The sequence below is a fragment of the Eubalaena glacialis genome, chromosome 5 (genome assembly GCF_028564815.1).
Source record: "Eubalaena glacialis isolate mEubGla1 chromosome 5, mEubGla1.1.hap2.+ XY, whole genome shotgun sequence".
NCBI lineage: Eukaryota > Metazoa > Chordata > Mammalia > Artiodactyla > Balaenidae > Eubalaena > Eubalaena glacialis.
Genome location: NC_083720.1, coordinates 153,275,272 through 153,419,450, shown reverse-complemented (window position 1 = coordinate 153,419,450; position 144,179 = coordinate 153,275,272). Strand labels below are relative to the sequence as shown.

General features: G+C 38.7%; 1 protein-coding gene and 1 pseudogene across 4 annotated transcripts; both read left to right on the top strand.

Annotated features, from left to right (window-relative positions):
• The first annotated feature begins 64,031 nt into the window (after positions 1–64,031).
• LOC133092451 (large ribosomal subunit protein uL14-like) lies at positions 64,032–64,522 on the top strand (annotated as a pseudogene).
• A 6,407-nt stretch (positions 64,523–70,929) lies between these two features.
• Positions 70,930–142,396, top strand: RXFP1 (relaxin family peptide receptor 1). Of its 4 annotated transcripts, none has more exons than XM_061191772.1 (17): positions 70,930–71,059; positions 93,209–93,307; positions 97,118–97,223; positions 103,096–103,167; positions 106,251–106,322; positions 111,370–111,441; positions 111,531–111,602; positions 112,189–112,263; positions 121,163–121,234; positions 123,129–123,200; positions 127,052–127,123; positions 130,186–130,257; positions 131,262–131,333; positions 133,159–133,388; positions 135,486–135,896; positions 136,594–136,812; positions 142,095–142,396. In XM_061191772.1, exons 2-17 carry the CDS (start codon positions 93,265–93,267, stop codon positions 142,394–142,396), a joined length of 2,034 nt encoding a protein of 677 aa, XP_061047755.1. In that variant the 5' UTR covers positions 70,930–71,059; positions 93,209–93,264. The 4 variants fall into 4 exon arrangements, with proteins under 4 accessions (XP_061047755.1, XP_061047753.1, XP_061047756.1 ...); XM_061191770.1 differs by having other exon boundaries at positions 70,942–71,059; positions 97,037–97,223; XM_061191773.1 differs by lacking the exons at positions 127,052–127,123; positions 130,186–130,257 and having other exon boundaries at positions 70,942–71,059.
• Positions 142,397–144,179: the final 1,783 nt, after the last annotated feature.

The window sequence follows — 144,179 nt, the reverse complement described above, 5'->3', positions numbered from 1 at the left end:
GCCCGCCAAGTGTGGAGTCTCTGTTTCCCCCAGTTCTGTCAAAGTCCTGCAATCAAATCCCGCTGGCTTTCAAAGTCTGATTCTCTGGGGATTCCTCCTCCCATTGCCGGACCCCCAGGTTGGGAAGCCTGACGTGGGGCTCAGAACCTTCACTCCAGTGGGTGGACTTCTGTGGTATAAGTGTTCTCCAGTTTGTGAGTCAGCCACCCAGCAGTTATGGGATTTGATTTTATTGTGATTGCGCCCCTCCTATGGGGCTTCTCCTTTGTCTTTGGATGTGAGGTTATCTTTTTGGTGTGTTCCAGTGTTTTCCTGTCCATGACTGTTCAGCAGTTAGTTGTGATTCCATTGCTCTCGCAAGATGGAGTGAGCACATGTCCTTCTACTCTGCCATCTTGAGCCAATCCCCTCAACAATTTTAACATGATGCTACACACTCATCTCTAGTAAAACATATTATTTCTCAGAATTGTAGAAAATTACATTATTGAATATACATATATTTCCATACTTTTAATAGTTAAGCCATGCTTAATAATTGCTCTAAATAAACTACAAGACAAGAAAAAATTCCACCTTAGGCAAAGTATCCCACACTCTGCTCCCAGATATTCATAACAACACGAGTTAAATTTTAAAATATTATATTCACCTTCTGAGATACAGATGTAACAAATACATCAATCTAACCATAAGGTAAAGAATTTGTACCTATTAATCAGCGCAGGTAAAAGATAATCTCTGCAATCAGTTTGTAAACCAATACATTTTTTTAAAGATTCATCTTGAATGAATAGCGGGGAGAGGTGGACAGCTTTATCTTCAAAGTGGCTGCTAGGTCCTCGTTCACATACAGACTCATAAGAGCCAAGAAAGGAAAAAGGGAAGTGAGCATCTGTGCACAGTTTAATGTTGGTACATGTACAGGGTCAGCTGCAGAATCTGCAAGGCCCGGTGCAAAATGAAAATTCAGAACTCTTTTTTTAAAAAACAGGGAAACCTCACACCAGTCAGAAAGGCCATCATCAAAAAGTCTACAAATAACAAATGCTGGAGAGGGTGTGAAAAAAAGGGAACCCTGCTAGACTGTGGGTGGAAATGTAAATTGATACAGCCACTATGGAAAACAGTATGGAGGTTCATTAAAAAACAAAAATAGAACTACCACATGACCCAGCAATCCCACTACTGGGCATGTATTCAGAAAAGATGAAAACTCTAATCCGAAAAGATACATGTGCCCCAATGTTCATTGCAGCACTGTTTACAATAGCCAAGGCATGGAAGCAACCTAAATGTCCATCAACAGAGGAATAGATAAAGAAGATATGGTACATACATGCAATGGAAGATTACTCAGCCATAAAAAAAGAATGAAGTAAAGCCATTTGCAGCAACATGGATGGACCTAGAGATTATCACACTAAGTGAAGTAACTCAGATAGAGAAAGACAAATATCATATGATACCACTTATATGTGGAATCTAAACTAATGATACAAATGAACTTATTTATAAAACAGAAAGAGACTCACAGGCATAGAAAACAATCTTATGGTAACCAAAGGAGAAGGGGAGGGAGAGATAAATTAGGAGTTTGGGATTAACATACAAGCACTACTATATATAAGATAGATAAACAACAAGGACCTACGGCATAGCACAGGAAACTCTACTCAATATTCTGTAATAACCTATATGGGAAAAGAATCTGAAAAGAATAGATACATGTGTATGTATAACTGAATCACTTTGCTGTACACCTGAAACTAACACAACATTGTAAATCAACTATACTTCAGTAAAAAATTTTTAAAAATAAATAAAAAGCAGAAAAGAGGCACCATTAAAGGTAAAAACATATAAAGGCTTTTCCTCTCTCTCTCTCTCTCTCTCTCTCTCTCTGTGTGTGTGTGTGTGTGTGTGTGTATGTGTGTATGTTTTATTTGCTACTTGATGTTGTTCTGAATCAAGAAAAATTAATTTTTTAATTATTAGTATGGATTTTGCCATCCATCTTTATACTGTATAGTGCTTTTTTTAAACACAAATATAAGAACCTTTACCTTGTAGGCAAAGTCACCAAAATTACATGATTTGTATTTCATAACTCATACATGAATACTTACCAAAACAGTGGAAACGCTGCACAAAACTAACTGAACTGTTTTTATTTCACTTCTTGATCCAGCACATTCTACAGATACTCTCTACCTTTGTATGCCTGACAAATAAAAAAGGACTGGAAAGAAAAGGAAGAGGGAGTCGCCCTATTTTTCACTTTCCTACTCTATCGTGAATTTCAGGGTACGTGGTCAGCTAATGCATGGAAGTAACAAGAAGAAGGAAGGACTTGCTGGGGCCCCGGATCATGGGTGCTTCTTGGAAGCCATTGCCTGCTTTTGAAGTTCGCCTGGTTCAAAAGGAAAGGGAGCCTCTCAGGGCTGTGTCCTCAGCCATAGATGTGACAGGTCAGCTTTGTCCCCCCTCTGAGTCTCACTGAACTCCCTTTTCCTAAATAGTGACCAAACCTTTCTGTTCTCAGTCTCTACTTGATTGGGGGAGGGAGAGAAATGACCTCCTTGTGTTTTAGAAACTTCTTTTTAAAAAAGACTCTCTGGGCCTATTCGGGAAATGCTGGGGTTCCAAGGTCCCTGAAGGAACGTCAGTAGACCAGCTACTCTCCACCAGAAGAGGGACATAGCTCAACGTTCAAGTGAGGGGTTTGGTTTCTGCAAGACGGGGGTTTGGTAGGATGGCAGGTTCTGTGAGTGCTGGACACACCTCGGCATAGCATCTCAGGAGGGAGGAGAAGTTCTAATGCAGAAAGTAGACAGCTTCCGGGTTCCAAGCCTTACACACCTGTGTTTAAGAGAGACAGCAAATGTCCCCTGTGTTTGACCTCACAAATGAGCTGGGCTCTGAAAGCCCTATCACTGCCTCAAGCAGCAGTGATAATGCCTCAAGCATTATCAGCAATAATGTAGCAAAAGAGCAATGGTAACTATGGTGACCACCCTGGTCATCCAGGGTCAGGAGGATCCCTGTACCATCCAGTGAAGGGAAGAATGGAGCCAGGTGGGTGTGGACATAGAACCATATTTAATTTATTTAGAAAAATAAAGGAATGTAACATCTCCTACATTGCTCTCATAACCACTTCTTACTTGAGCTAAAAAACAAAAAACAAAAAACTCAGTCTATTTTTTTTGTTGAGATACAATTTACATGTAACATTATGTAAGTTCAAGATATACAACGTGTTGCTTTGATACATTTCTATATTGCTATGTGATGACCACTGAAGCTTTAGCCATGTGACTTCTATCCTGTCACATAATTACCATTTCTTTTTCTGTGGTGAGAACATTTAAGATCTAGTCTTACAGCAATTTTGAAGAATATAATACAATATTATTGACCCTAATCACCATGCTGTACATTATTCGATCTCCAAAACTTACTTATCTTCCAGTTGCAAGCTGGTACCCTTAAACATCATCTCCCCACTTCACTCACCCCCCTAGACCCAAGACCCTGGTAACCACCACTCTACTCTCTGTTTCTACAAGTTTGGCTTTTTTTAGATTCTATGTATAAGTGATATCATACAGTATTTGTCTTTATTTATTCTTACCTTTTCAAATTAGACAATTTCAAATTAAATCCCAAGTCACACAAATTCTTCTAAGTGCAAAATTCTGAAAACTCTTTTGAATAGCATAGGTAGGTATTTAAATTAAAGTTCAGAACTCAACAAGGACAAACCTCCTTATACACTAGACATACAGTAACTATTGCTTATATCATTTGCTGCTAAACAAAGAAAATGCGTTCAGCTAGTAATCACAGCCTATTTATACAAAAGAAATCACTTTTAGTAGTTCAGTGGAAGAAGCTACACATTAACTTGGAAATGCCTTAAGACCTATGTACATTATTTGAATAAAGTAAATCAGTTTAGGCAAATTTGTTTGGCAAATACTTCACCGGGATGCAATATGACCTTTGGCAATGTTCCTTGCTCCTATAATTATTAAAGTCCTTCTACAAGACACCTTCACAGTGACATTTGCTTCACTGCACTTAAAAGTGGCAATGTGACCTAAAAACAGGTGTTTAACTTGGAATTAAAGACACAGCAGGTCCAGGCTTGGATCCAACAGTAGAGCTTAGCTTTAGGTCTTCATAGCAGAACTTTCTAAAATCACTGGGCCTCAAAGATTCCACTTAAAATGCAAGATTTTCTTGTTAACACCAAAAATAAGCGATGTAAAATTAGCCTCTTGTATACATATGTAGTTTCTCCCACTGGTCCCTATGCTGTTGATTGAAAAGAACATTTAACATGCTTCACATCCCTTCACAGATTCCTAAGACATGTTTTCCCCAAATAAGCAATTAAAAAGATAAAATAGTTTTATTTTATGTCACTGATTGATCTTCTTCTAGACCACCTGGGTTTCTGGTTAGCACCTGGCACAAAGCCCTGTGACAATTTTTAACCACTTTCAAAAATTCATTTTTCTGAAAATTAAATAAACATACTTTTCCCCTGAGATCTTCTTGCATTAGTACTGTGGCCTGTTCTCCAAATTGCCAACTTGAAAAGCTACCAGATGAGGAATTCCTATTGTTTAGTGCTCCATGTTGATGGGTTTTTTTAGCAACTGGGTTTTATCCACTCAAAGAAGGAACAGGCCCAGTGTTTGAGGACATAAATTCTTCATTATTTTTTCATGTCTCAAATGAGCCAAGAGGGGACTTCCCTGGAGGGCCAGTGGTTAAGACTCCACACTTCCAATGCAGGGGGCATGGGTTCAATCCCTGGTCGGGGAACTAGGATCCCACATGCCGCACAGCATGGCCAAAACAATTTTTTTTTAATTTTTTTTTTTAAATGAGACAAGAAAGAGCCCACTCCTTCTAGACCAGTGGTTCTCCAACTTGAGTGTGTATCAGAATCACCTGGAAGGTTTGTGAAACCATAGATTGCTGGGCTGCACCCTTAAGTCTCTGCTTTGACAGATGGGGCTGCAGCCTGAGAATTTGTATTTCTAACCGGTTCCCAGGCCCATGCTCTAAGAAACACTGTTGTAGACTATTCTAGAGGTCTAATAAGAAACAAAAGTTGTTACAAAAAATAACTTTAAATTACTGCTAAAGAAATAAAAACACTCATACTTTTTTTTTAGGTAGTATTTTTTTTTATTGAAGTATAATTAATTTACAATGGTGTGCCAATCTCTGCTGTACAGCAAAGTAACTCAGTTATACACTATAGACATTCTTTTTTATATTCTTTTCCATTATGGTTTATCACAGGATATTGAATATAGTTCCCTGTGCTATACAGTAGGACCTTGTTGTTTATCTATTCTAAATGTAAGAGTTTGCCTCTGCTAACCCCAAACTCCCACTCCATCCCTCCCCCACCCCCTCCCCCTTGGCAACTGCAAGTCTGTTCTCTATGTCTGTGAGTCTGTTTCTCGTTCGTAGGTAAGTTCATTTGTGTCGTATTTTAGATTCTACATATAGTGATATCATATGGTATTTGTCTTTCTCTTTCTGACTTACTTCACTTAGTATGATAATCTCTAGTTGCATACATGTTGCTGCAAATGGCATTATTTTGTTCTTTTTTATAGCTGAAAACACCCATATTCCTGACTCTAAAATTTATCTTATCATGACCTCACAATGTTTCTTAAAAGAATTTTAGTAAGTAATAATATTATAAACATCCATTTTTCAATTGTCAAAAATATGTCTCATGTTATTATACTGCATCTATTTTTACCTTCATATTTGTAAGTTTAAGCACAGCTATTTATTTTATTTTAGCTTATAGACAGTTTTCCAAAAAACATATGTGTATTTCATTTCAGAATAACACAAAATTAAAGACAATGTATTAACTTTAAAAAACAATTAAATTAAAATTGAATTGCATATGTTTACAGATTTTCCAAAAACTGCAAACTCTGACTATATATAGAAGTTAAAATTTTCTAAAACCATACATGATTACATGGGTGTGGTTTGCTACCAATTATTTGTACTTCTTGTTAAAAACAAAGCCACATTTTTTTAAATTTCCAATTTGCACCATCTATTGTTATATCACCATTTATGTGATAATGTAAGAAATAACATTTAATCAAAAAATCAATTTCCTTTGGAGTCCTAAATGCACACACTATATTAGAGAATAAGATTAGCTCTTGTAATAAACTAGTACGCCACATTAGTCTCCTAAATCTTATGGTGTAAAATTAACCTCCAAAGGAAATATTTTTCATTCATTAAGTTAAAGATTTGAAACTGCAAATTATTAAACATGTGTGCCTAAGAAGTTAATTTTAATTGACTTTAGGCCCTGTATATTATGTTTATTTGAAGCACTTTAAAAAGTTAACAACGTATGTTTGTTAATGCCTTTCACTGTTCGGCTATCTGAAAACTAGCTGCATACTGACTAGTGTAGATAAAGAGAATTTTGCAGTGACAAGGGTAACTTCAGACAAGTTTACTTTTCAGGACTTTGGATTGTTTCTCTTATTGTGTCATTGAATAATCAAGCATGGTCTTAGTGACAACTCTGCTCAGAAACTCACTTTGATGATGCTGGGAACGCCAATTCTCCCAGTCTTTCAAGAGGATATAAGTGACTACTATGAGTGTAGACTTACAAAGCATTTGGGCAAAATTAACAGAGATGAATAAATTGCTGAAGTTAAAGAGGAGTTACTATTTATTTCAGAGAGAAAAAAAGGTGAATCCAATAATGGTCATCAAAAATATGCAGGTAAGTAATGTTTGCCATCAATTGGCTAATTCGACATAATGCACCTGGATTCACCATCTCTCCAACCCTACCCCTTCTAACCCTTTAATCATCACTATCTTCCCAGCTTCTCCCCTCCAGGAAATCCCTAGGTACCAGGTACCAGACAGTGTCTAAGGTGTCCCATCAGCTGGCTAACATCAGTCTCAGGACCAGAGGTCCAACACACCAGGTGACCCATTCAGGGTCCACTTCCAGAGACTCACCCTCATCCTGTTTGCCCTTTTGTTCTCTTTATTGATCATTAGTGCCCAAGAGTCTGCTGCTTTTAAGTGCCTATTTGATTCTTGGTGTTTTCAATCTGAATCTTTATGATTCCATGATTTGCCTCTTGGTGCCATGATGGAAGATGCTGTTGCCCTAGTATCTCCTTTCCACCTCCCCTTGGTTCCTGCAATATTCCACCCAGAATATTTCTTATCCCCCTATAGCAAATCTGGTAAGATATTTGATCCTAATAAGTATATGACAATTTGATGTGTTTACAGATTGACAAACTGTGGACAAAACTGAACTTCACATTTCAAAAGGTGAATAGTAACCTATAAACATGATAGGAATGAGAAGTTGCCAAAATATGTCTTTATCTTTATTAAATGTTTTACACCCAGACCCAATCGTGTGTTGTGTTTGATTAGTCTGTGGAAGATACAATAGCTGAGTAATTCCCTGTAGCTGTTTCATGACACACTAACATCAGCAATAGCCAGTTATCTGGGACATAATTTAGAAATCGCAGGAACTCAGATTTGAACTCCAGTAACTGTAAGAGAAGATTAAATGAGAAATTGGAGACAACTTTTTGTTTTCACATACGCCAACTCACAAAGCCTGACAATATCTTCATTCAACGTATACTAGGTAATGATCATTTGTTTACCATCTGTCCTTTCCTTTGCCAATCTTTCTTCTCAGTTCTCAGCCCCTCCCTTGCCCTATTCCCCTCTTACCTATCCTCACTAACTCTGAACATCTCCTAAGATGTTGTCAGCCTTGGTACTATTTCCTTCTACACTTACTGGCATAGAACCTTCCAGATTGTAGTAGACTCTGCATCTGCCCATCAATCCTACCCATCCTCCATCTTCTGACAATGTGTCCTATACTACCTTCTAATCATCAAGATAAACACAAAATCTAGTCTCAGATAATTATAAGGTCCTCTTCCCCTAGATACAGTAGTTAGCTCAGGGCTGAACACAGAACCTAAAATCAGAAACCTGCACCAATATTTCTCTAACTAGACTAGGACGTGAGTCCTTGCTTTGGGGGTCATGGACCTGAACCTGAAAAGATAAGAACCAGGGGATACCAGCAGCCATTATTTCAACCATATGGAGAAAATCTGTTTAAAGTAATAAAGCAGAGAGAAGCAGAGACAAAAAAATAGAGTGAAAGAAAGTAAAGGAGGAAGAAACAGAAACAGAGACAGATATAGAGACTGAGACTGATGAGCTCGACTGAGTTGGATTTATGTCACTTGCACCCAATGAGTCCTGACTAATACAAAAATGGGGGAACTGGGTTGTCATAAGAGATGCTAAATGTGGACATGACTGAGTTGATAAGGGGTGGAAAGGAATGGTAAATCTTCAACCCAGACTGGAAACTTGGCAATTGAATTATTCAGCAAAAAAAAAAAAAAAAAAAAGCATCTGGTTGAACTACTGCCTGCTGTGTCTTAGGACTGGGGTGTGGTTTGCCACCTTCCTTTTTCCCAGCACAACCAAAGACCAAGGAAATGTGTATCAGGATAGAATCTTATCAGTTTAGGTCCCTGAGTGATCCACAATATGAGAATCAAACTTTTGCGGGGATGGCTTTTTACTGCAGTGCAACCTAGCATGTACTGGCTGATTCAGATATTGGTATAAATTGGGAGACTGGGATTGACATATACACACTTCTACATATAAAATAGGTAACTAATAAGAACCTACTGTACAGCACAGGGAACTCTACTCAATACTCTGTAATGACCTATATGGGAACAGAATCTAAAAAAGAGTGGATATATGTATATGTATAACTGATTCACTTTGCTGTAGAGCAGAAACTAACACAACATTGTACATCAACTAGACTCCAATAAAAATTAATTTAAAAAATAAATTGGTAGTTAGATGTGGTGTGCTGTCATAACAACCAAAAAAAATTTGTTACCCAAGGGGAAGGGGGTGAAGGGATAAATAAGGAGTTTGGGATCGACATGTACACACTACTATATATAAAATGGATAAACCAACAAGGACCTACTGTATAGCACAGGGAACTATACTCAATATTTTGTAATAACCGATAAGGGAAAAGTATCTGAAAAAGAATAGATATATATGTGTATAAGTAAATTACTTTGCTGTACACCTGAAACTAACACAACAATATAAATCAACTATACATCAATTTCAAAAATGATTAGGAAAAAGATTTTTTTAATTTGAAAAAAAAACAGGAAAAAAGTCATCAAATTCAAAAAATACATGTAATGAAAGATCAAGATTTAAGAAAATTAATAATTTTTCCAAAAAAAAGAAAATAGGTGGGGTTGGCTTAAAAGCCAGGGGGCAGACAGGAAGGAAACTGTTGTCAGAAGCTGTGAGGATGCTTATCCAGGGTTGAGTAGTGGCAAAGCATTTGGTAATATCGTTACCAGTGATAACCCACAATCAGCTGGTACACCTAATGAATGTATAATCCTAGGAGAAGAGATTCTAGAAATGTAGTAGGATGTATTGGTTGCTGTTGCCTATGTTCCACAAGATTTTATAAAAAACACATGAGCTCAGTAAAGAATTTGCCAGTTTGCAAAAAATAAGTGAAGGGAAATAGAGTCCAGCAATTCAGGATTTGACTGATTAAGACTCTGTGCTTCTCAACCACAACTAGTAAAAGAGAAAACTGAACAATTCCCTTAGTGACAAAGGTCAATCAAAATCAGCCTTGTAGTAAGGATTAAATTAAGGGTGTCGCCATGACATCCATTGTTAAAATCTTTGAAGGCACTAAAATATCTGAGAAAAGGTCCAACTAAGAGTGCGGTTTGGGAAATCCTTCCAATTGGACCAAATGGATCAGGGAAAAGACAAAGGAAGTTGCTGGTAGTAAATCGTTAAATGGAGAGGGGGGGGCATGGGGGCAAAAAAAAGCAGCACAGCAAATCAGGGAATTAGGTTCACGAAATCTTTCTGAGAAAAGAACTAATATAGAGGTGGCTGTCGACACATGAAACTAATTGGAATCCAATAAGTAAGAATACAACCAAGTCCTTGAAAGGTTTGAATTGTACTACCACAAGGACTACTAGCCTGAGCTAAAAAAAAAATAAATAAAAGACAGCAATTGTTCTGTTTATAAAGCATCCTTGGGGGTACCCAACAAACTGAAGGCAAAAAAGAGGTTGTGAACTCTGCTCAGCCCCAGCTCTGGACATTGAAGGGCATGTTCTTCAATGCCACTTTAGATGTGGAGAAATCAGATAATGAGGAAGAGGGACTTTCTGAGTGCAGACCAAGGGCCACAGTGGACAGTGGAGTGGGAAGCCCCCGAAACTGGGAGCAGACTCGGCTTAGTTAAAGAACATTCCCACCCTCGGAGTGAGGGACCCAGCAGGATTTCCAAATCACTACACTCGACCATCTGCAGGGTTTTCCCCAAACATCCCCTTTCTAACGAGAATGTTTATGGCAGTTATCTTGCCCTGGTCCACCACTGCATACTGGGGGCAGAGAGCTTGTCTTTTTCATTCATAGATGTTTAGTCAGGAGAACCCACAGCTAGATATCATGTCAGAACTACCCACCCTGCATCACCCAGAGACCCCGAACTGTGCACTTGATACCTTAACTTCTGGAATGTCTCCCTTGGGAAAGATATTAGTTTATTAAGCCTACAGGGGATCAAAAAGGCAGATGGAAGATGTCATTAGTGCTGTTCATCAAAATATTTCTGCTCTCCTTCCAGGAAGGAAGGGTTGGATTTTCCTTCCCTTACCACTTTGAAGTTAAGCCAATGAAATGCGAGCAGACATGATGTGTATCACATTAAGAGCCAGGGTGCAATTTGCATGTTCCCTTTTTCCTGCCTTGCTGATCATGGATGGGTGTGTCAATATGGACCCTCCAGCAGTCTGGTGCCTGAGAGATTGTGGTGATCAGAGCCCCCTGCTGACCCACGATGGCCATATAAAGTGAGAAAGAAATTTCTGTCAATTTAAACAACTGGGATTGTGTTGCTGTATTTTATCACAACATCATCTAGTCTGTACTGACCGATAGCCCTTCTAAAAGCAAAAGGAAAAACAAAACAAATAATTTTGTAAAGAGAAGTCTTTTCTGCAAAGATCATTATAGGTCAGATAATGTTATTTTTTATGGCTTTGCAAAAATCCAACTCTGCGTCCAAATCAAGAGTTGGCGCCCTGAGTAGGAAGGGGAAATACCTACCTGGAAAAAGCCAAAGGAATTAGGAAACCCTGACTTTCCAGCTTTTCTCCAAGATGCCGCACAGGACAGCCTCTGAGTGACGGAGGTAACGATGGCCCCTCCATCAAGCGCCAATCGCTGGAATGTACGTACCCTGGAGTGGGGTGACAGATTAGCTCTACACGTGGCCCACCTGTATTTCCTTGCCTTGAAGTCAGGTAGCAGCCTTCGAACTAAGGGTCAGGGACTCCCAAAAATGCTAAAAGGGAAAGCTGCAAAGGCAGTGCCATAATTCATCAACCAAGACTCTAAAACCTCTGGTTATTAGCTAATGAGTGGTCCAAAGCTAAGCCGTTGGCAGTCCCCCAGAGGTCTAAGGGACTTGTGCTACCAGAAAGCCCAGAGCCTGGACCAGATCAGTGGTTCCCAAATCACGATCCATAGATAGGACCTGGAGAAGTTTGCACTTGTCTGCAGCAAAATGAGACAAATAAAGACAATGTCATCACTTTTAATGAAACTAAACATATTCAACTGAGAGAACTCTTCTGTGTTTGAACGTTATATCTTCCCTAATTTTGTGGTATTCAAATGTCCTTACATTTATAAAATGATGGTGAACGATAATGGTAAATATGGCTTTTGTTGTTGTTATTAGTGCTTTTACTTTGCAAAATTGTTTGGTAACTCTATGTTGTCCCCATTGTTTTTATTAAAATTCTAGTTAATTATAAAAGAATTATTTTTATGTGACCATCAGATCCAAAACCTCCTGAAGGACTCTAGACCTTTATACATGTAATACCCTATGATTATTTGTAATATAATAAAGCGTAACCTGATGGAATCTTAAAGAAACCGCCTACACCATCCTCTGGAGCTGTACGGTCAGGTATAACGGTCATGACCACACATGGCCGTTGAGCACCTGAAGTGTGCCGGTCCAAATTGCAATGTGCCGTGTTGCATGTGTGAAACACACACCAGATTTAAAAGACAGTTAAAAGAAGGAATAAGATATCTGATTCATAATTTTTATATTGACTGCATGTTGAAATGGTGCTAATTTAGATACATTAAGTTAAATAAAATGTATTATTAATATTAATTTCACCTGTTCCTTTTTTTTTATATGTGGCTACCAGAAAATCTTAAACCACGTATGTGGCTCATGTTTTATTTCCATTGGACACCCCGGTTCTAAGTCAAAGTGTGCTCATGATTAGCCAGGATAAGATCCTGCCCTTTCTGGCAGTGGCTCGTTTGCGTGCCTTTGCCGTCAACTAGACCACAAGAGCTGACGTACATCTGTGACCCAGCAGTGTCACCTGCCTCACTACAGCCTCTACTCCCTCTCGTCGTCTACATCCCATGGTCATGACACTCGTCTTCCTTATTAGTATCCTTTTGATTTATATCAATTCATTGCTCAGATATTAATATCAACGTATAATATAAATCCTACTCTGCTATCTTAATTAATCAACCTAATGTCTGACCCTCTCCAACAACTGATTACCCCATGGCTCTCCACTACCATTTCTTGTTATTTTCTGGCATAACCCATCCATTGCTGCTGTTTGCACATGCTTATCCTTTGCACTCACTTGTTTTTGACTTGAAATGTTGTTTCTAGCATGCTCTATTGGTACATGAGCTTCCCTGTCTCCACACTCACTACCCAGATATTCTTCCCAAAAAAAACCTTTCACAGTTGACCCACCTAGCTCTCTTTCGTCGTCTCCTTCACACTCTCTCATATCTCATTTACTATATTGTGCTCACGGGATCAATTTGCATTCCTTGAGAGATTCGGTAAAAAATATACTTCAGGTAATCCATATATGTGTATTCTGTCTCCATACTAATCTATAAATTACTTCTGTGTGTATTTTTTTTTTATTGGAGTAAAGTTGCTTTACAATGTTGGGTTAGTTTCTGCTGTACAATGAACTGGATCAGCTATATGTATACACATATCCCCTCCCTCCCCATCCCACCCATCTAGCTCGTCACAGAGCACCGAGCTGAACTCCCTGTGCTATGCAGCTGTTTCCCACTAGCTTTCTATTTTACAAGTGGTAGTGTATTTATGTCAAACCTAATCTCCCAATTCATCCCACCCTACCCTTCCCCCCCATGTCCACATGGCTGTTCTCTATGTCTACATCTCTGTTCCTGCCCTACAAAGAGGTTCATCTGTACAATTTTTCTAGATTCCACATATATGTGTTAGTATACAATATTTGTTTTTCTCTTTCTGACTTACTTCACTCTCTATGACAGACCCTAGGTCCATCCACATCTCTACAAATGACCCAATTTCATTCCTTTTTATGGCTGAATAGTTTTCCATTGTATATATGTACCACATCTTCTTTATCCATTCATCTATCGTAGGACATGTAGGTTGTTTCCATGTCCTGGCTATTGTAAATAGTGCTGCAATGAACATTGAGGTACATGTATCCTTTTTAATGATGGTTTTCTCAGGGTATATGCCCAGTAGTGGGATTGCTGGGTCATATGGTAGTTCTATCTTGAGTTTTTTAAGGAACCTCCATACTGTTCTCCATAGTGACTGTATCAATTTACATTGCCACCAACAGTGTGAGAGGGTTCCCTTTTCTCCACACCCTCTCCAGCATTTGTTGTTTGTAGATTTTTTGATGATGGCCATTCTGACTGGTGTGAGTTGATACCACATTGTGGTTTTGATTTGCATTTCTCTAATGATTACTGATGTTGAGCATCCTTTCATGTGTTTGTTGGAAATCTGTATATCTTCTTTGGAGAAATGTCTACTTAAGTCTTCAGCCCGTTTTTGGATTGGGTTGTTTGTTTTTTTAATATTGACCTGTATGAGCTGCTTATATATTTTGGAAATTAATCCTTTGTCAGTTGCTTCATTTGCAAATATTTTCTCCCATTCTGAGGGTTGTCTTTTTGTCTTGTTTCTGGTTTCCTTTGCTCTGCAAAAGCTTTTAAGTTTCATTGGGTCCCATTTGTTTATTTTTGTTTTTATTTTCATTACTCGAGGAGGAGGGTCACAAAAGGTCCCGCTGTGGTTTATGTCAAAGAGTGATTTTCCTATGTTTTCCTCTAAGAGTTTTATAGTGTCCCATCTTACATTTTGGTCTTTAATCCATTTTGAGTTTATTTTTGTGTATGGTGTTAGGGAGTGTTCCAATTTCATTCTTTTACATGTAGCTGTCCAGTTTTCCCAGCACCACTTACGGAAGAGACTGTCTTTTCTCCATTGTATGTCCTTGCCTCCTTTGTCATAGATTAGTTGACCATAGATCCGTGGCTTTATCTCTGGACTTTCTATCCTGTTCCATTGATCTATATTTCTGTTTTTGTGCCAGGACAATACTGTCTTGATTACTGTAGCTTTGTAGTATAATTTTAAGTTGGGGAGCCTGATTTCTCCAGCTCCATTTTTCTTTCTCAAGATTGCTTTGGTTATTTGGGGTCTTTTGTGTTTCCATAAGAATTGTAAAATTTTTTGTTCTAATCCTGTGAAGAAGGCCATTGGTAGTTTGATAGGGATTGCATTGAATCTGTAGATTGCTTTGGGTAGTATAGTCATTTTCACAATACTGATTCTTCCAATACAAGAACATGGTATATTTCTCCATCTGTTTATGTCATATTTGATATATTTCATCAGTGTTTTATAGTTTACTGAGTACAATTCTTTTGCCTCCTTAAGTAGGTTTATTCCTAGGTATTTTATTCTTTTTGTTGTGATGGTGAATGGGATTGTTTCCTTAATTTCTCTTTCTGATTTTTCGTCGTTGATGTATAAGAATGCCAGAGATTTCTGTGCATTACTTTTGTATCCTGCAACCTTACCAAATTCATTGATTAGCTCTAGTAGTTTTCTGGTGACATCTTTAGGATTTTATACATATAGTATCATGTCATCTACAAACAGTGACAGTTCTCCTTCTTCTTTTCCAATTTGTATTCCTCTTATTTCTTTTTCTTCCCTGATTGCCATGGCTAGGACTTCCAAGGTTATGTTGAATAAGAGTGGCAAGAGTGGACATCCTTGACTTGTTTCTGATCTTGGAGGAAATGCTTTCAGTTTTTCACCATTGAGAATGATGTTTGCTGTGGGTTTGTCATACATGGCCTTTATTTTGTTGAGGTAAGTTCCCTCTGTGCCCATTTTCTGGAGAGTTTTTATTATAAATTGGTGTTGAATTTTGTCAAAGCTTTTTCTGCATCTATTGAGATGATGATATGGTTTTTATTCCTTAATTTGTTAATATGGTGTATCACATTGATTGATTTGAATATATTGAAGAATCCTTGCATCCCTGGGATAAATTCCACTTGATCATGGTGTATGATCCTTTTAAACTGCTGTTGGATTCTGTTTGCCATTATTTTGTTGAGGATTTTTGCATCTATGTTCATCAGTGATACTGGCCTGTAGTTTTCTTTTTTTGTGACATCTTTGTCTGGTTTTGGTATCAGGGTCATGGTGGCCTCATAGAATGAGTTTGGGAGTGTTCCTCCCTCTGCTATATTTTGGAAGAGTTTGAGAAGGATAGGTGTTAGCTCTTCTCTAAATGTTTGATAGAATTCACCTGTGAAGCCATCTGGTCCTGGGCTTTTGTATGTTGGAAGATGTTAAATCCCAATTTCAATTTCAATTTCAATGCTTGTGATTGGTCTGTTTATATTTTCTATTTCTTCCTGGTTCAGTCACGGAAAGTTGTGCTTTCCTAAGAATTTGTCCATTTCTTCCAGGTTGTCCATTTTATTGGCATATAGTTGCTTGTAGTAATTTCTCAAGATCCTTTGAATTTCTGCAGTGTCAGTTTTTACTTCTCCTTTTTCATTTCTAATCCTGTTGATTTGAGTCTTTTCCCTTTTTTTCTTGATGAGTCTGGCTAATGGTTTATCAATCTTGTTTATCTTCTCAAAGAATGAACTCTTAGTTTTATTGATCTTTGCTATTGTTTCCTTCATTTCTTTTTCATTTATTTCTGATCTGATCTTTATGATTTCCTTCCTTCTGCTAACTTTGGGGTTTTTTGTTCTTCTTTCTCTAATTGCTTTAGGTGTAAGGTTAGGTTGTTTATTTGAGATGTTTCTTGTTTCTTGAGGTAGGATTGTATTGCTATAAACTTCCCTCTTAGAACTGCTTTTGCTGCATCCCATAGGTTTTGGGTCGTCGTGTTTTCACTGTCATTTGTTTCTAGGTATTTTCTGATTTCCTCTTTGACTTCTTCAGTGATCTCTTGGTCATTAAATAGTGTATTGTTTAGCTTCCATGTGTTTGTATTTTTTACACATTTTCCCTGTAATTGATATCTAGTCTCATAGTGTTGTGGTCAGAAAAGATACTTGATACGATTTCAATTTTCTTAAATTTATCAAGGCTTGATTTGTGACCCAAGATATGATCTATCCTGCAGAATGTTCTGTGAGCAGTTGAGAAGAAAGTGTATTCTGTTGGTTTTGGGTGGAATGTCCTATAAATATCAATTAAGTCCATCTTGTTTAATGTATCATTTAAAGCTTGTGTTTCCTTATTTATTTTCATTTTTGATGATCTGTTCATTGGTGAAAGTGGGGTGTTAAAGGCCCCTACTATTATTGTGTTACTGTCAATTTCCCCTTTTATGGTTGTTAGCATTTGCCTTATGTATTGAGGTACTCCTATGTTGGTGCTTAAATATTTACAGTTGTTATATCTTCTTCTTGGATTGATCTCTTGATCATTATATAGTGTCCTTCTTTGTCTCTTGTAATAGTCTTTATTTTAAAGTCTATTTTGTCTGATATGAGAATTGCTACTCCAGCTTTGTTTTGATTTCCATTTGCATGGAATATCTTTTTCCATCCCCTCACTTTCAGTCTGTATGTGCCTCTAGGTCTGAAGTGGGTCTTTTGTAGACAGCATATATATGGGTCTTGTTTTTGTATCCATTTTGCCAGCCTATGCCTTTTGTTTGGAGCATTTAATCCATTTACTTTTAAGGTAATTATCGATATGTATGTTCCTATTACCATTTTCTTAATTGTTTTGGGTTTGTTTTGGTAGGTCCTTTTCTTCTCTTGTGTTTACCACTTAGAGAAGTTCCTTTAGCATTTGTTGTAGAGCTGGTTTGGTAGTGCTGAATTCTCTTAGCTTTTGCTTGTTTGGAAAGCTTTTGATTTCTCCATCAAATCTGAATGAGATCCTTGCTGGGTAGAGTATTCTTGGTTGTAGGTTCTTCCCTTTCATCACTTTAAATATGTCCTGCCACTCCCTTCTGGCTTGCAGAGTTTCTGCTGAAAGATCAGCTGTTAACGTTATGGGGATTCCCTTGTGTGTTATTTGTTGTTTTTCCCTTGCTGCTTTTAATGTTTTCTTTGTATTTAATTTTTGATAGTTTGATTAATATGTGTCTTGGCGTGTTTCTCCTTGGATTTATCCTGTATGGGACTCTCTGCGCTTCCTGGACTTGATTAACTATTTCCTTTCCCATATTAGGGAAGTTTTCAACTATAATCTCTTCAAATATTTTCTCAGACCCTTTCTTTTTCTCTTCCTCTTCTGGGACCCCTATAATTCAAATGTTGGTGCATTTAATGTTGTCCCAGAGGTCTCTGAGACTGTCCTCAATTCTTTTCATTCTTTTTTCTTTATTCTGCTCTGTGGTAGTTATTTCCACTATTTTATCTTCCAGGTCACTTATCCATTCTTCTGCCTCAGTTATTCTGCTATTGTTTCCTTCTAGAGAATTTTTAATTTCATTTATTTTGTTGTTCATCATTGTTTGTTTGCTCTTTAGTTCTTTTAGGTCCTTGTTAAACATTTCTTGTATTTTCTCCATTCTATTTCCTAGATTTTGGATCATCTTTACTATCATTTCTCTGAATTCTTTTTCAGGTAGACTGCCTATTTCTTCTTCATTTGTTAAGTCTGGAGGGCTTTTACCTTGCTGCTTCATCTGCTGTGTATTTCTCTGTCTTCTCATTTTGCTTAACTTACTGTGTTTAGGGTCTCCTTTTCACAGGGTGCAGGTTCATAGTTCTCATTGTTTTTGGTGACTGCCCCCAGTGGGTAAGGTTGGTTCAGTGGGTTGTGTAGGCTTCCTGGTGGAGGGCACTGGTGCCTGTGTTCTGGTGGATGAGGCTGGATCTTGTCTTCCTGGTGGGTAGGACCACATCCGGGGGTGTGTTTTGGGGTGTCTGTGAACTTATTATGATTTTAGGCAGCCTCTCTGCTAATGGATGGTGTTGTGTTCCTGTCTTGCTAGTTGTTTGGCATGGGATGTCCAGCACTGGAGCTTGGTGGTCATTGAGTGGAGTCAGGTCTTAGCGTTGAGATGGAGATCTCTGGGAGACCTCTCGCCGACTGATATTACATGGGGCTGGGAGGTTTCTGGTGATCCAATGTCCTCAAATCAGCTCTCCCATCTCAGAAGCTCAGGCTTAACACCCGGCCGGAGCACCAAGACCCTGTCAGCTACCTTCTGGGAAGTCTGAGGTCTTCTGCCAGTGTTCAGTAGGTGTCCTGTAGGAGTTGTTCCACATGTAGAAGTATTTTTGATGTATTTGTGGGGAGGAAGGTGATCTCCACGTCTTACTCCTCCTCCATCTTGAAGGGCTTCCTCCTCCCTTGTTGCTTTTAATATTTTTCTTTGAATTTAATTTTTGTTAGTTTGATTCATATGTGTCTTGGTGTGTTTCTCATAGTGTTCATCCTGTATGGGACTCTGTGCTTCCTGGATTTGGGTGACTCTTTCCTTTCCCATGTTAGGGAAGTTTTCCACTATAATCTCTCCAAATATTTTCTCAGACCCTTTCTTTTCCTCTTCTTCTTCTGGGCCGTCTATGATTTGAATGTTCATGAGTTTAGTGTTGTCCCAGAGGTCTCTGAGATTCTCTTCAAATTTTTCATTCTTTTTTTCTTTATTCTGCTCCTGGGCAGTTATTTACACCATTCTGTCTTCCAGCTCACTTATTCGTTCTTCTGCCTCAGTTATTCTGTTATTGATTCCTTCTAGTGTATTTTTCATTGCAGTTATTGTGTTGTTCATCTCTGTTTGTTCTTAATTCTTCTAGATCTCTGTTGAACATTTCTAGTATTTTCTCAGTCCATGCCTCCATTCTACTTCTGAGATTCTGGATCATCTTTATTCTCATTACTCTGAATTCTTTTGCAGGTGGGTTGCCTATCTCCTCTTCATTGATTTGGTCTTGTAGGTTTTTACCTTACTCCTTCATCTGTGACATATTTTTTTGCAGTCTCCTTTTTTTTTTTTTTTTATGGGTGGGATTGTGTTCCTGTCTTACTGGTTGTTTGGCCTAAGGCTTTAGCACCAGGGTTTGTAGGCTGTTGGGTAGAGCCTGCTCTTGGTGCCAAGACGAGGACCTCCAGGAGACCTCACTCTGATGAATACTCCCTGGGGTCTAAGGTTCTCTCTTAGCCCAGTGGTTCGGACTCAGAGGTCCCACTGCAGAAATTCTGGCCCAGCGCCCAGCTTGTGAGCCAAGATCTCACAAGTTTTCTCTTAGAAAACTGAGAGATATGTTAGAAAGAATTAAAAAAATAAAAATATAGATGAAACAACAACCAGAAGGTAAAACGGAACCACAGTAGTAAAAAAAAAAAAAAAAAAGGAGAGGAAATAAAAAGCAGGAAAAGGCCTTGGCTGTGGGGGGGCGGGGCTTAGGCAGAGGCCAGTGGGCCAGTGGGCGGGGCCTATGCTTAGGACCCACAGGGCTAGAAAATGCTCTGGGGGGGGGGGGGGGCGGGTGTTGGAGCTTAGGCTCAACACAGCAGGAGGGGCCCAGGTGTGCTTCTGGCCTTGGAGGGCAGAGGACCGGGTCCAGGACCCCAGCAGGCTCACTGGGCCTGAATGGGTTCGGGAAACACCCATGGCGCCTCCCCTGATCCTCCAGTACTGGATGGTTCCCCCCACACTCTGCCTTTCCTCCTCTCCCCACCCCCCACACCCCGAGGACCAATGCGGCCCAGAGGGGGACTTGGAGGGCCGGGGACCCAGCCTGGAAGACCAGCAGGCCTCCCAGGGCTGAGTGGGTGGGGGAAACGCCCACCGTGCCTCCCCTGATCCTCCGATCCAGAGGTAGCCCCCTCCCTCCTACACCCCCAGGACCAATGTGGCCCAGAGGGGGCCCCGGAGAACGGAGGACCAGGCCCCGGAGCCCCACAGGCTTTCCAGCGTCGGATTGGGAAGGGGAAATGCTAGGCGCACTCCCCACGATCCTCCAAGCCCCCGAGGGTCCCTCAGGTGTGGGAGCCCCTCCCCCCTCCAAGCCGCCCCTCAGGGGCACTGGTCCTGTCCAGCTTCCACATCTCCGCCCCTCTTACTCCCCCCATGTCCTACCTGGCTGTTCAGGGGTTCCTCCCGTCCCCTTGGACACTGAGGCCCACCACCAGTGTCAAGCAGTCGCCCTAGCTGTGGGAAGACATATACTCCACGTCCTTCCCTGCCGCCATCTTGACTCCACCCCTATAAATTACTTTGAAGCAGAGTATTACATTTCATGAAATGACACAGCTCTATTGCATCTAAAACGTCAACTCTTTGTTTTCCAAATGAGGCAAGTAAAGACCAGAGCATTTAAGTGACTTATCAGAGATTACACGTCTCATCAGGGGCAAAACTGAGACTCTAACTCCCCCTCTTCTGCTGGTCCTGCTGGAACAAGCTGCCTTTACTTTTCTAATTTACTCTTCCTTCCAGCATGTGACTCCCCATCTTCTACTGGTCCTGCTGGAACAAGCTGCCTTTACTCTTCTAATTTACTCTTCCTTCCAGCATGTGGGAGACACCCCTTGCATAAATCAGGTAGTCTCAAGTGCACCAAGCAGAGGTAACTGCCACAGACTGGGATTCTTAGGCTAGGGCTAAGGGCACTTAATCTCCTGTGCGGCTGACCCCACGGAGTGAAAAGCAAGCCAAATCGCAGGCAAGTGAGCTGGGGTTAGAGGCAAGGCTGCTAAGGTTGCAGGGGAGCTGAATGCAATCTAGAAACCTGAAGCTGGACTCTGATGACTGAGCATGTACAAGGGGTTTACAGGAGAGAGGCGAGGAGGAAGGATGCTCAGACAGAGGGCAGGGGGCCAGACAGGGAACAGCAAGTCTAGTTTCCGGGTCCCACCCCTGGCCCATCAGCTGCACTGTACTGCATCTTTCATTCTGTTCGTCTTGCACTAGGTAGGCTCAATGTGGGTAGAATGAGCCTGAAACTTGAGTGCCTTCATTTACAATAGTCTGAGAGAACTAAGTAAGGCAAGGTTAATAATACTAAACTCTGGAGATAGTTTGCATTTAACAAATGCCATCAACTGCTATTTACTGAGTAAGATGATAGATGATAGATGATAGATAGATAGATAGATAAGATAAGATAGAGAATAGATTAGATAGATAAATAGATTAGATACATTAGATACATGATAGATAGATAAGATAGAGAATAGATTAGATAGATAAATAGATTAGATACATTAGATACATGATAGATAGATAAGATAGATAATAGATTAGATAAGATAGATAGATTAGATAATAGATTAGCTAGATAGATCAGATAGATATATGATAGATAAGGTAGATAATAGATTAGATAGATAGTAGATTAGTTAGATAATAGGTTAGTTAGATAGATTAGATAGATACATAATACATAATAGGTGATATATAGATTAGGTAGATAGATAATAGATTAGATAGAGACAGGATAGATGATAGATAGATAATTAGATAGAGAGAGGGAGAGATTAGAGAGATGCATGATAGATAATAGATAATAGCTAACTAGGTGTCGAGCTAGCTAACACTGTCCTCATCTTCACACTGTCAGCTCAGCAGAGGGTCACTTAATTCTGCTGTGTCCCTATTACCTCCCTCAAAGGCAACACATGAATCCACATGGGACTTGGTTTACCATTTAATCATTGATTCTCTGCTAAAATGACATAATAGCTTCAGATCACTTCCATCTAGGGTGAAATTGTTTAGATTTTGTACAAAATATATTTTGAGAGACCTGTACCTATTCGTTGCTCTGTCCCTGGTACACATTTTGCTTGATATCATTCCCCAGAAGTCATTTCATTCCAGAATTGTTTAATTAATGCTAAATTAAGACAGCTAAAATTGTCTTTTGATGTGGCTTAGCAATGATGAGTATCTCAAAAGTGTTGCCTGATTGACAGCTGTCAATTAGAAATGGATCCATAGGATGAACGATGTGACAGCATACATTTTAGCTCTTGGATTGCACTTATTTTTAATGTATGGGTTGGCTTACTGTTATCTGAATATCTCTACATCATGAGGCCCTAGTTAAGATTTTTACCAACCTCTTTCATTGGGACTTTCCCAGGTCTACAATCAAACAAACATTTAATAAAATGACTGTTTCTACTGCTGAAAATGATGATGGCAAATAGGTTCAGAAGCATGGACCAAGCCCTTAAATATCATTATCTAATTTTAAAATATGATACTGAAGAACATTATAGTGTATTTCAGTAATAGCGGGATGGAAAAACCACAAGATTAGAAACTTGAATCTACGTAGTACAGACAGGTTAATAACGCTCATCTGGCTTGACTCACTGGGTTGTTCTGAGAAGTAATTTTCAAACAGAAGATCTTGTTACTATTCAGAGAGCCGCAATAAGGTTTCAAGAAGAAGTTCCAAAGTAAGAAAAGTTGTTGACTTCTGTAAGCCTGTGTCAGCTACAGATGTGCAGTGGAAGCCAGGATGCGCTCAGCCAAGCAGAGGCAATGACATCACAGATTCCATGGGGCGCACACTGCAGGTTGATCATTGAACACGTGGGCAGGAAGGGAAAGCAAGGCAGGGACAATGTCTGTTTGGGTTTTTTGTTTTGTTTTGTTTTGTTTCATTTGTTCTCTATTTTTTTAATTTAATTTTTATTTTATATTAGACTATAGTTGATACAATGTTGTGTTAGTTTCAGGTGTTTCACAGCAAAGTGATTCACTTATACATATACACATATATCCACTCTTTTTCAGATTCATTTCCCATATAGGTTATTACAGAGTATTGAATATAGTTCCCCGTGCTATACACTAGGTCCTTGTTGGTTATTTATTTTATATATAGTAGTGTGTGTGTGTTCATCCGAAGCTCCTGATTTATCCCTCTCGCCACCAACATCTACTTGTTTTTAAAACTTTTTAAAGTACGTCTTCAAAACTGCAAAACAAGAACTAACACAACATTGTAAATCAGCTATACTCCAATAAAAATTTTTTTAAAAATAAAATTAAATTTTTAAAAGCGGCAGAACAAGAAAATGAGAAAACGCTTTAATTTAAATTTAGGTAAAAAGAATTCTGTTTCAATTATCTGGTAAAAATCAATATTTAAACATTGTTCAGGGAAGTCTTTTGCTACAGTGGAGTTCTTCTCAACCAGGAGCAAGTTTGCCCCCAGGGGACATTTGCCAATGTCTGGGAACATTTTTAATTGTCACAACCTGGGCGTGCTGTCGACACCTAGTGGGTAGAGGCCAGGGATGCTGCTTAACAGACCACAGTACAAGGCAAAAGACAGCCCTTCACAGTAAAGAACTCTCTGGCCCTAAGTAAAAAATAGTGCCTGCTGCAATGTATGAAAGGGATACTCTGATATGCCCGGGTTTTTTCCACCAACATGCCTATATAAAACTAATATTCCAGATTCACCGTCTTTGCTAGAAATAAGAAAAAAGTGTTATCCTGAAAAGTCAAATGTCTAAAACTGTTCCTCAGGGTAAATAGCTATGTTACCAAAATCTAATATCATCTTAATGAAATGAGAAATTATTTTGAAGTTTTGCAGGGATAATTTGAGATTAAAAATACATTGCAAGTATATATTGCTAAAGAGTATTTCCTGGCTGCTGGTCAATTGTGTATGTCTGTGACATCAGGCAAAATGTTCAAAGCTGACAAAATAACATCAGGATTGCATTGAAAACCTCTGTATTAACAGCTTACTTTATGCCGGACACTTCCCCAGGCAAGTTCCTCACCTTTACTGTTGAGAAGCTTCTGATGGGTCTGCCCTTGACGTGTCCCACAGCATCCTTCCAGGAAGCACTATTTCTAGAATAATTGTTTAAATTATTAACCACTTAAAACAATTCTAGTATTATTATAAACAATAAACATTTAAGAAACACGTATTGAACATGAAATGAGCACTCAAATCCAGGTAACCAAAAACATTTCTGCCAAAAGAATGGCGTTTTCATTAAATAAATCTGCTGAATGAATAAGGAATTGTGAGCATTCATATACCTCATTTCTCATTTCATGGTATTAATTACTTCTACAGGAAAAAAGAAAAACAGTGTCAGTATAACTGTATAGCCACCATTTAGAAATAGGAGTCAATGATATATTGGAGTCAATGATATAAAGTCAAGTAATTTAAATAGATTCTACATGAAGAGTAGTTAGGAGACTAACTTCACAAACAAATTTCTCATGTCAAAGTGCTACCCTTTGCTCTAGCAGTAAATGATCCCATTGCAAAATAAGAATGATATAGCCTGGTTTAAAGAAAATGCATTCCTAATGCCATTTGCAGCAACATAGATAGACCTAGAGATTGTCATACTAAGTGAAGTAAACCAAAGACAAATATCATATGATATTTGTCTTATACGTGGAATCTTTTAAAAATGACACAAAAGAACTTATTTACAAAACAGAAATAGACCCACAGACATAGAAAACAAATTTGTGGTTACCAAAGGGGAAAGTTTGGGGGAGGGATAAATTAGGAGTTTGGGATTAACAAATGCACACTACTGCATATAAAATAGATAAACAACAAGGACCTATTGTATAGCACTGGGAACTCTACTCAATATCTTTTTTTTTTGACATCTTTATTGGAGTATAATTGCTTTACAATGCTGTGTTAGCTTCTGCTTTATAACAAAGTGAATCAGCTATACGTATACATATATCCCCATATGTCCTCCCTCTGGCGTCTCCCTCCCACCCTCCCTATCCCACCCCTCTAGGTGATCACAAAGCACCGAGCTGATCTCCCTGTGCTATGCGGCTGCTTCCCACTAGCTATCTATTTTACATTTGGTAGTGTATATATGTCCATGACACTATCTCACTTCATCCCAGCTTACCCTTCCCCCTCCCCATGTCCTCAAGCCCATTCTCTACGTCTGCGTCTTTATTCCTGCCCTGCCCCTAACTGCTCAATATCTTGTAATAACCTATAAAGGAAAAGAATCTGAAAAAGAATATGTATGTATATACATATATACACATATATGTATAACCGCATCACTGTGCTGTACACCTGAAACTAACATGATATTGTAAATCAACTATACTTCAATAAAAATTAAAATAAAAAAGAAAATGCATTCAATGCAAATGTTCTTTACATTTGCATGCTTTTTCCCCCCACTGCTAAAAATAATAAAAGTCATCATCCTATGAACAGCTGCCACTTAGTAACCACCCACAATGCTCTAGGACCCATGCCAGACATTCAGTGTGCTCTGTGCTGATCATCACAGCTACCTGGCTGGAGAGATGTTTTCCTCCCAAGAGGCAAGGCTCGGCCAAGAATTAGCAACTCCACAACTCTCAAGAAGCAGACTGTGACTCAAACCCAGGAAGGTTTTACTCCACAGCCAATGACCCAGCGTGGTCTCCACCGTAGTAAAACTCACAAGTTTGAGAAAATTTAAGATTTTTTGGTCATTCCTTTAGATTGTTCTTTGAACAATATCCTATCCTTCAAATGCCTAAACTCAGACAACTCATAAAAGATTGCTAGAAGTTACACTTTAATTCTTGCCTTATAGCTAATTCCACAAAGGCATTTTTGCCCTGTGTATTTCTGTTCGTTTCCCAGTCCCACGTCGTAGGGGAAAAAACACTTTGGGCTTGTGATGTATCTCCAAGCTCGATTTCTGTCTCTCTGAATGACTTTGATCAGTTCAGACATTTCTCAGAGCTCATACACACCCTCCTTTGTAGACTGTCGCAGGACATGCAAGCATGATGTTTAGAGTCAACAAGAAGAGCCTGTGCATTCTCTGTCTGAAACTTTTCATCCCTGCTCAGCTTTGTCTGTGCATGTGTGCATGTGTGTGCGTGCGTGCGTGTGTGTGTGCGTGCCTGTGTGTGTGTGTAAAGAAGGATATTAAGACTTTAGAGAAGGCGGGTGCAGAGGAGAGATTCTGAGAGAGGAAGAAAGAGAAAAGAGGGAATGGAAAGAGAGAGAGAGAGTCAAGGGGAGAGGAGGGGGGAGCAGCTGCTTTGTAGCTGCTAAGATTGCAGACAGAAATAGCACACAACCACCGTGAGCCGATGCGACTCAGAAGCCAGGACCAAATTGTATTCACTTTCATTAATCAGTTTCTCTGAGGGAAGGAAATGACATCTGGTCCTGTCTTCCTCTACATCTTGATATTTGGAAAATATTGTAAGTATGCTCAGCATTTAATTTTGTCTACCTTAGGATTTTATGAAATAATCAAAAGTACAAATGTTTATTACTGACATGTATGCTTTTAAGGTGCAACTGCTTTGTCTGATAAAACTGTTATCTCACTTCAGAATGATTCCTCTGAATACATTTCTGGTATTTATATCAAAAACTAGAATACTAACATGCCATGTAAACCTATGCTTCCTAACAACCAATTGGTTTGATATTAACAATTGTTTTATAAGTCATGGTATATTTCAAGAGGAGTGGTCCTTAAAGAGATTGTGTTCAAGGAATGTGCCCATTGACACATCCTGGGGAGGTCTGTACGTTTGCTCCCGGCTCCTGTGTGTTTATAACGCTTCATTATCCTAGCCCTTTGTGATTTGTATCATAGGTACGCCTCCTTAGGGAAAGATGCATTCAGAAAACTCCTTTTTTTATTTAGCATGGTTTCTCACTATTCCTTGAAAGAAAAACCAGGGAAAGCAGGAGCGGTGAAAACCACAGACACATGAGGAGCCCAAATGGACATTTTACTTTGGCTATCATGACAGTTTTTGCTTCCTCTCCGTACACATGTTTTAATTTCAGAAAATCTGTTTTTTAATCAAAGGAAAGAGTTGTTCTTCATTAAACCTTATTGAAAGTTTATTAGGTAAATAGAAATAAAATGTTTTTCTTTCTTAGGTAATACATGATGAGAAAAGTCAAAGCAAATCAAGAAAGAAAACTTTCTGGGTCCCTTTCATACCTTGTGATGCTGGGAATTATTAAGCTGTAACAAATTTAGAATTCACAAGCATGTTTCCATTTCTCTGTCTCTTAAAAGTTTGCAGAAGTTTATTTACACTAAAACATTCTATTGAAGAATATCTCAAAGTAAATTTCAGTCCTAAGTCTCTCAATTCTGATGGCATGCACTGCACCAAAGTGATTTTTTTCCTTTATCTCCAGTCTTCCTGACCTCTTAGTACACCTCACCTTGTCAGTCGAAGATGTGGGGTTGCATGTAACCAAGGAAATGACTCCAAATCCTTGAGAAACATTCTAGTTTCTAGCTTTCTCCATCTCTGATCTTACTGCTGACATTCCCATTTTTTAACTAGAGGATGAAAAGTCAAAGTGCACACCATCACCAAAAACTGAATGTTTCTAATATAATCCAAGTGTTTTGACTTTTGCAGCCAACACCCTCATAAATCTATAGCATATTTTTTCTATCTCCTCTCCCATTTCAATAAAATGAGCAGATTGAATAAGCCAAAGGAATACTTCCAAACAGGCATTCTAGGATGAGGGATTCAAGGGAACGTAAAAGGTATTCAGGGCAGGTAGAGAAGCAATTTGGCTAATGTGTTACCAGTCATTTGGTAAAAATGTTCTATGTTTAGTAAAAAAGTTCTATGTTCTCTTTTGTCAATAAAAAATTATCTTCATGAGGAGAAAATAGGTAATAGTGATGAAGATGATAATGTTCGAACCCTCCAACTTTTTACATTTATCTTTGGACTTTTCAAAAATGTTGATAACACACTGTGAGTACTCAGGAACCCCAAGTCCTCCTCCCTCCATGCCTTCCAGAAGCAGAATTGGCCAAGCAAGACTCCTGGCTACATGCTGTCAACAGGGTGGGTGGGCTGGAGGGGCATTTGACAGGGGCCCCCAACCCAGCAACCCACACCCATGACTCACCAGTTAGTTTATCCCATCATCAAGCCCCACCAATGAGAGGATATCCTGGGCATATAGCAGAAGAAGTCTACCACATAATGACAACGTCTTAAATCTCCGTAACTTACCCCACGGTTGTTGTTAGTGGTTTGTTTGTTAACCTGCTCTCCTGTTGCCTTGAAAGGACAATGTGCTATCATGGAAGATTTAAGGTGCTTGACAGCACTGCCCTGTACTAACTCTATACTTTTCCACAATGACTTACCCTCTGAGCCTTAGTTTGTAAAATGGCAATAAAGTCTTCTACCCTATCTACCACCCAGAGCCCTTGTGTCCGGTTCTTTATTACGTTAAGTGACCTCCCTGGATCTTCAGAACAACTCTATTAGGTAGATACAATTAAGCACATGAGGAAGGAACTACCAAGGACATTCAGTACCTTGCCACAAGACTCAAGCTAATAAATGCCAAGATTTGAATGCTTTCGTAGTCTACTCTCTTTCTCCCAGACCGTGAACATTCTCAGTAGATATAATGTATACCACAGGGCTTTGAAAACAGAAAGCCCTTTATAGACCTAAGCAATTATCAGTCATCCTTTTAACCAAAAATATTTATTGAATGCCAGTTACTTTAATAAGCAGTAAGACTAAAGGGTGTCTACAGCATGGTCCCCGCTCTGAAGGGTTCGAGTGGAGGAGAGAGAAAGTTATCTTGGGTCACCAAACTGTGAGACGAGGGCAGAAACCTAGGGGTGCACAGAGAAGGGTGACATTAAGATTCAGAAAAGATTTCCTTTCAGCCTTGAGAATTTTTTATCTTAAAAAATTCCTCCATCTATTGTCTAATTAGCTGTATTGTGCCAATGTTAATTTCTGAGTTTTGATAATGTACTCTGGTTAGATAAGATGGTTCCATTAGGGAAAGCTGGGTGAAGGGTATATGGGACCTCTTGTACTATTTCTGCCACTTCTTGTGAGTCTAAACTAGTGCAAAATGAAAAGTTATAGAACAATCCCCTGGAAGAATTGTATCCTAAGTCCTTATCAGCACATGCTTTACTCATTACTTAAATGGTATCATCAAGCAAAAAACAATCATTTTACTTAACACTTTGTTTAGGCAGGGAATAAGTAAGGAAATAGGAAATAGAAGGGCCCAGACATGAACTTGATCCATTTTAGTATTTTGTCAAGGCCCAACCCATCTGGGAAGGTCCTCACTTTTGGATTCCAAGTGGCTACTTACAAGACCACCTGGTCTTTGCCTTGGGTCCCGGTACTGGCATACCTTCTAGCAACTGTCTTCTCTAACCACGAGGAAGGGGACAGGAAGAGCCTTTCCTGAACTAACCATCAGTACGCAAAAACCAGACCTTTAGTACATGAAACAGGAGAATACTGGCATATTTACCCACCTCCAAAAGATGGAAGAAAAAACTTTCCAATATGCAGACTACAGAGTATCTAACAGTTCACCTGATATTTTTTAAGGTTGCTAACAATTTTATATTGTTCTTACTATGAATTTGGAATCACATCTTTACGTTTCAAACAGAAAATTAACAAGTCTGTGCAAACGCAACACCATCATCTGTATAAAGATAAACAAGTTATTACATTTGTGAACTAAATCGTTTTGCAAGCTTAATTTCACGCATTAGGACAAACCTGTTAAACTGAAATGCCTGGAGTTGGGCATTATAGTTAGGCTTATTTTTTGTTTGAAAAAATAAGCATTTTTTATTATATAATTTTTAGGTGTACAACATTATAATTCAACATCTGTATACACTACAGAGTGGTCACCACCCCACGTCTAGTTACCATCCATCACCATACAGCTTACGCCCTTCACCCATTTCACCCAATCACCCCCAACGCCCTTCCCTCTGGCAACCACTCATCTAATCTCTGTATCTATGAGTTTGTTTTTGTTTTACTTCATTTGTTTGTTTTGTTTTTTCAATTCCACATATGAATGAAATCATACGGTATTTGACTTTCTCTATCTGCCTTACTTCACTTAGTGTGATGCCCTCCACGTCCATCCGTGCTGTAAATGTAATCCATGGCAGGACTGCATTCTTTTTTTATGGCTGAGTAGTATCCATTGTGTATGTATACCCCATCTTCTTTATGCATTCATCCATCAATGAACAAAATCTGCACAGACCAGTTACTAGTAAGGAGATTGAAACAGTAATCAAAAATCTCCCAACAAACAAACTGTACACATTGGTACCATTTTAATGTCAAGTTCTAGGACTGTGGTTATGGATGTGGTGGTCGTTATAGCTACCATTTATCAAGAGCTTTCTATGGACCACAAACTGTGCTAAATGCTTTACAAACATGATCTGACTTTATCCCTGTAACAAACTTAAGGGATATTCTCACTTTACAAAAGAAAGAGAAAATGAGAAATATTAAGTCACAAGCCTGGCATCACCCCTTAGTAAGTGTTGCAAAAGAGTTTTCAGTCCAAGTCTGTGTCCTTGAATGGCCTACGCTAGTAAAACATGATTCAGTGCTAATGCTTTCTAAAGCTACAATATCTTAGAATTAAAACGGACCTGAACAGATCCCCTCCTCTAGCCCACTGGCCTTTAAGCACGTTAGATATTTTTCCATTTTGGAGATTAAGCAATAGAGAACTATTGACAAGCCCAAGGTCACAGAACTGGTAAATCCAAACATAAACAAAGTTTCCACTAGAGCAGGCTGTCCTCACCCCAGGGAAGTTTGAGAAATCCATGCTCCGCACTTATGCATGTTCTCCTATGGGCCGGTACCATCTGCTTTACATACACTTTTCATCGTGCACCGGGGATTGATGAATGAGGATAGATGTGTAAATAATGCGAATGAATAGAAAATTAGACTCAACCTGTACTGGTTCCAGGATTTTGCTTGGAAAGCACTTTTGCTTACGGCCCATGGCACAGAGCTTTACCCACAGGAAGTACCAGTACTTAGTGACTTCATTCTCATCTTAGCTCACCTCTCCCGCCCCCTGGATATTTTCTCCCCTCGTTGCGTCCACAGTCGCAGCAGCCCTATTTCCTGTCTCACGCGCAGTGGTCCAACACTCTCTCCTCTTCTCAGCTCTGCATCCCCACCCATCACCCTGGTCGGAATAACTAGGCTCCATCACTGAAACCAAAAGCTGTTTCCTTCTTTGGAAATAAACAGGGGCAAGTTGTGAGTATTTCAAATTTAGTTTTTATTCTCTATCACAGCAAAGATAAATGTTGAGCAGAAAAAAAAGACAGTATTAAGTGGGATCTCTGGTTATTTGTGCTAGAAATTGACATTTTCCTGTAAAATAGTTGTAGTTTATAATAATTTGGAGATTTGATTTTCTGTTAAATAGATTTATTTTATAATTATTTCAACATTACCTGAATTAACTAGAGCCACCTTATTTCTTACGTCTTCTATAATAATGAATATGTCTTTTTAAAATATTCAGTGCTCTCAAAAAATGTGAAGATTATTTTGGGGGAGGGGGGACCCTCGGCCTTTTCACTGGCTGTTCCGGCCACACGGAGCCCTGGACGCCGGTCACCTCTGGTCACTCTGCCAGCTCCTCTCTCCCCACCCCCCTCCCCATCCTTCCTCCTCAACCTGCCCCCTACCCACGTTGCCCCAGGAGCTCAAGTTCTCATTCTACAGTGAAGAACAGCACAGACCTCTCCCCTTAGCCCCTGTCTCTAAACCTAAAATCCAGGCCCACCTTTAGTCAAGGTGCCCACGTGATTTGCTACGAAAAGGGACAACAGATAATCGGATACATTCTCTAATCGTAAGGTTCACCCCTTTTAGAAGGCAGTTGAGATTTTAAATCATTCTTTTTGTTTTTTGGTAGAGGGTTGAGTGTCCGCTTGAAGGTCACACAATTACATGCTCCAATCCACTGAAAAACCATTTCGCTGTACTATTTTCTCCTAACAGTCTTTTCTCTTGATTCTTACCTAATTCATTTAAAGAAACATTATATGAAGTCTCTTTTTCCGTCTCCAGCAGTCTGAGTCCTCAGTGAATCGCAATTTGATGAAACAGTTTCCTCTTATGTCTGTCAAGTACTTTTTAAATTTAAGTTTTATAAAATTAGACTTTCTTGAGTTCAAAGGAAATGTAAAGCTCACAGCGTACAACACCCTCATTTTTCATGTGGGAAGAAACTGAGGCCAGATACCTGTGCTCCCTTTTGTTTTCAGCTTTATTATCCTTTACTCACTTTTAAAAGTGAGTCTCCAGTTTCATATGTAGGACAGGACTGACAGGATAGGCAAGAAAAATCAGAAGGGTAAAACATCGCCTTTAAATAGAAAGAACCTAGACTGGGGTTATTACATTTATTATCCACCAAAATCCTAGCCTCAAAAATTAAGATTTGGCAATACACTGACCTTGAGTCATCATGTTTCACACACCCTGCCTGGCAGATAAACATTTTCTCAACCAAGGATAGACTGGGCAGAGGAGAGAGGGGCCTGATGACACCTTCCCAAGTCCATGCTTGCACTCAGGACCAACTTTAAGGAAAGGGGCTTTTCAAATTGTCCGAGTAAATTCAGAGCCCGTGGATGTTTCCACTCTCTGCATCCCTCGCTCCCATGCTATTCCCCAGACAACTATCTTGTCTTTAAAGATAGAGCGTTTTCATCACATGCCATGCCGATGAATGAAAGGGGCCCCTGGGGTGTCCTGCTAAAGTGAAAGAGGCCTTGGGCGTGTGCTGCTGGGATGAGACTGAGATTGCCATGCAGGGGTCCAGGAGAAAACTGTCTACGTCCCGGGACCAGTTGGTAGACGATCAGAATCTCACTGCTTCTCGTTTCAAGACAGGTGCTTTCTTTTCTCTGTCTTACTCTCCAATAGCTTGGGCACCAAATACCTATGTGTTTAACCCCTCCCATAACCCCTTCCTCCCTTCCACCCCCCAAATCATCGTGTCTTCTGTCTCTGCGTCTACGCCGAGGCTGGTACCAGAGAGACGGGGTGCAGGTGAGACTCTGCTCCTATGAACAGAGGCCCCTACACTGGCTTCCCTCCCTTGCCTCACCGCAGCACAGACAACATTTCCTGAGATGGGCTCACGCGTTTTCCAATATCGTGGGGCTTGAAGGGACGCTTACACAAGCCGTGCAAGGCATCTTCGCTGCTGCGTGATGCTCCCCAAAGGCATTCACAATTCACTCTTCAGTAGCAAGTAAACCCCACGCTGGTAGTAAACTCTCCGCTACCAGGCCAGCCCGATGTCCTACTTATCATGTGGGTTGAGACTGTCTTTGCATTTTGGCTCCAGACATGGAGAGATAAAGTGGAAGGTAAGCAAGTCTCCTCGGGTGCTCTCCCACTTCCTTCAAGTTCTGGTCCTGCTCTGTGCCCACTTTCTCCTCCTTTTCATCCCTCCCCCGCAGAATCTCAGCAGCATCTCCCCTCCTGGCCTCCGAGTGGCCCAGATATTGATTCTTGGTTCTAATCAACCAGTTCCTCCTTCTCCCCTTTTTTATCTGAACCGTCCTCTCTATTCCTTAGGCTCACCACCCCTCCTGACAAAATCCACACGAGAGAATCTCTTGGTTCCAAATCTTGCAACCAGAATTCTTATTTCTACCCACCTCTTCTCCCTAAGATGCCCTCCTCACGAATTCGCACTTTCACAGAGGACAGTTGCCTATTAAACACACAATATGCACATTATACCCCATCCTCCCACCCACATTTTGCAGTTAGTTACCGGGATTCACGGACATTTTTGGCTAATTTTGCAGTATTTAGTGAGATGGTTCCAATACCTGATCCTTGCAGTGTTAAGGAAGTTACGACCCTGCAAATTTCTGTAGTTGCGGCCATTTCAACAGATACATCTTTCCTTACAGATTTCAAATTAAAATGTTACAGACCAAGATATGCAAATGGACAGGAACTGACACATTCTGAACAAAATTTATAAATGTGTGTACCTGGATCTACTGGGAGAAATCAGAGAAGCTGAGAAAGGCTTTTCTGGAAGCCTTCACGCAGGACACATACTGCAAGTATAAACTAGTGAAATAACTGATTAAGTTCTGAGGTGCGTTGGGCGCTGAGAACACCAATCACGCCACCATCGAGTTCACTCACAAAGGCTCTGACCCTCGTCTTTCTTTTTCAACCTTTTCTCTCATCCTCTGCTGCTCACCCCAGCCTTCTGATATTTTAATCGGTTTTTCCCAGAGCAGTCTGGAAATGTTTGACTCATTTTTAATGGTCCAGAAGATTTGCCATTTTTACTTTCTTAGCTGTGGCCGATTTGTTGGAAATTGCAAAACTGCCTCATGGTTTATAAATGTTTCTGCGTTCTCACACATTTCAAACTTAGACGAGAAGACGTCAGCAGTCAGGCTGTCTGTTAGCTTCTCCTGACCTCCACTTAACCCCCCTCTTTGTGTTAAGATCGGGAGAGGTGGCTGGTTTGGCTACGTTAAATATAGATTTTTATTTCTGCCCTTCTGATTGCTGTCCTTTCCCCTGATCTTCTGAGCTCACAGCACAACAATTCGTGCTCCCTGGAAAAAGGGATAGTTTTTGTTTGCTGAAGTTCAGCAACTTTTCTCGGCAACTGAGCATTCGTCCCCAGTGTTGACCTGAAATAATGTGGCAACTCATTTGTTCATCAAATCCAGTTTAATCAGAAAAAAAAAAAAAACCTGTACAAATCTTTTTGTAGTGCTGCTGGCTCTTAGGCATCTTTTTTCAAAGTTTCTAAGCTAGTTTATGTAGCAGTTTCCATATAATCTCATGATCCGTTCCAGTCATTACCTCCGAAGTTCCTTAGTTCAGAATCTAAGACAGATATAATATATATCTTACTAGAGAGACATGCATAAACACGAGCTAGAATTATTAAATTAAAATGAGAACAGATAGGTCAAGGCCAAGCATTTTATTATTCCTGTATCACCTCAACAGTTTGCCTGTGGAATAGTCATCATGAATGCCTGAATAGACAAATGGAGAATGAATGTAGGACTGATCAAGGATGGAATTTAACAAGGCACATGTTATGGAGCAAAGAAAGAGTGATGCCACGTGGTATTGAATAAAAATCGTGTTTGCAGACAGAGAGCGAACCCTCAGAGAGGAAACCACCCAGCTGGCCGTGATGTAGGCAGGGGAAGGAACAAGACAAGGTGTATGTGTTGGTGATGATGTTAATATAACCCTTTAAAGCTGTTATATGTGGTACAGGCCTGGAGTGGGCTCGTAGGTAAAGACACTCATCTAGAACAAGGGCACCCACCTTTATTCATGCCTCTGAAAGGAGCTAAAGAAAGCCCCTTACACATGATCTCCTAAAAGTAGTCTTATCAAATCCCACGGTCTCCCTTCTTGTCCATCAGTCTTCCATCCCCAGGAGCCTTTGCCTCTTTATACCCCAATTTCTGTCCAATCCAAGGCCGCCTGGACCCCCATCTTCCTCTCATTTCCCCATCACTCAGCCTCCACTCCCACTACACTCCCGCCTCTACACACACCTCTGCTGTTCTTGGCCACAAAGTTTCTTTTCTATTCTGACTCATTTTTCAGGAGAAAACATTCTTTGCCCTTTTTTTCCCCTCAGAACACCCATGGTGGAGGAGGAGTTCACAGAAGAAGGTCAAAAGGCAACGCCAGCATTCTCTGTCATGAAGTTTGAGGGTGGTGGGAAATGTTATGAACTATTACACACACACACACACTCCAACAGTTTTGTTCCATCATTAGTACTAAGTATACCCAAACCAGATATCGTATATAATATCAAATTTCCATACTTTTAGGCCACAAATCTCATGTTAAGAGATCAACTGGGGCAAATTAAAATTTTTAATAGTTTATGTGAGCAAAAATGGATTTGAATTGAACAGCACCAAACTGGAAAGGGAAGTGGGAGACATACAGAGAAAGTTGCAGAGGCCAAGTGAGGAAATTGTTGCTTGGCTACCCGCTTAGAGGTTAGTCAGCTGTTTCTGATCGGTTGTCCCAGCTCTTTGGTTTCATGACCTTGAGGGCTTTATGGGCTTAGGTTTTGGTTTGCTTACCTCTGCTGCCATGGCTTGAGGGCCACCTCCAACTAAGGGGCTTCCTTGTTTACTTAATTCAACAGTCAGATGTGCAGAAAATGAAATTTTATGTTTCTGTGACTCAACTCAGAGCTCGTGACTCCTGCATAAAATAGCAGGACGATAAACTTGCTAATTCGAAGTAGCTTGGTTTAAAAATCAGGCACTTTTTTTAAAAATACAATCTTAATCACTTAAGAATTGTCTACCTCCTCCACCCTTTTCCAATTCTGCCCAAAAGTCTTTTAGGTTCGAGGGCAGCTTCGGAAATATCCACATGAGGGGGCAGCTAGAGAGATGAATTATCTACTAACTTTGCCAGCTTCTCGTGAGATGTAACTCGTTCCTCTGGGCGTGGGCATCGGCACCTACGCAAGCATGTAAACACTTCCACCTTCTCCGGCTACCCGGCCAGATAGCCCATGTTTCCCACCCAAGCAAGAGGCCGCTTCACACGGACTGTCTGCTCCTAGCCAGCCTTCTCGGGAGAGCCTAGGAAGCCTCAAGGGTCCTTCCTCCTGTGTCGGGAAGCAAGGGAGACATGGGGCTGACTCAGACCCATAGCCATCCCGGCCCTGGTGCCACGCAGAGCACGTGGCTTCTGCCAGAGTCACGCCCTTTCCTTGGGCTGCGCGTTAGAATCTAAGATTCTAACCACCTCTGCTTGGGCCGCCCCGCTCTCTGGTGATCCCCACCTCCCCCTTCCCCTAAGGAGCTCTAAATTCCAAGGGGACAGGAGGTTGTCACACGCAGCCCTCACCAAGTTCAGGGAAGCAAGCTTGACCTTCCCTCCAGGCTGTGGAAAGGCTCAATGCTCTGTGCCCTTCAGTATTTGGTCTTGATAGTCAAGCCAAGATGCTCAAATTCAAAAAAGCATACCAAGTTTCAAAAATATTCTCTCTCTCAAGCATCTGGCTTTTGCCGTTGGCTATTTTTGGCAGATGACCCTTCCACAAAGGTTCTTCTGTGCTCTACACTCCCTGAGCAACCAAGTACAGTCTACCTGCCTCCTATGAGTGGGGAGGGGTCAAAAAAAAAAAAAAAAAGGAACAACCAAGAAGGAAGTATATTTGGATACATCCTAAAAGCATGGAGCATTTGACAAGCAGGAATTATAAACACAAAGCCACAGACATTTGACATAATAATTACAATGACATACATTAGTAAAATATGAACTCTTTTGAGAATACGCAAAATATATAATATGAAATATTTAGCTGTATTTCCAACCGTGTTACGTGGACACTAATGAAGACACATGTTTACTCCCACTTTTAAGAAATTTCTAAGGAAAAATCAGAATTTGCAAGACTTTCATAATGGTAGTAAATATGGTTATTCACTTTATCAGAGGGGTATCTTTGTTTGGTAGGGTTTTTTTAATCACCCAAAAAAGTGCCCACCCTATTCGGATTCTGACTCAAAATCCTATGCTCTTTCTGTGCTATTTCCTCCCACTTTCCATTCCGTTGCCCAGACTGGTTCCTCTTATTTCACTTACACCTACCTTTTGGGTGATTTTTGTTTTCAATCTCTTTTCCCTGTGTTTTACCTAGTGCTTTCTTTTCCTGTTGTTCTAACCTACATTAATTACAATATTATAGATGAAAACACCAAAATATAGAAATGTCATTCAAATTGTGAAAAATTGTGTTTATCTATTAACTTTCTTCCACAAATCCTTTCTGATGGAATGTCTAAAACAACAGAGTTTGTGATAAATAAGAGGAACAAAGAGTAGTCTGTTATGATTCTCCCATCCTACCTAGAAGCTGCACCATCACAAACACATGTCTCCAATGAGTTCCCAGGAAGCTACACTACATTTAAATTCATCCTGGGGAAATTGTTGCAAGTCTTTAATATGACTGATAATGTGATTAGATACAAGAAATGTACTAGGCCAAAGCTGCCATAGTCTGATGATTAACATGAATTATTTATGTTACGTTATGGCTAAAATTGTGAGTCAGTTACCGTATTGACATTCTGATTAAATGATAACACTTGAAAGTGTTGTCTAATTAAATCCTCCCATGAACCATGAAGGGCAATGGTTCCTCCCCTCACCAGAAGAGGGACTCAGTCTCAAAGAGACTTGGGAATTTGCCAAGATCACAGGACCCTAAGTGCTTAATGCAGGACGTGAATTCACGTTTATCTGAGTTCTTTCCACTCGCCATACTAACACCAAAATCATGGTGCAGAGTTATGTATATTATCTCTCATTTTACGGGACAGATGAGCAAACTGACCAAGCAAGTTGAACTCAATTCAGATCTACCACTTACTGCTTCCGGGGGAAGAGGCGGAGGCAGGGCAGGCACAGGTGGAGCATGGGCGGGGCCAGACCTGGGAAAACTATGAGGAGTTGGGTGGAGGCATTAACAGTAGGGCTCAGGACAGGCTGGGAGATCCAGTTGGAGGAGCTCCCTGGAAAGACCAGGAAGGCTTTGTGAACCTCACTCAAGAATGACTTCAGACTTAGTGCATAAGCAGTTGGAAGGGAGGTTTTGCACAGAATGATATAAAGAGTTTTTTTCTTTAGGAAGTAACTCTGGCAACTTACCCAAAATAGTCTAGAATGTGAGAAACTGAAAGCAAGCCCTAAAGGAGTGTGGAGGTTGCTCTCCATCTCTAAAGAGGAAGCTGCTACGGCCAACACAAGTTGGCTGCTGGTTTTGACATTGTTTTCCTAGAACCTCAGCACATTTTCTCTAGGAAATATACATTATGAAATATACAAAATACATGTGGAATACAACACAAAGTTTTTTTTTAATACCCACGTGCCTCAAACTACAGAGCCCACGCGCCCTGGAGCCTGTGCGCCACAACTAGAGAAGAGAAAACCCGCAGGTCACAACTAGAGAGAAGCCCGCGCACCACAACGAAGAGCCTGCGTGCCGCAACGAAAGATCCCACACGCCTCAAGGTAGATCCTGCAACTAAGACCAGATGCAGCCAAAAATAAATTAAATAAATAAATAAATAATGAATAAATCTTTTAAAAAAAACATAACAGAAAACACAGGCGCGTACAGTGATGGACAGTAGGTGGACGAAGTGTCCATATACATGGTCATTTGAATCAAATAGAAGATACTATCTCGAGGTACAGTCCATCCTCTTCAATCAATAAGTAACTTTGCAAAGCAGGGCTGTTAACTAAGAAAGTATTAGTCCAGTCAACAACTCAAGAGGGACTTCCCTGGTGGTGCAGTGGTTAAGAATCCGCCTGCCAATGCAGGGGACACGGGTTCGAGCCCTGGTCTGGGAAGATCCCACATGCCACGGAGCAACTAAGCCCGTGTGCCACAACTACTGAGCCCGCATGCCACAACTACTGCAGCCCGTGTGCCTAGAGCCTGTGCTCTGCAACAATGAGAAGCCACTGCAATGAGAAGCCCGCACACCGCGACAAAGAGTAGCCCCCGGTCGCCGCAACTAGAGAGAGCCCGCGTGCAGCAACGAAGACCCAATGCAGCCAATAAATTAATTAATTAATTTTTTTTTAAAAAAACAACTCAAGAGGTTTTACTCAGCAGCTGTAACCCCCCAACAGTGGAGAACTAGCATATATAAAAATAATTTAAAATACTGTGTTCATAGGTCCAAAACCTAATAACTATAAGAATATAATTTTACTCTATTTTAACACGTTTACATTTTAATCAGTAACACTACCCATGGTAAGTTTGATGCACAGGTGTACGCTGATGACTTCATTTCTAGGATTTTCCTTTAGGAATGGCACAATAAGGATAGGGTGAAATGGTGCTGAAAATTTAAGGTGCCTCATTGAAAATGCATCAAGATACTTTCAACCCTCAACACATTTTTAATCTCCCTAAAAACTGCAGAACCATAGTCATACTATCTAGAGAAAAAGCTTGCACAGAACATCTTTGAAGTCAGAATACATTATACCATTCTTGTGGTAATTATTAACTCAAGTACTAAATTTGAGATACATGACTCAAAATGGGCTCTTTTTGCAAATACTATATACATTATATAAAAACTATGCTAATGGCTTCTAACATGACAAGAAATGTTTTAACCACAGGTCACAGAAAACTAAAAACAAATACATTTATGAAAAGACAAGTGATTCACCTTCAGTTGGACCAAGTAATGTCTTTCTACTGAATAAATTACTTTCTGGTGCAAATTAAATGCACATTTGGAAACTCTATTAACTCTTTAAAAATAACATAGTCAGAAAATTATATACATTCTGGAGTTGCAATATTGGCATACTAAATAGGGTATGCACTGGTGGGCTGAAAGAATTCCATGCATATGGAATGCACAAAGTTTTGTTTATTGTTTCCCCAAAAAAGTAAATCCCATGCCAATTTAATCTCGTCAATTTAGAGAAACCTAGCTATTGTAAATAATGCTGCAATAAACATAGGCGTGCACTTTTCTAATTAGTGTTTTCATTTTCTTCAGATAAATACCCGAGTGGAATTGTTAGATCATATGGTAGTTCTATTTTTAATTTTTTGAAAAATCTCCATACTGTTCTCCATAGTGGCTGCACCAATTTGTATTCCCACCAACAGTACATGAGGGCTCCCTTTTCTCCATATCCTTGCCAACACTTGTTATTGTTTGTCTTTTTGATGACTGTCATTCTGGCAGGTGTGAGGTGAATACCTCATTGTGTCTTTCATTTGTATTTCCCTGTTGATTAGTGATGTTTAGCATCTTTTCATGTGTCTGTCAGCCATCTGTATGTCTTCTTTGGGAAAATGTCTATTCAGGTCCTTTACCAATTTTTAGTCAGGTTGTTTGTTTTTTGGTGTTGAGTTGTGTGTGTCCTTGGTATATTTTGGATATTAACCCCTTATCAGATATATCATATGAAAATATCTTCTCCCATTCAGTAGCTGACCTTTTTGCTTTGCTGATAGTTTCCTTCAGTGTGGAAAAGCTTTTTAGTTTGATGTAGTTCCATTTGTTTATTTTTGCTTTTGTTTCCCTTGCCTAAGGAGACATATTCAAAAAAATTACGAAGACTGATGTCAAAGAGTTTACAGCCTATGGTTTCTTCTAGATTTTTTATGGTTTCATGTCTTACATTTAAGTCTATAATTCATTTTGAATTTATTTTTGTGCATGGTGTGACAGGGTACTCCGGTTTGATTCTTTTGCACGTAGCTGTCCAACTTTCCCAGCACCACTTAATGAAGAGGCTGTCTTTTCCCCATTTTATAGTCTTGCCTCCTTTGTTGTAGATTAATTAACCATATAAGTGTGGATTCTTTTCTGGGCTCTCTATTCTGTTCCATTGATTTTTGTGTCTGTTTTAATGCCAGTACCGTACTGTTTTGATCACTGTAACTTTGTAGTATAGTTTGAAATCATGAAGCACAATACCTCCAACTTTGTTCTTCTTTCCCAAGACTGTGTTGGCTTTTTGAGGTATTTTGTATTTCCATACAAATTTTAGAATTATTTGTTCTAGTTCTGTGAAAAATACTATTGGTTATTTTGATAGGGATTGCATTGATTCTGTAGATTGCCTTGGGTAGTATGGACATTTTAACAATATTAATTCTTCCAATCCAAGAGCATAATGTATCTTTCCATCTGTTTGTGTCATCTTCAGTTTCTTTCATCAGTGTCTTATAGTTTTCAGAGTACAGGTCTTTTACTTCCTTAGATAGATTTAGTCTTAAGTATTTTATTCTTTTTGATATGATTGTAAATGGGATTGTTTCCTTAATTTCTCTTTCTGATAGTTTGTTGTTAGTGTATAGAAATGCAAAATATTTCTGTACATTAGTTTTGTATCCTGCAACTTTACCAAATTCGTTGATGCGTTCTAGCAGTTTTTTGGTAGTGTCTTTAGGATTTTCTATGTATAGTATCATGTCATCTGCAAATAGTGACAATTTTACTTCTTCCTTTCCAATTTGGATTCCTTTTATTTCTCTTTCTTGTCTGATTGCTGTGGCTAGGACTTCCAATACTCTGTTGCATAAAAGTGGCAAGAATGGACGTCCTTGACTTGTTCCTGATCTTGAGGAAATGTTTTCAGCTTTTCACTGTTGAGTATGTTAGCTGTGGGTTTGTCATATATGACCTATTGTGTTGAGGTATGTTCCATCTATACCCATTTTGTTGAGAGTTTTTATCATAAATCAATATTGAATTTTGTCAAATGCTTTTTCTACATCTATTGAGATGATCATGTGATTTATACCCTTAAATTTGTTAATATGGTGTATCACATTGATTTTGTGTGTGTATGTGTGTGTGTGTGTGTAAACTTACTTTATTGTGATATTCGCTTTTTTGAGGTGGTCTAGAACCAAACCCACAATATCTCAAAGGCATGCCTGTATTTTTAAATAAAATCAATTGTGTTTGATTTAATTATTTAGTAGGAAAAGTGTTAGCTCTATACCCAAAAGACTTTGATTAAATCAGTTAAATTATCCAGTGAATTGCCCATTTAACTCACTTAACACACGACAGTCCTTCTCAAACTGTGTACAGTGCTTATTTGTGGCAAGGATAGGAAAAGTCACCCAACAAATGTGGCACATAATACTGAAACATCAACTTTATGCAATGATGTGAGTGGAAACATGTTTAAAGCCAGGAGATAATACAGAATATAATGTAAGATATAAACGAATTAGACAAACCTCATGCTTGTGTCGGTCACCAATCCCTTCCACACGTGCCATCCTCACCTCTGTGTGCTCATATTAAGCTTCTTTTGTCAACAGAAGTACAAACGCAGAAAAATTTGAACTCTCTACTCCAAGAAAAAAAGGAAAATGAAGTAGGAGAGTGATTCAATTATGGAGCTTATCCTGGTTATATAGAATACTATGTTTGAACATCAGCATAATCGAGGTCAAAGAACTATAGTAATAATTACTTAAAACTTTCATCTCATACACATGTAAAATAAACATAAATTTCATAAATGTCAACTCCAATCTGTTAGTAGAAGAGCTGTTAAATTAAAATGCTCTCTCATGAAAACACAGGTGATATTCATAAACATCTTCTCTATTTCATTTTGAAAGCCAAGAATATAATAATGCAAACAGTGTTCACTACACACATGTAACACACACACACACATGCTGTGCTCCAACTGCATTTGTAACAGAGTGAAAAAAATTGCTTTTCAACAAATAGACAAATACAAATGAACATACAAATCATGAGAACCAAACTTTCATTCCAAATTTCAACAAAGTATTCAAAAATTTTGCACCAAATCTCTCAAATATATATCCTAAAGTCTAGTGTTTGAGGAATGATAAGTTAAACAGTCTGATATTATAAAAAGAGCACTTAAAACTTCAGAAAAAACATATCATTTAAAAATTGATAGTGTTTTTAGAATGAATCATGAGAATTATATTTACCTGTGCAATATAAACCAACATGGCTCCAAATTCATGCAATAATACCAGGCAGGTGGTATATTTAAATTATTGAGGATTACACACAGTCAAAATTAAGCATCAACAGACGTTATTCTTTTTGATGTTGGTTATGTAATCTACGTGTCTTTTAATTTTAATATTTTTATATGCATTCTAATTAATGAAACATAAGATTGGCAAAGTAAAAAAACTGACAGTGTTCAGTATTGGCAGGGGCAAGGAGATACAGATGGGACTGTCAAATTTATAACACAATTCAGCAATATCTGTCAAAATTTAAAATACACACAGTTTGACATAGTAATTTTGCTACAGGTATTTATTCTACTGTTTTATATATTCTTTCATAGGTATAACATGAAATATATACAAGGATATTCATTCCAAACTAGTCATGATAGGATAGGACTGGGAAAAAAATTTTATTGCCCATCAATATAGCACTGGTTAATGAATTATTCATTAAAAAGAAATAATATGCAGCTCAAAAAAAGAATAGTTCTAAACATACTAATAGGAAATGATTTCTAATATATTAAGTGAGAATCAAATTTTAGGACAATATGTATTAGACATAATACATGTCTGTTTGGTTGCATTAACAAATGCACAAATAAAATGTCTATAAATTCACAGCTAAATTTGGAAATCTACTTAATTTTTTTAAATAAATTTATTTATTTACTTATTTATTTTTATCTGTGTTGGGTCTTCACCACTGCATGTGAGCTTTCTTTTTTTTCTTTTTTTTTAAATAAATTTATTTATTTATTTATATTTATTTTTGGCTGTGTTGGGTCTTTGTTTCTGTGCGAGGGCTTTCTCTAGTTGTGGCGAGCGGGGGCCACTCTTCATCGCGATGCGCGGGCCTCTCACTATCGCGGCCTCTCTTGTTGCGGAGCACAGGCTCCAGACGCGCAGCTCAGTAGTTGTGGCTCACGGGCTTAGTCGCTCCACGGCATGTGGGATCTTCCCAGACCAGGGCTCGAATCCGTGTCCCATGCATTGGCAGGCAGATTCTTAACCACTGCACCACCAGGGAAGCCCCTGGGCTTTCTTTTTAGTTGCAGTGAGCAGGGGCTACTCTTCAATGCAGTGGACAGGCCTCTCATTAAGGTGGCTTCTCTTGTTGCGAAGCACAGGCTCTAGGTGTGCGGGCTTCACTAGTTGTGGCATGTGGGCTCAGTAGTTGTGTTTCATGAGCTCTAGAGAGCAAGCTCAGTAGTTGTGGCACACGGGCTTAGTTGCGCCACAGTAGGTGGGATCTTCCCGGACCAGGGCTCGAACCTATGTCCCCTGCATTGGCAGGTGGATTCTTAACCACTGCACCACCAGGGAAGACCTACTTAAGAAATTTTGACGTTCCTTTTGGAGATTATCTAGATGGCTGCATCATCCTTTCCCCCAGGCCAGCACAGCTCAGTGCCAAAAGGGATCCCCTCCACTGGTGGGTTCTACTGGGTGGGCGGGAAGGAAAGTAAAGCAGGGTGAACCTCCAACTCTCCCAGCCTCTTCAGGCGCTGCATGAAGGATCTGCCGCAGTTTCATCCCACCCAGACCACTGGGGTGATGGGCATAGCAGAGGCATCTGGAGACAGCTGTCTTTGAAGATAATGTGTCTCAAGGAGTCACCCAAGTGGATGCTGTTCTGATTAGAGCTCCTTCCTGCACATCCAGATTTGTTCACATTTCCCAGGTACAACACATATTTCTTTGGACTCAACATGCTTTCATATTCATCATGCTCTGGTACCTCCTAGTGTTGGAGGGTTTCCTGCAGAGGCAGGGGGTGGCTGTGGCTCACTGTGGGGACAAGGACACTGGCAGCAGAAGTTCTGGGAAGTACTCCTTGGCATGAGCCCTCCCAGAGTCTGCCATTAGCCCCACCAAAGGGCCTGTAGGCTCCAGTGCTGGGTCACTTCAGGCCAAACAACAAACAGGGAGTTATCACATTGATTGTTTTGAAGATACTGAGCAATCCTTGCATCCCTAGGATAAATCCCACTTGATCATGATATGTGATCTTTTTAATGTATTGTTGTTTTCAGTTTGCTAATATTTTGTTGAGGATTTTTGCATCTATATTCATCAGTGATACTAGCCTATAATTTTCTTTTTTTTTTCTTTTATAGACATTTTATTTATTGATTTATTTATTTATTGGCTGCATTGGGTCTTCGTTGCTGCACACGGGCTTTCTCTAGTTGCGGTGAGCGGGGGCTACTCTTCATTGCGGTGCGTGGGCTTCTCATTGCGATGGCTTCTCTTGTGGAGCACAGGCTCTAGGCGCACAGGCTTCAGTAGTTGTGGCTTGCAGGCTCTAGAGTGCAGGCTTAGTAGTTGTGGCTCACGGGCTTAGTTGCTCCACAGCATATGGGATCTTCCCGGACCAGGGCTCAAACCCATGTCCCCTGCATTGACAAGCCTGTAATTTTCTTTTTTTGTAATATCTTTGTCTGGTTTTGGTATCAGGGTGATGCTGACCTCATAGAATGAGCTTGGAAGTGTTCCTTCCTCTGCATTTTTTTTGAATAGTTTGAGAAAGATAGGTGTTAACTCTTCTCTAAATGTTTGGTAGAATTCACCTGCAAAGTCATCTGATCCTGGACTTTTATTTGTTGGGAATTTTTTTATTACTGATTCAATTTCATTACTGGTAACTGGTCTGTTCATATTTTCTATTTCTTCCTGGTTCAGTCTTGGAAGGTTGTACATTTTTAGAAATTTGTTCTTTTCTTCTAGGCTGTCCATTTTATTGGTATATAATTGTTCATGGTAATCTCTTATGTTACTTTTGTATTTCTGTGGTGTGGGAGATATTTATAGAACCTGAATCCTAACTAGCTGAAGCCAGAGTCTGGAGAGAGGGGCCACATGCCACAACCATTAAAGACATCTTCACAGCACCTGCATTTAAAAATACTATTCTAAAAGTTTCAAATACATGGACAATTATTCATTCTCCTTTTCTTTCAACTCATATTTTTTTGAGTTCCTACAGTATTCCCAGCACCAATATAGACATTGGAAATCAATGGTGGACAAAACAAGAGAGAGCCCTCACCTAAGGAAATTTACATGCTGGTGGTAACTTTTAATTCCAAGAAGAAGTAAACTAATTAATAAAATGTCTCAGATAGTAATAAGCACTGTGAAGAAGAATGAAAAAAGAGGAGTGTAATAGGATAGTAACTAGCTAGGAGTTGAGTATGAAGGACTTTTAAGTGGAGTCATCCTAAGTCTAAAGGGAAGGATATTTATACTGAAGCCTGAATAGTAAGGAATAAACAGCCATGATCCCAGGGAAGAACAATCCAGGCATCTAGGTAGGGGGAACAGCTTATCCAAAAACCCTAAAATAAGACCACACTTAGCCTATCCAGAGGACCATAACTGTAGTCAAATTAAGTGAGGCAGGAAGAGTGAAAAGAAACCAAGTCAGTGAATAGGAGTTGTTCATCTGTGGGAGGTCCAAAGGTGAGGGTAAAAAGTTTGAATTGTATTCTGAGAATAAAGAGGTGACTGTAGAAGATTCGAGAAAGGACATTGTGTGATCTAATTTATTTTTGAAAGATCCCTCGACTGCTGTATGGAGAACAGGTAGAAAAGAGGCAAAATGGAAAAAGAAGTTCAAGTGGGAGACACTGGCACTAAGATGTGACAGTGGCTGACCCTGTGGGGGAAGAAGCAGAGGTGAGAAAAGTTGACACATTTGGGAAACCTGTGCAGAGAAGGTCACCAGCCCATGCTGAAGGATCGCAAGTGGAAGGTAAGCGGAAAGAGAGAGAGAGACTCCTTTACCCCTAAAAGATGAAGGAATGCAAAAGGAATTGTAAGGATCAGAGAGAAGCTAAAGGAATTTTCTTTTAAAGGAGAGAAGAATTCATCTACTGCTTCTCTGCTTGATGATTCGATTCTAGAGGCCACAGGTGAGCATCCATCATTTGTTGGTCTAGTGAGCTGGGTGCAGGTGGGCAGGTGAGCAGGCAGCCACTCAGAGTCAGCCCAGGTGGCAATAGCAACTGAAGAGGAAAACCGAAAGAAGAGAAAATGAATCCTTCCTCACTGCTTAACCTGGCAACCTGAATTAGCAACCACTTCCCATCACAGGCTTCACACTTCTTTTCTTTTAACATTTTTTAAATTAAAACTTACTTTTTTTTTTACACCTTTATTGGAGTATAATTGCTTTACATTGTTGTGTTACTTGCTGCTGTATAACAAAGTGAATAAGCTGTACATATCCATATATCCCCATATCTCCTCCCTCTTGCGTCTCCCTCCCACCCTCCATATCCCACCCCTCTAGGTGGTCACAAAGCACCGAGCTGATCTATCTGTGCTATGTGGCTGCTTCCCACTAGCTATCTATTTTACATTTGGGAGTGTATATATGTCCATTCCACTATCTCACTTCATCCCAACTTACCCTTCCCCCTCTCCATGTCCTCAAGCCCATTCGCTACATCTGCATCTTTATTCCTGTCCTGCCCCTAGGTTCATCAGAACCATTTTTTTTTTTACATTCCATATGTATGTGTTACCTATCGTATTTGTTTTTCTCTTTCTGGCTTACTTCACTCTGTATGACAGACTCTATGTGAATCCACCTCACTACAAAAAACTCAATTTTTTTTTCCTCTTATGGCTGAGTAATATTCCATTGTATATATATGCCACATCTTCTTTATCCATTCATCTGTCAATGGACACTTAGGTTGCTTCCATGTCCTGGCTATTGTAAATAGAGCTGCAATGAACATTGTGGTACATGACTCTTTTTGAATTATGGTTTTCTCAGGGTATATGCCCAGTAGTGGGATTGCCGGGTAGTATGGTAGTTATATTTTTAGTTTTTTGAGGAACCTTCATACTGTTCTCCATAGTGGCTGTATCAATTTACATTCCCACTAACAGTGCAAGAGGGTTCCCTTTTCTCCACACCTTCTCCAGCATTTATTGTTTCTAGAGTTTTTGATGATGGCCATTCTGACCGGTGTGAGGCGATACCTCATTGTAGTTTTGATTTGCATTTCTCTAATGATTAGTGATGTTGAGCATCCTTTCATGTGTTTGTTGGCAATCTGTATATCTTCTTTGGAGAAATGTCTATTTAGGTCTTCTGCCCATTTTTGGATTGGGTTTTTTGTTTTTTTGATATTGAGCAGCATGAACTGCTTGTAAATTTTGGAGATTAATCCTTTGTCAGTTGCTTCATTTGCAAATATTTTCTCCCATTCTGAGGGTTGTCTTTTTGTCTTGTTTATGGTTCCCTTTGCTGTGCAAAAGCTTTTAACTTTCCTTAGTTACAACTGGTTTATTTTTGCTTTTATTTCCATTTCTCTAGGAGGTGGGTCAAAAAAGGATCTTGCTGTGATTTATGTCATAGAGTGTTCTGCCTATATTTTCCTCTAAGAGTTTCATAGTGTCTCACCTTACAATTAGGTCTTTAATCCATTTTGAGTTTATTTTTGTGTATGGTGTTAGGGAGTGTTCTAATTTCATTCTTTTACATGTAGCTGTCCAGTTTTCCCAGCACCACTTATTGAAGAGCCTGTCTTTTCTCCATTGTTTATTCTTGCCTCCTTTATCACAGATAAGGTGACCATATGTGCATGGGTTTTTCTCTGGGTTTTCTATCCTGTTCCATTGATCTATATTTCTGTTCTTGTGCCAGTACCATACTGTGTTGATTACTGTAGCTTTGTAGTATAGTCTGAAGCCAGGGAGTCTGATTCCTCCAGCTGCATTTTTCTTTCTCAAGATTGCTTTGGCTATTTGGGGTCTTTTGTGTTTCCATACAAATTGTGAAATTTTTTGTTCTAGTTCTGGAAAAAAATGCCATTTGTAGCTTGATAGGGATTGCACTGAATCTGTAGATTGCTTTGGGTACTATAGTCATTTTCACAATGTTGATTCTTCCAATCCAAGAATATGGTATATCTCTCCATCTGTTTGTATCATCTTAAATTTCTTTCATTAGTGTCTTATAGTTTTCTGCATACAGATCTTTTGTCTCCTTAGGTAGGTTTATTCCTAGGTATTTTATTCGTTTGTTGCAATAGTAAGTGGGATTGTTTCCTTAATTTCTCTTTCACATTTTTCATCATTAGTGTATAGGAATGCAAGAGATTTCTGTGCATTAATTTTGTATCCTGCTACTTTTCCAACTTCATTGATTAGCTCTAGTAGGCTTCTGGAGGCATCTTAAGGATTCTGTATATATAGTATCATGTCATCTGCAAACAGTGACAGTTTTACTTCTTTTCCGATTTAGATTCCTTTTATTTCTTTTTTGTCTCTGATTGCTGTGGCTAAAATTTCCAAAACTAAAATTCCAAATGTTGAATAATAGTGGTGAGTGTGGGCAATCTTGTCTTGCTGCTGATCTTAGTGGAAATGGTTTAAGTTTTTCACCATTGAGAACAAGGTTGGCTGTGGGTTTCTCATATATGGCCTTTATTATGTTGAGGTAAGTTCCCTCTTTGCACACTGTCTAGAGAGTTTTTATCATAAATGGGTGTTGAATTTTGTCAAACGCTTTTTCTGCATCTATTGAGATGATCATATGGTTTTTATCCTTCAATTTGTTAATATGGTGTATCACATTGATTTATTTGTGTATATTGAAGAATCCTTGCATTCCTGGGATAAACCCCACTTGATCATGGTGTATGATCCTTTTAATGTGGTGGTGGATTCTGTTTGCTAGTATTTTGTTCAGGATTTTTGCATCTATGTTCATCAGTGATATTGGCCTGTAGTTTTCTTTTGTGTGACATCTTTGTCTGGTTTTAGTATCAGGGTGATGGTGGCCTCATAGAATGAGTTTGGGAGTGTTCCTCCCTCTGCTATATTTTGGAAGAGTTTGAGAAGGATAGCTGTTAGCTCTTCTCTAAATGTTTGATAGAATTCACCTGTGAAGCCATCTGGTCCTGGGTTTTTGTATGTTGGAAGATTTTTAATCACAGTTTCAATTTCAGTGCTTGTGATTGTCTGTTTATATTTTCTATTTCTTCCTGGTTCAGTCTCGGAAGGTTGTGCTTTTCTATGAATTTGTCCATTTCTTCCAGGTTGTCCGTTTTATTGACATATAGTTGCTTGTAGTAATCTCTCATGATCCTTTGTATTTCTGCAGTGTTTGTTAGTTGCTACTTCTGCTTTTTCATTTCTAATGCTGTTGATTTGAGTCTTCTCCCTTTTTTTCTTGATGAGTCTGGCTAATGGTTTACCACTTTTGTTTATCTTCTCAAAGAACCAACTTTTAGTTTTATTGATCTTTGCTATCATTTCCTTCATTTCTTTTTCATTTATTTCTGATCTAATCTTTATGCTTTCTTCCCTTCTCCTACCTTTGGGGGTTTTTTGTTCTTCTTTTTCTAATTACTTTAGGTATAAGGTTAGGTTGTCTATTTGAGATGTTTCTTGTTTCTTGAGGTAGGATTGTATTGCTATAAACTTCCCTCTTAGAACTGCTTTTGCTGCATCCCATAGGTTTTGGGCCATCATGTTTTCATCATCATTTGTTTCTAGGTATTTTTTGATTTCCTCTTAGATTTCTTCAGTGATCTCTTGGTCATTAAGTAGTGTATTGTTTAGCTTCCATGTGTTTGTATTTTTTACAGTTTTTTTCCTGTAATTAATATCTAGTCTCATAGCATTGTAGTCAGAAAAGACACTTGACACGACTTTAATTTTCTTAAATTTACCAAGGCTTGATTTGTGACCAAGATATGATCTCTCCTGGAGAATGTTCCATGAGCACTTGAGAAGAAAGTGTACTCTGTTGCTTTGGTATGGAATGTCCTATAAATATCAATTAAGTCCGGGTTGTTTAATGTATCATTTAAAGCTTGTGTTCCCTTATTTATTTTCATTTTGGTTGATCTGTCCATTGGTGAAAGTGGGGTGTTAAAGTCCCCTACTATTCTTGTGTTACTGTCTATTTCCCCTTTTATGGCTGTTACCCTTTGCCTTATGTACTGAGGTGCTCCTCTGTTGGGTGCCTAAATATTTATAATTGTTATATCTTCTTCTTGGATTGATCCCTTGATCTTATGTAGTGTCCTTCTTTGTCTCTTGTAACATTCTTTATTTTAAAGTCTAATTTGTCTGATATGAGAATTGCTACTCCAGCTTTCTTTTGATTTCCATTTGCATGGAATATCTTTTCCATCCCCTCACTTTCAGTCTATATGTGTCCCTAGGTCTGAAGTGGGTCTCTTGTAGACAGTCTACATATGAGTCTTGTTTTTGTATCCATTTTGCCAGTCTGTGTCTTTTGGTTGGAGCATTTAATCCATTTACATTTAAGGTAATTATCAATATGTATGTTCCTATTACCATTTTCTTAATTGTTTTGGGTTTGTTATTGTAGGTCTTTTCCTTCTCTTGTGTTTCCTGCCTAGAGAAGTTCCTTTAGCATTTGTTGTAAAGCTGGTTTGGTGGTGCTGAATTCTCATAGCTTTTGCTTGTCTGTAAAGGTTTTAATTTCTCCATCAAATCTGAATGAGATCCTGGCTGCGTAGAGTAATATTGGTTGTAGGCTTTTCCCTTTCATCACTTTAAATATGTCCTGCCCCTCCCTTCTGGCTTGCAGAGTTTCTGCTGAAAGATCAGCTGTTAACCTTAAGGGGATTCCCCTGTGTGTTATTTGTTGTTTTTCCCTTGCTGCTTTTAATATTTTTTCTTTGTATTTAATTTTTGATAGTTTGATTAATATGTGTCTTGGTGTGTTTCTCCGTGGATTTATCCTGTATGGGACTCTCTGAGCTTCCTGAACTTCATTAAGTATTTCCTTTCCCATATTATGGAAGTTTTCAACTATAATCTCTTCAAATATTTTCTCAGTCCCTTTCTTTTTCTCTTCTTCTTCTAGGACCCCTATAATTCGAATGTTGGTGCATTTAATGTTGTCCCAGTGGTCTCTGAGACTGTTCTCAATTCTCTTCATTCTTTTTTCTTTATTCTGCTCTGTGGTAGTTATTTCCACTATTTTATCTTACAGGTCACTTACCCATTCTTCTGCCTCAGTTTTTCTGCTATTGATTCCTTCTAGAGAATTTTTAATTTCATTTATTTTGTTGTTCATCATTGTTTGTTTGCTCTTTAGTTCTTCTACGTCCTTGTTAAATGTGTCTTGTATTTTCTCCATTCTATTTCCAAAATTTTGGATCATCTTTACTATCGTTACTCTGAATTCTTTTTCAGGAAGACTGCCTATTTCCTCTTCATTTGTTTGGTCTGGTAGGTTTTTACATTGCTCCTTCATCTGCTGTGTATTTCTCTGTCTTCTCATTTTGCTTATCTTACTGTGTTTGGGGTCTTCTTTTTGCAGGCTGCAGGTCATAGTTCCCATTGCTTTTGGTGTCTGCCCCCAGTGGGTAAGGTTGGTTCAGTGGCTTGTGTAAGCTTCCTGGTGGAGGGGACTGGTGCCTGTGTTCTGCTGGATGAGGATGAATCTTGTCTTTCTGGTCAGCAGGACCATGTCCAGTGGTATGTTTTGGGATGTCTGTGACCTTATTATGATTTTAGGCAGCCTCTCTGCTAATGGATGGGGTTGTGTTCCTGTCTTGCTAGTTGTTTAGCATGGGGTGTCCAGCACAGGAGCTTGCTGGTCGTTGAGTGGAGCTGGGTGTTAGCATTGAGATATCTCTGGGAGAACTCTCACCAGTTGATATTACATGATGCCAGGAGGTCTCTGGTGGACCAATGTCCTGAACTTGGTTCTCACCTCAGTGGCTCAGGCCTGACACCTGGCCGGAGCACCAAGACCCTGTCAGCCACACATCACCATACTGGGTTCTGAGGGGCTTGCTGGGAACAGGAAATTATGCCACCGCTTGGCCTCAGGCTCCTGAGGGATGACCTGGATGCTCCAGGGGCATCGTCCAGGGCAGGGTGAGAAGAGCTCCCACACCGAGGGACGCCCCATCCCCCAACCCCACCTCCACAGGCTTCACTCTTAATTTCAGATGGCAGCATAAACAGAAATAAAATGTCGGGCAGTTGGCAACACAAACGAAGTACCCTTAGGTGGCTATGTTCATTAGAACTCAATCATGAATGATTTGAGGATGGGAGAGCTCTACAAAAGATTAAGTGGAGTATTAAGTAGTTCCTGATAGACATTTATAAGAAAAGAAAGGCATAAGCAACCTTTACTTGATCTCAGAGAGAGTGTTAGCATTCAAGTGGACCACGTGTGACTCTCAGCATCTCTGCCAATATTTGGCCCATGCTGCTTACAATTTCATGGGTTGTACAGTATAGATTCTGTTAAATATATTTTAGCACAGTTGTTAGTTACAATAGAAATTACCTGGAAATCAAGACCAGTGGATAAATGGATAACCAACAGAGACCTTCTGTATAGCACAGGGAACTCTGGTGAATATTCTGTAACAATCTATATGGGAAAAGAATCTGGAAAAGAATAGATACATGTATATGTGTAACTGCATCACTTTGCTGTACACCTGAAACTAACACAACATTGTTAATCGGCTACACTCCAATATAAAATAAAAAAGACTAGTGGACTTATAAAGAAGGGGAATTCACATTTAATACATATGACTTCTGTGAAAGGCAGTAAGGGGCTCTTTCACATCCATTAGTTTTATCTAATCACACCAAAAACCCTGGGAGGGAGTTTTACTAATCCCCATGTTCTGGAAGAGGGAACTGAGAAGTGACAAGACCTACTGAGAGTCCACAAGGGCACATTGGGAACTTCCAAGACACCCTCCCTGCCCGGCAGCAGGCACACTCAGCCTTTGCTGGGCATGGGGGTGCAGGCGTAGGCACCAAGCGTTGGGAACTGCCGTGGTCTGCAGTTGTGGTAACTCCAAGAAAAGGCAGAATCAGGAAAACACTGCTTTCAGATTTAAATGAGCCTGTTTGACTTTGCTGAATAATACGTAGCTGTAGGGAAAAGCATTAAAATTAAGCCCATGGTATATGTCATTCACAGAATAACAGCCACATGGGAATTCTAGAAAGGAAGCAGTAGCCACTTAATCTGTAGCCTGCAGATGTGCGGTTGGCTAACAGCCCCTGCCCTGAGCTGGCCCATAATGACATCTAGAAGCCTGCTTATGGTATATCCTCCCCAAAAGGTAATATCCCCACTATGCATCGTGAGACATTTGTGTCACGCCCAATAAAACTTTGTCCAACTCTCATAGCCTGTAAATGCCTTTGAAATTGTCCTTTGGGTTAAAGATGGAAAAAAATATCACTTGGAAAAATATTTTCAAAGATGGAAAAAAATATCAGTCCAAAATTAGACTCCAAGTCATAAACACACAGATGATATGGGATGACATATCTTATAAATAATATTTCTGGCATTTAAAATTCTTTGTGTCTCACACCCATAATTCTGAGAAAGTTTAAAGCACACATGCATCACACACACACACGGTGTCCAGGTAATTTCATATTTACTTAAAAACCGTGTGGGTATGTGTCCAAATACCAGGCAGATGGGAGTGAGTTAAATATTCTTCAAATAATAAAAATTCTAGGGAATTCCCTGGAAATCCAGTGGTTAGGACTCAGCGCTTTCACTGCCATGGCCCAGGTTCAATCCCCAGTTGGGGAACTAAGATCCCACAAGCCACGTGGCTTGGCCAAAAAATAAAATCTAAAACCTGGAAACTTTACAAACTGTTTCAGCTACAATAAGGTTAAATAATTAAAATATGTACCAAGCTTTTTTTGTTGTACTTTGAAAAATTTCAAACCTACAAAAGTAGTACAATGAATACCCATATACTTTCCTCTGGATTCACCCATTAATATTTTCCCACATTTGCTTTTTCTCTCTCACCAAACCCACACACATGCATATGTTTTCTTGCTGAATGATTTGAGAGTAAATTGTAGACATCATGACTCTTCCCACCTAAGCACTTCAGCCTGGATCTCCTAAAAACTACATTCTCTTAGCTCCCATACGATGACTAAATTCAAGAAATTTAACATTAATAAAATAAGACTATCTAATATAACATCCATATTCATAGTTCATCAATTGTCCTAATTATGTCCTTTATAGAAAAAAATATTTTTTTCCTAATCCAGGCTCCAGCCAGGATCACACCTTGCATTCAGCATCCTCAGCTCTGTAGCTTCCTTTAACCTGGAGACAATGACATGAGTTTTGAAGAACGTGGGCCAGTTGTCTTGTAGAATATTCCTCAATTTGGGTTTGTCTGATGCAAACAAAAGACTGTTACAGAAGTTGTCATAGAAATACACCAGAGGAAAGCTACCTGCTGTGTTTGGGGTCTGATCTCTTGGTAAAGCGTCTCCTCACATTTTCATTTCTTTTTCTTTAAAATTGTGACCACGGGACTTCCTGTTTTAACTTGTCCCTTATTCTTCTAATTGTCCTCAGACAATCTTCAAACAAAGACTTGCATTTATCTAGCCTAACTTTCAAGGTCATCTCTGAAGCCTTAACCCTAACCCGCACTTCCCCTTCCCTGGTTGGCAGTCATCTCCAGGGTTCCTTCACCCTCGGAGCTCTGACGTTCCCCTCCAGGTAGCAAGCCTGCACTGCTATTTTCATCCATCCCCTCTCTATCAGTGAGAAATGCACTCTACATGCAACAAAGGGAAAGACCAATCATCAGTGGGTTAAACAAATAAGAATTTATTTTTCTCACATAAACAGTCCAGCAGAAAGTGTTTGCTGACACCAGATCAGCTGTCCAGCCATGCCATTAGGGTCCGCGGCTTTTCCTGTATTTCCCAGTCCACCATCCTTTGTGCTGGTTTTTATGTTCCAGGCTTATCTCCTAATTCATGGAAAGATAGCCACTGTCGCTCCAGACATCAAGTCCATGTTCAAAGCAGGACGAAAGGGAAGAGTGGCATGTAGCTCCATCTTTCCCTGTTAGTTTTCCCAGAAATTCCTTTAGAAGACTTCTGCTTCTTAGATCTCATTGGTCAGGATTTGGTCCCAGAGCTGTGCTTAATTGCCAAGGCAGCAGGGAAAGTGGGAAACAAGAGTAGCCTTACTGTTGAAGCCAGACATCTCCTCAGCCGGGACTGAAGGCATTAAGAGGCAAAGAGGAAATGGACAACAGGTGGGCAAAGTACAGATTCTCTGGCTCCTCCAACGCTATGTAGATTTACTCATTCCCTCCTGCTCAATTTTATTCTAGGTGCCTTCTCAATTTTTCTTCATTTATCGTCTCTCCCTTCTATGTCCCCTTGAAAAATGAAATTTCACACAGTTTTATTATCACCTCATCTTCCTCCTAGAGTCAAATAATATTACAACCACTGGTACTGTCTCCACCTTTGACAGGTGAAGAAAGCTGAAATCCAGCAAGGTAAAGACCCTTGCCCAAATTCACCCATCAGTTGAGAGGCACACCCAAGAATAGAACATAACACTACTGACTATCAGCATTGTCAGATCTGCCACTCAGAATACATGGTGCCTATGTTCCACTCTGCTCTGTTTGGCCCCTCTTGCCCATACCTTGGACATTTAAATATAAAATTCTCCATGAGGCTTCATCAATCCAGTTGTTTGTTTCTGGAAACTTCTCCAAAAAGGAAAAATAATGAGAGAACCATATTTTTCCCCTTTTTACTTTTTAAATTTATTCTTTAAATATGAAGGAGGGAGAAGTGAGGTGATAAACTATTGTCTTCCTTAGAAATCATTGCTCCCCTGAACCCTGAGTCTGAATTTGTAGAGCTTCCATCTCCAATACGTCTGTCAAGTAGCAATGGTACCATGTCTATTTAGATGCATCATTCTTGTCTTTGGCCTTGTTGGGAAACATCTTGGGACACCCAGGGCAACACAAACATAAAATACTTTTATGAAGCAGCCAGCATCTCATCCCTGCACTGAAAGATTTAAAAGGGGGACAGCACACCCAGAATAGAAATAGAGAGGGAGTCAGTTTGAAGGTGTAATGGACCTTGGTCTTGAAGGGTAAGACTTAGCTGAAAATAAGATATGCGGCAAAACTGTCATGAGCTGAGAAAGGGAAGCACAAATGTGAATGGTTTTTCAGGGGTCTTATAAGCAGGTCAATGGAGGGGGTGGGGGGACCAGTAGAGGGCAGTGGTTAAAAACACATGTTCTGAAGTCGGACAGACCTGATCTGAATCCCAGTTCTGCAACTTCCTAGTTCTGTGATTCCCCAAGCAAGTTAGTCCTCTATGCCTTACCTTCTAAGCTGTAAGAGCATGATGATATTAATAGCTACTCAATGGCTTTGTTAGGAGGATGAAATAAAATAAGGTATGTAAAGTGCTCCGTGCTAGTGCCTCAAACATACTAAATGCTTAAAACATGAAAGAAAAAACTACTGATCAGAGTACAAAGGTCAATGTACTGGACTCTTAGGTTTAGGAAAGTAGTTTGTGGCCAGTTGTGGAGGCTTTGGCTCTAAGGCTAAAGTGTAATCCAAAGGAAGCCATTAAAAGTGTACCAGCCGGGGCTTCCCTGGTGGCGCAGTGGTTGAGAATCTGCCTGCCAATGCAGGGCACACGGGTTCGAGCCCTGGTCTGGGAAGATCCCACATGCCGCGGAGCAACTAGGCCCGTGAGCCACAGCTACTGAGCCTGCGCGTCTGGAGCCTGTGCTCCGCAACAAGAGAGGCCGCGATAGTGAGAGGCCCGCGCACCGCGATGAAGAGTGGCCCCCGCTCGCCGCAACTAGAGAAAGCCCTCGCACAGAAACGAAGACCCAACACAGCCAAAAATAAATAAATAAATAAATAATTAAATTAAAAAAAAAAGTGTACCAGCCAGACATGAGCTAATCCAGACTGGAATCACAGCTGGGAGAGGGGGAGTGGAAAGGCATTGCTGGGTGGAAAGCCTGTTAAGAAGATGTACAACAGCCCTTGATTTATGGTCTTTATTTCTTGGCTGCACTACTAGTGTCATCAATGAACTGAGAAGGAATCAAATGGGATAGCTGGACAGTCGAGAAAAGAGTTGTGTCATAGTTTGAGGCCTATGCTAGAAATGTATAAATACAAAATTTAGAACTTCCAGCTATTCTGTGTGTTGGGAAGCATGTGCACTCATTCAATATATGCTCACTGGATGTTCATTATGGCAGAATACTAAACCCTAAGCAATGTTTATAATAACATCTCACCCAACTAAAGATCACTCATCCTAGAATCTCCAAAACTTTGATTCTTGAAAACCCAGGCATTAAAAAAAGAGAAAGAAGGAAATCTTGTCCTTTATCAGGCCCTCGTTCATAGCTCATTTGCTCACTTTACAAAGAGGTCTACACATAATGTCTGAGTATCTGCATTTTTAGCCATAGCAGATTTAAGTAATAAATTAGAAATGGTAATCAGAGTACTGACTCTATAGAGCAGATAGATTAATGATAGTTGAAGTGACAGCTGATAAAGAATTGTGGAGGAAAAACCATAAAAATTTGACAGGACTCCAAAAGCACAGGAGTCTGTGGTCAAAGTTATAGGACATGAGTGCCCTCAAAGCCCCTAAGGCATCAATGTGTTACCAAGTCTAAGTTCATACTGCTGGCTGCATGACAGGCCAATAAATTGAGAGACAGGGTGTTGGGACAAGGAACAGCGACTTTATTCAGAAAGCCAGCAGACAGAGAAGATGGTGGACTCATGTCCCAAAGAACCATCTTGCCCAGGGTTTGGATGCTAGTTTATCTTATAGAGCAAAGAGGGAGAGGTGAGGAGGTAAAGTGAAAAAGGTGACAAGTTGTTGTAAGTCTTTCCTGGTCCAACCAGACTCTGGAGAGGAGATGTGCTAATGTCTTCCTTCCTGCAGCCATTCACAGATGGGCCTGGTCAGGACGTTTCCTGGGAGCTAAACACAAGTATTTTAGCTTAACACTCAGGCATGGGAGGCAGGGTTCCCAGAGATGGGCCACTGTGGACGCTTTAAGCTGTAGGCAACATCCCTTTAGTGATTAACTTGTAGCAAAAGCAATAGAACATAAAGGTTAAAGTAAAAGAAGCAGCTCCAATATGGAGTCAGGTTTGTTCTTCCCTGTTACAAACACAATAACCCAAATTCATAAAAGAAGGTTACTCTTGTGTTCAATAGATCTCCAAATCTTTAGAAGTAAAGCTACACCCAAAACTTGAATCAGAGATACCAGTATAGAATTTCTGACAAGTTTTTCTAAAAAAGGGAGATGAGAAATGAGAATGTGCTAGGCATGGGGAAAGAAGTGTGTTTTCTTCTGTCTTGTTTTTAAGAAGGGAGACACGAGAGCATGTTTCAGGAAAGAGGTGAAGATGGACGATGCTGAGAGAGAAGGGAGAACCGCCGGATCCATCCTGAGCAGAGAGAGGGATGGAGGCTGAGCTCAGGGGAGGGATTGGATTTAGACAACGTGAAGGGGGCATGGAGGAGGTGGAGCTCACGAGGGGGGGTCCAGGCGGGGATTTGTGAGGCTCCTCGGGTGGCCTCAGGAGGTGCTGGAGGCTCAAGGAGAGAAGGAAGGAAATAATCGTCTAGGAGATGGGAGAGTGCATGGGAGAGAGAACACTGCCGAGTGGCATCAAGGCCCCTCTCCCATTTCATTGGAAGGAGGCGGCAGTGTGCACGGCACACTTGGGGACCACAGACAGATCTGTTCACGGGTCAATGCTGTGTAAGTTCTGCAGTCAGACGGGAATGAGGACAGACAATAAGAAAGGCATAATTCTTGGGAAACTGAGTGTCCAATTCATCTGGCCCAGCATAAGTTATGAGAAAGAACATTAACAAAAGATTTAAAGTGAGAAACTGGATGAAGACAAGATCACGAAGGGATATTGAGTACCTGGATTTCGTCAGGACATTGGTGTGTTTTTCTTTTTGTTTTGGTTTGGTTTGGGGTTTTTTTCAGCTTTGCTGAGGTATAGACAATTGAATTTTTCAAGGTTTTTTTTGTATATCAGAGTACACACATCGCAAAAATCTCAAATTTGAAGTCTAAAATGTTCCTTTAAATAATAACTTCTTTTAAACATCTGTTTATGTTATTCATAGATTGATGGAACTAGTTCAAACAGCCTGAAAATATTTTGTGACTTATCCCCTTAATTTTGGCAGAATATCCTTAAATTAGCTATCCAATTTTTCAAAACCTCCAGAGATTCTCTTAGTAACCCAATCCATTGTTTAATGATTCTTGTAGCTAAGAAACGATTCCTTATAACTAACTTGAAAATCGTCCCTGGCATCAGAGCACAGAACAAACGGCAGCCTTTTCCTCATGTTACCTGCCAAAACAACAGCAATCACGGCCTTTCCAGAGATACAACAGCTGCACTAGTCCCTCTGCTTGGTAATGCCCATCTACTTCTAAGATCTCATGAAATCAGTTAGAAAATCTCCACTAGAAGATAAACAAGCCACAGACGTAACGAATTGCCTGTCCTGCAAATGAGCGCACGTGTTCACAGGCTGCTGACACGGGATGCTTTCCCACTGGTGCTTCACCAATGCCTAATTCTGAGTCTCTCAACCTGGGCACTACTGACATTTTAGGGTGATAAAACCTTTGCGGGGTGAGCTGTCCTGTGCATTGTGGGATACTTCGCAGCATCACTGGACTCTACCCATTAGATGCCAGTAGCACACCCCCAAGTGGTGATGATAAAAAATATCTCCAGACTTTGCCAAATGTCCCTTTGGCTGCAAAATCATCCCTGACTGAGAGCCACTGGCTTGGTCCTACCTCATTTCAAAAGGTCTAAAGAAAACCAGCTAATTACAATCAGTGTATTTTCATCTATTGCCAAAAACCCAGATTTTCATGCATTTGAATCATCTGTAAATAGCTTCAGATTATTTTTTATTTTTTTTATTGAAGTATAGTTGACTTACAATGTTCCAGGAGTACAGAAAGGTGATTCAGTTATACACACACACATATACATATATATTATTTTTCAGATTCTTTGCCATTATAGGTTATTACAAGATATTGAATATAGTTCCCTGTGCTATACAGTAGGTCCTTGTTGTTTATTTTATATGTAGTACTGTGTATCTGTTAATCCCAAATTCCCAATTTATCCCTCTTCCAGATTATTTTTATTAAAGAATAGTCACTTTTAAAAAAAAAAAGTCCAAATTTTCCCAAGGATATAAACGGAAGAGTAAAATCACACCTTTCTCTTACCATTATTGTCCCACTTCCCAAAGACAACCACTGGCAATAGTTTCTTGTTAGTATATCAGAATTTTATAAAGGATATAAATATATATCTTATACAAATAAAACCAGACTATATAGGCTGTTGTTCAACATACTTTCTGTAACTCAATGATATGTACTGAATATCTTATTATATTAGTAGTTGTATATCTACCTCACTTTCCAAAATGTTGAACTGAATTCTATACAAGAATGCAGAGTTCTATAATTACATTACATATTTATTTAACAACCCCCTATTACTACTGGTATTTTTATTTATTTTGTTGTTGGATATCTGAAATAGTTATTGATAGTTAGCATTTAAAATAGAAACTATAAAATAAGTGGGTTAAATATAGGGAAAGTTTGCATTTGTACATGGTTTTTCGTATTTTGTTTTTGTAAATTTTGCTTCCTAACAAAGTATTTTAGCAAACTGCCTCTATACCTTTTATGCTGTGGGTAGTTACCCAAGAAAATAGGAATACTGTATATTTTCCATAGACTATAAAAAGGATTTCAAATACTGGTAATAAGTCATAGAATCCAATGAGATGCTTATGTTAGTGTTTGCAAAAGCCATGGCTATTCAGAAACACTACAAACAATTAAACAATACTCACCTCCTTTATTTGAACCTAAGTTAGCAGAACTGCCTCTAAGCAGTGACTGCATTGATTCCAGACTAACCATGCTGACATTTTCCATTTTAACATTTAATGTGGTTACAGAATGAGGGTTATAATTTCACTGAGTTAGTGTTTTCCATAGAAAATGAGTTCCCTAGACACATTCGTAAGTGCTTGTGCGTTTCTGTCAAGGTCTGTCAAAAAGTAAAAGCTCAGTTTTATTCCATTAGTGATAAATCCCTAGGAACTTAGCTTCCAAGATATGTTTATTGAAACCCTTAAGATTTTAGTTCTGATAGAGGGATTCAAGATTTGGACACAACCCAGGTCAGATCATGTCTCCCCCAAAAAATGATAACCAGCCCCAGCATAATCACCTCACTATATGGTTAATGAGGGCAGTTTCCTCAAAACCACATTATTAAAATGCTTCACTGTACTTCCTCTTTGGCTTTGGCCCTTGAATTACTCTGGCACCCAATTAAGTCAAAGAGAAGCTATGATCACTGCAAAAAGTCTGGACCATCTTTCCCTTTTCTGTGTACTGCAGTTCCCCCAGACCCACGAAATGCAGATACATATTTTTTAGTTATAAGCGAATGACAATAATTTGTCCTCCAGCAGAAAATGAAAGCCACTGATTTTCACTCAGTACTGTGTCTCACTTGGCAACCAGTACATGTAACTGTTCATCTGTTTTTCCATCCACTTAATCTCAAAGGATTTCCAGGAGAAGGAAGAGATTTAAGTGCTTCATCCAAAAATATTTCTGCTGTTGCAATTAAAATTATTAAGCATGTTTTCCAAGTTGCTTCAAATTTTGACTGTAATATTTACCTGACTTCTTATGCATCAGAGTAACTTTTCAGTTAGGGTGCTTTTTAAAAAATAATAATTTATAAATTTCTTAAATTATGAGTGATTTTTGTATGAGAGTATTCAAATGAAAACAAACTGTAATCGCAAAATTTTTAATTCAAGTATCACTAAAAGCAAGATGCATTTATACCAACATTAAGTACTAACTTATACCACGCTGACAGAGCCAGTGCCTCATCCCTGCCATGTTGTCACCGTCATCAACTGCCCCCTGCATCACGAGGGCTCTGCTAAGTGTTTTACTTCAGTTCTGAGTCTATTGCTACCCATTCTCTGTTGAAATTATTAATTTCCCGGTCCCAGTGCCTTACAAATTCCCACTGCAAAAATATATCCAGATATATTTAATACTTGATTTACTGTGGTCAGAAAGCCTTCAAAAATTTATTTAGAGTCTGGCGCTCAAGATGTAGAAGCGAGGACGTGGTGGGTCCTCTGGTGCGAAATTCCGGATTTCCTTGGGTCTTCCGTTTGGAGCCGTGATCAACTGTGCTGACAACACAGGAGCCAAAAATCTGTATATCATCTCTGTGAAGGGGATCAAGGGACGACTGAATAGACTTCCTGCTGCTGGTATGGGTGACATGGTGATGGCCACCGTCAAGAAAGGCAAACCAGAGCTCAGAAAGAAGGTACATCCAGCAGTGGTAATTCGACAACGAAAGTCATACCGGAGAAAGGATGGTGTGTTTCTTTATTTTGAAGATAACGCGGGGGTCATAGTAAACAATAAAGGCTAGATGAAAGGTTCTGCCATCACAGGACCAGTTGCAAAAGCATGTGCAGACTTGTGGCCCAGGATTGCATCCAATGCTGGCAGCATTGCATGATTCTTCAGTGTATTTGTAAAAGAAAAAAATAATAATAAAAATTATTTGCTCCATGTCACTCTTCTTGACACCACCTAACCCTTACCCCCTCTGTAAAATAAAACTACCCAGTGCAAAAAAAAATTAAAAACTTATTTAGAAATGCATCTACTCCTAAGCCACGTATTTTCCCTGTGAGGTAAGCTTAGCAACATTTACACTAAATCCCATTTTCTTAAACTTTTCTGTCTCATCTATTCACTCCTTATCTAAAAGAGCTTGCTATCACATTTAAGACTAAACAATTTAAAGATAAGCAAAAAACAAACAAACAAACAACGATTCAAATGAAGCCATTCATTGTCCTCTTGCTGCTGTTCTCTTCCTTTGCGCTTTGATGACTGGTGTGTGCGTGTTTGCAAATTCACACACAGCCAAGACTAACATAAACAGAGAGATGAAAAAGTGTTTGCTTACTCCATTTATGCCTCACATCCAGAAATCACTGAATCTTCCTTATTTAGAGACAAACAACATAGAACCATCTAAACAGAGATTATCAGTGAAGAGTAGCTTATCAGGATTGAGGGATAGATAGAGTAAGGCATGTATGGCTTAACAGAGCAGCTCCAATATTATAAATTTATATTTTGAAAAGCCATTCTTTATTCCTTTCTTAATAACTACAAAAAAATAATAGAACTGGACCAAATTGTCTTGGTTGCTATGGAGCCACAAAAGATATATACTCTTTCACACCATACACAAAAATAAACTCAAAATGGATTAAAGATGTAAATGTTAGACTGGAAACCATAAAACTCCTAGAAGAAAATATAGGCAGAATACACTTTGACATAAATCGTAACAATATTTTTTTGGAACTTTTTCCTCAGGCAAAGGTAACAGAAGCAAAAGTAAACAAATGGGACCTAATTAAACTTAAAAGCTTTTGCACAGCAAAGGAAACCATTAACAAAATGAAAAGACAACCTACTGACTGGGAGAAAATATTTGCAAATGATATGACCAGTAAAGGGTTAATATCCAAACTATATAAACAGCTCATACAATTCAATATCAAAATAACAAAGAAGTTGATTAATAAATGGGCAGAAAACCTAAATAGACATTTTTCCAAAGAAGGCATACAGATGGTCAACAAGCACATTAAGAGATGCTCACATCACTTATCATCAGGGAAAGGCAAATCAAAACCACAGTGAGATATCACCTCACACCTGTCAGAATGGCCATCATCAAAAAGAACACAAATAACAAGCATTGGTGAGGACTTGGAGAAAAGAGAACCCTCCAACACTGTTGGTGGGAATGTAAATTGGTACAGCAACTGTGGAAAACAGTATGAAGTTTTCTCAAAAAACTAAAAATAGAGCTAGCATATGACCCAGCAGTTCTGCTCCTGGGTATCTATCTGAAGAAAATGAAAACACTAATTTGAGAAGATACATGCACCCCAATCTTCATAGCTGCATTATTTACAATAGTCAAGATACAGAAGCAACCTAAGTGTATCAACAGAGGAATGGATAAAGAAGAAGTGGTACATATATACAATGGAATACTACTCAGCCATAAAAAAGAAAAATAATGCCATTTGCAGCAACATGGATGGAGCTAATGCCATTTGCAGCAACATGGATGGAGCTAGAGATTATCATACTAAATGAAGTAAGTCAGACAGAGAAAGACAAATACCATGTGATATCACTTATATGTGGAATCTTAAAAAAAGATACAAATGAACTTATTTACAAAACAGAAATAGACATAGAAAACAAACTTATGGTTAGGGGAAAGAAGTGGGGGAGGGATAAATTAGGAGTTTGGGATCAACATATATACCCTACTATATATAAAATAGGTAAACAACAAGGTCCTAGTGTATAGCACAGGTAACTGTACTCAATCTTGTAATAACCTATAATGGAAAAGAATCTGAGAAAGACTATATATTGTACCAATTACATATTCAATATTAAAACAAGTGGCCTTGAATTCTACTCTCACGATTTGTGTATTAACAACAAAATAGGCTATTTTTTTCTATTTTCATATGAAAGTGCAAGAGTATATCATGCAAACTAAGAAGGCAAGAATCTGTTCGTGGCAAGACACAGAGTTGTCTTTCCAATGACAAATTAATATCCTTGCAGAATTCTACACTCATTTTTCAAGCACCTCTCTTTGTTGCACTGATATTTGTGAATTGCAATAAACTTGATAAATGAAATTAAACTGCTTACCACCAGGTCAGAGAAAGCTCAGAACTATGGATATACATTAATGTAAAGCCAAGTTATAAAATGCATACAAGTTATTTTGGTCATCGAGGGCTTCTTTCCTCAAGAGTAAAGACAAGCTTCCTTCCCCTAGTCCAGGAAAGTTAAAATAATGTTTGTGGGAAGGAATCAGAGGTAAAGCTTTACTCTGGTTTTTTACTCCTTCAGTTGCATGGATGCAGCTAAGCCAGGTGATGCAGGCAATGAAGCTGGCAGGGTTGCCAGAGACCATCTTGCTACACTGAGCACATCGTACAAAGGACCTGTCTGCATGTCAGTCCCAACAATGTCTCCTTACCCTAAACTGGCTTTTTATTCCCCAGTCATCTCCCTTGGAGCTTTCAGTACACTGGCTGCCAGGGAAAGATTTGATAGCTTTGTGATGTTTTTATCCCCAGTTGATCTCCACAGCCCAACAGAGAACACTAACCCCACCAACTCTGAAGGTATGTGTAGGCTATTCATGCCTGAGGCTCAGGGAGCATGGCCTCCTGTACTGCCCCCTCCACCAGGCCCCCACCAGTCTTTCAATTACTCATTCAAAACCATCCTTGCAAATAAATTGCCAACATGAGATTTTTTCATATCTGGAAAGAGGCTGTGTGTGTGTAGAAAAGACACTTTTAAGTTCTTGATGTATGTTAAGAAAGCATTCTTTTTTTTTTTTTTTTTCAAAATAGAGAAAATCTGACCTACCATGGCCTAAACAAGGATGTGTTTGTTTTTCTCACATAAGGAGGATGCTGCTTAACCCAATGATTTCAGGGCTGGCATTTCTCAGATCCCTGTGAGTTTTCTTGGCCCCACAAGCATGCTTGTTTCCTCATAGCTGCAAGACCGCTGCTGCAGCTCCACACATTACATCATGTGAAAGGCAGGAAGAAAGTGGAAGGCATGGCAACTGCTCCATCCATTCTTGTGTCAGGAGAGCTAACCCCTCAGGACTTCCTCAGCAGGCTGCGCCCGTGTCTCATCGCCAGAACTATGCCTCTTAGCCACTGAGAAGCAAGGGAGTTGGGAAAGAAAGTATTGTATTCTGTACCTAGGACCTGCAAATTAACCTGACAAGAGATAGATTAACAGGGAAAAAAGTTTACAAATTTTATTGATGTTACTATATTTAATTGTACATGCATGGAGTCTCCATAGAAAAGAAGTGAAAACTCAAAGAAGTGGTTAGACTTGAGGGCTTATATACTGTTTTAACAAAGACGATAAATTGTGGGAAAGTGACAAGAGAGGGAAGGGGATGATTGGGCTTCTATAGGTGGTAAGTTGTGGGCAGGTAAACCCATGGGGAAACCAATGGAAGAGAGGCTTGTTTTAGTAGTTTGCTTGTGCAGACTCATCTTGTGACAACTTTCCTTCTCTAGTGATAAGGGTTGTTCTCCTCCTGGTTCAGGAGAGAGCAGGGGAATACCTTCACCAGGAGAAGGGATTTTTACATAGCTTCAAAGACAGCCTCTACAAGATGCTTATTAATCACAAAGGCTAACTTTACAGTGGAGAAGTGCGGGGGACATCACCTTGATGAAGTGACCAAAGTGATCATCACCAGGAATGGGACAAAGCAGATCTTGCACTACCTGACAGGTTGACATGAGCATCTCTTCTGTGAATTTCTTGCTGAAGGTGCCTAACCTAAATCTAATTATGATGAAATGAACCAACATTCAGGAGCACTCTACAAAATAATTCAAGATAAGGAAAGACTGAGAAATGATTTCAGATCAAAGGAAACTAAAGGACTGTGACAAAATGCAAGGAGTGACTGTGAACTAGATCCTTTCACTCTGAAGGACATTGTTTGGTCAATATGTGAAACTTGAATGTGTTCTGAGATTTAAATGGCAGTAAGGGATCAATGTTCATTTTCTAATTTTGATGGTTCTAGTGTGGAGAATGTCCCTCTAGTAGGAGAATGTCCTTTCTTATAGGAAATACACACCAAAGTTTTTAGGGGGATGGAGCATGGTCAGGAACTTATTCTCAAATGGTTCAGAGGGGGAAAATGCTCTTAATAATATATTTGCAACTTCTCTTTAAGTTTGAGATCATCTCAAAATAAAAAAGTTATTTTTAAAATATCTCTAAGATTCCAAATTTATTTGTTGAATCATAATGTTATGAAAACGTAGGACTAATTTCATGACACTATCATTAAAGAACTATACCTGTTTCTGGGTCTTCCCTGGTGGTGCAGTAGTTAAGTATCCATCTGCCAATGCAGGGGACATGGGTTCGAGCCCTGGTCCGGGAAGATCCCACATGTTGTGGAGCAACTAAGCCCGTGCGCCACAACTACTGAGCCTGCGCTCTAGAGCCCGCGAGTCACAACTACTGAGCCCATGTGCCACAACTACTGAAGCCCACGCACTCTAGGGCCCACGAGCCACAACTACTGAGCCTGCATGCCACAACTACTGAAGCCTGCATGCCTAGAGCCCGTGCTCCGCAACAAGAGAAGCCACCACAATGAGAAGCCCGCGCACCACAACGAAGAGTAGCTCCCTGCCTGCCACAACTAGAGAGAAAAGTCTGCACGCAGCAATAAAGACCCAAAGCAGCCAAAAAATTAAATAAATAAATAAATAAAAATTTTTTAAAAAGAACTATACCTGCTTCTAAATATAAATTTTAAAGACAGGACATAAAAGTACAATATTCATAAAAGTAAGTTAGAGAAGAATTTTCAAAACAGCAGGATGAAAACACACACAGGTATGTTTAGTTAAAATGTCTTCAAACAGTCTCTGTGACTGAAGCCTGACAATTCATCAAAGAATTTTTCTGAAACCCTCGATTTTTAAAGTTGGTTCTTAAAAAATTAATAAATACATAAAACAGTCTCAACACAGATCAATGTATTTATATGTGCACTGCAGGTCTCTGAAATGTGTGATGTTCTACCAATGACATCCTGTGGTATACAAATCCTGTCTTGACTCTGTTCTAATCAATTTGTTGAGAAGAGGTTGATAAATAATTTTTAAATAATTTCACAAGTGAGAACACCATGTACAAGAAGCTCATTATTAAATAGATTTGACTATTTCCTTTATCAAATGATGTTCTCTGAAACAAGTAAGGACAGTCAAAACCTGACATAGATGGATTTCTCCCCTAGGAGAATGTCACCTGCCTTGTTATCAAAATGTTCCACTGTATCTTACAAAGGAAATAGTCACTTTTACTCTTTTCATATTTTGATGACAGACCACAAATACGTTTTAACACAATAAGCTTTATTGACTGTTCAAACTATTCTGTTTTTTCCTTTATAATTGACTATTATTACTATTCTATAAGGTCTCAATGATTTACAAACTTGGTAAAGATAATAAGCAACAGAATTATCTTGGATTCTGCAATAATCTTTGAAATCCTATAAATCTGAGGTTTTAAATGGCACAGTTAATTTATGTCCCTCCACACAAAAACCTGCACATAGATGTTAATAGGAGCTTTATTAAAAATTGCCAAAACTTGCACGCAACCAAGATGTCCTTTCCTTAGGTGAATGGATAAACTGTGGTACCTTCAGACAAAGGAATATTATTTAGTACTAAAAAGAAGTGAATTACTAAGCCATGAAATGACATGGAGGAACCTTAAATGCCTATTACTTAGTAAAAGAAGCCACTGGGAAAAGGTCAGGAACTATTTTATTTGATGCTACAGCACAATGTCTTGCACAGGACCTTGCCCTCGGGAACTACCCCCCGTGTGAGTGGGCATGGGCAGTGCTTTCCTGTTACCGCCCCTCCTCTTCTTCCCCCAGTGTCAGACCAGCCGTAATTCTAAGCCAATAGTAACAATGCAAGAAAGTCGTGATTTTTAAAATGATTGGATGAAATAATTTTGAAAGAGAAGAGGGGAATTGAGCTCCACTGTAAAGTATGGGCAGACATTTCATAGAAAAAGAGGGATGGTGAGGACATTCCAGGTGGGAAACGTGAGAAAAAGCAAAGAGCGGAGAATCCTGGCATCCTCCGGGGACACGGAAACGAGCATCCTTTAGGGGTGGGGGTTCTTGGAAAATAGCTGGCGTCAGGCTGGGGCGCGGGGTGAGGCTGCATACGAGGGTGGGACCCGCCAGGATGCCAAGAAGGAAGGTCTGTGGAACGTGGGGGAGCCGCTCTTTGCAGTGCCTCGGGTAAACCTCTCTCCCCTCCCTCCTCACAGTGGCTCCCGGGAGCGGGCAGGATGTCTCATGCGCCCTGGGCTACTTCCCCTGCGGCAACACCACCAGATGCTTGCCTCAGCTGCTCCACTGTAACGGCGTGGACGACTGCGGGAACCAGCAGGACGAGGACAACTGCGGTGAGCGCGCCCCGAGTCGCAGCTGGACGGGGTCGGGGCGCAGTAGCGCCAGGGGAGGGGGGACCAGGGTCAAGTCGCTGAGACCTCTCGGTGCGGAGAGAAACGGGAAACGAGAAAACGAAGTTGAAAGACAAAACATATGGCGCTGAAGGAAATCTTACACGTCTTTTATTAGCTTAAAATAATCCATTCTTACAAAGAAGATGCGGTTTTATACATATATATGTTTGTGGGTGTGTATACATAACATATACACAGTGGAATACTACTCAGCTATAAAAAACCATGAAATAATGCCATTTGCAGCAACATAGATGGACCTAGAGATTATCGTACTCAGTGAAGTAAGTCAGACAAATATCACATGATATCACTTATATGTGGATTCTAAACTATGACACAAATGACCTATTTACAAAACAGAAACAGAATCACAGGCATAGAAAACAAACTTAACGGTTACCGAAGGGAAAAGGGTTGTAGGAGGGATAAATTAGGAGTTTGGGATTAACATATACACACCACTATATAGATAAACAACAAGGACCTAGGTATAGCACAGGGAATGTATTCTTTTTTTAAATTAATTTTTATTGGAGTACAGTTGCTTTACAATGTTGTGTTAGTTTCTGCTGTACAGCAAAGTGAATCAGGTGTACATATACATATATTCACTCTTTTTTAGATTCTTTTCCCATATAGGCCATTACAGTGTATTGAGTAGAGTTCAGCACAGGGAATATATTCTTCATCTTGTAATAAAGATATAATGGATATAATAATTCCACTATAATGGAAAAGAATCTGTAAAAGAAAATATATATATTTACTTAGTATAACATATATATGTACAACTGAATCACTTTGCTGTACACTGGAAATTAACACAACATTGTAAATCAACTATAATTCAATTTTTTTTAAAAAAGTCCATTCTTTCCTATGTATTAGCTCAGATTCTGTGGGGCAGCAATCCTGGCTGGGCTCAGCTGAGATCAGCTACATGATCTTCTTGCCTCTGCTGCGCTTTCTCGATGCCTCTGCAGGCCTCTGTGGGTTGGCTCTGTCCCCGTGCCTGCAACCTGGGCTGAGACAGCTGGGGACACTAGCCCTTCTGCCACATCCCTCCCAAAGCACGTCACAAGGCCAGCCCTGTTCCAGCAGGGGAAATGGAGCCCTCCTCCTGCAGAGAGCAGCTCAAAGCTAAGTGCTAGGAGCTCAGACAGAAGGAGGGCAGGCTGCAGCCACGCTTGACACAGTTGGTATTACATTTGCTTTTCCCACAGACATTAATATTAACTCGCAGTGACGCAAAGAGTCCCACCTGCATGACCTTAGGAAGGTCTGTCTTTTAATTTAAATATTTCCAGGAGCAACCATGATTTGTCTGTTTATTTATCTTATTGAAACAGCAGCTGATATTTGAAGAAGTGATATTTTTCTACACTCTTGATTTTGTAGTTATGTGTGTATGTAGGGGTGTGTGTGTGTATGTGTCCTCTTGATTCAGGGATAGTTATTCAGGAGGTGGGTAAGCTTTCCCCCATCTCCTGAAAATGTAACTGTAGTTTATTTTGGGGGGAGATAAATTATGCAGATTTCTATATTTGGTCCTGAAGGATATTCATTACTCTGAATCCTGGTGAAGTTTAATAGAGAGAATATAACACTAGGAAAGACATTCAGGTCTATTTCTTCAAACTTAGAACTGAATTCTGATGACAAGCATGGGCATGACTCTTGTGGAAACAGTACTTAATGGGAAGCAAAATCGGGTTGGAGGTGCATCCTCCGTAATTGTTTCGTCTTTCCCTCCTCTTTCCCATCCTCTTCCTGCAGTGTTTTCACTCTCTGCAGGTCTGTGACCAGCCTCTCCCTCCCTGTCCCGTCATTTCCATGTGTCTCCCCTTCTATTCCTCCTCTCTAGCTGCCCACTCGCATTCCTTCCTTTACTCTCTCTCAACTCCCCTTCTTATTTTCATCCTTCTCTTGTCCTCCATTCTTTTCTTTTTCAAATCAAATCACCTCAGTATTCATAAATTAGATTTTAATTATTATTTAGCTCACTCCATTAAGTTTATAAACTGCTCATTATACAGATTTTAACACCTTTACTTCCAAAGAAAAAATCCAAGGAGTTGCTTTTAATTTCCAAGTAGCTGTAAAAACATTCCTGCCACGCCTACCCCACCCTTGGGCTGAGTTGCCCAGAAGGGTGGTTTTTATCTTATGGTCAGCGGCCTCTGAGAATCAAGAAAATCTTCAGGCAGTGTGGGGTCTGGAAATCCCCTGAAAACTATGAAATGTTGTGTATTTGTGTACATGTGCATTTTCAACAAGAAAAGTGTTCGTAACTTAACAGCTTTGCAAAAGGTTTAGAGTTTTTAAAAGGCAAAAAGCTTCCTTACTCCTGTCATTGGCTAAAACAGAAATCTAGAAAAACAATTTCATCCCAAGCTGGAATCAGTTTGTCCCAACTAGCACTCTAAATCTGTCCATATAAAATCAAAAGGTGTGAGTAGCTTACGACAGTAATCTCAACAGCAACAAATTTCCCTTACCTCCTTTGATTTCTTTTTCTTTTTCTTTTTTTGACAAGGAACTAATATTTATTAAGCACTTAATGTATACTAAATACCAACATTATACTTTAAATTTTTTAAATTTTATTATGGTAAGGGCACTTAACTGAGATCTAGCCTTTTAAATTTTGAAGCAATTTTTAAGTCGGCCGTACTGTTCTTTTTTTTTTTTTAACGTCTTTATTGGAGTATAATTGCTTTACAATGGTGTGTTAGTTTCTGCTGTAAAACAAAGTGAATCAGCTACATGTATACATATATCCCCATATCCCCTCCCTCTTGCGTCTCCCTCCCACCCTCCCTATCCCACCCCTGTAGGTGGGCACAAAGCACCGAGCTGATCTCCCTGTGATTTCTTTTTAAAATAGAAACAAAGTTGTAGCAAGATTCCTCAACCAGGCCTCAGAAGGTTCAGGCTCAGATCCTGGAACTGCCTCTTTCTGTCTGTTGTTACTTCAGCAAATCATTTCTTTGGGCTCAGTCCCGTTCCTTACTGTGAAATTGGAGTAATAAATTTATTGTGAGGATTAAGTGAGTTACAGGGATAGAAATGCTTGTCATGTAACGGGCACGCAGTAGATCTGGGCAGACCAGATTACTGACTACCATACGTGGCAGTTACTCTGGAATTCACCTCTTTGAAATTCTATCCGAGGAATTGTTTACATTTGATTGGACTCCAAACCAGGGAAGTACTGGTTTGTAGGTGTGAAGGGAAGTATGAAGCAAGTTGAGACAAGGTAGTGCAAGCAATCTCTCCCCAAGATCTTGCTAATATATCATCTTAGGGATCTCGGACATGAGCAGGGAATGGTGTGTACTACTAACTTTTATGAAAAAGAAATATTCAGAGCATGGATCAAATAACTTAAGTTCTAGCTACATGTGCGTATAAATACCTTAAATATTAGCATGTGAAAATAAACAGCATTTGTTTAATCAACTATTACTAATTATTAAAAATACAGGTGACATTTGGAAAGCAATTAATATTTTAAAATTTTATTGGACAAAAAAGAGTATGCTCTTTTAAAATCTTTGTTATTCACCATTGTTGACATTTAAAAATCCCCATGTCCAATTTTGGAAGTATGGGGAAAATCATAATCCACTCTTATGAAGACATGTCTTTGTAACAAATATTATGTTACACTGTTCCTGGTCTTCGTATGCCAGGATCACATAACTCTCCTGAAATTCACCTGGACCAGCAGATCCCCAAATGTAGTTCAGGACCAAACCCATCAGCGGCATCTAGGAAGTTGTTAGAAATGCAGATTCTCAGGCTCCATCCCAGCCCTATTGACTCAGAAACTCTGCCACTGGCCCTGCAGCTTCTATAAGCTCTCTGTGTCGTTCAGATGCACAGTAGACTTTGAGAACCACTGACCTAAACCCAAGTGAGCAGGAAGTAAGGGATGCACGCGAAATAGTAGCCACGGCAGAACTAAACTTGCATCAAGACTTCAGTATGGCGTGCAAGCGTTCTAACTTGCTACCAAACTCCATTATTACAATTATTATCAATTTTTTTTGTTTCTGTAAGAAAAGTTGACACTCTACTAGTGGCAGTCATCTGGAAATACCAAAAAATTGAACTACGCTCGAAACCTCAAAGATGGCCAGTTGACATGCTGCTGCTGTTCATGCATGAAAGGGCTGGAACTTCCCAAGAGGGGCGTCAGAATTGCACACCATTTTTACAGTCCAGGTCATAAAAATTATGAGATGTAGCTATTTCTTCCTGCTTCTCATTACTTCGATTTCCTTCACTAGCTGTGGTTTCTTCCTGCATTTTATAGTATCTGGATAATTTATGCTCCCCCAGCTGTTCATTTTTAAGACATCCATATTTAAATTTGGTCTAAAAGGACCAAGTCAGAAAGTCCTTTTCAGAATATGTCAACCTCATGTATCTTTGAATAAGCAGCATTAAATATATTTGCAATCACATAAAATACAGTATCTTAGATATACAAGGAAAACCCACAGCTAAAAATCACTTTCAGAGTGATCATTTACAGCTTAGTATATTGTCAAATAAAAAATCTTTTTCTAATGGAAGGGGGGACTTTTTTCTTGGTTAGACCTTTTAAAAGAGACATCCTAAAAAAAGCAGCTCCAAAAAGCTCTCCCTTATTCCCTTAAGCTACTTAACTTTGACACCAATAGTAATTATTAAAGTGGAGAAAAAAGTCAAACGGAAATAGTGGTAATAAAATTTAAGGAAGTCACTAAAAGAAAATGAAACACCATCAAATAAGTTAAGCTGACTCCCCATGGATTGAACTATAATATAAACTAATTATATTTAAAAAGGACTGCTACTTTTGTATTATCACAGACATCTTAAACAAGTAGTCTAATTTGACTATAATTTTCCAGTTCTCTTAGAAAACCCATAAAAAACAAAAGAATATAAAATATTAAAAAAGAGTAAAATATCTTAGTACAAAAAGCATAAGGTATCAAATCACTGAAAATTTTTTATGGACACAATGCAAGGAAAAGTTTAAATGAAGCTTTTGATATAAAGTGATTTAAGTTTTCAGTTGCATTCACAAGGATCCCTTCTTTCTAAAATATTTGGGCAATACAGAATTTATATATATGTCTACTAGGCAGTTATTCTGGAGTTCACATCTTTTTCATTCTATCCCAGGAATTGTTTACATCTGACTGAACTCCAAACCAGGGAAGTCCTGGTCAAAATTGATTGCACCGTTTTTATAACTTTGATCTTTACTGATAAACTCCAATATGGAAATGTACAAATTTTTCCCAAATTATGCCATTTGATATAATTCCCATATGTTTCTGCCATGTATTACTAACCCATTTATTCATCTCCATGCGGAACTTTCACAGATGCAATCAGAAAAGAGGCCAAAAAAGAAATCTTTGAGTCATTACAGTAGTGTTTAGTGTGACAATGACGAACCAAAAAAGGAGGGACCATTCACTGTTTCAGCTAAAACTCATAGATACTTGGGAGAATATGTCTGGGTAAATACCAAGGGAACCTGATTACAAAAAGGTGTGAGACTCTCATTCAGGAATTATATTTGTCGATTTCAAACTGAGTGCCAACTTGGTAGTAAAAGTGAAATATTAAAATAGCATCAGAGGGGTGGGACTCCGTCCCTTCCTCTGACACCCTCACATCTTACTTCCCTCGGCCTTCATTCTCTACTCTTGGAAAACGGAGATCAGCAACATTATAATGAATGTGCTTTGAGATCTCATGACGGTCTATAGTATGCCTTAAATAGAATTTTGGCCGGGAAAGTGGAATCTTATAACCTGAAGCACTTTAAAAATAGCAAAGGATTGAAGACCTTCAAGATGGTGGAAGAGTAAGACGCGGTGATCACCTTCCTCCCCACAAATACACCAGAAATACATCTACACGTGGAACTGCTCCTACAGAACACCCACTGAACGCTGGCAGAAGACCTCAGACCTCCCAAAGGCAAGAAACTCCCCATGTACTTGGGTAGGGCAAAAGAGAAAAGAAACAACAGAGACAAAAGAATAGGGACGGGGCCTGCGCCAGTGGGAGGGAGCCGTGAAGGAGGAAAGGTTTCCACACACTAGGAGCCCCTTCACGGGCGGAGACTGCGGGTGGCGGAGGGGGAAGCTTCGGAGCCACGGAGGAGAGCGCAGCCACAGGGGTGCGGAGGGCAGAGCGGAGAGATTCCCGCACGGAGGAGCGGTGCCGACCAGCACTCACCAGCCCGAGAGGCTTGTCTGCTCAGCCGCCGGGGCGGGCGGGGCTGGGAGCTGAGGCTCGGGCTTCGGTCGGATCGCAGGGAGAGGACTGGGGTTGGCGGCGTGAACACAGCCTGAAGGGGCTAGCGCACCACAGCTAGCCGGGAGGGAGTCCGGGAAAAGGTCTGCAGCTGCCGAAGAGACAAGAGACTTTGTCTTACCTCTCTGTGTCCTGGTGCGCGAGGAGAGGGGATTCAGAGCGCCGCCTAAATGAGCTCCAGAGACGGGCGCGAGCCGCGGCCATCAGCGCGGACCCCAGAGACGGGCATGAGACGCTAAGGCTGCTGCTGCTGCCGCCACCAAGAAGCCTGTGTGCGAGCCCAGGTCACTCTCCACACCGCCCCTCCCGGGAGCCTGTGCAGCCCGCCACGGCCAGGCTCCCGTGATCCGGGGACAACTTCCCCGGGAGAACGCACGGCGCGCCTCGGGCTGCTGCAACGTCACGACGCCTCTGACGCCGCAGGCTCACCCCGCCTCCTCCGTACCGCTCCCTCCCCCCGCCTGAGTGAGCCAGAGCCCCCGAAGCAGCTGCTCCTTTAACCCCGTCCTGTGTGAGCGAAGAACAGATGCCCTCAGGCGACCTACACGCAGAGGCGGGGCCACATCCAAAGCTGAACCCCGGGAGCTGTGCGAACAAAGAAGAGAAAGGGAAATCTCTCCCAGCAGCCTCAGGAGCAGCGGATTAAAGCTCCACAAACAACTTGATGTGCCTGCATCTGTGGAATACCTGAACAGACAACGAATCATCCCAAATTCAGGAGGTGGACTTTGGGAGCAACGATATATATCTATTTTTCCCTTTTTCTCTTTTTGTGAGTGTGTATGTGTATGCTTCTGTGTGTGATTTTGTCTGTATAGCTTTGCTTTTACCATTTGTCCTAGGGTTCGGTCTGTCCGTTGTTTTTGTTTTTGTTTTTTTTAGTAAAGTTTTAAGAATTGTTATCATTGGTGGATTTGTTTTTGGGTTTGGATGCTCTGTTCTTTCTTTTTTTTAATTACTTTTTAATTTTTTTAATAGTTACTTTTTATTTTAATAACTTTACTTTATTCTTTCTTTCTTTCTTTTTTCCTCCCTTTTCCTCTGAGCCGTGTGGCTGACAGGGTCTTGGTACTCCGGTCAGTTGTCAGGCCTGTGCCTCTGACATGGGAGAGCCGAGTTCAGGACATTTGTCCACCAGAGACCTCCCGGCTCCACATAATATCAAACGGCAAAAGCCCTCCCAGAGTTCTCCATCTCAACGCTAAGACCCAACTCCACTCAACGACCAGCAAGCTACAGTGCTGGACACCCTATGCCAAACAACTAGCAAGACAGAAACACAACCCCACCCATTAGCAGAAAGGCTGCCTAAAATCATAATAAGGTCACAGACACCCCAAAACATACCACCAGACGTGGACCTGCCCACCAGAAAGACAAGATCCAGCCTCATCCACCAGAACACAGGCACCAGTCCCCTCCACCAGGAAGCCTACACAACCCACTGAACCGACCTTAGCCACTCGGGGCAGACACCAAAAACAACAGCAACTATGAACCTGCAGCCTGCAAAAAGTAGACCACAAACACAGTAACTTAAGCAAAATGAGAAGACAGAGAAACACACAGCAGATGAAGCAGCAAGGTAAAAACCCACCAGATCAAACAAATGAAGAGGAACTAGGCAGTCTACCTGAAAAAGAATTCAGAGTACCGATAGTAAAGATGATCCAAAATCTAGGAAATAGAACGGAGAAAATACAAGAAATGTTTAACAAGGAGAACTAAAGAGCAAACAAACAATGATGTACAACACAATAAATGAAATTTAAAATTCTCTAGAAAGAATCAGTAGCAGAATAACTGATACAGAAGAATGGATAAGTGACCTGGAAGATAAAATAGTGGAAATAACTGATGCAGAGCAGAATAAGGATAAAAGAATGAACAGAATTGAGGACAGTCTCAGAGACCTCTGGGACAACATTAAACACAACAACATTCGAATTATAAGGGTCCCAGAAGAAGAAGAGAAAAAGAAAACCACCAAGAAAATATTTGAAGAGATTATAGTTGAAAACTTCCCTAATATGGGAAAGGAAGTAGTTAATCAAGTGGAGGAAGTGCAGAAAGTCCCATACAGGATAAATCCATGGGGAACCACACCAAGACAGATATTAATCAAACTATCAAAAATTAAATACAAAGAAAAAATATTAAAAGCAGCAAGGGAAAAACAACACATAACATGCAAGGGAATCCCCATAAGGTTAACAGTTGATCTTTCAGCAGAAACTCTGCAAGCCAGAAGAGAGTGGCATATTTAAAGTGATGAAAGGGAAAAAGCTACAATGAAGATTACTCTACCCAGCAAGGATCTCATTCAGATTCAACAGAGAAATTAAAACCTTTACAGGCAAGCAAAAGCTAAGAGAATTCAGCACCACCAAATTAGCTTTACAACAAATGCTAAAGGAACTTCTCCAGGCAGGAAACAAAAGAAAAGGAAAAGACCTACAAAAACAAAAACAAAACAATTAAGAAAATGGTAGTAGGAACATGCATATCAATAACTACCTTAAATATAAATGGATTAAATGCTCCAACCAAAAGACATAGCCTGGCTGAATGGATACAAAAAGAAGACCCATACATATGCTGTCTACAAGAGACCCACTTCAGACCTAGGGACACATACAGACTGACAGTGAGGGGATGGAAAAAGATATTCCATGCAAATGGAAATCAAAAAAAAGCTGGAGTAGCAATTCTCATATCAGACAAAATAGACCTTAAAATAAAGACTATTACAAGAGACAAAGAGAGACACTACATAATGATCAAGGGATCCATCAAAGAAGAAGATATAACAACTGTAAATATTTATGCACCCAACATAGGAGCACCTCAATGCATAAAGCAAATGCTAACAGCCATAAAAGGGGAAATCAAAAGTAACACAATCATAGTAGGGGACTTTAACACCTCACTTTCACCAATGGACAGATCATCCAAAATGAAAATAAATAAGGAAACACAAGCTTTAAATGATACATTAAACAAGATGGACTTAATTGATATTTATAGGACATTCCATCCAAAAACAACAGAATACACTTTCTTCTCAAGTGCTCATGGAACATTCTGCAGGATAGATCATATCTTCAGTCACAAATCAAGCCTTGGTAAATTTAACAAAATTGAAATCATATCAAGCATCTTTTCTGACCACAACGTTATGAGACTAGATATCAATTACAGGAAAATAATCTGTAAAAAATACAAATTCATGGAAGCTAAACAATACACTACTTAATGACCAAGAGATCACTGAAGAAATCAAAGAGGAAATAAAAATAATACCTAGAAACAAATGACAATGAAAACACGAAGACCCAAAACCTATGGGATGCTGCAAAAGCAGTTCTAAGAGGGAAGTTTATAGCAATACAATCCTACCTCAAGAACCAAGGAACATCTCAAATAAACAACCTAACCTTAAACCTAAAGCAATTAGAGAAAGAAGAAGAAAAAAGCCCCAAAGTTAGCAGAAGGAAAGAAATCATTAAGATCAGATCAGAAATAAATGAAAAAGAAATGAAGGAAACAATAGCAAAGATCAATAAAACTAAAAGCTGGTTCTTTGAGAAGATAAACAAAATTGATAAAGTATTAGCCAGACTCATCAAGAAAAAAAGGGAGAAGACTCAAATCAATAGAATTAGAAATGAAAAAGGAGAAGTAACCACTGACACTGCAGAAATACAAAGGATCATGAGAGATTACTACAAGCAACTATATGCCAATAAAATGGACAGCCTGGAAGAAATGGACCAATTCTTAGAAAAGCACAACCTTCCGAGACTGAACCAGGAAGAAATAGAAAATATAAACAGACCAATCACAAGCACTGAAATTGAGACTGTGATTAAAAATCTTCCAACACACAAAAGCCCGGGACCAGATGCCTTCAGAGGCGAATTCTGTCAAAGATTTAGAGAAGAGCTAACACCTATCCTTCTCAAACTCTTCCAAAATATAGCAGAGGGAGGAACACTCCCAAATTCATTCTACGAAGCCACCATCACCCTGATACCAACCAGACGATGATGTCACAAAGAAAGAAAACTACAGGCCAATATCACTTATGAACATAGATGTAAAAATCTTGAACAAAATACTAGCAAACAGAATGCAGCAGCACATGAAAAGAATCATACACCATGATCAAGTGGGGTTTATCCCAGGAATGCAAGGATTCTTCGGTATACGCAAATCAATCAATGTGAAACACCATATTAACAAATTGAAGGAGAAAAACCATATGATCATCTCAATAGTTGCAGAAAAAGCTTTTGACAAAATTCAGCATCCATTTATGATAAAAATCTTCCAAAAAGTAGGCATAGAGGGAACTTACCTCAACATAATGAAGGTCATATATGACAAACCCACAGCCAACATCATTCTCAATGGTGAAAAACTGAAACCATTTCCACTAAGATCAGGAGCAAGACAAGGTTGCACACTCTCACCACTATTATTCAACATAGTTTTGGAAGTTTTAGCCACAGCAATCAGAGAAGAAAAAGAAATAAAAGGAATCCAAACTGGAAAAGAACTAAAGCTGCCACTGTTTGCAGATGACATGATACTATACATAGAGAATCCTAAAGACACTACCAGAAAACAACTAGAGCTAATCAATGAATTTGGTAAAGTAGCAGGATACAAAATTAATGCACAGAAATCTCTTGCATTCCTATACAGTAATGATGGAAAATCTGAAAGAGAAATTAAGTAAACACTCCTATTTACCATTGCAACGAAAAGAATAAAATACCTAAGAATAAACCTACCTAAGGAGACAAAAGACCTGTATGCAGAAAACTATAAGACACTGATGAAAGAAATTAAAGATGATACAAACAGATGGAGAGATATGCCATGTTCTTGGATTGGAAGAATCAACATTGTGAAAATGACTATACTACCCAAAGCAATCTACAGATTCAATGCAATCCCTATCAAACTACCAATGGCATTTTTCACAGAACTATAACAAAACATTTCACAATTTGTATGGAAACACAAAAGACCCCGAATAGCCAAAGCAGTCTTGAGAAAGAAAAACGCAGCTGGAGGAATCAGGCTCCCTGACTTCAGACTATACTACAAAGCACAGTAATCAAGACAGTATGGTACTGGCACAAAAACAGAAATATAGATCAATGGAACAGGATAGAAAGCCCAGAGATAAACCCACACACATATGGTCACCTTATCTTTAATAAAGGAGGCAAGAGTATACAGTGGAGAAAAGACAGCCTCTTCAATAAGTGGTGCTGGGAAACCTGAACAGCTATATGTAAAATAATGATCTTAGAATACTCCCTAACACCGTACACAAAAATAAACTCAAAATGGATTAGAGACCTAAATGTAAGGCCAGACACTATAAAGCTCTTAGAGGAAAACATAGGCAGGACACTCTATGACATAAATCACAGCAAGATCCTTTTTGACCCACCTCCTACAGAAATGGAAATAAAAGCAAAAATAAACAAATGGGACCTAATGAAACTTAAAACCTTTTGCACAACAAAGGAAACCATAAACAAGACGAAAAGACACCCCTCAGAATGGGAGAAAATATTTGCCAACGAATCAACGGACAAAGGATTAATCTCCAAAATTTACAAGCAGGTCATGCAGCTCAATATCAAAGAAACAAACAACCCAATCCAAAAATGGGCAGAAGACCTAAATAGACATTTCTCCAAAGAAGATATACAGATTGCCAACAAACACATGAAAGGATGCTGAACATCAGTAATCATTAGAGAAATGCAAATCAAAACTACAGTGAGGTATCACCTCACACCAGTTAGAATGGCCATCAACAAAAAATCTACAAACAATAAATGCTGGAGAGGGTGTGGAGAAAAGGGAACACTCTTGCACTGTTGGTGGGAATGTAAATTGATACAGCCACTATGGAGAACAGTATGGAGGTTCCTTAAAAAACTAAAAATAGAACTACCAGACGACCCAGCAATCCCACTACTGGGCATAGACCCTGAGAAAACCATAATTCAAAAGGACACATGTACCCCAATGGTCATTGCAACACTATTTACAATAGCCAGGACGTGGAAGCAACCTAGGTGTGCATCAATGAATGGATAAAGAAGTTGTGGCACATCTATACAATGGAATATTACTCAACCTTAAAAAGAAATGAAATTGAGTTATTTGTAGTGAGGTGGATGGACCTAGAGTCTGTCATACAGAGTGAAGTAAGTCAGAAAGAGAAAAACAAATACCATATGCTAACACATATATATGGAATCTAAAAAAAAAAAAAAAGGTTCTGAAGAACCTAGGGGCAGGACAGGAATAAAGATGCAGACGTAGAGAATGGACTTGAGGACACAGGGAGGGGGAATGGTAAGCTGGGACGAAGTGAGAGAGTGGCATGGACATATATAAACTCTCAAATGTAAAACAGATAGCTAGTGGGAAGCAGCCGCACAGCACAGGGAGATCAGCTCGGTGTTTTGTGACCACCTAGAGGGGTGGGGTAGGGAGGGTGGGAGGGAGATGCAAGAGGGAGGAGATATGGGGATATATGTACATGTATTAAAAAAATAAAATAAAATAAAATACCATCAAATTCTCAAATGCTATGAAATGTATTGATTACATCCAGACTTTTATTTAAAAGGAGCTCTTTGAGTTTCCAGATTAGAATTTGCCAGCACTCCCTGTGTATTATAAACAAATGGCTCCCCATCACGGTCATGCTGACCCATCCTCATCCCAGTTGGAGGCAGGTTGAATCACTCCACCACGAAGACCCAAGTTCAGATGCTCTCCTCGGCAGCCTCTGATCATCACCCTGCTCTGCACTTTAACAGCCTTGTCTACAGGAAAAGGATGAAGACATTGGTCCCTCTGTTTCCATATTTGTATTCCTTTGATCCACAGGGAAAACGGAAGCTTCCTCTAATACATTTTGGGTGATGCAGTAGGTTATCATCTGCTAAAAATGCATGTCCACCCAGCACCTCAGAATATGACCTTATGTGGAAATAGGGTCTTTGCAACTATAATGAAGGTGAGGAGTTTCTGGTTTCCCCCTGGTTCAGCCCAGGCAGACCTTTCCCCTCTCCCTTTCTGGTCCAAGTCTCTTGTCTGGTCTGGGAACAGCAAAGCCCAGCTCTTCTTTATTTGTTTTTCCACATCTATTGTCAGTGCTCAAACCTGGGCCTTTGACAATCAAATACTAAGAATTTGATTCTTTTGTTATCTGCAGACATCTGTGTCATCCCTTTTCCAAGACAATGAAAGTGGAAAATTCTAGCCTCTTGCTATAGGAAAAGGGCAGAGTGCAAGGAATTCAAGGGAAAGGAAACTTTATTAATAACCCCAATTATTTGCCTGTCACTAATCTATGAGAATTAGACAAACAGTATTTATTTATGGGTATGATGGTGATGATACATACTTTTTAATAGGATTATAAGAATGTTTGAAGTGTATTCAAAGATCCTTTTAATTTTTAATTGGGCCTGCTTTTAAAATTCTGGAATGCTAAATATCCCTTCATTTCCTTTTACACAGCTGTCAGGATTATGGCAATGCCAGGCAATTTGATGTAGAACTTCCCTGTTCTCATTTTAGAATATTCCATTAAAGTTGGTAGTTTGTCTTTTTTAAGGTTAAAAAGACAAGAGGAAAAGTGACACAAGTCATAAATATGTGTATTGATACACAACTATGCATTGTACGTTCAAAAATGACTGGTTTTCTATTTATTATTCTCAAAACAGAGTGGGAAAAATGCATGTAGCTGAACCCCTGGCTTTTCTATAAATACAAACCTCATTTTAACATCAAATATGTTTATCTATGTTTATCCAACAATGCTTCAATGATGTTTGAGTTAACTCCACAAAGACTTTCAGCTCAGAACGCTTCCTATGAGATAGGACACGAAAGGCAGTTTCTGTAGTGGCTTCAATTTCCTTTAAAAAATCCCCAGGATAATGTCACAGCCTTAATTTCTTCAGAGTTGCCTCTAAAGGTACTCAGAAATAGAGTCACAGATGTAGAAAACAAACTTATGGTTACCAAGTGGGAAAGGCGGGGAGGGATAAATTGGGAGATTGGGATTGACATATACACACTACTGTATATAAAATAGATAATCAACAAGGACCTACTGTATAGCACAGGGAACTCTACTCAATACTCTGTAATGACCTATATGGGAAAAGAATCTAAAAAAGAGTGGATATATGTATATGTATAACTGAATCACTTTGCTGCACAGCAGAAACTAACATAACATTGTAAATCAACTATCATCCAATAAAAATTAATTTAAAAAATAAAATAAAAAATAAAAGTACCCAGAAAGAGGCATATGTATTCCGTCAGCAAACAGCTATTGTCATTCAAATTCAAGGAGATCTCACACTACTGGTTTGATGAATTGGTCTGTCTGTCCAGGCGACACCTCAAGGTCTATTTTAATGGCCCAGGGCACCTCTACTCTGGGGATCATTAATTTCTGAGAAAAAGATGCTCCACTGTGTCCCAAGAATGGGTGCTGAGAATTGAGGAAATATCTGAGAATCAGGGATGCTCTGCTTGGCATAAATCCACACTTTATAAATTAACCACATTGTAGCCAATAGGATTTACGCCTTCAGTTTCATGAACGTGTAGAGCATTTAACACACAGCATCATGGCACCCTTCTTTGTCCTGGCTTCCTCTCTGACAGAGGCATGAGTCCCTCAACTCTGAATACTCAAAATCCAAACATGAAAGGAACCCAGGAATGGCCCCTGCAAACCTACAGGACTGTTTGGGAGCCGTGCTCTGGCACAGCCGGCTGGTGAGAGGTGCGGAGTCCTGAGCTCCACCGCCAGAAACATGGATCTAGTAGGTAGGAATGGGGCCCAGAAATCTGCATTTTAACACAGTGGGTGAGTAGCACACCTGTTAAAGTTTTGAAATGATTCACTTCCCAATGCAGAAAATTTTATTACCAAATTCAGAACCCCTTGAAAGTGATTAATTAGAGTGATTAATTCAAACGTTAGCAGGCATCAGGTCAGCTGGAGGGCTTGTTAAACTGCAGAATGCTGGACCCCATCTACAGCGTTTCTAATTGAAAGCCCCTGGAGTGGAGCCCAAGCATTTGCTTTTCTGTGAAGTTCCCAAGTGATGCTGATGCTACTTGCCCCGGCTTTGAAAACCACTCATCTAGACATTTTTTTTTAACTTTTTATCTTATATTGGAGTATAGCCAATTAACAATGCTGTGATAGTTTCACAACAAAGCGACTCAGCTGTACATATACATGTATCCATTCTCCCCCAAACTCCCCTCCCATCCAGGCTGCCGCATTACATCGAGTAGAGTTCCCTGTGCTGTACAGTAGGTCCTTGTTGGTTATCCATTTTAAATATAGTAGTGTATACATGTCAATCCCAGACTCCCTCCCCTCCACCCGTCCCCCCTGGTACCCGTAAGTTCGTTCTCTAAGTCTGTGAGTCTTCTTGTGAAAATGCAGAAGCAAACAGTTCCCAACATGTATTAAAAGATGGCATATAAAAGGGTTCAACAAAATTAAAGCTATTTCTTTAAGGCTGATTTCTCCTTTCATCATACTAGCCTGCATTATTAATTCCAAGTGGGGATACAGGATTCAGCATTTCCCAAGCATATTTAACCACAGAACTCTCTTCTCAAGAAGAATCCTGGGAAGCAATTTGAGGAAAGCCTAATATAGCACCGTCACAACTATGCAGTGCCTTCAAGAAACTTGGACCTTTCCCATTCCCATCCAGACCTCAACCCTTGACACGCCACCCACCCACCCCCGGCGCCAATGCCAGGGAATGTGAGAGCATGGAGGAGAGAGATGCATTCTCCAGAATTCAGATTGGTGTGTCTAACCCACTTTTCCATAATACTAAATTATAACTAATACTAGGTGCAAATGAAATAATGATTTACTATTTTATATACTTTATGAGAGCTAGTAAAATTCATGTTTTAGCTATATTAGAAGTACCTTAGAAGCCACTGAGGCAATAAAAATACATAAGTTAAGATTAATTCCTATCATACTCTCATAAGGAGATAAAATACATATATAAATAGGCACAGTGTGAAGCAGATTATAATAAGTGTAACAAGACATATGAGCAAAGTGCCCTTAAATTATGGACCACTTGCATTCATCTTGTTAACAGTCAGCAACTTTACTAAGGAAAAGAAATCTGATCCTTCTGATTGACAGGATTTTTCTTTTGCTAAATCTAGCCGTCCTCCACTGCAACATGAGAAAGGCTCTAGTCGGAGAAAATCCCATAATGCAGTTCTTCCAACACTTGTTGTAAGACTCCCCCAGGGCATTGATGGACTATATATACCCCCAGACCCCATACTGACCAAATAAATCAGAGTCTCCAGTAGAGGAGCCTGGAAATCTGTTTTTGTTAAGTGCCTCAGTTCCCAAATTTTATTATAACATCAGGGAGACTGGGTTTTCTCTGAAGTGTCTTTGAGGACAGAGACCCATTCATTCATTCATTCATTCATTGAATTAGCACATACTTATTCAGGCAGTATGCAAGACCAGATTTTTCTTGGTCTACGTCATTCATTCTTATTCAGAGCATCATTACATGTTTTTAGTTTTAAAAAAACCTATTTTTAGTAAATATATATACTTAATGCTGTTCATACAGCACTACCAACACATACTAGAAAACATATCCCCTAACACAACATCCTCTTGTACTGTGCTCTCTACTCTGTGATACCTCAAGAAAAATCAGAGGGTCAAATTTCAGTGGGATCATAAGTAAAGTATGAAAACCATTCTGCTCACTGACCCATACATCCTTAAAATAGGAAGGATATGGGATTTAAAATATAGAAACACATATTCCAAAAGCTGTTTTCTTAAAAATGCTAACTTTCCAACTTTGCAATTTTGGCTACATCTTCTATGTTCTGTGTTCCTGCTTTCTGGTGAGAGGAAGTAATGGGTGGGAAGAAGAAAATGCTTTGGGAAGGAAGGAAGGAAGGTAAATGCTAATTGCAAAGAAGCTTGTTTGTTTGAAGATGCTGCTATTTAAAAAGAGATCTCCCCGCAAAATATATGCTCTCAGTTGGAGAAATATAAGCCGTCTTGTCCTGTTTCCTTCTGCATTCTCAAATTCCCCATCACCTCTCTTTCTCTTTTCCCTCTCTTTTCAACTCTGTGTCTGTGTGTGTGTGTGTGTGTGTTGAGGTACAACGAGGTAGAAAAGGAGAGAAAAGAATAAGATTAAGAAAGAGACAGAGAAGAGAAGTAGCGTAAATAACTACATCACTTGGATTTGTTGGACTAAAGTGTTACAACTACACCACGTATAGGGAACCCCTTTAGAACAGATGTTAAGCACTGCGCCACCTATTAATGGTAAGAATGCAGCAAATTGCAACAGTTCACTTGAAAAGCTCAGTTAAATATAGGACCTGCTGAAGAACAAGAGAGAAGGAAAAGCAACGTCTTCTGGTGGTCACCCAACCACTCTGTCTCATGAATGTCACAGCAGCAGTGAGACGCCACCCGCGGATACAGGCCCAGCCCTGCGATGCAGCCACCTCACCTGAGTCCCATCGCTGTGTTCTGAGGTCCAGGAGGATGGGTCAGGACACGAATGTGAGCATGGGCGCCATCTCCCCCGCCCCCAACCAGGCCCTGGCAGCCTGCAGTGTTGAGTCCTTCAGACCTTTCCACCCTCGCTCTGTAGATACACAAAAACTCATCTGTAAAAATAATCAGCGCCTCAACCTACCCAGAGCCAAAAGACTTCTCTTACCACGTGTTTCATCTGTAACGTTTATAAATGTATAAAAATTCATAACATTAGTATGAAAATTAATTTATTTTTAAATTTTTTTTACAAATGATTCACAATACTTCCGTTGATCCATGGAAAATAAGAATGATGAGCTTAAATTCCAGTTAATAACTACTTCTGGTTGTTAAATAATTTTTTGTATAATTCACACAATGCTGATGTAAGAGCCTCAAGAATGGAAATGAAACAGGCAATAGAACAATAAATAGGTAACAGTTAGTAACAGCTAAATATTTAAAGACAATGTCGTATAAAAGTTAGAATTTCTGTAAGAGGAATATAAACTGATTCAATCATCTTTGGACCTAGAAAAGAAAACATTAAAATAATTGTATTATTTTAATTCTTCGGTTATTTTTAATAATTCTGTTTCTTAGTCAAATCACTTAAAGTTCTCAGAATCAGTTTTTCCATCTGTAAGTAGAGTTCACAATAATGACGAAATAGAGTTACTAGGAGAGTTGACAAGTTAGTTTCGTCAAGTAAAGTAACTAGCAGGCCTCCAACAAAAAAGTAACCTGGTCAGACAGTGGAAGGGACCCATTTATGCTGGGCACGGAGGCTCAGTGGGATGAAGATTTAGGGTTTGCAAATTCAACTGAACACATTCAAAAGTCCCATTACAATTCGCAGGGTCCCTCTCTTTCTAAATCAGTGTCCTAATGTGCACTTAAAAGACAGGACAAAATGTGAATTCAGTTTATGTTGTAACCTTAGCAACCCATTGGATCAGATTCTATCTGAGTCCTGAGGTCCCAAGAGATAAAAGATTATCTTAGGGTAGTCATGGCCGCTCCCTGGTTCTCTGAATTTTCTTGAGCTGATGACATCATACCCTAAGCGTGTCATTTTCTTTCCTTAATCTCTCCAGGGCCATCTCCATAGTCATCTCATTCCACAGCCCTTGACATTTCTCATTTTCATTCTGATGAGTTACCATAGCACCCACTTTGCCCGAGTCTATCCTTCGAAGAGGCTCATAATCACAGGAAGCCAAGAGTGATCATTTAAACAACTTTTTTTGGTTGCTGTGTGCCATAAACTATGAAAGTACCATTTTGTAATGGTGACAGGACTACCGTTATCTTCAAAACCATCCAGGTCAGATAACCAGCCCAACCTTACTATCCTTGAGATTCTGTTATCTGCAATCCCTTCTGGAAGGAGGAAAGAGAAACCACTCTAGATTTTTTTTTTTTTTTTGCTTTTGCTTAAGAAAAAAGAGGTTTCATACAGAGAAGAATGTGTTTATAGAATCATTATGAAGACAATACAAGGAAGAGTCAGGGGTGGGGAAAACACCACCACAGTTGCAAGCATCTGCCCCATTACTACGGCTCATCAGCTCCACACCCAGGAAGCTGGAACCTGAGACTGGCCACGATAACTGCCCCACCTCTGCTAGGTACCCACAAGACTGGTGTCTACAAACTTTCAGTCTCGCAGGAGTGAGTCCCTTTGGTAGAAGCTTTTCTATAACAAGAACCTGAGCTGCTGGGGTCTGGACAACATAGATCTAAGTTACCAGCTTCTGAGGAACAAGGAAGCATTCTAAACCGAAGATAGAATGGAGAGGGAGCAAACATGCACTAAATCCCCACAGTCGCAACAAGCTACCATCTCTATTTGCCTGAACAAGCCCATTCTTTCAAATGTCCTTCCCTTCCTCCTCTTACTCTGCCTAAGATGCCACCTTCTTTACAATGTCAAGGGTCAGGGAGGCACCTTGACCTGGTTCCTGGGTGTTCAGAAGCTGAGATTTGCTGTTTCTGGGGTGCTTCTCCTGTGCACCCAGTTACTGGTCCTCAGCTGGAGTCTCAGGCTGACATCTGCAGTTGGTAAACTTGAGGTCCATCAGTCATCTCTGAGATATCATCATGATATCATTGAGACATCATAATAATATCATTGAGATATAATAATATCTTTGAGATATCATTATACTACTTTGCTACTGGTGTTTATTTTGAAATCTTCTGTAATAAAGAAGTTTTAAAACTAATAAGTAATACTAAAGGATGGAAACTGCTATAAATACAATGTTTAAATAGTCTATCTTCTTTCCAATTTATTTTTAATGGGACTTTAATAGGAAGTATACTCTTACAAGCATACATAGCACTTATGTTAGAATACCTTTCCTTCCCCAAATGTAATCTTCATGGAAGAGTTAATGAGCCATGAAAAAATAAGAAAATAACATGGAGATGGAGGAAAATTGTACAAATTATATTTAATAAGATATGCGCATATTCCAAAAAACTTAACTTTTCCGTTTTGAGCAGTTTGATAGATTGTAGGGACCATTCACCAATCCAGAGAATTTAGGAGGAATAGCAAGTTTATATGGAGACAGATAATGTGTTCCATTTGGAGAATGTTGTGTTTGAGGTGCCTGTAGTGAACTGATCCCATGTTACACGAGATAAAGTGCAAGTTGGAAAAATAACTTGGAAATCCTCTGATAAGAGTTAAAACCATGGATATGGTTAAGTCAATTTCACCAAATCCACACAACTGAACAAAATTGTACTATCTAGACTCAATCTCAGGTTTGAATTATACATACATGGCAGAAATAACATAAAATAGATGCCAGATTTAGTAGTAGATAAAAGTAGATAAACTTTTATCATTTCTATCACCTGTTTATATGTCTATGCATCCTTAAAGAGTCCCAAGAGCATCCTGAAAAAATGTTAGAACCTCTGGAAAGGATCCCATTCAAACCCACCCCCAACCTGCAGTGGGAGGAAGGCTGGTACCATCTGCAGATGATAGAGAGAAGCTGCTCCTGCACCCCCATTCACATCCATTCTACCTCCTGACTGGCCTCATGTCTCGTTCAAAAATAACTGCAAGGTCATGAGGAATCTTGTGAAGAAAAAAATTTTCCCCCCCAAATGAAGACTTTTACTATATTTTGTTTCACTTTATTTAAAAAATGATGAGTCTAATATCAAAATCAGAAAATATAGAAGAGAAAATATGTAAGCACTCAGAGGATAATCACTCAACATGATCCGTGATACCACAGTGCGTTAAAAAAAAAAAAAAAGAATGAGATTGTGCTGGTCATGTTATTTTTTTCTTTTTCTATTTAACAATCATGGCCATCCATCTGCCATGTTAATACATCCATCTCCAACATCAGTTTACAGGACTGAAGAAGATTGAGGGGTTCATAATAAAGATGCTAAGAACAGTGTACTGTGTTTCAGCACATCTAAAGTACTGTTTGTTACCTGCTGTATTTAAAATAGAAAACCAACAAGGACCAACTGTACAGCACGAGGAACTCTGCTCAATACTCTGTAATAGCCAAAATTACTAAATTTCAAATTAGAATTTGAAAAAGAATAGATATATGGATACGTATAACTGAACCACTTTGCTGTGCACCTGAAATTAACACAACATTGTTAACCAACTAAACTCCAATATAAAATAAAAAAATTTTTTTTTAAAGTTCTGTTTGTTGAAGTGTGGTTCAAACAAACACTACGTGCTGAAGAGTCACCTCTAGTGCCTGGTAAAAATGGAGATTACAGGACCCATCTCAGACCTATGAAATCAAGATCTCTAGGTGAAGGACCCAGAAATTCTCATTGCTGACAAGCTCCCAGATGACGTTTCTCTGTTTGTCAATCACTCATTATTTTTGTAATTAATTTTTATCAGAGTATAGTTGATTTACAATGTTGTGTTAGTTTCTGCTGTACAGCAAAGTGAATCAGTTATACATATACCTGTATCCACTTTTTTTTAGATTCTATTCTCATATAGGTCATTAAATTATTTTAAAGAGAGGACCTGTTTTCCCCAACACAACAGAATATTTCTGTTCTTGAACTTTTCTGCTCTGTGATCTTTATTTTAGGTGACAACAATGGATGGTCTACGCAACTTGACAAATATTTTGCCAATTACTACAAAATGACTTCCTGGTATCCCTTTGTGACAGAAACATCTGAATGCCGTAAGTAATCAGAGGGACTGACGGTCCTTGTCTATAGGTTCATAGTAAGACGCCATGTTCTTAAAAGTTGGATCCAACATTTTTAAAAATTTATAGTTTTCTATTTGCAAAATTATAATGTTCTAGTAGACACGCAGCCTTAATTTGAGGATCTTATTTTAAAATCACTCAAGGATCATAAGTGCAACAGTAATAAATCATGCCAGGTATTGTGAACAAAATTAATGTCAGTCCATCAGGGTTGCTATTTTTCATGCCCCCTTTTCACAATCACTCTAAACTCTGATATAAAAGCAACTCTGATATAAAGGCAACTGAAAATAGAAGAGCAGAGAAGCTGTTTGGATTTTAACGTTTGTAAGTGAGAAAGCTTCTGGAGTCTAAGCCATACCTTACAGCTACCAAAAAAGCCTTATTAATTATAATCGGCTACTTTTAGTCACATACCGAAAACTTACAAAAACCCTGGAAAGGGGCTGTAGGAGGGCATAACACTGATGATAAACTACAATTTTTAAGATCAGGAAGATCTATATACATAACTCCTTTTAAATAAATGTTGTCTATTCTAATAAATTATTCAAATGTAAATGTGTGTCTTAAAGTTGTAATTTTAATCCTAGCTTTTCAAAACCTTGGTTAAAAAGCAGGGGTTGGGGAAAAGGGCACTTCACTGTATTTTTCCCTTTACGTTCTGCCACAAATTGTAAAGTACAGCTTTTTAAAATTTTTTTAATATTTTTTGTCTTCATTACTCAAAAGAGACTAAAAAAAAACTGCTAGCAATCCCCACTTTAAGGGGGTATACATCCCTCCTGTAAGTCTCACAGGTCACTCAGCAATCTATCTCAACCTCATGTTGTCTTCTTGTCAAATATGGAGATCAGATTGCTTGATCATTAAAGAGCTAAAAGCTTTTGGGAAAGGAAAAAGTTAACAGGTATAATTTAACTACTAATACAAGGCAAAAAACTAATGGATTAAGCCATATGATCTCAAAATGTAGTTTTTATTTTCTTGTTTTATTGTACATCCTTTTCTTTTCATTTCTTAAATTTTAATTTAATTTTTTTATATTTCACATTATTCCCAAAAGGATGTTAGGCAATTTACAATAAAAATATGGCTACGAACAGACTTAACCCATTAACATGACATAAGAGACAAAAATTCCATGGTGAGTGGGAAAAGGAATGGAGAAGAAAAATTAGATAAGGAAATCCTCACTAAGAAAAGTTACTGCCTAGTTCTTAATTCTGTAGTCATCAGGTCAAAGAGGGAAAATAATGGGCTACATAACTTTTTCGTAGTCTGGTCTGTAAAGCAAAAACAAACAAGGGGGAAAACAGATCAAGTTAGCAAGAGAAATAAATTTTTGCCCGATGATGAACTCTGGGAGAAATGTGTCCTAAGTATACTTACATAAGAGGAATGCAGCTACACACAAAAAAAAAATGTTTCAAAAAATACAAAGGCGATGTTTTATCAATTCTTAGTAATGAACAAATATATAATTTTTAATTAGAGTTTTCAAGAAAGATGGGGGGGTGGTAATTAATAACTCAATGTCTTTTTCAAGCTTAAAAGCAGTGTAAAAATGAAATGGGGAGTGTAACGTAAAATTAAGGGGTGAAACTTAAATTAAGGTTCCTATTGTACTGCTTTATTATTTTTTTGTACTGCTGTTTTTAAATCAGATTATAATAAGGATTTATTGGAAATTTAACTGAAAATGGCTTATAATACTTTTTGGCTGGATGAAAGAATGTGAGGAATTCGCATTTACAAAGTCACCTCTCAAGAACAATATCATGGAAAGCATATCCATCATTAACCAATATATTAATAAAGTTTAAGTTTCAAGGATTTGGAAAGTATGGAGATTTGGAAAGAATTGTTTACTCAGCCATAATTTCACCACTCAGAAGCTACCAGCATTAACTTACTGGTGCATTACTCATCTTTTTTTATTTTAACATAGTTGAAATTTTCTATGCAATCCATTTTTATCATATTTTCAGGTAGCATTTTAGCATAATCAGGTATCCATATTATAAACTTTTCAAAATACTCTATAAGTGACAATTTGTTTCATCCTTCTTTCCTGGTTGGATATTCAGGTGTCATTTCTTCATTTTTCCCTACCACAGGTAACCCTGTAATCAGCATATATGGATTATCTGAATTCAGTCTGCATAATAGAAAAGACACACTGGATTAATGCCAACTTCACTGCCCTCCATTTTTACCTTTCATACTGTCCCTCTCGGGACCTTCGTGTTCCATCCTAACCCTCCGCATCCCTTCCCCACAACATTCACATTAGCAGAGGATAGAGAGAGAGAATCAGTTTTCAGAGCTCCATCGCCAGAATGGTCACTTACAACCATAAACCTGTTTTAAAGTTCTTGGCACAGACTCTGTTTACAAAACACACAAAACCTAAATTACGGTCGTGAGCTCTCAGGATCCTGTAGGGAGTCTGCAGAGTTATTTGGGAGGAGAGGGAAAACACCTGTGGCCTCATATCTGAGCAAAGAGACACCTGACTATTTCTAAGGCTGGAGCACACCGGGTGCATCACTGTCATCCCTCAGCTTTGCCTCAGGGTGCCTTCTTTGCCGTCACGATGATTTTCTACTCTTCAGAAGCTTTATTGTAAAGGTTATAGACTAAAAGTCTGCAAACAGTTCTCACAAGAAGTTTTGTTTGTCCTATGATGATTTAAAATATTTTAAGTTAGGCATTATTATTTTTAAGTAGGTAATTATATAGTACGAAACATTGTCTTTCTAGCTTCTTTGAGGAAGTTGGTTGACTTGGCCACAGATGTTCCTGTTGTAATATAGGACAACAGTTAGGAGAAGCTGTCCCACTGGGACTCCTGGATGCAGCCTCTACCCGCTTTGCCTGCCCCTGTAGATATTCGAGGCTGTAACCTCTGCTGTAAGTGCAGAGTTTCAAAGTAAACGTAGAAAAGAACACACCTCATTGCTCTCAGGAATCGTCCATTCCCCATCAAGTCAGCAGTCAGATGATGTCCATTACTCTGAATAATAATCCCATTTCGTTGCTTAGCTGTATGAACACACCACTGCAAGTCTCTAACAGACTTTAGAAATATCAGGTCACATCTTTAAGACTACCGCTATAGCCCCGCAAGGTAGTCAAAGGCGTACATTCCATTTCCTCTCTTTCCAACTCTCATCAGTGAGAACAGAATGGCTATGCATAAGAAATATTCACTTCCTCAAGTGAAGCTGTAGGCATCCTACATCCCTACATAAGCCAAAAGAAGTCTTTTGAAGAACTCCTGAATTTAAAAAAAAAAAAATCTACCAGCACTATAGTTCAGAGTTGAGTTCTCTTTCTTGCTAGTTAAAAAGGGCTTCGTCTTCCATTAAAACTATTAATACTTTATTCTTAAACAACAGCTTTGATATGGACATTAACGCCCATCACACTCTGTCCTGTCACCCTGGGACGTAGCTACTCTCCAAGGATAAGAAAGAGCAGATGACTTCATTCATTTTGCAACAAATGGAGAGGGGCAGGCTGCTATTTTTTTTTTTTTTTTAATGCATGGGCTGGTAAATGTATATGTTTCCTTATCTTCAAGTTCTAGCATCATTTTAATGTTAAAAGCAAAACTTTGGAACCTTAATTTAAAGCTTCGCACAAATTGCTTACGTAAGACATGACACATTTTTGTATATGATTTTCTTATAGCTTTTTGTTTCTTTCTTTTCATTACCCTCCTGTTTCTGGTCCCTCATCATCCCCATTCCTTACTGCTTCCTCTTTATTCAGTGGTCGGTTCTGTGCCCGTGCAATGTGTTTGCCGAGGTTTAGAGCTTGATTGTGATGAGACCAATTTACGAGCTGTTCCATCAGTTTCTTCAAATGTGACTTTAATGTAAGTAGAAAAGAATGGCTTCATCCCGACAGCCAGAACAGTCCCTGTAAAATTGTATCATAATTCAGGTGTAATTGTCATTATTAATAATGCATTGTCACTTAAGATGATATCATTGTTCCTTGGTCAATTATAATGATTGCTGATATTTATTTGCATTTATTACATGATAGATCTGACTCTAAATTATTCTATATGTTCACTTATTTAGCCCCTCATAACAATCTTATGAAGTATTTAGTATCGCCACATTTTATCTAAACAAAAGATGCAATCAAGTGTATGTGCTACTAAAGAAAAAAGGCTACCAAATAAACTATCATATAGAGCTTTCTTATTACAAGAATTGAAGTTTATTGAACGAGTCAATTTTTGACTTTATTGGAAATAAATTTTAATATGCTTATGTATAAATAAAAATATAAAACAAGTAAAATAAATTGGATAAAATATTCCAGAACTTCACATTTAAAATCTAACTCTTCTGAATCACATTTGACTGGGAGATTTGATGCTGGGTTTTTCCTTAAATGACTCAAATTTACGTATGTAAAAGAAAATTACCCTCATAATAAGCAGTTTATTGACCCAGTACTAATTTGAATTCAACAAATTTCAGCAACACAAACACACACATTTGGCTGAAACTTTAAAAAGAACTTAGTGGAGGACAGACATTATAATCCAATATTTTTGCTGAGTTTTTTGTTTTCATCCAGTTGCTTTAGTGCCTTATGGCTCTGACTTTTGTATATATGAGGACAAGATAGGAGTAATTCTTACCGTTACAAATGTTGGCAAGTCTTGCCTTTTTCAACCCAAACCACATAACACTGCAGCTCATATGCTTGACATATTCAAGGAATAAGGAAATGCTCCAGCTCAGAGCTCCTGTACACAGTGGTATCATCAAATTAACAGAATCTGGGGAGCTTACCCAATTGGATAATGAGCTGAGAACACCAGGCAGGTTAAACCACAAAGACTTGTTTTTCCAAAGGAGGTGACATTCCCACCTGTACTAAGGACAGCATTCTATCCTACCCTAGACTCACCATAGCTCTTTTTCATAGTAATTAGTCCTACTAGAAAAAAATAATAACCCCCCCCAAAATAAATCTGAGGTCCTCTGGAGAGTTTCCATGATTTAAATTCTGACTGGAATGGCTGGGTATAAAAATTTATGATGATTTCACTCTATTTTCAAAGAAAAAAAATGATCACCCATACTGCTTGTATCAAATTACTAGAAAATCCAAATCGATGAATACCCTAAGGCTGGCAACCTCATTTCTTGTTTTCCCATAAGTAGGATTTGAATACATTCTTCAACAATTTAACTAATCTTTGTAAAAGAAAGGGAGAGAGGGAGAGGGCTGGAGGAATGGAAGTGGATACGGCAGTGACTAGGGAGAGAGCGTAAGCCCCACCTAAAGGCATTCGGATTCAACTTAAAAAAGACTGTCCTGGTTTAACGTACACACACACATACAGACAGACATTCATAGAGAGATGAGTACAGGCCTGTGGGCCACCAATTTGCAACCCTTGGTATAAAGAAAAAACTGGAATCAGATCCTCATGAACGATTGGGTACAGAAGGCAAGAGAGAAGGAGGGGTCCAGGATGATGCAAGGTTTCCATCCTGAGTAACAGGGGAAGACTTGGTGTCAGTTAGTGAGGAAGATTAGAACTCCAATTTAGATGTTTTTTCAATTGGAGATTAAAGGTCACCCTGTGGAAATTTCCAACAGGCATTTGGAAATGTAGGAATCAAGCTCAGGAGTTTATGTGTATAACACTTTATTAATATTAAACTTTGAAATACAAGAATCCATTATATTAAAAAGTATTTTGGTTCATCCTGTAAAGTGAGAGTAATAACACCTACCTCTTTCTATCTCAATAGGGTATTATGAAAATGTAGAGAATGCTATTTATGAAAATATTTGGCATCATTTAGAAAGAGGTAGCCTGTAAATTCTAGGCACTATTAATAAAAACTCAACTTCCTAAGAAACACTATTTAGGGGTCCCTAAAGGAGCCTCCCTTCCCTCCAAAATGATCCTCCCATTCAGGGGCAATTAAGCTCTCCTCTTGGGTTCTCTCATAGAACCTCATTGGTGTCTCCTTTTAGTATATCAAACATTCTTCCGCATGCTGTAGGGTTGGGGTCCTAGTCTTCTCCACCAGAGAAAGGGAAATGCCATAAGCTCCGTGGTTATGGCATTTTATTTCCCTTTCATTTCCCTTTCCCTTTCATGGCTCCGTGGTGACCTACAACATGGTTTTTCTATATAACCTCCAAAGTTCCTAACAGAGTATAATAAGCTCTAAACAGTGTTTTTGAGTTGAATTTACAAGTAAATCGTTACAATAAAAAGTAGTCCTGGGCTATAAGACTGAAGTTATTTTGCAAAGAAAAATCTTTATTTGTAGATAAAATATGTTATTTGTCATCCAAATAGAGTATAAGCTTCTTAAGGGCAGGGATATTATCCTTTTTTTCCCAAAGTGCAAATGGAAGGCATTCAACCCATGTTTGTTGAGAAAATGAGTGAATGAACGCATTTTTGAGAGCACCCTAAACTTTCATCAATGTCCTTAAACAAACTCAAATATTTGGCAGTTTATCTTTACATGACACAAATATTTAAACAGGATATAAAGCAGAACTGAAGATCCAAGCCAAGTGAGAACCATTAGTAGAAAGGGATTTTCAATTAGCTAATATAAGGAATAAAAGAACATCTGGTGATAGCCCAGCAGCTAAGAGTGATTTCAAGAGAAGATTACTAGTTAATCAACCTTGGATATTTATTCATTAAAAAATCACTAAGTGACAGGTATGTATAGTCTAGAACAGTGTTTCTTAACCCTTTTTCTTTTCATTATCACCTCCCCATCCTGAGCCTTTTTAGACATTTTTTTGTCCCCTCCTGGGATGTTTTAATATTTCAGATATACTATGTGTATGTTTACATATACTAGTTCTTTTTTTATTTGCATATACATCCATTTTATTGGTTATGTAGACAATAAATACCATTAAATGTCAAAGACGGAGCATTCAGGGAATTATCCTAAATATACTAGTTCTTTATCCATTAAAAAAGTAAGATTTTCTGCTGTATAACAAAGTGAATCAGCTATACGTATACATATATCCCCATATCCCCTCCCTCTTGCATCTCCCTCCTACCCTCCCTATCCCACCCCTCTAGGTGGTCACAAAGCACCAAGCTGATCTCCCTGTGCTATGTGGCTGCTTCCCACTAGCTATCTATTTTACATTTGGTAGTGTAACACAACATTGTAAAACAATTATACTCCAATAAAGATAGTTTTAAAAACCACCATGCAAAGATAACCGATAAAAACAAAATAAAATAAAATGATCTAGTTTTCTAAAAAAAAAAAAAAAAAAAAGTAATATTTTTTCCACTCCCTAAGAACCTATTTTCACCCCAAACAATAACAGCAATAACACCGTGTTGAGAATACACGGTTTTCTAGACTCTGGAACAGTTTGTTTCTCAAAATATCAATAGTTTCCAAAGATGTGCTCTAGGGAGTCTGAGAAACTATTTTTCTTTAAGAAGGATTCATTACCAAGTTCAAGCAACACTGGTCAAAACCAACACAGCAACTAACATTGCTCGTGTCTTTTGTATGAAGCTGTCTCCACTGGGTCCTTTATGTTTACCAAGTGTTTCCAAGTGTTTATTCCACAGTAGGTCAAACTCCTGACAATGACATCCATTGCTCAATTCTCAACGAGCATCTGTTCCATCGTAATAGACAAGGATAGCAATAATAATGGCATCATATTATTAGAGGTCACCTACTCCAAATCCATTCTTTTACTGTTAAAGAAACTGATATGGAAAGATTGTGCATGGTTCATGCAAGGGCGTCCCAGCTTCAATGGTTTGGATTTTTTGCTTGTTTTATTTTGTTCTTACCATATTACATTGCTTTTCTTTTAAAAAGTAAAGGTTAGGTCTTTTCCAATACAACCTCAAAATTATGTGAACCTGGCTTGTGTCAAGCTGCTTATCAAATTATGATACAAGAGGAAATCTTTCTATACAATTTATTAGAAATTGCATTGGGATCGCTTATTGAATAGAGATGGTTCAACTGTATGGACCAATTGACAGTTTCCTTTCCAACTAATTTTTAAAGGAAGCAAAGGTAGTGGAATGTGAGAACTAAAATATTGAAGAACATAAAATTATTTAAGGTCTTGAATGTGTTTTAAACAAGAAAACACTATTCTTGTCACTCAAAAACTGAGATGCTTTCCATTTGCTAAATGAAAATAGAAAAGGAGAACATAACTGAAGATTATTTTCCCAGTTTTATTATTTCAAGTCTTTTTTGTCAGAACTACAATGTTGTAACTTAAATTTAAGAAAAGATGACTGTCTCTAATAATTCAAAATCAAAAGTTAAACCTAGTTCAAATGGTGCCATGAAGAGAGGGAGTTTCCAAGATGGTGAATTAGAAAGACCCTGAGCTCAACCTCTTCTCATGGGCACACCAAAACCACCACTATCTGCAGAAGAACCATCCAAGAAAAAGACCGGGACATACCAGAAAAGATCTCCTATAACTAAAGACAGAAAAAGTAACCACAACAAGATGGGTAGGAGGGGCAGAGTCTCAGTAGAATTGAGACCCATAACCCCAGGTGGGTGACCCACAAATGGGAGAATAATTACAATTGCAGAGGTTCTCCCCAAGGGGTGAGCGGTATGAGCCACACATTGGGCCCTCCAGCCCAGGGGTCCTCCACCAGAAAGCCCCCAGAACATTTGTCTTTTTCCAAAGAAAACATACAGATGGTCAACAAACACATGAAAAGATGCTTGACTTCACTGATCATCAGAGAAATGCAAATCAAAACCATAGTGAGATATCACCTCACACCTGTCAGAATGGCTGTCATCAAAAAGACAACAAATACAAATGCTGGAGAGGGTGTGGAGAAAAGGGAACCCTCCTCCACTGTTGGTGGGAATGTAAATTGATGCAGCCACTGTGAAAAACAGTACGGAGGTTTCTCAAAAAGCTAAAAATAGAGCTACATGTGATCCAGCAATTCCACTCCTGAGTATATTCCAAAGGAAATGGAAATACTAATTCGAAAAGATACATGCACCCCAATGTTCATAGCAGCATTACTTACAATTGCCAAGATATGGAAGCAACCTAAGTGTCCATCCACAGATGAATGGATAAAGAAGATGTGGTGTGTGTATACACAATGGAATATTACTCAGCCATAAAGAGAATGAAATTTTGCCATTTGCAACAACATGGAGGGACTTGGAGGGCATTATGCTGAGTGAAATAAGTCAGAGAAAGACAGTTACTGTATGATATCACTTATATGTGGAATCTAAAAAAATTTTTTTAAACTAGTGAATATAACAAAAAAGAAACAGGCTCACAGATATAGAGACCAAACTAGGGGTTACCAGTGGGGAGAGGGAAGGGGGAGAGGCAAGGTGGGGGTAGGGGATTAAGAGGTACAAACCATTGTGAGCTACATCACAGTATTTTATAATAACTATAAATGCGGTATAGTCTATAATTATGTTGTATACCTGAAACTAATATAATATTGTAAATTAGTTATACTTCAATTAAAAATTAATTAAAATAAATAAAATAAAAATACCTCTCAAATAAAATCTCTTTAAAAATTTTTAAATGATATTATGAATACAAGAGTGACATCATGAAGCCAAATGTTTCCTGAAAGCTAGTGTTAAAGTAAATAAAGTTTAAAATTATTCATAATGTTGTTAAAAGTAAAGAAAAAACCTTTAAGTAAGAACCAAAATTTACATTTATTTCAGGTCACTCAAGTGGAACTTAATAAGAAAACTTCCTCCTGATGGCTTTAAGAAGTACCATGATCTTCAGAAGCTGTGAGGAAAATTTTAATTCTTAGTATTGAATTGACTAACATTTTTTGGCATATCTGTTTCTTCCCACTTCTGCAGAGACAAACGCTGCACCACTGCTTAAGTCTAACACCTCTTTGGGGAATTATTTAGCCGTTAGCTGGAGACTACCGGGTAACATTTTTTTCCTGAGTAATTCTAGAAGCTATCCTAGAAAAACCTCAGAAACCTATGCCCAAAGAAACCAGAGTATGTGTGCTATGAACCCTCCGACCACTCTCCCCCTAAGTGGAGATACTCAAGAGGTTTTACTCTCTGCATTTCAATGTCCATCTTACAGAAAGATGTAATGACCCCTTACCCGAGCTGCCCTCAAGATTAGATAGAGAAGGGACTTCCCTGGTTGTCCAGTGGGTAAGGCTCCAAGCTTCCAATGCAGGGGGCCCAGGTTCGATCCCTGGTCGGGGAAATAGATCCCACATGCCACAACTACAGATCCTGCACGTGGCAACAAAGATCCCCTGTGTTGCAACTAAGACCCGGCGCAGCCAAATAAATAAATAAATATTAAAAAATAAAAAAGATTAGATAGAGAAGAATTTTCTTCCATATGTTTGCAAATTCAATCTCTACCTAAGATAGAAAGTCCTTGTGGTTTGAAACCTCCAAGCATGTTTTTTAAGGACTTAATTCCATTTTCACATCTGCCTCATTGGTTGAGTTTTATCTGAAATGCTAGCTTCTCTTCAGTCTAAGATTACCTATGTACTCACAGAATCCATAATGGCCCAGGGGATGGTTACCTGTTATTTAGGTCAACTTTGAGGCTAAATCATATTGTCATAGGCTTAAATTGTTGGGTTTAAATATTCTGTGCCTGAATCACACTATCTAGAAAACGTCTCAGAATTCCCAGTTTCATTTTCACACCTACACTGGTTTGGGATTTGTTTTTACACTAGAGAACCCTGGTATATAGATATCATCTATCTGTACTTTTTCTTTAAGATAATAAAGATAGAGCAGAATCAGAAGAAAAATTTATCCACTTTGATGAAATATTCTCAAAGCTCAGATTATCTGCAGAAAAATATTTCACATCAGAAAATTAAATTCTAATAAAAATGACTTTTCAGAACTGTATTCTAGACATTTATCAATCAAGTGACAAGAGCTTTTCAAAATCAAAACTGATACACAAACTTCAAGAGGATACTTCCTTACTTTATTTTCTGATTTCTGGAGTAGGAAGAATTTTTCTGATCTGTAGCACCACCTTATGTCCACATGGTTTAAAAGGAGTCAGGGCTTCAACTCTAAACAACAGGATTCAATAGTTTAGCAATTTTACACAGTGAACATTGAATTAATTCTTGAACAACCAATTTGTTCCAAGCAATAGATCAAAATAGCCTAATTACCAAAAAAGTTCTAATTGGTGATTAGAGATGTACTTTGGCTCCACCTCCAGGCAATATAATCTATTGCTTAATGGAAAATTACAGTAGTTAGAAATAAATGAATAAATACTTGTCAAAGTTTTTCTGTTTATTAGTGAGAAAGATGCATTGCCTAGTAAACGATTGGACCACAGCATGTTCTGTGAGAGTGTTAGGTGTATAACAAACTTAACATTTTACAATTAAAGTTAGGTTTCTTGCATGCTGGAGAAATAGGGACTCTCCTTTAGTCAAAATTTCTAATTAACTGAGAGTTGGCTCATACTGGTTTATCCCTTATCACTCCTAAAATCTGAGAAAATTATACGTAAACTCAGCAAACCCTGAAGAACAATGGTGACCTGCATCAACAGAAGAAATAAGACTTGAAGCCCTTACTTTTGCCCTTGTTCACAACCTGGGGCCAGCGTACGTAGATGCGCAGAGCTTAAATGGGTGTGTGGGATGCAACAGCTTGTGCTCCAGGTTCCGTTTCCTTTGACCTCCTGTTAACTCCAGGCCCAACCTCCAGCATGACCTCAGTGAACTCCGCAGCCAGCATTCTTCCTTGGCCTTCCAAGCTAATTTATCTTCTTCTAGACCTGATCCTTTTTTGTTGTTTGTTTTTTAATCTGAAAACCAACTGTTACTGTTTTTACTTCTTGTTCCTGGAAATTTTCTTTTAGCAAAAATTATATTTCTAGTTTTGGAAGTTTGGGGACTCTTCCAGGCTAAAAATAAGATACTAATATATGCTTCCCCTAAAACTTGTCCCACCCTCTACATTCTGGAATATTGTCAATCTTCTCGGTCAACCTGATTCTTTCTATTTCTGTTTTTCTCTTTTGTCATATATACTCTTGATAAGTTTCCTCAAACAGTTTTTGGAGAGAAAATTAGGTGTCAAATTAATACAATTCAAGTTGACTTGCTTGGCCAGTTTGTGGTTTACATGGAATATGGTTTGGGGTCTTAACGATGTCACAACCTTGTAGTTTTGCCAGCACTGTGTTGAATACTGTCAAGTTTGTAGAATTATAGCAGAAAATGTTAAAAAGTTAAAAAGGCTTCTAGGCTTGTTTGATTAGTGAGTGCATTACTATGCACTAAAACTAAAGTTTCACTCACTAAAAATTCAAACATTAAATTTTAGCTATCATGTGTCTACCTTTATAACTAGAAGTTCCAAATAAAAACTAGCCTAATCATATGTGAACTTAATCGAGAAACAAAGTGACATGATACCCAGCTCTGCTAAATTATTTTGTTATGTTTACCTTTTTTAATTTTTAAGAATTTTTTGACATTTCCTCTTTCATTTTTTTATTTTTATTTTTTTATTTTTTAAAATTTTTATTGAAGTATAGTTGATTTACAATGTTGTGTTCGTTTCAGGTGTACAGCACAGTGATTCAGTTATACATATACGTATAAATATATGTATTCTTTTTTGACATTCTCTTCCATTATAGGTTATCACAAGATATTGTGGTAAAATACGCACAACATAAAATGTACTGGCTTGACCATTTAGTGTACGTTCAGAGGCCTTACATACACCTGCATCTTTGCAGGGCTATCACCATCATCCATCCGCAGAACTCTTTTCATCTTGCAAAACTGAAACTCTATTTCCTTACGTTTTCCTTTTAATAATCATTTTCACAGGTGCCTGCAAAACAATAAGATTAGATCCATATCTGTCTATGCTTTCCGAGGACTCTACAGTCTTACTAAACTGTAAGTACCAGCGCCAATTAGTCTGCCCGTCCGTGGTGGCCTGTCAGCCCGACCCATCCCACCCAACACGGCCCTCCCGCCCACGACAGTGCCCAGGGGACGTGCAGACAGCGGACGGTGCAGCACAGCATTGGGGCCAAGGGCATGGGACCCTGAGTCACACAGGCTGCTGTCCCAGTCCTGACCTCACCACTCACTGGGTGTGTGAACTTGAGAACTTAATTTCCTTTCTAAGCATCAGCGCCCTCTACCGTAAAATGCAAACTACAACAGTACCTACCTCAGGATTGTTGTAAGGAACGAATGAGAAAATCCGTGGGAAGAATTGGGCACACTGTGCCGGGCACGTAGTAAGAACTCACTATACATTAGCCGTGGTGACGGGAATGAGGACTGAATGAACTTTATCAACATGAGAAAGCCTAGTGATGATTAAAATTTATGAAGGAAAAAACCCAAAGACTTCTCCAGTTACTCTTTTCCCACTAATTCTGCTTTTACAAATACATAAAGCATGATAAGTTTAAAAGAACAAAGCTTTTTTTTTTAATTATGGTAAAATATATATAACAAATTTGCCATTTTAATCATTTTTAAGGGTTTCGTTCAGTACATTCACACTTGTACAACTATCCATCTCCAGAACTGTTCACCTTCCCAACTAAGACTCCACACCCACTGAACACTAACTCCCCACGGCCCCTCCCAGCCCCTGGCACCCACCATGGTACTTTCTGTCTCTATGAATCTGACTACTCTAGGGGACCTCACAGACGTGGATTCAGGTAATATTTTCCCTTTAGTGTCAGGCCTTTTTCATCACGTCTTAAACTTAGCATAATGCCTTCAAGTTTCAGGCATGTTGTAACATATACTAGAATTTCCTTCCTTTTTAAGACTGAATAATAGTCCATTGTGTATATATATATATATATATATATATATATATATATATATATATATATATAATACCACATTTTCTATATTCATTCCTTGATGGATGGACATTTAGGTCGTTTCCACCTTTTCGGCTACTGTGAATAATGCTGCTATGAAATTTGGTGTACAAATATTTGAGTCTTTGCATTCCATTCTTTTGGGTGTACACCCAGAAGTGGAATTGCTGGGTCATATGGCAGTTCTACGTTTGATTTTCTGAGGATCCACCATACTGTTTTCCACAGCATCTGCACCATTTTACATTCTCATCAGCAATGCACAGCGTTCCAATTCTTCCACATCCTCAACAACCCTTGCTATTTTCTGGGATTTTGTTGTTGTTTTGTGTTGTGTTGTTTTTAATAACAGCCATCCTTATGGGTGTGAGGTAGTATCTCATTGTGGTTAAGAGCTAAGCTTTTTAAAATAGTCTTTCTCAAAGGTCCATTTCATTGCATTTTACCAGGCAGCTGATACTTACCACCTAGAAGTTATTGAATGGAAATATAACCCAAAAATCACATTAATAAACAACTCCCTGTATTTCTATTTCTGGCCCCTTGCCTTCTATCCTACCCCATTTTTTACTCCTTAACCCAAGAAACTCTTTCCGGTCAGATTCCTCACTGGCTGTATCAGAGTTTGGGGTTGAGTCAAGAAAGCCACCTAATCATTTACTAGCAAAGAAGGTCACCGGAGACCCAAAGTCTTAACAGTAACCCCGGTAGCTATGTCTGTCCCTTCCCTGCTCTCTCGTGTCTTAGCAAATTACTCAAAGTCAATACTGGACTCGTCCTCATCATGCTTCTGACTACCTTTCTCTACAGCCTCTCACGAATCTATTCAAAACTTGCTGAACAGCATCTGCTTGCTTTAATGTTCAATGGATGTGGAGGAGGCTCTTGAAAGACAGTACAGACTGGAGAGTAAACCTAAGTGTCTTCCATCCGCTCCTTGGTTTTTTCCTGGCACGAGAATATTGTCTGGGTGTTAAAATGTCACACGGTTCTGGTCTTTCATGGGTAAACATCAGATACTGCTCTTCAGTCATCCATAGACATTCATTACCCCTCATAGTGTGCAAGGTCTTCAGCGAGACACCGTGGGGGGCATAGAAAGAGAAGTCAGACCTGCTGCCTTCCAGCTCCTTATGACCTAGTGTTTCAGGTAGAACCCTGTGCTTCCACCGGGGAGGGGCACCCACTCGCTCTCTGGAAGCTTACGGTCTACGGTGGGGAAACAATGCCAACATACACACAACAACTGGAGAATGGCAAGGGAGTTTACTTAACTAAGACTTAAACCTATGTTGTTCAGACCACAACTGCTAAGATGATTCCCTAAAAGGAGTGATTATTTTGGGTCCAGAGCAGTGAAGGATGACTCTGGAAAATGAAGAGGACGGGGCAAATCAGACAGCACAGGGCATGGGGGGGTGGATCAAGTACCTTTCTAGAGGATTTCTAGTGGCTCTTAAGGGAACCCCTGAGGTGTTCAGGGCAAGTGTTGAAGAGATTCTTAACATCTTCCTGTGCCCAACTGGGGTTCCAGGCTTGCAAGGGAAGGAAGTGGCTCTAATATGGGGCCTTATCCTTTGCTACCCCCAAGAAAAGTCAAATCTGATGGGGAAGGGGAGATTCCTGGAAGGACAGATTTTACAGGATGTCAGCTCTAAGATCTGTCAGAGTAGCAAAAAGAGAAATCAGTGTGGTCCGTGTATCAGGGGAAGAGGAATTTGAACAAATACTTGCATGAGAATCATAGGCAGTGAGGAAAAAGAACAGGAAAGAAGTTGAAGTGGGAGATTGAACAGAGACCCCGTTCTACTAATATGCACCAAGTGTTCCTGACGTGCCTGGCTCAAGTGTTCAACAGCCCAGTGAATTAGGTACTGGTGTTATTTCCGTTTTAGAGTTGGGGAAACTGAGGGTTTCTGAAGTTGCTGTTTGTTTCAGGTCACACTATTAACAAGTAGCAAAGCCAGGAACCAAACTGTCTGACAGCAGATTCAGAGCAGTGAGTTGCTGCACTAGAGAAGCTGAGACAAAAATAAACACGCAAGACAATTTCTCTGCCATTTTAAGACAAAATGGAAGGAAAGGAATTTTGCACACATTTGAGTCCAGTGCTTTTGCTACCATTGGCAATCTTAGGTATTTTGAGAGTCTCACCCCCACTTTACCAAATCAAAAGGACAAAGTTAAGTGGAATTAGAGTTTTCCAAATATTTCCCTTTCTTTACCAGCTCCTGTTGGGCTGTGTGTGGTTGTGTGCGTGTCCAAAAGTTTTCTTCAGAAAAAAAAAGAAAAAAGAGCACATAAAGACTCTAAGGCTGGGGCTTCCCTGGTGGCGCAGTAGTTAAGAATCTGCCTGCCAATGCAGGGGACACAGGTTCGAGCCCTGGTCCAGGAAGATCCCACGTGCTGCAGAGCAACTAAGCCCGTGTGCCACAACTACTGAGCCCACGTGCCACAACTACTGAGCCTGCATGCCACAACTACTGAAGCCCACGTGCCTAGAACCCATGCTCCGTAACAAGAGAAGCCACTGCAATGAGAAGCCCATGCACTGCAACGAAGAGTAGCCCCGCCGCCGCAACTAGAGAAAGCCCACGTGCAGCAACAAAGACCCAACGCAGCCAAAAATAAATAAATAAAATAAATAAATTTTAAAAATAAATAAGACTCTAAGGCCTCTATAAAAGAAGAGGGGTGATTTTGAAAGTTATTAAAAGCTGGTGTTTGCTTTTGGAAGAAAACAAAGAAATAAACACGTAAGAGATCAACATAAGAGAAGGAAGAGTCGGTTCACTCTGCAGAAGAGTGAGAAGTAAAGTCGGGTCGAAGTACAATGGGTCTGACTCTCCAGCGAGGCATTCAGTGTCTTTTCTCCAGAGCAGGTCCCTGCCTGCCTCCAGGGGCATCTCCCGCATCCCCTCACAGCCTCTTCACCGTGACCCCTCACCTTGTCACCCTCACACCTCTCACCTTTGCATAAGCCATTTCCTCTGCCTGGAATCACTCCCACCCATGCTTTGCTTTGTGAATGATACACCTCATCCAAGGCTCTCCTCAACTGAGCCTCCTTTCTTTTTCTTTTCTTTATTTGTAATTAATTTTCATTGGATTATAGTTGCTTTACAATGTTGTCTTAGTTTCTGCTGTACAGCAGAGTGAATCAGCTATACGTATACATATATCCCCTCTTTTTTGGATTTCCTTCCCATTTAGGTCACCACAGAGCATTGAGTAGAGGTCCCTGTGCTCTACAGTAGATTCTCATTAGTTATCTATTTTATACACAGTAGTGTGTATATATGTCAATCCCAATCTCCCAGTTCATCCCACGCCCTCCTTTCCCCCTTGGTGTCCACACGTTTATTCTCTACGTCCATGTCTCTATTTATGGTTTGCAAATAAGATAAGATGTGGCACATATATACAATGGAATATTACTCAGCCATAAAAAGGAACGAAACTGTGCCATTTGCAGAGACGTGGATGGACCTAGAGACTGTCATACAGAGTGAAGTAAGTCAGAAAGAGAAAAACAAATATCGTATATTAACGCATATATGTGGCATCTAGAAAAATGGCACAGATGAACCTATTTGCAGGGCAGGAATAGAGGCCTCTTTCTTTAACACTCCCTGTCCCCTCTCTCCTCCAAGCTCTGCTTCCCCAGTCCCAGCAGAGGCCGGCACCTCCTCTGCTGAGAAGTCAGAGGAACTGTATGTTCTTGCTCTTTTCCCTCTGCTGCAATAACTGCCTGCTCACATGCTGTCTTCTACTAGATGCAAAGCCCCTCAGAGAAAGCGATTCCACACCTAGCACAGTGCCGTAGCGTAGGGGCTCAAAACAATTTGATGAATAAATGAATAGACAGAGTGAGTGAGGGATTGGCTGATGCTTGGTTGATTATTGGGAAATGAAAAATTAGACGTGAAAAGGTAAGTGATAAAGAACTTTCAGGGCTCCGAAGGCAGGGAAATGGCCTGATGAGAACAACATATAAGAAAATTTAAGATGGACAATTATTGTTCTTCCTTTCCTTGTTATAAGATATCAAGAAGGTATCAAATTTACTGTAGTTATTTCTCTTTTTTCAGGTATCTCAGTCATAACAGAATAACCTTCTTGAAGCCGGGTGTTTTTGAAGATCTCCACAGACTAGAGTGGCTGTATGTTTAATTTATGTGGCATTTTATAGTATTAGTCTTTATGTTCGAAAAATATGTAAATGAATCCATTTTTTTCTTCTGGCTGGCAGGATAATTGAAGAGAATCATCTCAGTCGAATTTCCCCACTAACATTTTACGGACTAAATTCTCTTATTCTCCTGTAAGTACTAAAAATTTATGCAAATATTTCAACTGAAGGAAAAGGCATGAATAAAAATTACTGCTTTGCGTTTAACAATATGACATTTGGTATTAAAACCCTAAAAGGGAATTTTCAACTAAAAACCATCTCCTAGTCATATCCTATGAGGCTATTTTGTAGTTGTAACAGTTTTATAAGATCTTCCATCTTCTAGAATGTCAGCCCATCAAAACTGAACACAGCCCCACTGCCATGTTTTATTGAAATATTCTTAAGCACACCAGTACTATCCTATATTAATCTTGGTAAAGAAAAATAACGTTTGTTTAAAATCACCTCCTTTTCGGTACCCACTACTGAAGGGCACAGGGCTTTTCTTCAGTTGTTCATGCTACTGCTTCCTCCATATGATGGCTACCGTTTGTCCAATTTTATTATTAACAAGCACTTAAATATATCAAGACTTACAGAAAAAAATTTGAGTGAGAAGACAACGAACTTAGTAGATGTTCACGGCTTCATAAGAATAATGATAAAACCATGTTTGACTTCAGTTGAGAGAAGAAAGAGAAAAATGAGACTCCTTTTTGTTTCTCTTTTTCAGAGCACTGATGAATAACGTCCTTACCCGCCTGCCTGACAAACCTCTTTGTCAGCACATGCCCAGGCTGCACTGGCTGTAAGTTGCTATATCCCCTCTTTTTTAAAATTTTTATTGAAATATAGTAGTTGACTTACACTGTTGTGTTAGTTTCAGGTGTACAACAAAGTGATTCACTTATACATATACATACATCCACTCTTTTTTAGATTCTTTTCCCATATAGGTCATTACAGAGTATTGAGTAGAGTTCTCTGTGCTATACAGTAGGTCCTTATTAGTTATCTATTTCATATATAGTAGTGTGTATATGTCAATCCCAAACTCTTAATTTATCCCTCCCACCCTTTCCCCTTTGGTAACCATAGTTTGTTTTCTATGTCTGTGAGTCTCTTTCTGTTTTGTAAATAAGTTCATTTGTATCATTTTTGTAGATTCCACATGTAAGTGATATCATATGGTATTTGTTGCTTTCTGACTTACTTCACTTAGTGTGATAATCTCCAGGTTCATCCATGTTGCTGCAACTGGCATTATTTCATTCTTTTTATGGCTGAGTAATATTCCATTGTATATATGTACCACATCTTCTTTATCCATTCCTCTGTTGATGGATATTTAGGTTGCTTCCATCTCTTGGCTATTGTAAATAGTGCTGCTATGAACATTGAGGTGCATGTATATTTTCAAATTAGAGTTTTCTCCAGATATATGCCCAGGAGTGGGATTGCTGGATCATATGGTAGCTCTATTTTTAGTTTTTTAAGGAACCTCCCTACTATTCTCCATAGTGACTGCACCAATTTACATTCTACACCAACAGTGTAGGAGGGTTCCCTCTATCTCTTCTTACAGAAGACAACTAACTTTTCTGGTTTTGCCTAGTTCATTTCGGATGTCAGGGTTTTTCAAATGGTAGTTGTTAATATTTTTAGCATGATTTTCTTATTAAACATCCCTATTATCTAAACTAACTCCTCTAAACTCTTACCAAAATAAAACATCTCCAAAAAACAAAACATACTTTGGAGGCAGGAAGAAGGAAGACAGAGGAGATGTTATGATATCTATACAACATCACCCCTTCCCCCTGTCAATCTGTTCACCTGTTCATTTGGTACAGAGAGACTAAGCCACTTTAGTTTCATTGTTAAATTCTGTGTAGGGCTTCCCTGGTGGCGCAGTGGTTGAGAATCTGCCTGCCAATGCAGGGGACACGGGTTCGAGCCCTGGTCTGGGAAGATCCCACATGCCGCGGAGCAACTGGGCCCGTGACCCACAATTACTGAGCCTGCGCGTCTGGAGCCTGTGCTCCGCAACAAGAGAGGCCGCGACAGTGAGAGGCCCATGCACTGCGATGAAGAGTGGCCCCTGCTCGCCACAACTAAAGAAAGCCCTCGCACAGAAACGAAGACCCAACACAGCCAAAAATAAATAAATAAATAAATAAATTTAAGAACAGTTTAAAAAAAAAAAAATTCTGTGTAATAAGAATATGATACTTAGACTTTATTTTTGAAGTCTCATCACAACAGAATATGTTCCACAGAGTTTTTCACACAGTAGTTTTGTTTGTGGTAATTAGCATCATTCTACCTATGCAGAACTCAATTACCCAGTAAATGTGTCTATTTAAAATACAGGCAAAAATGAAGAAATAAATCCAAAATATTTCTTTAAAAGTTCAGTCAATAACCTGCATATACTCTGTATATAAAAATTCCCTCTGTCTTTTATTTTGTAGGAAATTTCCAAAAGTTTGGTCGTTGGAGTTCTAAGCTAACAACAGACTAGAAGAGCCAACTTAAAAGTAGGAGGGGGAGTTAGAAACGTTGATTTTAGTAAGTAACAATTAGCAACCTGATAATAAAGCAGGAGCAAGAAATGCTATAAAAAGCAGACAGAGTAACTCAAAACACACTAGTTTGGAACCATCTAGGGGAAGAGAAACATCCCCCAAATCATTAGTAAGTCCAGAGGGCATCTTGATACGACAGTGTAGTACCCTCAGTAATGACGAACTAAGTCATCAAATAAAGGGCAAATTAAGTGCAATATCCTTTGTGGTGATTAAATTTGGGCTCAAAAGAATTCATTAATGGTTATTACATGCTCAGTGATCCAAACTCAGTAATGAAGTAAAATTGATTAATAATTTATATGAGTAAATTAAAAATTCATGCATTGAGACCAGAAGCAAATGTGGGAGATTTTATGCCCATACAATAAGAAATCTTTCCTTTGCTTTTAAAAAGGTAGCCAAATGTATATTTCAGATAAAAATAAAAAATGATTAGGATTTATTACTAAAGACATGGACTTTTTAAATTTTTGTTACTAAAATTATGATCTTTAGATTTTAGCTATCCAAAACAACTCACTCCACATGCATCCCTGAGAGTGAATGTTGTCCCAATTTTAATGCTAGTAATAATTTTTGCCTTATAAGTATTCATTTTTTTTAATTAGTTACAATATCTCTACCTTGCACGTGAACTTTCATTTAGCAAAGTATAAACTAGAAAATCTGTTGGATGTGCCGGCAAACATTTGTTTAACTATGGTTAGGTAGAAAAATACAAATAAAACAAAAAGAGATATGACAGCCCAGGAGAATATATTTGCAAGATATACAACAGACAACAGATTAAAACCTTTAATACAGTTCTTTCAAAGCAATAAAAAAAACTATAAACACCACAATAAAAGATGTGAAATTCAAAAAGGAAAGAATATAACTAATAAATAAGCATATGAACAGATGGGGCAATAGCCAAATATGAGCTAAAGAGCAAGAAGGTAAAGTAAACTTTTATCTGGGGATGAGACAAAGCAAGTTTATATATAGGCAGAAGAAGCTAACGTAAAGAATTTGTAAACATGGAAAACAGTGAGGATGCATTATGGAGCAAGGTCCTGGAAGCCGTGGAAAGGATGGACAAATAAGATGGGATATACACACACAGGTGCAATAAAGATGAATGCACCTGCCCTGCTTCAATCGACACGGCACAATTTCAAGATCATAATATGAAGTATAAAGAAAAAGTCACGGAAGGATGCATATTATATATGACAATTCCATTCCAACAATGCTGTGCTGAAGCTGTAGACAGCCTCAAGACAATATTGCTCCCACTCTACCAATGAGAAAGAACTTTACAATCTACACAGTCTTAATTTTCTCCACCCTGTCAGTCATAAGGCAAGCAGGTAAACTGAATTCTAAGGAGTGACCAAGAGAGACGGGACATATACAGTATATCACCTTTGGCAGAGCACAAGGTGAAGAGTTGACCCTCACAGAGCAGGTACAAAGAAAACTGCTAAAATTTTAATAAACCTCTAAAGGTTAAGTGTGGGCTAGTGTAACCCTTTGGAATACTGGGAACCCCACACTCAAGGGAGTCAGCTATTCCTAACAGGCTCTTTTTCTCTAGCCTCCACCAGCTCACGGAAAAAGCTGGGAGTAATTAAGGAAACCAGACAGAGTCTTCTTTGGTGGCATGCAGGCACAAACCCCACCTTCTCTCCTAGACTCTTCCCTCTTAGGAAGCAAAAGCTTTACGCCATGGGGAGAGGGACAGAAAATCTTCCTGCAGCCAGGGACCATGCATAGACCCACTGCTTCCAAAGGAGTGCTAGCAGCCAAAGCTCTCTACTCCAGCAATAGGGGCAAATAAACCTCTCCAGCCCAGGATCCTGCACTGTTGCAAAGTGGGTTGGGGCTTCTGGGGCATGCGGGAAAACAATGCTGAGAAAGCCCCATCCCAGAAAGAGCAAGAGAAACAATCCTTGTCAAATTATAAAGCAATCAACAGAACTAGGCCCAGAGATAACTCAGATGTTACAACTACCAAACAAGGAAATTAAAATACTTATGATTAATCAGTTAAATGATATAGTGGGAAAGGTGGGCAAAACATGCACACATGGAAAATGTCTGCAAAGAGATGGAAGCTTTAAAGAGAATCAGAGAATTACTTCAACAGGCTGAACACAGCTAACAAAAGAATCAGTGACCTTGAAGATAGGTCAATAGAAAGCTTTCGTTTGAATCAAAATGAGAACGGAGCATAAAATGAAGACAGAACAGAGAATCCAAAAGTTACAGGATAATATAAAAGTTTCTCAAAATGCATTAAAGTGGTCACAGAAAAAGAGAGGGACAACAGGACAGAAGACGTTACCAAACAAAACTTGAGTCTGCTCACCAGACACACAGCAAAGCCAATCTACTCGCACCAGATTGTGGTGAAGGAAAGTACAGCATTTATTGCAGGTGCCAAGCAAGGAGGATGGGCAGCTCATGCTCAAAAGACCCAAATTCCCTGATGGTTTTCAGGGAAGCGTTTTTAAAGGCAGTGTGAGGGAGGGGAGTGCAGGGTGTGTGATCAGCTCATGCACAATTCTCTGATTGGTTGGTGGTGAGGTAACAGGGTGATGTTATGGGAATCTCAATAATCAACCTTCTGGTTCCAACCAGCCTGGGGTCTACGTGCTGGTGATCAGCATGCCGTTAACTTCCTCCACCTGGTGAGGGTTTTAGTGTCTGCAAAACAACTCAAGGATATGGCTCAGGGTATTATCTACTGCCCTTGAGGAGGCACTAAAGGTCCCTGACTTTGCTTTATGGTTAAACTATTATATTTTGTCTTGCTCGACTATTTTCCTTTGTTTCACCATTTTCTCACTTCTCTGATTAAATCTGCTCTTTGGAACTCAGGGAAGGCCTAGGAGGCTAAAGCTTTTCTACAAACAAGAGGTGGGGGACACAGGGTCCTGCTCATTTTTCAAAGAAATATCTGAAGAGATAATGACCAAGAATTTTCTAAAATTATGTAATACAACAAACCAAAAAAAATCTAAGAACCTCAGAAAAGAAAACAAGCAGAAGTAGAAAAGAAAAAAAAAAAAAAAAAAAAAAACTGGGCAAATAATAGTCAAACTGCTGAAAACCAAAGATAAAGAAAAGCAAAGAAAAAAGCTTGAGGCAACCAGAGAAAACAGAGATATTCAAGCTGTAAAATGAAGATAAGAAATGCAGCACTAATTTTTTTAAAAAGCTGGAGGGGCTGTGTTAACATTGGGAAAAAAATAGCCTTCTGAACAAAGACTATCACCAGGGATAAAGAGAAATATCACAGAATGATACAGGGCTCAATTCGGCAAGAACCACAATAATCTTAAGTGAGTAAGCAGTTTCAAAGTAATAAAGTGAAACCATAAAACTATAAAGAAAAATAGCCTGGTGTCAAGAGATGTCATTTAAAACTAAGAAATCTACCAATATGTGGATATTTGATATTCCTAAGGTGAATATTAATAAATAGCATATAATTGATCAAAATCCTATGGTGAGAGAGAGAGATGAAAGAAAAGGCAGGAAGACAATATATACTAATTTTATCATTTCTTATAATAGGAAATTGATAAGTGCTATTGTTATTCTCTAAGAAAGAGAAAATATGGTATATTGGGTAAAGTTATAATTATAAAGGTTACCAATAGAATATACAAACCTTTTTCAATGTTAGAAGAAATAAAATTTTTAAGCCATTTGTTGAAAGATTTTTTAAGCTATAAAACCATACAATAATATTTTTAAATAGCAGACTAAGGTCAGATACATTAGTCAGATCGATAAACCTAAGTGGGCTAAAATTACCTACTAAAAAGAAAAACAGATTTTCAAGTTGGCTCACAGAGCAAAACCTAACTCAGTACTATGTACAAAAAAGTCCAGCTGTAACTAAGTGATTAAGAAAGATTAAAAATAAAAGACTGCTCAAAAGTATGCCATGTAAATGCAAACCAAATAAAGCAGGCATCAGTTTTTATCTAAGTAGGTAGAAGTTTGGCCAATTTGCATTAAGCAGTACAAAGAAGGACATTTAAATGCTGCAGTGTGCAATTTCCAATACAAGATATTATATTAGGAGTATATATATGCACCAAATAGATTCATATAACAACCAAAACAAAAGAAAAATAGACATACATAAGCGGTAAGAAATAATAATCCACCTCTTTCAGTCCATGAAAGATCAAGGAAAACCAAAAAAAGGATATGGAGAACTAAATAACACAGTTAACGAATCAACTCTAACTGGTACATATCAAAGTGCAAAGTCCCTTCTCGATAACAGAACAGATTTATCTGGGGCGGCAAAGTGCCCAGCTAAAATACTACATTCCCAGACTTCCCCACGTCTAGACAGAGCCACGTGGCTGAGCCCTAACTAATGAGGAGGAAGACGTATAGTGTGGAACTTCTGGGCAACCTCCTTAAAGAGAAACAGGCAGACCCTCCCTTTCTTTCCTTATCCAGAAAAGACGGATATGATGGCTCAAGCTTTAGCAACATCTTGGAACACAAAGACAAGGACCTGCGGACAGTGAATATGAAAGACCTTAGGTTTCTAACAACTTGGTAAAATTACCAGACTAGCCTTGGGCTACCTAACCCTAGATTTTTTTTTTTTTTAAATCCTTGTGTAGTTATGCTGTTATAGTTGGGTCTCTGTTCTATGTACCTGTGCTTAATCCTAATAGATATAAACCTGAAATTGAAGAACACCCAAAAAACATTCACCAGAATTGACCATGTATTTTAGTACATACACGTTCACAAACAAAACTCAGAAAACGCGGGATTAGCCTAAAGCAGAAGGAGGGTCATCGCATCCTGGGTGTAGGAGATCAGGTGCACATACAGGTAAATCACAGATGTCGGGCAGAAAGGCGAAGGCTTTCCCCTCCTTCATCACCTCAATTTTCTCTGTGAGATAGGAGCCAGAGAAGTACGGGAGGAAGTAGAGGGAGAGGAGATTTGCGTGTTTACAAAGCCCCTAGGGGATGAGAGAGAGAATTGAGAGGGCAAGATTCTTGGTGTTTTTATTTTGTTATTGTTGTTCTTCAGATCCAAGAACCAAATTTTCATTTTTCAGCCAGTTCTGCCATGTGTAGAGGGAAACATAAAGTGGTTAGATTCAGAGGATCATTAAGTTGGAAAAGTGATCCAGGCATTAAGTAAGCAAAACACCCCCTCAGGTCCATTAGAACTTGAAGCGCTGGCACAAGGAACAGATTTGTATGCCAGAACCCTGCATATCAAGAACTAAAACCTCTAATTTTAGGAAGAAAGCCAAAGCAAATTCACAAATAAAGATTAAAATAAACGCAACATTGAATTTAACAATTTAATCAAAAGTCCCTAGTTTATGCCTCTTACTGACTTTTACAAATAGTAAATTAATATTAACTTAAATATTTTTGCTACCTTAATAGAAAAAAAAAAAAAAGTTACAGGTGTAACTAACAAGAAACTAACATCAAGAAATTTTGTGAGGCTTAGGAGAACGTCACCCCCTGGTGGTAGATTCATGGTAACAACAACAAAATAGGAAAAGGAAATGAACAGTCTGTGTCAATGACAACCTTCGTTATGGAAGGCCAAAAAGCCTTGGCCAAGCCTAATGATCAAAAGAAGATAGTACTACAAGTGTTTCATTTCCAGTTTAATAGAATAATGGAAGTTTTTCTTTAGAGGGGTGATCTAGAATCAAGATTTAAGATTTTAACACAACATTCCATATGTACAGAAATCCCGTCTACAAAAACCTTGTTATAGTATATGTCCTTCTTAGATCACTATAGTAATAAGAAGCTTATTCTCTGGACACCATGGATTGTGAGCTTAAATTTGAAATGTTTTGTGTCCTTCAACGAGTAAATCTGATTTTGCAGTCTGATGCAACAGAGAAAAGCCCTATGCCTGACTTCAAATATATCTCTCTTCTTTGCTCTTCTCTGTGATAAATACACCCTTTTAGTCCATTGACTTGATTTCTAGAACGCTTACATGCTGACCTTCCAGATCTTCCAGATAGACTTTGATTTGTCAGCATCCATTTTTACTGCAGTGCCAAAATAAAACTGAGTGTCCCAGATATAGCCTCTCCAGCAGAAAAAAATAGGCATGTCCATTAATGCTACTCACGTTTCCTGCATAGATTTTAGTAGCTGTGACAGACTTCAGCTCATATATTTTAGTGGCAATTGTTCCCGAATGGCTTTACGTGGCATGGTGACTGGTAAGCTAAGTGCTGGGGTAAAACGAGTAGATTTAAGAGCCAGCATCTTCTTCTGAAAGTGTATCCCTGAGCTCGGCTAACTCTGTTCTATGAACTTCCACCATAAACCCTACGACAAGATAAAAGACAGGCAATAGAAGAACGCCTTCACGAAAACCATGAAGCAGAGACAATAAAACATCAACTTTTTGACAAGTATGGTGCTCAGACCAGACTCCCGTTGGTGACCTAGCATCACACAGCACGGGAGCTCAAGTCAGGTCTGCAAGCAGCGCCCTGTGTCGGGAGTGGAGAGCCAAGGGCAGCTGTGGGTCTCCCTCTGCACTGGCCTGTGTGGCCATACAAGAAAGCAAGAAAGCATGTTCTCAGTGGTAAAAGGCTATGGAGAATTTTTCCTGGGAGTGTCTAGGCAAGGGAGGCAGAGGTTAAACATTGTTTTGCGGTAGCAGCTTCTGCAGGCTGTAGCAGATAGAGTCACGCCACTCAGAGAAATGCCATTGGTATCTCTGGACGGGTGTTTCATGCGGATCACTACGTGCTTTCTGTTTATATAGCTGGTAGTTACCACAACAAAAGCTTTCCATGTGCTTTTTTCATTCTCTTCACATTCCTTAGGATAGCATACGTACCCATATGAACACCTCATACAGACGCAACTCAAAACATTTTTACTATTAACACAGAAAAAAAGAAACATTATATATAAATATATCATTTCGGCTATTATGTAAGTGGCTACACTTACATTATGTGAGAATCCCTATGAAATAAGCAGTATGTGGGGAAAAAGATATTTTACTAGAAAACAAATCATTCTTAACCGACTGACTTTTGTCTGTGATTAAAATTTAGCTTTATCACTTTTTATTTTTATATTTCAGGGACTTTGAAGGCAACCATATCCATAATTTAAGGAATTTGACTTTTATTTCCTGCAGTAATTTAACTGTTTTGTAAGTAATGTTTTGTCCTTTTGAAGTACCATTTTATCTCTTTACAAGTAAAATGAATCATTTATGCGAACAGAATCTAGCATAAACGTGCATAGTAATTACAGCAAATGTTCCCTCTCAACTTGAAGTTTTTTGAAAAGGAAGCGCATTGGCAAAATGACTGAAGTTCAAACCAGGCATACCCACAGATTCACAACATACATGGGTCATTACAATGGTACTATCTTACGTGAGACCTGCTTTTCTCAACCTTACAAGTAAGACCCAATTTAGTGGAAAAAAATTTCTCATAAACCACCTAGAATCTGTCCTTGGATCTCAGTTTGAGAAACACCAAATTAGAGTCCTAATCTATAAAAATTATTACTGCAAAGATCGTGGGGGGAAATTAATTATAACTTTTAGAAACTGTAGAGTGTTCACGTCCCTGAGGATGTAACTGCGGACACCAGGATAAACCTTAGAATGTTATCGAGTATAATTTCTCCTTATACTCCTCTCTGGCTTATTTTAAATTCAGGGTGCCTCTTCCATAACAGTGAGGGATACTGGGGCTTCCTTCAGTATAAAAGTATAACTGCCTCATTTGCAGTTTATTCTTCCAGAAGAGTATTTTTCAAATTGTGGGTTGAAACACACAAGCAGGTGATGAAAGCAATGTAATATGTCCCGAGCCACATTTTTTAAATGAAATAGAATAGAATTGAATTGACTAAAAACATCAGAGTGCAATTCAGATGATTACATGTATTGTTCCATGAATCTTGGGTTGTGTGGGTGTATATTATGTCCCAATGCAAAATGCATTTTTCTACTGTCGGTTACCATGTGAAAAGTTTGAAAATCATCATACTAGAATATACAGGACCCCTGCGTACGGGCAATGCAATAGCTACCACTGACACAACAAAAATTTTTACCCAGTTATGCCCTCCGCCCCATTCCAGTGGGCTCAAAGCCGCCGAAATGTGTGAACTTTTCTGCAGTGAGTTTAGCGGTCTTCAGATGCAGGGTTCTATCAGTCATGCAAAACAGTTCATGGTAATTGCCCAAAGGAAACCAAATTGCACTTAAAGGACACAGGCCAAATAAATATCCAAAAAATGTAGCCCTTCTTTTCTATTCTACTTGTATTTGTGTTTAGAGAACCCTCTGTATGAAGAAATCATTCGTGAGTTTCCTCTTGGCAGATGCTTGTGCTTTTCTGGTCCAAGGATGCTGGGAGAAAGTGGTAACGGTTTGGAGTGCTGAGAGGAAATAAATACTTAAGGATGGGACGAGGCCAGCTTCCAGGCATGTCCCACAATGCCTCAAGAACTGGAAATCCTTTAAAGGTTTCCTGTGAGTTAGTCCTTTATGCGATCTCATAACACGACATCAGGGCAGAGATGAACTGTCAAGACTTACAGTCTCATTGGGCATCCCAAACTAGAGATCTTCTGAGTTGGTCCAGCTTAAAGTAGACCTCCTGCAGCATCTCCACGCTAAATCACATCAACTGCCCAATGTGCACCAGTGCTATTGTGTGGGAGGTATTTTGTTTGACAGACTCGCCACGAAGCCTACGGAGGCGACCCTAGGACAGCTCCCCGTGCGGATGCTCGGTCTGTATTCTCAGGAGTCGGGGTTTTCACTCTTCCCCTGTGGAGCTCTTCCCTAAATCACTTAGAAATTTGAACACTAATTTACTTTTATCATCATTGAAAGATCTGGGAAATTTAAGATTAAAGTTATTACAGACTGGGTAATTTATCACGCTACTTCAACCTCTCTTGATGTGAAAAGTGCACTCCACGTAATTATCTTTGTTTTTGCAGGCTGTTAATCTCCTCTCCAATAACTCACCTATCAGTTACCTCTGGAAGCTACAACATCCTTTTCTTTTTACTTTCAGGGTAATGAGGAAAAACAAAATTAATCACCTCAGTGAAAATACGTTTGCACCGCTCCAGAAACTAGATGAATTGTAAGCTCAATTACACATATATTGATAAGAATTTTCTTTCTACTGTTCCAGTTCATAGTTGTCACACGTATACATTTTTATACATTTAAGAAAGATTTATTTTTCTCTTTTCCTAGCACTATTTCTGCATACCTTGAGCCACAAAGGAATTCTGATAGTTTAAAAAATATGTGTAAAGGAAAACTATAAAATAAATATTTGAGGAAAGTGAGGTAAGGGAAACATAGCTGTGGAGAAAGAATAAAGTCTGGGGAGATCAATAAATAAAATATATCTTGCACCACTCTAACCCACTGCTGGAGAGGGATAGCAAATTTATCTTTAAGTTTCCTAGAGAGTTAGGATTTAAAAACCAGGAGATAAAAAGACACCACTCTGCTGATTCTGAAACCAAAGGATAATCTTGGATCCATGAGGAAATTAGACACTACCATGGGTAACATCCCAGACTGTAATAATGGAAAAGAGAGCTATTTATAATGTCCCCTTTTTAAGATCAATGACAGTTCCAAAGGACATTAAGACAATTCTCTGATAAATCAAAGCCTTGTGATCCAAGCACATATGAGCTGATTGTCCAAATGAAATATACACAGGACAATAAATGAAGTACATGTCCTTCAGACAACTTTTTATTTTTTACCATTAATTTCTTCAATTGGGTTTTTTGCTAAAGCTTAGGCTAGCCACCAGTTTGATTTTGTGAGCTCTAGAAAGAATCTGGAGTATGGACAGAAGGTACATGTTTGACAATTAACTGGGCAGAACTTTGATTCATTAAAACTTGCCCATAAAAATTAAAGAATGTAACTGAACTGTTTCTCGGGACACCTTACCTGCAAACTAAGACAGGTGGAGGGAATACATATGCCACAGACAGAAACGTTCCTCGGGAACCAATGCAGCATTCTGCCCCAAAACATCAATAAACAAGCCACTGAAACCCCAGCGTTCTTCCATGACCATTAGCTTGAAACATTTTTCAGTAGACAGTACCAATCATTCACAAAACGCACAAGAAAATCTCAGTAGATATCAGAACCAAGCACCTGCTGTAACAGCTCCCAGTGTCTTGAAGTGAACCATACCATCAACACATAGGAAATTATTTTATTCTCAGTAGTAAGGAGAGGTGCATGTAGGTGACTCGAAAGGTAGTATCTAGCCATGAAAATACAAGCTAGTCGAGGGGTCCATACTTTTCCTTGTTTTATCCTACTTGCCACCGCGATCTGAACACCAGAAGGCAATTTCTGCCAATCCTGACTTGCATGGTGGCGCTGAGGTGCAGGTTCTAAGTATCAGTAACCAGTAGTGAGCATGGAACACAACAGCTTAGTCCGTAACCAGTGCTAATGCAGGTTCAGAGGTAAAGGAAAGAGCAACAAAGGGGCAGAGAGGGTCACCAAGGCCAAGAATTGGTCCTGCCTAAACCCTGCCAAATCCCATACCCAACGCTGGCTTGAAAAATCGGATTTACGGGGATGAAAATGGCATGTTTTCTAAGAGGTGATGGCTTTAAATGGGTGGGTCTAGACCTCAAATGAGTGACTCTCCCTTTGAGAGAGGGTTTGGACTACACTCTGTGCCCCTCCTGGCTTGATCCCACTGACAGAGTTAATGAGGGTAAATAAATTGGCAACAATCAGAATTCACTTCTCACAGTAGACTTTAAATAGTTCTGATGGCAGAAACTCTTTGCTACATGCTTGATTTACTTTGTGCTTTTAAAGTCAACTACTCTAGGTGATAACGTGTTTCCTGAGCCCGTTCAGAAATGGACCTCAAGTCCAGTTAAGTTTAGACCAACTTTCCTAAAACGAAACTGAGAAAATGGTCTTTTTACACATCACTTAGGGTCTAGGCCAAATGGTTCCCATTACGTGATTCATGATGAAAGAACTATATGTCAGAATTGGCTCTAATAGCCAAAACAGCACTCCCACCAGAAACAGCTGAACATGATATTTCAAGATTTAATATCCTAGTGGACTCTTCTAAATCTGTTTTTCACATTGCCTCGCTAACATGATCAATCTTTTACTTGGCTTCCCATACAAAGAACTGGAATTGTGCCACCACTTTTACCTAAATATGAAGCAGGTCCAGTCTGTTAATGGTCTTCTAGGTAGGGATACAAAGAATAGCAAGCCCAAAATTAAGCTAGATGCTGGAGAGCCCAAGATGAATAGGTACAGGGCTTGCACTGAAAGAGCTCACATCCTTCAGAAGAGGAGAACGTATGTACAGAAACAGTTTTAATATGATGTTATAAGTGCTGTATGTGTTATCCATGCTACATACGGGAGAATAGAGAAGAGAACGCCTAACCTCCCTGGTCACAGAGGAGTGACATGTGAGCAGAATCTTTTTTTTTTTTTTTAAGTATTGTTGATTTACAATATTGTGTTAGTTTCAGGTGTACGGCAAAGTGATTCAGTTATGCATACCCATTCTTTTTTCAGATTCTTTTCCATTACAGGGTATTACAAGATATTGAATATAGTTCCCTGTTCTGTACAGTAAATCCTTGTTGTTTATCTGAGCAGAATCTTGAAGGATGAATAGGGAGTTCACCAGAAGGACAAGAATGAAAGCTTATTCCAGGCAGAAGGAAGCACCCGTGCAAAAACCCAGAGGCTGGAATACTGAGGTGCCTTCAGGCCCTGGTGAAAGTCATTTTGACTGAGTAGAAAGTGGTAGGAAACTGAGCTGGAAAGCTAGACAGTGGCAAGATATTTAAAGGCTTTTTTATATCACACTAAGACGTTTTGATTTTATCTTCTATGCAACAATGAGCTATTGAAGGATTTTAAGAAAGGGATGAAATTTTAGAAACATTCCTTTGGTTGTCAAATCAGACCATCTATCTTCACAGACAATTCACCCATGAAAACATAAATAACAAAAACAGCCTCAAGGTTCAGTTTACAGTATAAAAATAAAACATTTACAGCAAAGACATTTATAGTATTGATTACATTAGCTACTTTTTAGTTTTAAAAACTCAGTCTAAATCTATCTTGCCCTTCCAAGTTGAATAACCTAACTTTTGATTTATAAGCACTGCAATAACAAATAGATCTATTCCCATGCTTCTCCCTGTAGCAACTAATAGGATTTGGAGATGCACAGGGAAAGTGGTTAGGCTTTCTCTTAGTATCTCTTGATGACATTGAAGAACTCAAGCCTATTGAAAGATTGTCTTGTTTAGAAGAAGCTGAGGCCTTTCTCATGAGAGTTGCCACTGTCAAAGCTACCGTAAGAGCTGCTACTGTCCGAAATCTTCTCACAGCTAAGCTACAAGTTCATACCACTTTAGGCAGCCCAACCTCTATACGTACATGAAGTAACATACGAAATATCCTGCCCCAGGTGTGTATGAGATCCGGTGTATATCAGCTGTGGAAGAAACTGGAAACTGAAATAATCCACTTCCAGTTGAAAATTATAATACACCCAAGCAAAGGAAAAAATTAAGGTTCCAAAGCATATTCCTACTTTAGCAAAGGAAGGAAGGGAGGGAGGGAGGGAGGGAGGGAGGGAGGGAGGAAGGGGAGGAAGAAGAGAAAGGAAGATGGGCACAACACATATATTAATTGAATTAGAAAATTGCATCTATTAGAACTAGATCAAATACCACCAAGTACTGTCTCTGAGTGAGCAATAACATGGGATAAAATATTTTTATCTTTCACCATCTCACTCCCTTTTTAAAGTTTTGACTTCTATTAATTAATATAACTCACTAATGGCATTGTTTGAAAGTTGTCTAATGGTTTTTTAATAAATTACAGAACTATGAGTAAAGTCTTAAGGAAATAATATGACATTTGCAATTGTTTCCCTAGGGATTTAGGAAGTAATAAGATTGAAAATCTTTCACCACTTGTCTTTAAGGATCTGAAGGAGCTCTCACAGTTGTAAGACTGATACGAATTTTGTATCTTTATTTTTTATTTTACTTTTAAAAATTGTGATTAAAATATACATAAGTATGTATATTTACCATTTTAACCATTTGTAAGTGTACAACTGAGGCATTAACTTCATTCACATTGTTGTGCAACCATCACCACCATCCATCTCTAGAACTTTTCCATCTTTCCAAACTGAAACTCCATACATATTAAACACTAACTCCCCGTCAACCCCTGCCCCTCCAGCATCCATCACTCTGCTCTGGCTCTATGAATTTGGCATCTCTAAGTAACTCATAAATCAGTGGAATTACATATTTGTCCTTTTATGACTGGCTTATTCCACTTAGCATAATGTCCTCAAGGTTCATCCACAGGTTGTAGCATGTGTCAGAAGTTCTGAATATTATCATTCTGAATAATAATCCGCTGTATGTAAGTACCACATGGCGTTTATCCATTCATCCATTGGTGGACACTTGGGTGGCTTCCACCTTTTAGCTGCTATGAGCAGTGCTGCTATGAATGTGGGTGTACAAATATCTGTTCAAGAGCTTGTTTTCAATTCTTTGGGTATATAACCCCAGAAGTAGAATTACTGGATCATATGGCAACTCTATTTTTAATTTTTAAAGGAAACACCATACTCTTTTGCATAGTGGCTACACTATTTTATATTCCCACTATCAGTGCACAAGGATTCTAATTTCTCCACCTCTTTAACAACACTTGTTATTTTATATTTTTTGATAATCGCCAATCCAATGGATGTGAAATGGTGTTTCATTGTGGATTTGATTTGCATTTCTCTAATGATTAATGATGTTGAGCATCTTTTCATGTGCTTATTGGCCATTCGTGTAACTTCTTTAGAGAATACCTATTCAAGTCTTTTGCCCGCTTTTAAACTGGGTTGTTTGGGGTTTTGTTGTTAAGTTGTAGGAGTGTATATATTTTAGATATTAAATCATTTTCAGATATATGATTTACAAATGTATGCTCCCATTCTGTAGGTTGCCTTTTCACTCTGTTGACAGTGTTTTCTGATGCACAAAAGTTTTTGATTTAGATGTAGTCCAATTCTTGTTTTTTTTTTCTTTTGTTACCTATGTTTTTGGTATCATATACAAGAAGTCATTTCCTAATCCAATGTCATGAAGCTTTTCTCTTACAACTTCTTCTAAGAGTTTTAAAGATTTAGCTTTTCTATTTAGGCCTTTGATCCATTTTGAGTTAATTCTGTACATGGTGGAAGCTAAGGGTCTAAGCTCTTTTTTTTTTTTTTCATGTGGATATTTATCTGGTTTTCACAGCACTATTTGTTGAAAAGATTGTCCTTTCCCCATTGAACAATCTTGGCACATTTTAAAAATTATTTGACTATATATACAAAGGCTTGTTCCTGGGCTCTCCATTCTATTCCATTGTTCTATACAACTATCTTTTAGCCAGCACCACACTGTTTTGACTGCTGTAGCTTTGTAGCAAGTTTTGAATCAGGAAGTGAGACCTCCAACTTTGTTCTTCTTTTTCAAGGTTGTTTTAGATATTCAGGTTCCCTTGAGATTCCATACGAACTTTAGGATGGATTTTTCTATTTATGCAACAAAAAAAAAATCATTGGGATTTTGACAGAGATTACACTGAATCTGTAGATTGCTTTGGGTAGTATTAACATCTTAACAATATTAAGTCTTCCAGTCCCAAAACACAGAATGTCTTCTTTAACTGATGTCTTCTTTAATTTCTTTCAGCAACATTTTGTTTTCAAAGTGCAAGTCTTTCACCTTTATTCAGTTTACTCCTAAGTACTTTGTTCTTTTGATGCTATTGTAAATGGAATCATTTTCTTAATTTTCTTTATGGATTGCTCATGGTTAGTGTATAGAAATGCATTTGATTATTGATTATTGTTTGATTATTATGTGTTGGTTTCACATATTATGTGTTGGCAATTTTGTGTTGGCATTATGTGTTGGCAATTTTGTTGAATTTGTTTATTATAATAGTTCTGACAGTTTTTGTGTGTATGCGTGTGTGAAATCATTAGGGTTTTATGCACATAAAATCAGGTAATCTGTGAACAGAGATAATTTTACTTCTCCCTTCGCAATTTGGACGCCTTTTATTTCTTGCCTAATTGCTCTGGCTAGGACTTCCAGTAGTATGTTGAATAGAAATGGCAAAAGTGGGCATCCTTGTCTTCTTACTGATTTTAGAGGAAAAGCTTTCGGCCTTTCACCATTGGCTATGACGCTCACTGTGGCTTTCCTATATGGCTTTTATTATGTTAAGGTCATTTCCTTCTGTTCATAGATCGTTGAGTCCCCTTCCCTTCTTTCATACAACACATTTCTTCTTATTGTCATCCTTCCTCTCTTCCCTTCTTTCTGTAGTCACTGCCCCTCCCCCACCCAACTAATGGCCTAATCTGCAATAAATTTCTTAAAAAGTGAACCTGCCCTGAGAAGGTCCCTTTAATCAACAATTCTTGTTTCAAGGTGTTGTTTTGCAAAGATTCTGAAATTTTCTCCATTTACACTCAGCTACACTGTCACTCTGACCTCTGTTTCTTTGTTTCTAACTATAGAGCCTTTTACTTTTCATTTCATGCCTCACAAATTGCTAACAACACAATATGCCACTCTTTGACATGATTTATTGTAAAAAGCATTCAATGTGATTTCACTAATTCAAGTTTTGACTAAATGAGATTCTTCTTTCTTTCATTTAAACCACACCTGATAATAGGCAAAACCTGAAGTGGTGTGGCTTCCCTTTGGGTACCCTGCTGCTCCTCTGGTGGGACTGTCTCTGGACCTCCCCACCTTCGCGCTTACGTTCTCTCAGCTCTGTCACTAACGCACTTACTGACAGCCGTGCACTGGCCTAAGAATTCTGTTTCCATTAATCCATTTGAATGTCCAACGAGCCCTAGGGGTCAAGTGACATTGTTGTACTTTTTTTGTAACTGTTTAAAAGTAACCCTAAGTCAAGAGACACACTTTCTCTTTACTCAAATACTTTTTAAGTATTGACCTATTGCTGCTCTTTTTTTAAAACAGGAATCTTTCCTATAACCCAATCCAGAAAATTCAAGCAAACCAATTTGATTACCTTGTCAAACTCAAGTCTCTGTAAGTATACACCTATGGGGATAGTGTTATGATGTAATTTTTATTTACAAACTAATAGCTAATAAATTCTATAAAATAAGATTGATAGGATCTCAAATCAGAAGCTTTAGTCCCAGGATATTGGTTAAACTCCAGAAAAACATATAAGATGAGTGCTTGCTGGGCTACAAACAGATAGCTATTAGTTTAACCTTTCGTATTTATAAGCCACAAATTAGATAATGATTAATCATTTCATATATTTCTGTAATCACCAGAAGCTTATATTGGATTGTTTGCTTGATCCTCTGAAGGCATCTATGCATATTTATTCTTTCATTAGCACTGGGTATCTAAGAATTTATTATAGCCATCGTTATCCCAAGATGGAATGTTCTAGATGATACAAGTCATTACTTGCAACACACACACACAAATTATGTTAGGGTCTAAGAACTGCCTTAAGAAGGTAAGCTTCAGTTCTTTTAAGTGTTCCCTCGGTAAAATGGCGTTTTAGTAGAAAAACATTTATTATTTAAAATTATTAGAAAAACTTCAAGAATGTAAAATTCCTCTGCTATTGCAATATTGTCTAAAAGATAATGCTTGTTCATTTATTTCAAAAATATATATTGAGTAGTTACTATGCACAAAACATTGTTCCACTCTCTATTAGAAGACAAAAAATTCAAATAAGCAGGATATATACATATAAATAGCAGAATCAAAAAGGCATTGGAGAGAAAAAAATGGGTTATTATGAGATCATATGAAATCATGTGTGTGAAACTTTTGAAAATTGTAAAGCACTGTAGAATTTAAAGAATATTTCATTCAATAAAAAAAATTTTTTAATAAAAAATTTTTTAAAGGAGTTGGGGAAGTGCCTAGGGAAGGTTAAGTATGAATGTTTGGTTCCGAATAAGTGTTAACTAACAGCATTTTATTAAACTGTCCATCACAAAAACTCATTTTATTATACCCTGCATAACATATTTGTTTGATAATTAATTTGATATTTTTAGCAGCCTAGAAGGAATTGAAATTTCAAATATCCAACAAAGGATGTTTAGACCTCTCACGAATCTTTCTCACATGTAAGCAGATGTTTTTTCTTGTTCTTCACCTTGATTTTAGTCTTTTACGTTTCCACATGTATTGTGCTAATACCTCCATACCCAATGCATCCAATCTATTAACATTTTCTACTGATTAATTTGCCTAAACAATAATTAACTCTTAAAGCGTTGGTATTGGGTGGGGTGATTTTTAGTTTTCCATGGTCTGGCAGAATGAAAGGAGTTTTGTCTGAATGTCAGACAGCAGGAGTGTGGAGGGAACCCACTCAGGCTTGTAAACTCTCCCGAGCCCTGATGCCACTCACTGAGAGTCATGTTTGTCCACTCAGCTAGTAATTTGTGCACATGGCACAAATGCGACCAGATGAAGAAGTTACATAAACAACATAAAATAATTATAAATAATTCATGTAAATGGAGGAAGGGAAGAGAGGAATCCTCCTCAGTGAAAATTGCCCACAATGTCAGGGCATGATGTGCAAGGGTGTATGGATAAAATGGTAAACCATGAAAAATCTTTTATTCAAACAGTGTGTCTCATCATGCCATCAATTACATGCTTCAGAAACATTTTCTTTAATTGAATGTAATATATAGCAGTATATATATGAAATATATTAGAATGGTCTCCATGCCAAGGTAATTAATTCCCAATAATTTAGAAAGTGTCATGGCAGTCACCACCACTCTATAATCTTGCTTGTATTTTAAATCTAACAGAGGATACTGGGGTTTTTTTCCCCATAATTCCTCAGAGAGCATGCTTATAAAAGTTTCCTTGGTTGCACACAACATAAAACACTCTGACTAAATTAAACAAAGCAGAGTTTATTGGCAGAAAATGGTGTAGGTCACAAAACCCAAGAAACAACTCAAGGAGCAGAACTGAATTAGGCAGAAACCATGGCAGATCCTGGGATCCAGGCAGCAAGAGTTAAACAACAGGACAATATACTGTAATTGTCAAGTTTTTATCTTGTATTACTACAACTCCTTACACTATAAAGATCACTTATATTTTTTGCCAGAGTACGTCACTTTAGGGGCAAAGAGATCTAATTTAAATCCTAATTTCTGCATTTATTAGAAAATTTCCTAGCAGATAATTTGCCTCCATTGAAGAGTCATCTTCTTCTATGGTGATACTGACATCAACCTCATGGAGCTGATTTGAGAAGTTATTCTTGATACTTAGAAGATGCTCAATAAACGGTGCTGGTGTTGGTGGTAGCACAGTAGTAATTACTGATTATCCCGGTGGTGTTTTATTAACAAGGGAGGTCTCTCTACTGATGAAAGAATTCACTCAACACATATTTATCGAACACCCTATTATGTACCAAACTCTAGTGTGAGGATAAGCATGTTAGCAAGTAGCTACAGATCACACAAATTCTATACTAGAAAAGCCATAGAAGCACAGAGGACAAATTCTCTTCCCCTGGGTTTGAAAAAGGAAAATCAATTGCAGCAACCATAGGAGTTATGTAACGGTGGATTTATTAACACGTGCACTAAACACTGAAAACCCAGTAACAAGTTTCCTTGGGTGGATTGTCCTGACCACATGCTAACATTTGATTTATATTCTAAGACATGTCTAACACTTGTATGTTTATTATGCCTTTTTGTGGCTCTCACCCACACATTCTTTTAAAAACCAAGTTAATGAGAATTAAACTTAAGGTTAAATCTTCAGTATCCCTAATGTTTTACATTCATTCCTCTGAGTCTCATATTAAGATGTTTTCTTTCTACTGAGAGAATGTAGAAAATAGATATTAATGTAGAGTGACACTGACTTCAGTTTAAAATCTTCTTTTCCCTTCTCTTTGCACATCAGCTATTTTAAGAAGTTCCAGTACTGTGGCTATGCACCGCATGTTCGCAGCTGTAAACCAAACACTGATGGAATCTCATCTTTAGAGGATCTCTTGGCGAGCATTATTCAGAGAGTATTCGTCTGGGTTGTGTCTGCAGTTACGTGCTTTGGAAACATCTTTGTCATCTGTATGCGACCTTATATCAGATCTGAGAACAAGCTGCATGCCATGTCAATCATTTCCCTCTGCTGTGAGTATTTCCTGGCTGAAGAGGAATTACAGTTTCAAAATATATGAAAGCGTTGCTATTAGACAATAAGTAACGAGAGCGGTAGAATTATGAGATTTTTAAAATTTCTCCCCTTTGCTTATATGTTGTTTTCACGTTCGCTACAATGAAAATAAAATTACTTTAGCAATAAGAAAGAAAATAAGTTTTTAAAATAAGAAAACTAAGTCACCTTACACAGATTAATGAAGGGCTCATTCATTAATTTTTTTCTCATAAAGAAGCTTTTGTTCATTTGCTTTCTTCTCTGAAGAAGAAAGCGAATTTAATATTATTAAATAATTTATTTAAAATTATAATATATTATAAATATCTTTATTATTTAATAAAATAGTAATATTTTATCAAAGCATGTAAAATCTTTTACTATAATCAAATTGGACCCTTTCATGGTTCCAGAGCTGTGTTTATTCCTTGTTTGAATGTCCAGTTCACGGATGCTGACTTCAAACGTTGTTTTTCCGGTCTCTGAGCTTCTACAGTCTTTTCCATTCATAATTTGAAATATTTAAATAAGAAAGTGTTTTAGGTAGTATTAAATTTTTTAAGTTTTTGAAACGTGATTGCAAGGTATTATGTTAAATGAGGAATACAAAACTAAATTAATTAAATAAAAGCAAGAAACCCGTCCTCAAGGTGTTTATAATCTTGGTCAGGTGGCCTATAATTTACCCATACTCCCTCAAGCAAGCATCAATCTATATGATGTTCTACTTCTTTACAAGTGCTGTGCCATATCTTACCCTCGCCCTCACTCAAAGTATAATGTCGAACTGTCTTTTCATTGCAAGCTACCCAAGAAACAGAACTCAGAAATGGTTTACTACTTTGTATTGTTAGCTACACAATTTTGAGTTTGCTCAATTTCCCTGATAAAGGCTAGAATATAACCTCGGTGTTTAAAGATTAGGGCCAGCCTTACGATGTATACCGTGATGTGACTTTAGGATCGTTGTATAGAATGCTTGCGCGGTCAAAAAAAAATCTCACCTACTCTCTGATATGTAATATTTGCTAAAAAAGCAAATACACCAAGAAGTGTATCACATTAACAGCTGATGTGGGGGATGGAGGAGTCTGAAAAGAGACAGAGAAAGATGTTCAGATGGGAAGAAAGAATCAGAGAGAACAGTTTTTCTTCGACCACCCCTGGGTGAGTCATTTAAGCCCCTCAGAATTATACTGACTACAGAGCACTTCATAATTATTCACATCTTCAAAATGACAGACCTCAAAATTCATAGTCATTACTCTGTCATAGCAACTTCTGGATTACTTTCTCTGGGATTTTGAATGACCTAAGTTTCTTAAGCTGGGAGAATTTCCATGGAAGAGATGAACCAAATTATAACATCTCGATCTTGTCCCTAATTGAATGCTCATGCATTTTACTCATTTACTCAGCACTGCTAGGTGATGGGACTAGAACAGAAAACAAAACAGACAAGATCCCTGCTCTTACAGACTGTGTGTTAGACGAAAACAGCGGAATGGTTACATAATTGGTTGCAGAGGATGCTGTAAGAGTGCTTAGCAGGGAGAGTTGATGAAGTGGTCCTTAACCATAAATGAACTCTTAGAATAAAACTTCCCTCCCCCGCCCCCAAGATAGAAGGAACTTGGCTATTTGGGGCTAATATTAAAAATATTTCTGGGGCTTCCCTGGTGGCGCAGTGGTTAAGAATCCGCCTGCCAATGTAGGGGACACGGGTTGGAGCCCTGGCCCGGGAAGATTCCACATGCCGCAGAGCAACCAGGCCTGTGCACCACAACTGCTGAGCCTGTGCTCGACAGCCCGCGAGCCACAACTACTGAAGCCCACCCGCCTAGAGCCCATGCTCCGCAACAAGAGAAGCCACCGCGATGAGAAGCCCGCGCACCGCAACGAAGAGTGGCCCCCGCTCGCCGCAACTAGAGAAAGCCCGCGCGCAGCAACAAAGACCCAATGCAGCCAAAAATAAATAGATAAATAAATTTTTTAAAAAAATTTCTGCTTAATGATAACTCCATCTTACCTATTTATTTCTCTAAATTTGTGAAATTCACTGATCCCTGTAGGTGCTGACTGCCTGATGGGAATCTATTTGTTTCTGATCGGAGCCTTTGACCTGAAGTTTCGAGGAGAATACAACAAGCACGCACAGCTGTGGATGGAGAGTATTCATTGCCAGCTTCTGGGGTCCCTGGCCATTCTGTCCACAGAAGTATCAGTGTTACTTTTAACATTTCTGACAGTGGAAAAATATATCTGTATTGTATATCCTTTCAGATGTTTAAGACCTGGAAAATGCAGAACCATTACAGTTTTGATTCTCATTTGGATTATCGGTTTTATCGTGGCTTTCATTCCACTGAGCAATAAGGAATTTTTCAAAAACTACTACGGCACCAATGGGGTATGCTTCCCTCTTCATTCAGAAGATACAGAAAGTATTGGAGCCCAGATTTATTCAGTGGCAATTTTTCTCGGTAAGAAACTCTGTATTAGAAGCCCTTTCATTCAAATGCTAGAATAAATCACAATCTGAATCTCATTATGTCTTTTAATATTTACAACTTTCTATTTCAGATCTTCTAACCAGAATGGACATTGAGGGTGGATTGTATCAGAATCCCCTAAAGGGATTATTTTTTCTAAATTACCACTTCATCATATTAATTCTTATATGATACACTTTAATAAAAGACAAGATGCTAAACACTTGCATTTCATGCAATCACCCTAATAATACTAAGCAAAACATATTTTAACTCTTTGCCTTTATAATATGAACAAATTCAAAGTAGCCACACAAGTCTTTGGCTTGGGAGCAGACAACCAAGTATGCCCTCTTGTGAAATATATTCTCAAAATATAACAAAGTAATTGAATTACCAAAAAAATTAACACAAGACAGATTAATTTAATAAGCCCAAGATAGTCATTGAATCACTATAACCTAATTTTAATATGCCATTTTAAAATAAAACATTTCATCATTCTTATAGCTTCAACAATATTTAAATTTTTTAATTAATGATTTTTGTGCCTTAGTAATTCTTACAAAGAACAAAAAACACATTGTGGTCTTTGTATCTTCTCCTTTACAATAACAGCTAAGGGTATGTTTGCTTGTTCTGAAAGAATGTTCTTATTCATTAATCATCATCTTTGTGTTCTTCATAGGTATTAACTTAGCAGCATTTATCATCATAGTTTTTTCATATGGAAGCATGTTTTACAGCATCCATCAAAGTGCCATAACAGCAACCAAAGTACGGAATCAAGTTAGGAAAGAGATGATCCTTGCCAAACGTTTTTTCTTTATTGTATTTACTGATGCATTATGCTGGATACCCATCTTTATACTGAAATTTCTCTCATTGCTTCAGGTAGAAATACCAGGTATGAATTTTTTCTTCCTGTAAAGAAATAAAAAATCTGTCCATTAATATTTGCCTTATATATCTAGGTGATTCTATGTTGGATGCATATACATTTATAATTTTTATATCCCTTTCTTGCATTGAGCCCTTGATCATTATGTAGTGTCAGTCTTTGTCTCTTATAACAGTCTTCCATTTAAAGTCTATTTTGTCTGATATGAGTATTGCTACTCTGGCTTTCTTTTGATTTCCATTTGCATGGAATACCTTTTTCCATATTTCTTCCTGATTCACTCTTATAAGTTTTTATGTTTCTAGGAATTTATCCATTTCTTGTAAGTTGTCCAATTTGTTGACATATAACTGTTAGTAGTATTCTCTGATGATTGTTTGTACTTCTGTGATATCAGTTGTAACTTCTACTTTTTCATTTCTAATTTTATTTATTTTGATCCCTTCTCTTTTTTTTCTTGATGAGTCTGGCTAAAGATTTAGCAATGTTTTATCTTTTCAAAAAATGAACTCTTAGTTTCACTGATTTTTTGACTACTTTTTAGTCTCTATCTCATTTCTTTCTGCTCTGATCTTTATTACTTCCTTCCTTCTACTAACTTTGGGCCTTGTTTGTTCTTCTTCTAGTTCCTTTCATTAGAAAGTTAGGTTGTCCATTTGAGATTTTTTTGTTTCTTGGGGTGTCCCTGAATCACTGTAAACGTCCCTCTTAGAACTGCTTTTGCTGTGTCTCATAGATTCTGGAGGGTCGTGTTTCTATTTTCATTCATCTTAAGGTAATTTTTTGTTTCCTCTTTGATTTCTTTGTTGACCCATTGGTTTTTTAGTAGCATGTTGTTTAGTCTACACATTTGTGTTTTTCCACTTTTCTTCCTGTAATTGGCTCCTAGTTTCATACTATTGTGGTTGGAAAAGATGCTTGATATGATTTTAGCCTTCTTAAATTTACTAAGACTTGTTGTGTGGCCTAGCATGTGATTTATCCTGGAAAATGTTGTATGCACATTTGAAAAGGATGTGTAATTTCCTGTTTTTAATGGAATGTTCTGTAGATATTTATTAAGTCCAACTGGTATAATGTGTCTCTTAAAGCCACTGTTTCCTTATTGATTTTCTGTCTGGATGATCTAGCCCTTGATGTGTGTGGGGTATTAAAGTCTCCTACCATCTTCTAATACTGTCAATTTCTCCCTTTATGTCTGATAATATTTGCTTTACATATTTAGGTGCTTCTATGTTAGGCGCACATATGTTTACAAATGTTATATCCTCTTCTTGGGTTTACCCCTTTATCATTTTATAAGTGCCCTTCTATGTCTTTTGTTACAGACTTCTCTTTAAAGTCTATTTTGTCTGATATGTGTATTGCTAACCCAGCTTTCTTTTCATTTTCATTTGCATGGAATATCTTTTTCCATCTCTTCACTTTCAGTATGTGTGTATCTTTGCTCTGAAGTGACTCTCTTGTAGCTAGCATATAGATGGGGCTTGTTTTTTAATCCATTCAGCCACCCTATGTCTTTTTATTGGAGCATTTAGTCCATTTACATTTAAAGTGGTTATTGTTAAGTATGTACTTATTGTCATTTTGTTACTTGTTTTCTGGTTGTTTTTGTAGTTCTTCTCTGTTCTTGTCTTCTTTTAGCATCTTCCCTTGATTTTCCTTAGTGTTATGTTTGGGTTCCTTTCCCTTTTGTGTGTGTGTATCTCTTGTTGTTTTAAGGTTTGTAGTTACCATGCCATATATATATATATATATATATATATATATATATATATATATATATATGTATACACACACACATGTAAACTGATAGTTAAGTTCAAATGCATTCTAAAAGCTCTACAATGTTATTCCCCCCTGAAGTTTTGTTTTGATATCATATTTTACATCTTTATATGTATCCCTTAACTGTTTATTGTAACTATAGTTGATTTTGATTTTACAAACTTTTGGTTTTAATCTTAGTACTAGCTCTTTTAAGTACTTGATCCACTGCCTTTACTCTATATTTGCCTTTATCAGTGAGATTTTTTTTCCTTCATATATTTTACTTTTTATTACGGCCTTTTTTTTTCACTTGAAAAAGTCCCCTTAACGGCTCTTGTAAGGCTGGTTTAGTGGTGATGAATTTTTTTAGTTTTTGCTTGTTGGGAAACTCTTTTTTTAAAAATACATCTTTATTGGAGTACAATTGCTTCCCAATGCTGTGCGAGTCTCTGTTGTACAACAAAGTGAATCAGCCATATGCATACGTATGTCCCCACATCCCCCCCATCTTGAGCCTCACTCCCACCCTCCCTATCCCACCCCTGTAAGTCACCACAAAGCACCGAGGTGATCTCACTGGGCTATGCTGCTGCTGCTTTTTCAATTCTGAATGATAGCATTGCCAGGTACAGTATCCTTGGTTATAGGTTTTTTCCTTTCTTTCAACACTTTAAATGTATCATGCCACTCCCTTCTGGCCTGCAAATTTCTGCTGAAAAGTCAGCTGGTAGCCTTATGGGGTTTCCCTTGTATGTGACTCTTTGCCTTTCTCTTGCTGCCTTTAAAATTCTTGCTTTAACTCTTGCCATTTTAATTATTATATGTCTTAGTGTGGATCTCTTTGAGTTCATTTTGTTTGGGACTTTATGTGCTTCCTGGATCAGGTGCTTCCTTCTTCAGGTTAAATTAAATAATTTTCAGCCATTATTTAATCAAATACATTTTTTGCCCCCTTCCTCTCTCTTTTCTCCTTCTGGGAACCCTATAATGCAAATGTTAGTACACCTGACACTGTCTCTGAGGTCCTTTAAACTATCCTTATTTTTTTTTAAATTATTTTTTTCTTTTTGCTATTCTGATTGAGTGATTTACACTATTCTGTCTTCCAGGTTGCTAAGGATTCTTCTGTTTCATTCTTCTGTGTCACTTTACTGTTGATACCCTTTAGTGTATTTTTCATTTCAGTTATTGTATTCTTCGGCTCTGATTGGTTCTCTTTTACATTTTCTGTTTCTTTGTTACAGTTGTGGGCTCCTCTTGTCCTTTCCCAAGGCGGGTGAACATTTTTATGACCATTGCTTTAAATTCTTTGTTAGGTAAATTACTTATCTCCACTTCTTTTGGTTTTTCTCCTGGGGTTTTATCTTGCTCTTTAATTTGGAAAATATTCCTCTGTCATCTCATTTTGTTTGGCTTTCTCTGTTTGTCTCTGTGAAATTAGGCAAAACAGTTGCCTATCCTGAGCTTGATTTGTGTCCTTATGTGGGAGCACCCCTATGCGGTCTGCACATGCCCAGTGGCTTTGGTGGGAGAGCTGAATCTGAAACAAACAGGGGCAAGGGTTTTCCTGGGGCATGTCAGGCCCATCACCTTGGTGGGGTTTTGGGGGCTGGAGATGAAGGGGCTAGAGTCAGAGCCCCATGTGAGCCAGGGCTTCTCCTGGGTCACTGGCAGCTGCTGCCTTGAGGGGTGGGGGGCTGGAGCCAGAGCATGGCGGGGGCTACAGCTTCTCCTGGCGCAAGCTGGAGCCTGCCATGTGTTCAATTTTTTCCATAAATGCCAAAAAACATAGTGACTATGGGAACAAAGGAACAATGATTCCAATAAATTATACTCACTGTGTTGAAATTCTGATAATCCCATGCTTAAGATGACCAGAAAGGAACACAGGTCAAAATGATTATCAAATAATTACTTCATTTTTTTTTTAGAACATAAGAAATTTTTCTTCCTGAAATACATAGCAATTTAGGGAACATTACCCCAGAGTGTGAGAGACGACAGAAGAAGGCACTCTTGATATTTAAAAATAAGGCGCATCACATTCATTAGGATGGCTGTTCTCAAAAACAGAAAATAACAAGTACCAGCAAGGATGTGGAGAAATTGGAACTCTTGTGCTGGTAGGAATGTAAAATGGCACAGCTGCTGTAGAAAACAGTATGGTGGTTCCTCAAAAACTTAAACGTAGGATTACCATGTGACCCAGCAATTCTACTCCTGAGTATATACCCAAAAGAATTGAAAGCAGGGAATCAAACAGACATTCATACACCCATGTTCATGACAGCATTATTCACAGTAGCCAAAATGTGGGAGTGAAACAACCCAAGGGTCCATCAATGGACGAATGCTTAAAGCAAATGAGTTATATACACACAATGGATTATTATTCAGCCTTTAAAGGGAGGAAATTCTGGTACATGCTACAACATGGATAGATTTTGAAAACATTATGCTACTGAAATAAGCCAGTCACAAAAGGACAGATTCTGTATGATTCCACTTATATGAGGTAATTAGTGTAGTCAGAGTCACAGAGACAAAAAGTTTGTGAATGGCGTTGTCAGGGATTAGGGGGAGGAGGGTTGGGGGTGGGTAGTGTTTAAAGGTACGGAGTTTCAGTGTGGGAAGATGAAAAAGTTTTGGAAATGGATGGTGGTGATGGTTGCACAACAATGTGAATGTAGTTAATGCCACTGAACTGTACACTTAAAAATGGTTAAAACGGAAAAGTTTATGTTATGTATGTTTTACCACAATAAAAAAATGTATAAAATCCTGTTAACTGTATGTATACTGCAATATATATTCACACTTTAAAAATTTATAAACATACAACTTTAATTTTGCTTTATCCCATGGTTGGTCGTGATAGTGCCTTGCATTTTATAAGTAAAAGAGGGAAGAGAGCATAAATTAAATTATAATAAAAATCTGAGTATTAGGTAGTTGCATATATACTGCAGTAATTTTAAGATAAGGTTAGGCAAAGATGTTTTTACCGAAATAAATATCTAGTCAAAAGCCTAAAAATGCATACCTGTTTTTCAAACCAAATAAATAGCAGAAAAGAAATCTATTAAAGCTAAGTCTATATATTCTGAGAAATATTACATGTACTATTTAATAATTAAAACACTTGAAAAGGTATGATTTAAATACTAAACAATATTGTTTTTCCTAAGGTGGAATCATATCCGAGTAATATATAATCACTTGGTAGAACACATTTCTACCCAATAGAATACTTTTGTTGATGTATTCGAGAAAAGCTACTTAGCAAAACACCTGGTTTTTGATAGTGTTAGCTCCTCCCTCAAACACTGGCACCCTGGAAAAACATCTGGAAACACATATAGACTTGGTATTTAATTATGTGACATCAAAGGGAAAAAAATTAAGACTCAAAAGTCAGTGTGGGGGGCCTGGGGGGGGGGCGGGGAAACAAGGACAAGGTATGTCCATACCTTGTAAAGATCCATAAACACTCAAGGAATTTCATTTTTCTCTTCCAGGTACCATAACGTCTTGGGTAGTGATTTTTATTCTGCCTATCAACAGTGCTTTGAACCCAATTCTCTATACTCTGACCACAAGACCATTCAAAGAAATGATCCATCAGTTTTGGTATAACTACAGACAGAGAAGATCTATTGACAGCAAAGGAAGTCAGAAGACATATGCTCCATCGTTCATCTGGGTAGAAATGTGGCCCCTGCAGGAGGTGCCTTCTGAGCTAATGAAGCCAGCTCTTTTCACAGACCCCTGTGAATTATCACTCATTTCTCAATCAACTAGACTGAATTCCTATTCATAACCGACTGAAACCTATTTCTACACAGAGAATACTGTGGGATGCTTCATGATGGATTTATTAGTATAAAATAAATGCCACAAAATAATTTATAATAACGGCTAAAATAAATTAGCTTACATGGACATGAGGTTATTTGGGAAAAAATCAAAATGACTGATGCCCGTGTAAAGGGAAATAAATTATATTGATAATGTGTATATACTGGTACATGTTTTGGATAGGAAACTAAGAGAAATCTACTTCAAGGTTCATTCATTCTTTTACCATGCATTTATTGAGTACCCACTGTGTGCATAGCACTGCAGTAAATTCCTGGGAGTAGACAGTATAGAATCTTTTCAATCTGCAATGTTAAATTGTATTTAACTACAAGAATATAAAAAGTCCATCTGCAGCTCCTAGTTTAAGGTAGAGCTTTGTCTGTCTTGCTTACCAGCAAAAGTAAGAATCACAGACACTCTTAAATAAAGGTTTACGGTTTTGGAATAATCAGTATACTAGCATCAGAGAACATGTCTGATTATTAGCAAAGTACAGACATTTTGTTTTAAGAACTCATCTTACCTCTCTTCAAGTCTCTGTATACTTGAGAGCCAATAAACATATTTATTACTATGAAAAAAGAGCTCTGATATTAACTCAAAACAGCACCTCTCTGTCACTTCCTTCCCAGTTGTCTTTTTGCTTTAAATGAGCACCATTATATGAGATCATAAAAAGAGAATAAAAGTATGGCAAAGGAATGAATCAGAAAAGCTAGAACAAGGATAGACATTCAGATCAGTGGAACAGAAGTGAGAGTCCAGAAATAAAACCCTCATATTTAACAGTCAGTTGATGTTCAACAAAGATGACAAGACAATCAAATGGGGAAAGAACAGTTTTTTCAACAAATAGTGCTGGGACAACTGGATATCCATATGCAAAATAATGAATTTGGACCCCTACCTTACACCATATACAAAAATTTACTCAGAACAAATCAACGACATAAATATGACATGAATCACTTAGAAGAAAATATATGGGAAATCTTCCAAACCCTGGATTTGGCAATGGAGTCTTAGATATAACAACAAAAGCATGAGCAACAAAAGGAAAAAAATGGATAAACTGGACTTCATCTAAATTAAAACCTTTTGTGCATCAACAAACATTATTAAAAGAAGTGAAAAGGGGCTTCCCTGGTGGCGCAGTGGTTGAGAATCTGCCTGCCTATGCAGGGGACACGGGTTCGAGCCCTGGTCTGGGAGGATCCCACATGCCACGGAGCAACTGGGCCCGTGAGCCACAACTACTGAGCCTGCGCGTCTGGAGCCTGTGCTCCGCAACAAGAGAGGCCGCGACAGTGAGAGGCCCGCGCACCGCGATGAAGAGTGGCCCCCGCTCGCCACAACTAGAGAAAGCCCTCGCACAGAAACGAAGACCCAACACAGCCAAAGATAAACATAAATTAATTAATTAAAAAAAAAAAAAAGATTTCTACACTTCACTGCACTAAGAAACTACCCTTTCAACAAAAGAAAGCAACGTCATGTACAATTATAAAAAAAAAAAAAAAAAAAAGAAGTGAAAAGACAACCTTCAGAATGAAAGAAGTTTCATTCATATATCTGAGAAGGGTTTAATGTCCAGAATATATAAAGAACTCTTATAACTCAACAAAAAAGATAAGCAAACCAATTTATTAAATGGGCAAAGGACTTGAAGACTTTTCTCCAAAGAAGATTCATAAGTGACCAATAAGCATGTTCAATATCACTAATCATTAGGAAAATGCAAA

What these genes read in the sequence shown, in the direction of transcription:
- RXFP1 (XM_061191770.1), top strand. Translation starts at nt 93,265, where the DNA reads ATGACTTCCTGGTATCCCTTTGTGACAGAAACATCTGAATGCC. An exon ending in TACCATGATCTTCAGAAGCT is followed by an intron (nt 103,168 to 106,250) that starts GTGAGGAAAATT and finishes TCATTTTCACAG; the next exon opens with GTGCCTGCAAAACAATAAGA. An exon ending in GTCAATCATTTCCCTCTGCT is followed by an intron (nt 133,389 to 135,485) that starts GTGAGTATTTCC and finishes TGATCCCTGTAG; the next exon opens with GTGCTGACTGCCTGATGGGA.